General features: G+C 44.5%; 5 protein-coding genes and 1 long non-coding RNA gene across 6 annotated transcripts; 3 read left to right on the forward strand and 3 right to left on the reverse strand.

Annotated features, from left to right (window-relative positions):
* Nucleotides 1-4,635: 4,635 nt before the first annotated feature.
* Nucleotides 4,636-25,978, reverse strand: nudcd3 (NudC domain containing 3). Its single transcript, XM_084324562.1, has 6 exons — nt 25,603-25,978; nt 21,679-21,992; nt 16,850-16,982; nt 13,638-13,778; nt 7,976-8,164; nt 4,636-5,328 (listed from the first exon to the last, which is right to left on the reverse strand). The coding sequence occupies exons 1-6, from the start codon at nt 25,816-25,818 to the stop codon at nt 5,218-5,220; spliced, it is 1,104 nt and encodes a 367-aa protein (XP_084180688.1). The 5' UTR covers nt 25,819-25,978; the 3' UTR covers nt 4,636-5,217.
* Nucleotides 25,979-27,157: 1,179 nt separating this feature from the next.
* Nucleotides 27,158-31,450, forward strand: mrps24 (mitochondrial ribosomal protein S24). Its single transcript, XM_084325205.1, has 4 exons — nt 27,158-27,273; nt 27,907-27,987; nt 29,763-29,874; nt 30,684-31,450. The coding sequence occupies exons 1-4, from the start codon at nt 27,232-27,234 to the stop codon at nt 30,965-30,967; spliced, it is 519 nt and encodes a 172-aa protein (XP_084181331.1). The 5' UTR covers nt 27,158-27,231; the 3' UTR covers nt 30,968-31,450.
* A 139-nt stretch (nt 31,451-31,589) lies between these two features.
* On the reverse strand, nt 31,590-69,240 carry gnsb (glucosamine (N-acetyl)-6-sulfatase (Sanfilippo disease IIID), b). The gene is made up of 13 exons (XM_084325204.1): nt 68,956-69,240; nt 66,091-66,150; nt 60,342-60,545; nt 50,745-50,810; nt 50,029-50,127; nt 44,927-45,094; nt 42,858-42,940; nt 39,892-40,010; nt 39,668-39,771; nt 38,193-38,294; nt 37,482-37,592; nt 35,331-35,438; nt 31,590-33,579 (listed from the first exon to the last, which is right to left on the reverse strand). Exons 1-13 carry the CDS (start codon nt 69,109-69,111, stop codon nt 33,427-33,429), a joined length of 1,533 nt encoding a protein of 510 aa, XP_084181330.1. The 5' UTR covers nt 69,112-69,240; the 3' UTR covers nt 31,590-33,426.
* Nucleotides 69,241-86,542: 17,302 nt separating this feature from the next.
* Nucleotides 86,543-106,679, forward strand: LOC311236474 (uncharacterized protein; the record flags this gene model as incomplete). Its single annotated transcript, XM_084324152.1, has 9 exons — nt 86,543-86,735; nt 89,519-89,605; nt 90,801-90,865; nt 91,889-92,534; nt 97,930-98,157; nt 102,601-102,663; nt 103,144-103,284; nt 104,776-104,874; nt 106,669-106,679. The coding sequence occupies exons 1-9, from the start codon at nt 86,594-86,596 to the stop codon at nt 106,677-106,679; spliced, it is 1,482 nt and encodes a 493-aa protein (XP_084180278.1). The 5' UTR covers nt 86,543-86,593.
* A 5,872-nt stretch (nt 106,680-112,551) lies between these two features.
* LOC311236475 (uncharacterized protein) lies at nt 112,552-113,208 on the reverse strand (the record flags this gene model as incomplete). Its single annotated transcript, XM_084324153.1, has 1 exon — nt 112,552-113,208. The coding sequence occupies one exon, from the start codon at nt 113,206-113,208 to the stop codon at nt 112,552-112,554; it is 657 nt and encodes a 218-aa protein (XP_084180279.1).
* Nucleotides 113,209-123,122: 9,914 nt separating this feature from the next.
* LOC311237469 lies at nt 123,123-130,370 on the forward strand. The gene is made up of 3 exons (XR_014620283.1): nt 123,123-123,246; nt 123,353-123,425; nt 129,745-130,370. It is a non-coding gene; the product is annotated as an uncharacterized lncRNA (long non-coding RNA).
* Nucleotides 130,371-144,179: the final 13,809 nt, after the last annotated feature.

Consider the following 144,179-nt stretch of genomic DNA (forward strand, 5'->3'; position numbering starts at 1 on the left):
CACACTACAGAAGGTTAACCCTTTACTATCACACTACAGAAGGTTAACCCTTTACTATCACACTACAGAAGGTTAACCCTTTACTATCACACTACAGAAGGTTAACCCTTTACTATCACACTACCGACGGTTAGTGTGATAGTAAAGGGGTTAACCTTCTGTAGTGTGGCAGTGAAAGGGCTAACCTGCTGTCGCGTGGCAGTGAAAGGGTTAACCTTCTGTAGTGTGGCAGTGAAAGGGCTAACCTTCTGTGTGTTGTTGCAGTGAAAGGGTTAACTGTAATGTGACTGTTCCGCTTCATGTATATGCCTCCTTTGTCATTGTATTTGGTTGTTTGATGTGTGTTTTAATTAGTCCCCTTACCTCTGTGATGTATGCACCATCCGTCTCTTTTCTATTTATTTTATTTATTTAACTCTCTCTTGTCTCAGTCTTATCGCTGACCGGGTCAGTAGTCCCACACTAATGAATGAACTCCCCTCACGGTATCAGTTAATCCGTTCTTTATTAATTTCAGGCACACACACACACACACACACGTTGACATAATTGAAAGCGAGGAGAGGTCAGGGGTCAGAGGGAGGTCAGTGGAAGGTCAAACAAGTCTTTTAATAAGTGATGGAGAACCGGTGTGTCTGGTTGACCCAAAAAATAGTTATTTTAAAGGTAGAATCTGTAATGGTGTCAAACAGCAACCTCGAGGCACCTCTTGGTACAGTATTGATACTGGGGTTTGGAGAACTTCAGTATAAGAAGTTACTATAGTTAGAATGTATATATATATATATACAGTGGGCGGCTACGTGGCGTAGTGGGCAAGGCGCTCGCCACGAATGCGGAGACGCTGGGCTCCACATTGCTTTCAGTTTAGCTGGTCGTTCATACTAATACACATTGGCCGTATTAGGGGGTGGGAAACTGATGGGTGGGGATCGGGCGTTGTGGACAGCGACTCCTACAGGTCGGTTGGTGCGCCTGCGCAGTAGAATCAGGAAGTGTCGGGGGCAGCGTGAGCCTCCCACGCGTTACTCCTCGCCACTGAGAGATCGAGCTGCGCAGGTGAAAAGATGCGACTGCTGTTACCTCGAGTATCGGAGGGGACTTGTGCTATGTATGACTTAGTCCACATTGCAGCCGGCTTGTGGGAGGCAAGAAACAGCGTTCGTGACAGGGGAGGGTTGAATTGGATGATACGAAATTGGGATGGGAGAAAATATAGAAAATGGGAGAAAAAGTGGATACAAAAAAAAAATATATATATATATACAGTGGTGCAGTGGTGATTTCATAAGGAGTTGCACTGTTTTAATGACGTCACCTGGTCCCGCGCATGCGCATAAATGTTCCCTCGCGAATAAAGATGATGCCTAATTGCCTCTAGGAATGGAATGTAACACGGTCTCATTCACAGGATTTGTGTGAACGGTACAACTGTAGTATTTGAACCAGGGGTGTAAAAAGTACCCAGAAATGATACTTAAGTGAAAGTATGGGTACTGTCTCAAAATCTCACTCAAGTAAAAGTCAAAGGGCGGCTAAGTGGCGCAGTGGGCAAGGCGCTCGCCACTAACGCAGGAGACGCTGGGTTCGAGCCCAGCTCTCGGCGTTGCTTCCGGCTTGGCTGGTCGTTCGTACAATTGGCAGTATTAGGGGGTGGGAAGCTGGTGGGTGGGGATCGGACGTTGTGGACAGCGACTCCTACAGGTCGGTTGGTGCGCCTGCGCAGTAGAATCAGGAAGTATCGGGGGCAGCGTGAGCCTCCCACGCGTTACTCCTCGCCGCTGAGAGATCGAGCTGTCTGGTGAAAAGATGCGACGGCTGCCTCCTCGTGTACCGGAGGGGACACGTGATGCAAGGCTTCGTCCACATTGCAGCCGACCAGTGGGAGGCATGGTCTAGCAACGTTCGAGACAGGGGAGGGTAGAATTGGATAATACGAAATTGGGATGGGAGAAAAATAGAAAAAGAATAATAAAAAAAAAGTAGATACAAAAAAAAGTTAAAGTCAAAGTATCTGGCTAAAAACACACTTGAGTAAAAGTAAAAAAACTCCTACTTTTAAATGTACTTAAGTACAAAAAAGTAAAAAAAATATTGTTTGAAAGGGATAGACCAGGGGTCTCAAACTCATTCCATCGTGGGCCAAGTTTTCATTTGAACTATACATTGCACCAGGTGAGTTAGTTGAAGAGGTGAGCCAATTAGTGAAATCATCAGCTGGTGTTTAGGCAAGGCTGGAATGAAACCAAGCATACACTCTGCCCACAATGGAATGTGTTCTGCGATAGACAATGCTGAATGCTGAAATGAAAGAACAGAGGACACTTTTTTTGCATTAAAATTATTTAATGCGTATTGCACGTATAAAAAACTGTACTTTTATTTTATTTTTCATTATTTGTTATATTATTTTTATTAAATTATAATGTCAAATATTGTAAGGAAGGGGCAGGGCTTGATAAGTTGTTTTACTTCCCCCTGTTCCTTCTCAAACACTTATAGTATGGAAATAGTCTTGGACTCTTGACTCTACTTTTTCTCCCCATTTTCAATTTTTTCTCCCTTCCCCAATTTCGTGTTGTCCAATTCTACCCTCCCCTGTCTCGAACGTTGTTAGACCATGCCTCCCACTGGTCGGCTGCAATGTGGACGAAGCCTTGCATCACGTGTCCCCTCCGGTACTCGAGGAGGCAGCCGTCGCATCTTTTCACCTGCACAGCGCGATCTCTCAGCGGCGAGGGTCTGTGTGGGAGGGACACGCCGCCCCCGTCACTTCCTGATTCTACTGCGCAGGCGCACCAACCGACCTGTAGGAGTCGCTCTCCACAACGTCCAATCCCCACCTACCAGCTTCCCACCCCCTAACACTGCCAATTGTATTAGTATGAACGACCAGCCAAGTTGGTAGCAACGCCGAGAGCTGGGCTCGAACCCAGCATCTCCTGCGTTGGTGGCGAGCGCCACCTAGCCGCCCACCTTTTTGTTTTTTAAACTTGTTTTATGTTTCTATGTTCGAGACAAATAAAAATCAAATCAAATCAAATTATCATTGGCGGCTAGTAGGGGCTAGACAACTTTGCTAGCTAACATTAGCAAGGACAAATCATGAAAATGTGTGTCATCCTGCTAAGTAAGCTAACGTTAGCTAGAATTAGTTTAGCTGGTTAGCCAAGTTAATCTTCTTAATGACTTTAACATTACTGGAATCGATAACGTTGTCTACATTAGCAAAACGAACTTAGTGCTGTGCTAGCTACATTAGTAAAGTAAAATAAACCGTTAAAACGTAAAACGGGAAAAACGTTAGCTAACTAGCAAACTTGCCTCGATATGTTTCTTCAAATTCGATGGAGAATTTTTGAAGGCAGAGATTTCATGGGATCGGGGGAGGCAAAGGAGACACTTCATTTTATAAGAATCAGTGTTGACTGCGGCCAAATAGAACAGTTTATGTAGATAGGGCCATGGATGCTTGTCTTGTCCGTCCACGCCGTCGCCGACCGTTTCGTCCTCTTCATCACTCATTGTGGCCATCTTCTATGGCTTGTCACTCTGACTGTCTATTCTTCTGATAGCAGGTGTTTAATCAAAGATCCCCGCTTTCTAGTCTTGCACAAGGACCAATCAGCACGGGTATGTGCAGGTTCATTTTCCATTGATGGGGATTTGATTGGCTGTTTACCTGCAGTCGCAGGATTAATAACGTTAACGTTAGTTCGGCCAGATAAACTATTAAAATATACTAATTAAAATCGTTGGACCTGTGAGATTTGTACTTTGTAGGTCTGCATTTTAAATGTAAGGAGTAAAAAGTTTTTTTTTTTTCTCTGAAATGTAATGGAGTAAAAGTACAAAGTATACAAACCTAATAATACTTGAGTAAAGTACAAATCCCCCAAAACAGTACTTAAGTATTGTAACGAAGTACAATTACTCAAGTACTTTACACCCCTGATGACCTGAGATATTGTTATGCAAAGTAGCCAAGTGGGTACTTGGCGCAGAGTCGAGTGGACATTCTTGTGTGCGTCCCCTGAGCACTGCATGCCTGTATATATATATATATATATAATAGTAAGTTATACTGTGAAAGTCTCCAGACGTGTATGGGCATGACAAAACAAAACATGTAAACAAGGTGCAATACCAAATGAGGCTCTTTTGCCTAGAGGGGGTCGCCGTTTGGTGGCATTACAGACTCGACCTTTAAAAAGGCCAAACGTGACGGCTTGCTACCTTCTCTTCTTCCACCTAAAAAAAGGTTTACAAAAATATGTTTCATATCCAACGGCCTATTTTGACAGGTAGTTAGCCAAACATGCAGATGGCACCTAAGGGCACCTGTAAAGTGATTTATTCACCCAGCATAGTAACCACCACAGGGCTGGACAACCAACGTTAAACAGGGTCACCAGTAGGGTTGGGTACCGAACTGCATCGGTTCTACCGGGTACCGATTCATGCTAGACCAATCGGTACCAAATTTCGGTACCTCTACATGTTTAGTATAAGAGTGTAATGTAGAGACAAGAGGGAGCCTTAAATATTGAAACATTTAAAAACATAATAATGCGATTTATTTTGTGTGGTGTGTTACAACAATAAATAACAAAATGTTGGAAATAATCAACAATGTTGAAATTGAGACATTTTTATTTATTTCTTTTTTCAACTGAAATAATAACAAAAAATGTATTACAGAAAGAGTTAAGTACCGAACAAAGGTACCGCTGGGTACCGATACCGAAATCCAGGAACTGGTACCGGTATCGGTTCAAATGTGAACGGTACCCTAACCCTAGTCACCAGTGGAAGAGCGAGGATACAGAAGGCAAAGCGAGGAGAGTGACCGTACACGGATACACACACACAGGCACGGTAGACATTCTGACAGCAACGGAACAAAGCTTATTTATTCAACAAAAAGGTATTAAACCGTTTCATGTACTTTGAACAAAACAAAAAAAAAACATAAAACCTCAAATAACACAAGCAACAGAAATAACAATAAACAAAAAGGAGTAACTGCATAAAACATGACAATGCACTTTGACCCCCCTCAGTCTCCGATCAAGGTGAGCGCTGGAACTCAACTGGTGGCATTCCTGGATTGGCAGGTACATTTTGGCTGCACTCGTCGACAGTCCTGCGCTCGTCCCGTCGTCGTCCGCCGCTGCCGCTCGGCTCGTGGGTCATCGGGGCGTCTGAACCGGAGCTTCAGAACTGCACGGCGCTGGGCGGGATGTCGAACATGGACGGGTCGAACTGCTGTCCTTTGAACGGCGAGCCCTCTGCGTCCCAACCCTTCTTCAGCATCTCGTGCACCTTCTGTGGGGAGACATGAGAGAGAGGGACGTGTGGTTACCCTGTGTACTGTCTGGTTATACTGTGTACTGTCTGGTTATACTGTGTACTGTCTGGTTATACTGTGTACCGTCTGGTTATACTGTGTACCGTCTGGTTAGACTGTGTACTGTCTGGTTATACTGTGTACCGTCTGGTTATACTGTGTACCGTCTGGTTATACTGTGTACAGTCTTGTTTTACTGTACAACAACGAAAGTACTTAAAGATCCCCTTCACCCAATGTGTTACTCCTCTTGGAGGCATGACGTTGACTATATACATGTTGTTATGTAAGGGATAATGTATAGCTACGAGGTCATTGTCGCAAAATAATTGACCGACACTGCGTTCTGGAACACAGAGGCGCCGCGCAGAGGGGTTCTAAACGCAGTGAATGTCAATTATTTTGCGACAATGACCTCGTAGCAGCTATACATTATCCCGCTTATTACAGGGCTAACTTACTAACAATATACGTAATTCATTTTACACCATCGACAAGACGAGATCAAATGCAGACACGGTTGTTCTGTTGCAAAACAACTATGACTCTGGCGTCGGCAGGTGTGTGCTTGATTGCACCTGATGCAGTGCAGCTGTGCATGGTATAACGCTGCGAGAGTCCGGCTGCGAGGCGTTGCCCCTAGCAGCGGTCATTATTGCACGTTGCCCCTAGCAGCGGTGAATTATCGAGAAATAATTGACCGCTGCTAGGGGCAACCGTGCGCTATTGACCAATCACCATCAAGCATTTTGGCGAATTTTAAAACGCCATGTATTAATTATGGTTAACTCCTCTTGGAGGCATGATGTTGACTACGGTATATATACAGATTTATTTATGGTTAACTCCTCTTGAACTCATTCTGCTGTATATTACTTTACCGTATAGTATAATATTATAATTCGTTAAAATCGATTGAAGCATTATAAAACCTTACATTCTGACCACGGTTACATTTGATCAATTCATATACCTTTTATAGTAGAGTTGAAAAGGTAGATTATAGTGCTAGAGCAGGGGTCTGCCACCCGCATGCGGCTCTTTAGCCAATCAGCTGCTACTTTTTTTGTTTTGTTTTTTTGTTCTCTTATTTTGGAGATCGATGTCATACTGTGACACTGAAATGATAAAATATTTCATCAACTAAAATATTTAGTCAACAAAAATATTTCATCAACTAAAATATACAGTACGTCACACCCCGCGCCTCTCCCTGCCGTCTGCAAGTGGCTAATCTTGAGTTTCCGACCCCCCAGTAAGCTAACCATGGATAAATCGATAAAAAGGAAAGTCTGAGGAAAATAGAGGGTTTAATTCAGCGTGGACAGATTAATTTGCTTTCACGACTAAGGATGCAGGCTTACCTGTATGCCTGATATGTGGTGCGAAATTTGCGAACAACGAAGAATTTACTTTTTATTTTATAGATTTTCCACAAATAAGGGAAGGACTCAAATAGAGCTGCATAGTTCAGGGTTTTATTTCAAAGTAGGTCTACAGATGCCAGTGTTTTTCTCCTTTTCTGTGTTTTATTTCAAAGTAGGTCTACATGGTAGTCTTTTTTCAAAGTGGACTACTTTTTATTTTATAAATGTTCCACAAATAAGGGACGGACTCAAATATACCTGAATAGTTCAGGGTTTTATTTCAAAGTCGGTCTACAGACACCAGTGTTTTGTCTCCTCTTCTGTGTTTTATTTAAAAATAGGTCTACACACACAGCCAGTATTTTTTCTCCTCTTCATAAGAGTGAGGTTTTCCTTTGTTATAACAGGTAAAAACAGCAATAAAAAGTCAAAAAATTATAATTTTTGTTGCTTTATAATTCCATTAATGCAACAAACTGTGTTCTATAAGTATAAAGTATGATAAATCGCAAATTACTTTGGGTATGCAATTGTCAGGCGTTTTATGTTAAATGTGGGGTATGCTTGGGGATATATAAAACGTTATACACTGTTATCTTCATTTTAAGGGTAAATAGGTTGTGCGGCTCCCTGAGCATTTTATTTTGTGGGACGGGGGAAAAGTGGCTCTTTTGATAGTAAAGGTTGCTGACCCCTGTGCTAGAGTATAGTGCTAGAGAGTATAGTGCTAGAATATGGTGCTACACAGCAATACTTTCAAATTCAGCTGTATTTATAAATTCATAAAGTTGAAATTAAGCATTACTAAATGCGTTTTAAATGGAATAAAAACAAAGTTACAACAAATTATAATAGTTTATATGCCTTATTTATCACATATGTGACTATTATGGGCTATTTGAGTGATGGGGTACTACTGGCGGGACTGCCGATAAACAATGCGGCCCCCCAGATTGAGTGTGGAAATTTAGTGGCCCTCACCATATACAAAGTTGCCCACCCCTGTGCTAGAGTATGGTTATGGTTTATGGTTATGGTTAGGGTGTGCTCTCACCATCTCGTGGCTCTGTGGTTAGGGTTATGGTTAGGGTGTGCTCTCACCATCTCGTGGCTCTGTGGTTATGGTTATGGTTAGGGTGTGCCCTCACCATCTCGTGGCTCTGTGGTTATGGTTAGGGTTAGGGTGTGCTATCAGCCTCTCACCATCTCGTGGCTCTGTGGTTATGGTTATGGTTAGGGTGTGCTCTCAGCCTCTCACCATCTCGTGGCTCTGGGGCTTGCCCTGGAGCTTCTGGTGGTAGTCGAAGGTCAGTCTGTCCAGCACGGCGTGTTCCTCCTCGTCCACCGTTGCCATGGTGCGCTCCCTGTTGATCTGGTTCACATCGATCTCCTTCTCCCCCTTCAACACCGCGTTCCACCAGACCTCACCGCACTTACTGAGAGACAGCTGGAGGAGACAGAGAGACAGAGACACACAGAGACACACGGAGAGACAGAGACACACAGAGAGACACAGAGACACACAGAGAGAGAGACACAGAGACATGGAGACACACAGAGAGAGAGAGACACAGAGACACGGAGACAGAGACACACAGAGACACAGAGAGAGAGACACACACAGAGAGAGAGACACACGGAGACAGAGAGACAGAGACACAGAGAGAGAGACACACAGAGAGAGAGACACACAGAGAGAGAGACACAGACAGAGAGACAGAGACACAGAGAGAGAGACACACAGAGACAGAGACACACAGAGACAGAGAGACAGAGACACAGAGAGACACACAGAGAGAGAGAGACACACAGAGACAGAGAGACACAGAGACAGAGACACACATAGAGAGAGACACACACAGACAGAGACACAGAGACAGAGACACACAGACAGAGACACAGAGAGACACAGACAGAGAGACGTGGAAGTGGGTGAGATACACACTTGTTTCACAGCAGGGCAGGAAATACGACTGGATGAAAGTGTCATCGTGTCCTTCATGTTCTTTCAATGGGATCGTGGTGATTAAATAAATAAACTGATAACAAAGACAGGATCATGGTGATTAAATAAATAAACTGATAAAGACAGGATCGTGGTGATTAAATAAATAAACTGATAACAAAGACAGGATCGTGTTGATTAGATAAATGAACTGATAACAAAGACAGGATCGTGGTGATTAAATAAATAAACTGATAACAAAGACAGGATCGTGGTGATTAAATAAATAAACTGATAACAAAGACAGGATCGTGGTGATTAAATAAATAAACTGATAACAAAGACAGGATCGTGGTGATTAAATAAATAAACTGATAAAGACAGGATCGTGTTGATTAAATAAATAAACTGATAAAGACAGGATCGTGGTGATTAAATAAATAAACTGATAACAAAGACAGGATCGTGTTGATTAAATAAATAAACTGATAAAGACAGGATCGTGTTGATTAAATAAATAAACTGATAAAGACAGGAACGTGGTAGGGCTGACCTTCAAAGTTTTTTTTGGCTATCGAAGCTTCGATTTTAATTCAAAGCTTCAAGAAAAAAAAAATATATATATATATATATTAATTATAATATATATATATTTTTTTTATCTTATGTTGTGGGACTTGTACAGCACTTTGGTGAACTTTGCTGTTTTTAAATGTGCTCTATAAATAAAGTGGATTGGATTAATTAATTAAGTAGCCCCTTTCGTGACTGTGACGCAGCCAACAAGGTCTCACTCGGCTGCGCTGCCTGGGTGCAGTGGGGCTGCTCTCACAACATAATTATGTTGCAACCTTCGTCTATCAAGCAAACAATTATATAAATATTTAATTTATAATTATATCAGACAATGCACCTACAAAAGCAGATGATTACAATTAAATTAGCCAACTTGGGCGCCCAAGTGGCGAACCATGTAACGCGCTGAGTCGCGGCACGGCCGACCCGGGTTCGATTCCCGGACCCGGCATCATTTGCCGAATGTCTTCCCCCCACTCTGTCTCCCGTTCTTCCTCTCTCTCTCTCTCTCTCTCTCTACTGGACTGCCCGGTAGTAAAAACGATAAACGCTAAAAAAGAAATTTGAAAAAAAAAATTGCCAACTTGGTAACACATTCGTCATAGCAGTATAGGCATAGCCTTATTAATGTTTTGTGTGGCGTCGCCGTCGTGTACAACGATACTTATGTTTTTTAGGTGATTTGACAAAGTTGTTGTAGAGGCACTTTGCATATTTTAAAGTGTAACCACACGTCTGATGACTTCTTCGTCGACATGTCTGCTGCACATGTCCTTGTTGTTTTCAACACAGATAATCTCCACGTGCTTGTTGTAGAGAGGTGGAGTCGAGGCGCCGCTTACTTTCGTTTCATTGGAATGGAGGCGTAAGATTTGAGGCAAAAAAAATTTACTTCGATTTTTTTTTATGTTCGAAGCTCGTGCCATCGAACGAAGCTTTGAAGTATTTAAGACAGCCCTAGAACGTGGTGATTAAATAAATAAACTGATGCATTGTGGCGATTAAATAAATAAACTGATAACAAAGACAGGATCGTGGTGATTAAATAAATAAACTGATAACAAAAACAGGATTGTGGCGATTCAATAAATAAACTGATAAAGACAGGATCGTGGTGATTAAATAATAAATAAACTGATAAAGACAGGATCGTGGTGATTAAATAATAAATAAACAGAATTTGGACAATGGGTATCGGATCGGTATCGGTATTGGCCAATACCCAAACCCAGGTATCGGGACTGAAAAAGTTGGATCGGTGCATCCCTACTAATTACTAGGGATGTCCGATATTATCGGCCTACCGATATTATCGGCCGATATTGGCATTCAAATGTGATATCGGAAATATTGGTATCGGTTTTCATTTATTTTTTTACATTTCTATAACCTTTATTTACCCAGGCAAGCAAGTAAGAACAAATTCTGATTTTATTTATTGTCAAAAGTATGCATAATGTTGTGTTAATTCAACAACAAGAGACATGTAATGTTAATTACCTGAAATTATTCCGTTTTTTGGGGGGGAAACCCTGCATACATCGGTATCGGTTGATATCGGTATCGGAAATTAAGAGTTGGACAATATCGGTATATCGGTAAAAAAGCCAATATCGAGCATCCCTACAAATTACCATAAATGAAATGTCAATTTACAGTCAGTCAGCAGCAGATTCACGGAGCAGGTTGTGAGGCTGGCTGGTCGAGGCTGGACGGCTACCTAAGCTTTGCGCTAAACATACCGTTAGATCATATTCACCGTTTGCAAACCTTATGTAACGCTAGTCACCGTGACGCCTGCTAGCATAACACAAGCTTGCAGGATTAGTGAGTCCACACAATGCACAATCATTTAGATTGAGTCATTTAGCTGAACGCTTTTATCCAAAGCGACTTACAAGTTGTGTACGACAAGTCATCAGCAGGAAGGGTACAACTCTGTCAAAACAGTGTTGAACTTGGGTGCTACAGACTTGAGTGTATAGTAGTAAAGATATATTAGCATAGTAGGTAGTAATATAGTGAAGGTAGATTAATTAGTAGCAAAGTAAAAGACTGTATAAATGCTGAATTTTTATATATATATATACACACACACACACACACACATTTAAAAAAAATATATCACTTGCCAAGAAAGTTATCCCCTGTTGGTAATTGGTAATAATGTTTATTGATAATGTTACAACAAACAATAGCTTTGAGTGGTTGGAGTGCCCTCTAGTGGACAGACCATACATAACAATCGATAGTGTAGGCATTGACATAAGCCTATAGTAATAGGCCAAATTTGAGCATTCGAATTATTAGAATATAAAAATATAATAAAGCATAGACATTTGAGTGTGGTTATAGAGGAAGATTGATTTACCCTTGTCTGCAGTCACTTCTAAAAAACTACCTTATTCCACATTGTACTGTATACTTCATCAGAGCATATATTTAGCATTTTGCTTTTTTTATTATTATATATTAGATTAGATTTAGATTATATATTGCATATATTTAGCATTTCGTTTTTTAGATTATATATTGTCACTATTTATTGTAGGGCAAATATAACTCGCACCTTGTTGCCCATATACACATGTCCAGAGTTAATTATATTGTTATATTGTTTACACTGCCTTTTTATTCTATTTTTATTTCTCCACTGTACTATAATTCTGTGACCTGTATCATGACTTCTACTACCTGTACCCCCCCCTCCCCCATGCTGCTATGATGCCTGATTTTCCCCAAGGGGATCAATAAAAGAATATCTTATCTTATCGTGTGTGTTAGAGCCAATTTGCTGGTTTAGTGACATATTTAATATTTTATGTATTTGTTTGGATTTCTGTATTTGTGTACATTGTGTGTGTGCCTATGGAGTTGGGTTCATGGCGGCAGTTCCCTTTGCTGACCAGTAGGTGGCTTACCTGGCTGCCTGTAGCTGTTCCGCAACCGTTCCTACTTCCGGGGTAGGCCTGATTGGCCCCGACAGGCACGTGGCCCCGACAGGCACGTGACCCGCCCCGGCCACGCCCCGCGGCAGCCCCAGGAGCAAGCGCGCTACTGCTGGAGTTTGCTTCGCCTTTCACATCGCTGCCGTTGGCGAAAGCAGGATGAGAGGCGAGAGCGTAGATTTAGCTGTGTATCATTTAATCATTTAACATTTGAAAGGCATACATTGTTGTCATACAGAAGTACAGAATACTTTTATCCAAAATGCTTCTTACTGTTACACTGTTAGAGACTGTGCAGTGCACGGCTTTAGTCTCACTCGAGTGAGGAAGACCGCTGGTTCTCCAACATACAGCGGTGTGCTCTTCAGAATGTACTGGGAGAAACGTTTACTGTACCCCGCAGACATAATAAGCATATAAGCAGTGCTTACTAACGTTATTAGTTACGTTATTTCTGACCGAATTAGTCATTCATTTGTCTGCTTTCGCCAACGGCAGCGATGTGAAAGGCGAAGCGAACTCCAGCAGTAGCGCGCTTGCTCCTGGGGCTGCCGCGGGGGCGTGGCCGCGGCGGGTCACGTGCCTGTCGGGGCCAATCAGGCCTACCCCGGAAGTAGGAACGGTTGCGGAACAGCTACAGGCTACCTGCCTTTAATGTGTAGTGGGAGGGACTGATGACATGCAGGTGTGTGTAACCGGCAAGAGTATACAGTTTGACCGTTGTGTGTAAGAGAAAGAAAAAAGAAAAAAAATCATACACAAGTCATTTGCTTGCAGGAAGCTAGAATTCGCTGGGTACTGTAGTTTTTTTTCCAAAATGTCAACGCGCATGCCCTGTGCTCATAGGACTACAACTGGCGACTTTTCGCTAATTCAAAATGGCGGATATTCACTAAATTATGAAGACATTCCATAAACTAAAATCGCACTAATAACACTTTACCCTATTGGTAAACAAACGTATTGTTGAAAATATACACTATGCCTGCTTTTTTGACAGGATCATGGTCTTTATTCTTGGCTACATTTGAAGAAAAAAAACCTGCAACATTATGTCATACAGTCTAGACTAGAGAGCTTGATTTATGATGTGATGTCATTTGCGGTCCGCCGATGGACCGCTCGGGCTAAAGAGTTCAAAGTAAATTTTTGAAAAGATAAAAAAAAATTGTTAGATTAATACACGATTAATCACAATTAATTATGGACAGTCATGCGCTAATCACAATAAAAATTTTTAATTGATTGACAGCCCTAATATATATATATATATTAACCCTTTCACTGCCACACGACAGAAGGTTAACCCTTTACTATCACACAACCGACGGCGATGCTCCATCATTAGCTAATAACCTTCTGTATTGTCACAGTGAAAGGGCTAACCTTCTGTATTGTCACAGTGAAAGGGTTAACCGGCCGTCGTGCGGCAGTGAAAGGGTTGTACTCACGACCACACAGCGGCCAGGCTCCAGGCTCCACAGAGAGTTCTCCTTGTTGATCTTGTGAGAGAGTTCTCCCTCCATGAGAACCTCTGCAGCGCCCTCTGTCAGCGAGACACACACACTGCTGCTCTGCATGCTGACACACACCTGGAGAGAACACACACACACACACACCTCTGTCAGCGAGACACACACACTGCTGCTCTGCATGCTGACACACACCTGGAGAGAACACACACACACACACCTCTGTCAGCGAGACACACACACTGCTGCTCTGCATGCTGACACACACCTGGAGAGAACACGGCTAACGGTAGCTAGTTAGCCGGCACCATCCAGGTATCAACGTGAGCTAACGGTAGCTAGTTAGCCGGCACCATCCAGGTATCAACGTGAGCTAACGGTAGCTAGTTAACCGGCACCATCCAGGTATCAACGTGAGCTTAACGATAGCTAGTTAGCCGGCACCATCCAGGTATCAACGTGAGCTAACGGTAGCTAGTTAACCGGCACCATCCAGCTATCAACGTGAGCTAACGGTAGCTAGTTAACCGGCACCATCCAGGTATCAACGTGAGCTTAACGATAGCTAGTTAGCCGGCACCATCCAGGTATCAACGTGAGCTAACGGTAGCTAGTTAACCGGCACCATCCAGCTATCAACGTGAGCTAACGGTAGCTAGTTAACCGGCACCATCCAGGTATCAACGTGAGCTAACGATAGCTAGTTAGCCGGCACCATCCAGGTATCAACGTGAGCTAACGGTAGCTAGTTAACCGGCACCATCCAGCTATCAACGTGAGCTAATGATAGCTAGTTAGCCGGCACCATCCAGGTATCAACGTGAGCTAACGGTAGCTAGTTAACCGGCACCATCCAGGTATCAACGTGAGCTAACGATAGCTAGTTAGCCGGCACCATCCAGGTATCAACGTGAGCTAACGGTAGCTAGTTAACCGGCACCATCCAGGTATCAACGTGAGCTAACGGTAGCTAGTTAACCGGCACCATCCAGGTATCAACGTGAGCCAGATCTTGTTCAGCTCTGTGCGGGAAAGACGGACTGCCTCCCCTGCCCTCTGCTGGCGCGTGCTGTGTGTGCACTACAACCAATTCCGTCCCTGTCAAAACTCTGTTTCAGTGTAATAGAAACTGAAACCAAACTGTGATTTTGACGGTATTGATTTTCAATACCGTCGGTATTTCTAAATACCGTGGTATACCGTAATAGTCATACCGCCCAAGCCTAACACACACTGCTGCTCTGCATGCTGACACACCTGGAGAGAACACACACACCTGGTGGACAGACACACACCTGGTGGACAGACACACACCTGGAGAACATCAACAGACAGCAGTCATTGGATGTTGTGACATCATGGCTATGGTTGAGTATCACACAATTACACAACTGACCCATCTCAGGTCCCGCCCACTTCTCGATCCTCCAATCGCAAGAATTTTCCACAACAAAAGAATGTACTGCATCACATGATGATATGCATAATATATTATCATCCTACATTGGACATAGACGGGTATACATAAATGAAAGTAGTTAAAAGGAGAAGCAGCCTCGGGGGCGTGACGGTGGTCACCATGACGACGTGTAGTTAAAAGGATAAGAGAACTACACTGTTACACTGAGAAACACTGTTTCGCCTGTTTTACTGCAACACTACTATCACCGACATCTAAGAAGGGAGATCCCCCCTTGAATGGCCCTTCTAAGGTTTCTCTCCTCCACATTGCCTGTGATGCATTTTTTCCTATTGCTAGGTTTTAGTGAGTTTTTCCTTACCTTCGCGTGGGGTCTGTCTGGGAGCGTTGCATTCATTTATTTAAAAAATGTTTGGACTTCATGGTGTTTTTGTTTTGTTCTTGATTCAGTGTGATGTTTCTTCTCGACTTGTTTAACACTATTGGGACCGGCCACGTATAAATACGTGTTTCGAATCCATGCGTTCGAATCGCAGATCTCACCATGGAATAAGGGGATTTATCATCAACCAATGGACATATCGATCTACCAGATGCCGATCGATAACGGGGAAATGCTGTAGGGTATCCCACGGGCTGACGGTAAGACCTTATTCACCTAAATTACAGCCGTATCAGACATTGTTGTGAGACGCAAGCATTCGATCAGTGAATGTGGCTATTACACGGACACTCTATTGGTAATCAATAATACTAATCGACGTTCCCCGCCGCCCCCCTTTCATCCATAGATTCTATGGGATAGTCCGGATCATAAGCAGTTTGTGTTATTTCATTAGCATATATACAACGGAAATGCCGTTTAATATAACGTTAGTAGCCTTTAGCCCTATAAATAGCTTTCCAGAAAATAGATGAGACGAAAACTGCGATAAAGCTTATATTCACGGCGCTATAAAATGACAACCTACCGATTGATTTTTTTTCTTTAAGCCATTATGAAGGGACGGTTTATGCACTCAAGTGACAATGAGAATGGACAGATAGCAATACTATAAAGTATAGATATAGTTAAAACAAAACCCACATGTTTGTTTACATTCCAGGGCGGCTACGTGGCGTAGTGGGCAAGGCGCTCGCCACGAAATGCTGGAAACGCTGGGCTCGTCAGTTCGAGCCCAGCGCTCCACATTTGCTTTCTGGTCGTCCGTACTAATACACATTGGCCGTATTAGGGGGTGGGAAACTGATGGGTGGGGATCGGGCGTTGTGGACAGCGACTCCTACAGGTCGGTTGGTGCGCCTGCGCAGTAGAATCAGGAAGTGTCGGGGGCAGCGTGAGCCTCCCACGCGTTACTCCTCGCCACAGAGATCAAGCTGCGCAGGTGAAAAGATGCGACTGCTGTTACCTCAAGTACCGGAGGGGACTTGTGCTATGTATGACTTAGTCCACATTGCAGCCGGCTTGTGGGAGGCAAGAAACAGTGTCCGTGACAGGGGAGGGTTGAATTGGATGATACGAAATTGGGATGGGAGAAAAATATAGAAAAATGGGAGAAAAAGTGGATAAAAAAAATTTTTGTTTACATTCCCCGGTCCTCTAGCCACTAATTAGACGCATCCCATCGGTCGCCAAAGTGTTAAAGACGATCTGTACGGCCCATGGGGACATTAAACGTGTGTTGTCGGGCCTTACAAATACATTTGATTTGATTTGATGTGATAAGCAGCCTTGGGGGCGTGACGGTGGTCACCATGACGACAGGTTTACCTGCCGGCCCTTGACGATGTTCTTGGGCACGTGGACCCGGATCTCCACGTCAGTGTAGTCCTGAGACCAGGTGTAGTTCTCCCGGACCGCGCCGTTGTAGCTCTCTGGGTTCTCCTGGAACTGGTCCTGGTTCCTAACACACACACACACACAACAATATATATATATGCCAACTAGTGCTGTCAGGCGATTAAAAATAATCATCGAATTAATTACAGGATTTGTAATTAATTAATCTAATTAATCGCATTTTAAATCGCATAACCATTTTAGGCCTGATATTTTATATTCTATAATCATATTTCAAATTGCATGTGTCCGGATGGCAGAATTCAGTACTGTATCTACAAAACCTTCTGTTTAATCATCTTCCATTTATTCATTTGCTTAGATTTTTCAGGTCTGGTCAATTTTAGCATTTAGTGTTATTCACAGTAAAGAAATTATAATAATAATAATTGAATTGATATTCTCATTTGGTTCATTACAATTTACTCAAGCCTAGTAACAGACAGTATTTCTGACACTGGGAATACATTCCCTGAGATCCATAGATGTCCCTAGAATCAGATACCAAGAACATGCAAATGGGCCATATTAAAAAAAAAGTTTGTAAATTCTACGTTCTTATGGAATGAATAAGATAAAACAAAAAACAAAATATACTAAAGCGCGATTCCTGCAGAATCACCTTTTTCTGGAAGTTTAAAAAAAAACAAGAGTTTTTCTAAATGGTATAAAACGGAAATGTACCGATTAAAAAACAATCCGTTTCGACAATGTTGACTGCAAACAAGTCATTGATAAGCGACGGGCGTATTAGACACATAGCCATAATTTAAGATATAGTTTATGCGTTCGCAAATGTGCTCGCCCTCTCATTGACTACAGCGTTGGCACTCAAGCGCTAAATCGTGCGCCCCCTGCTGGCAATCAAGTTCAAGTTCAAGTTCTTTAATAGTTGTCATACAGAAGTACAGAATACTTTCATACAAAATGCTTCTTACTGTTACGCTCCAGAGACTGTGCTAGACAAGATAGTATCAAATAACATAATAACATAATATAGCATGAATTTAGAAGAAGAAAATGAGGTCACAGTTGTTCGGTATAGACATATGTACAATGTTCTGAGTTACCATATAATATACAATACACAATACTATGCAGTGTACTAATGTACAGTACTATCTAGTGCAAAGCAGAAATGGGATGAGGTACAATTTTAGGTACAATTTACAGTAAGGTGTACGAGTTGTAGTGCAATCCTTCATCCATAAATATAAAGTGTGGGGAGTGGGTGCTACAGTGTGTTTGTTTAAAGTGGGTGTGTGCTATAAAGTGTGTGTAGTGGGTGCTACAGTGTGTTTGTTTAAAGTGAGTGTGTGCGTGTGGATGTGTGTGCTATGTGTGTTTGGTGGTTGTTGTTGTGTAGTGTTCATTCATTGTTCGTTTAGCAGCCTGATGGCCTGGGGATAGAAGCTACTTCTGAGTCTTTCTGTGCTCGCCTTGAGACTCCTGTATCGCTTGCCTGACGGCAGCAGTTCAAAGAGGCAGTTGTTCGGGTGGCTCGAGTCCTTAATAATTCTCTTAGCCTTCCCCTTGCAACGCTTGTAGTAAATGTTCTGGAGGGTGGGGAGCCCCCCTCCAATTGTGCGTTCGGCTGAACGTGTCACTCTTTGTAGTCTGCTTTGGTCTTTTGCAGTGCTATTCCCAAACCAGGAGGTGATGTTGCCGGTCAAGATGCTCTCTATTGTACATGAGTAGAAGTTCTTAAGGATCTTCTGGCTGACTTGGAACTTCCTTAGGCGCCTGAGGAAGTAGAGGCGTTGTCGTGCCTTCTTCACCACACTGTTAATGTGTATGGTCCATGTCAAGTCCTCGGATATGTGGGCTCCGAGGTACTTGAAGCTGTTGACTCTCTCAACCGGTGCCCCGTCGATGCTGAGGGGGCTGTAGTCCTTGACCCCCGACCTCCTGAAGTCCACAATCATCTCCTTTGTTTTGCTGACGTTCAGGGAGAGGCTGTTTTCCTGGCACCATCCCGCCAGGACCTTGACCTCTTCCAGGTAGGCCCTCTCGTCGTTGGCAGAGATCAGGCCCACCACCACTGTGTCGTCAGCAAATTTGACGATTGTATTGCTACTCCGCTGAGCCACACAGTCGTGTGTGTACAGGGAGTAGAGGAGGGGACTCAGAACACAGCCCTGGGGGGCCCCTATGTTGAGGGTGATGGATGAGGAGGTGCAGTTGCCTGCTCTCACCACCTGGGGTCTGCCAGTCAGGAAGTCCAAGACCCACTGGCAGAGGTCATAGCCCAAGCCCAGGTCCCTGAGCTTGGCTATGAGTATGGAGGGGACTATGGTATTGAATGCCGAGCTGTAGTCGATGAATAGCATTCTCACATAGTTCCCCTGCCTCTTGTCCAGGTGTGATGCTGCTGTGTGCAGCACATGGGATATGGCGTCCTCCGTGGACCTGTTGGGGCGGTATGCAAATTGCAGGGGGTCCATGTTGATGGGGAGGGAGGAGCAGATGTAGCCCTTTACTAGCTTCTCAAAGCACTTCATGGCTATGGAGGTGAGAGCTACAGGGCGGTAGTCGTTGAGGCAAGCAGGCTTGGATTTTTTGGGTACAGGGATAATAGTGGACTTCTTCAGGCAGGTGGGGATGACAGCCTGTTCTAAGGACAGGTTAAATATGTCAGTGAATACTGGGGCCAGTTGGTCGGCACAGACTTTTAGGACGCGGCCGGGGATGCCGTCCGGACCTGCTGCCTTCCTGATATTCACTTTTTTAAAGGTCCGCCTCACCTCATGCTCTGTTACCCTGAACACTGCGCCTCCATCAGCAGCCGACCCCCCCCCCCCCCCATTGCCGAGGCTTGTGAGCTGGTGTTGTTATTACCAGCATCAAACCTCGCATAGAAGGTATTGAGGTCGTTTGCTAAGGAGATGTCACTGTTCAGTTTGAGGGAGGCGCCTTTGTAGTCTGTCATCGTTTTGAGCCCCTGCCACATAGCTCTAGAGTCAGCTTGTTCAAACTGGAGTTCAATTTTATCCCTGTAGCGCCGTTTGGCCTCTGACACTGTCCTCCTTACGTTGTGTTGCGCCACCTTGTGGTCATTCATGTTGCCTGCCACTAGGCCGTCATTGTATGCTTTGGTGCGCTCTCTCAGAGCTTCACGGACGGATTTGTCTACCCAGGGTTTTTGATTTGGGTAAACTTTCATTTTGGTAGTGGGGATTGTTTCTTTCACCCTAGTACAGACATAGTCCAGCACTGTCTCCGTGTAGGCATTAATGTTATCTGTGTCGCGGAATACAATCCAGTCTGTGTTGTGAAACACTGACCGGATCGTATCCTCTGACGTCACATCCCATTTCTGCACCTCTCGCGAGACTACGGGAGTACTTTTAATTCTTTGTCTGTACTTTGGTGTAAGGAAAATGGATGCGTGATCTGACTTGCCAAAGCCACTATCAGAATGAGCCTTGTAGCCACCTTTAAATTGCGTGTAACAGTGATCTAGGATGTTACCGCCTCTGGTGTTGCAAGTCACATGCTGGTAGAAATCAGGCAATACCTTTCTCAGATTGGCGCTATTGAAATCTCCCAGTACTAAAATGGCGGCGTTAACGTTCGTCGCTTGTATACTATTTACCTCGTCGTGGAGTCTGGAGAGCGCGGCGTTGTTGTTGGCTTGCGGTGGAATATACACTCCGACCAGGACGATCGCCGTTAACTCCCTCGGGAGGAAGAAAGGACGACACTTGATGGTTATATATTCCAGTTCTGGGGAGCAGTGGTTGGATAATTCCTTCACATTCGTTGGATCACTCCAATTTTTGTTAAACATGAAGGCAATACCTCCACCACGTTGTTTACCGGACTCTGATTGTGTCCGATCCTTCCTATGGATAAAGAAGTGATCCGCTGGTTGAATCGCGTGATCTGGAACCTCCGGTGTTAGCCATGTTTCGGTGAAGCAAAGGACATTGCAGTCCCTAACGTCTCTTTGATATTGAATCAAAGTGTTAATGTTCTGTTTATACTATGTTTTTAACTATGTTCTATTTTTATTCTGCATTTTATTTTTATTAATAATTTTATTTTTACTATGTTTTAACCCTGTAGCACTTTGGGATCCTAGTGAACGAAAAGTGCAATACAAACACAATTTATTATTATTACTGACTAGACACTAGAGCCATATGAAATCCACATTCACGGAATCGCGGACAGAATCGCGGAATTGAGCAATAAAAATGGAATCAACTGTAAAAAAAATATATATATATATATATTTTTTTAAATGTTGTGGGACTTGTACAGCACTTTGTTCAACTTTGTCAGTGCTGTAAAGTTTAAACCTTTTTAAATCTTAGACACGAAACACTTTATAAAAGCAGCACAATGAACACAAATCTGTCAGTGCTGAGTCCGACCTCATCTTAAATAACAAACAGCATTGCTTGTTGTAATTAGAGAGGCAGAGTTGATTTTGCAAAAAATATATATATAATTTATTTTTTTTAATAATCAAAATTTATTTTCATATTCGAATCCCATGCCCATCGAACGAAGCTTCAAAGTATTTAAGACAGCCCTATTAAATGGGACTGTTATAGCTTATTGAAAAATTGTGGACATTTATTCATTCCCACTATTAGACACTATTTCTGATGGTAAAATTAGCATACAAAGCAAAATACAGAATTCTGGAATATTCAAACGAAAAAAAATGAATTTGGAAAAAAATAAAATGGAATTTGGAAAAAAATAAAACGGATTTCATATGGCTCTACTAGACACTAGCTGCTACTCACGCTGGTGTTGTACCGGCTGCTGCTGCTGCAGACGCCTGGCCTCCTCGCTGCGCCGCTCGGCCCGGCCTGCTGCTCCGTGGCTCGGAGCCACCGGCCGCCTGGTCGGAGACGGACGCGGCCGCCGCGGCCTCCGAGGGGGGTGAGCTCTGCGTCTGGGCAGCCTCCTCCTGCTGCGGCTCCGCCTGGATCTCCAGCTCCTGCTCCGCGGGGGGCACAGCGCTGGCCTCCTCCCTGGCCTCCTCCTCTCTCTGCTGGAGCTCCTTCAGCCTCCCGTCTCGGTCCTGCTCCGCCACGCGCTCAAACAGGCGGAACGTCTGTAACACAGGAAAACCAGAACGTGTTCTTACTCAACCACACAAACACGGAGAGGGAGAAAGAAAGAGAGATAGGCGATACTAGAGATAGGCCTACAGAAAGAGAGGGAGGATTAAAAAATATATTTAACGTTTATTTAACGCTGCTGCTAAACAATGAGATTAATAATTGATGAAGAACACTACATTTAAATGTTTCGTATCGAATGGGAATTAATGTTAGTAGTAAGAAAACGCGTCGACTGTAGAGGAAGACAACAAGCAAGTAAGAATAAATTCTTATATACAAAAGCAGCCTGACCAAAAAGCAAAGGCCTTTTGAGGGAAGGGGGGGGGGGGGTGAGAGGCTGTAACAAAAACAAGGTTATGTACATTTACATTGAGTCATTTAGCTGAACACTTTTATCCAAAGCGACTTACAAGTTCTGTACGACAAGTCATCAGGAAGGAAGGATACAACTCTATCAGCTGAGTAACAATGTTCATCAGAGTGTTGAGTGCTACAGTGTAGGTTAGTGTATTAGGACAAGTGCATGACTGTAAGGTTAGTTAGGGTTAGATTTATTTTTTTATTTTTTTCAGATAATGGTTGAAGAAGTGCGTCTTTAGTCGACGGCGAAAGATTGGACAGGTTTCGGCTGTCCTAACTGGGGTGGGTAGTTCATTCCACCATTGTGGGGCAAGGACTGAGAATAGGCGGCTTCTCTTTGATGACCCTCCCGGAGCTCGGATAGGAGTAGGTCTGAGGCAGCCAGAAGATGCAGAGCGTAGGGGTCTTGAGGGTGTGTAGTTAGTTAGAGACCATTGACCGGAGGTAGGCGGGAGCGGTTCCCTTTGCCGCACGGTATGCCAGGTCGAGGGCCTTGAAGCGGATTCGTGCAGCAATGGGGAGCCAGTGCAGGTCCCTAAGAAGTGGGGTGACATGGGCCGACTTCGGTAGGTTTGAGATCAGGCATGTACATGCCATACAAGTAAATAAAATACAAAATTACAGTAGCAAGGACAATTACAATAAATAAGGCAGAAGGAAAGAGAGAGAGGGAAAAATAGAAAGGGAGAGTGAGAACCAGAGGGAGAGAGCAGAAAGGGGCTATGCGTGCGATTGGGAGGCAGTCAGCAGGTGCAACAGTCGGTTATGATCTGTTGCAGATTTAGTTTAGAAGCAGTGAGTTTAAGGGTGTTTTGTAAGGTGTTCCAGTCAGACGCAGCAGCAAAAATCGGAAGGCGTTGTGGCCGGAAACCGTGCTGGCATTGGTGATGGTGAGTTTGATGAAGTCGCTGGACCTTAGGTTGTAGTCAGAAGTGGAGATGTGCGGCCGAAGGGAGGAGAGGTAGAGAGGTGTTTTAACAAGTATGGTTTTATAGATGACTTGAAGCCAGTGAAGAAGCCTTCTGGTGTGAAGAGGTGTCCAGGCCACCAGGTTATAAAGGGCACAGTGGTGACTGGTGAGGGCGGCTACGTGGTGCAGTGGGCAAGGCGCTCACCGCGAATACTGGAGACGCTGGGTTCGCCTGTTCGAGACCAGCGCTCCACATTTGGTTTCAGTTTAGCTGGTCGTCCGTACTAATACACATTGGCAGTATTAGGGGGTGGGAAACTGATGGGTGGGGATCGGGCGTTGTGGACAGCGACTCCTACAGGTCGGTTGGTGCGCCTGCGCAGTAGAATCAAGAAGCGACGGGGGCGGGGCCCCTCCAAAGCCCAGACCCCTGACGCTGAAAGATCGCGCCGCGCAGGTGAAAAGATGAGACTGCTGTTACCTCGAGTATCGGAGGGGACTCGTGCTATGTATGACTTAGTCCACATTGCCGCCGGCTTGTGGGAGGCAAGAAACGGCGTTCGAGACAGGGGAGGGTTGAATTGGATGATACGAAATTGGGATGGGAGAAAAATAGAAAATGGGAGAAAAAGTGGATAAAAAAAAAAAGTCAGTGGTGAGTGGTGAAGGGTGCACTGGTGGCAAAATGGATGGCGGAATGATGGAATATGTCAAGTTTTCTGAGGGCACGCTGGGATGCCATTGATTCTATAGATGGTGTCGGCATAGTCAAATATAGGGAGGATGGTCATCTTGACAAGAGTGTGTTTGGCCGAGCGGGTGAAAGAAGCTTTATTACAGTACAGGAAGCTCAGACGAGCTTTGACTTTGGCCCTGCAGGTGTTTTATGTGAGTAGAGAAGGAGAGGGATGGGTCAAGCCGCAGAGGCCAAGGTATTTATAAGAGGTAACAAACTCCAGCTCGGAGCCGTCGGCACAGGTGATTTTAGGGGTGCTAGCAGTGTCATGCTTTCTGTCAAAGAGCATACATTTAGTCTTCTTGGAGTTGAGAAGAAGGTGGAGACTGTGAAAGGACTGTTCAATAGAGGTAAGACTAATTTGAAGAGTGGATGCCGCAGAGTGGAGTGAAGGGCCTGCTGAGTACAAGATGGTGTCGTCAGCGTATAGATGGATCTGTGAATTTCCAGCAGCCTTGGCTACATCGTTGATGTGTAGACAGAGAACAGCAAGGGACCCAAGATGGAGCCCTGAGGCACCCCTTTAGAGATGTTGAGAGGGTCGGACAAGATGTTCTCCGTCTTCACCTGCTGAACACGATTAGCAACTAGCAAGGTAGCTGGCAAACCAACTACGGGATTTTGAAGAAAGGCCAATGCTGGAGAGCCTCTGTCTGTAGGAGGATGGAATGGTTGACTGAATCGAAGGCTTTGGCTAAATCAATAAAGGCGGCGATGCAAACTAGCTTAGAGTCCAAGGAGGTGATGCACCCATGGCCTGGACGGAACCCGGACTGCAGATTAGACAGGATGTTGTTTGAGGACATGCAGTGACTGAGCCGTTTGTGCAAACCAGCTTCTCCAGCAAGATGGAGATAGGCCTACAGAGAGAGAAGCACAGAGAGGGAGAGAGAGAAGCACATACATATATATAGAGATAGAGACTAGAGAAGCACACACACATTATATATATTAGGGATGCTCGATATTGGGTTTTTTACCGATACCGATATCGTCCAACTCTTAATTTCCGATATCAACCAATATCACATTTTAATGCCGATATCGGCCGATAATATCGGACATCCCTAATATAGGAGAGAGAGAGAGAGAGAGAGAGAGAAGCACATATGAGAAAGAGAGAGACGGAGGGAGAGAGACAGAGAGAGAGACACAGAGAGAGAGAGAGACAGAGAGAGAGAGACGGAGAGAGAGACACAGAGACAGAGAGACACACAGAGAGAGAGACACAGAGAGACAGAGAGATAGACAGAGAGACAAAGACAGAGAGAGAGACAGACACAGAGAGAGAGAGACACAGAGAGAGAGAGAGACAGAGAGAGAGAGACGGAGAGAGACACAGAGACAGAGAGACAGAGAGAGACACACAGAGAGAGAGACACAGAGAGACAGAGAGATAGACACAGAGAGACAAAGACAGAGAGAGAGACAGACACAGAGAGAGAGAGACACAGAGACAGAGACACACATAGAGACAGAGACACAGAGAGATAGACACAGAGAGAGACAAAGACAGAGAGAGAGAGACAGAGACAGAGACAGAGAGAGAGAGAGAGAGAGAGAGAGAGACAGAGAACCAGACGAGAAGCTCCACCTTCAGCACCATCTTCTCGGCCGCCCCCGGGGGGAAGCCCATGCGGGGGGGCGGGTGGTTCGGGGCCCCGGGGGCGGCCAGCAGGCGGTAGAAGTCGGTCTTGCGGAACAGGAAGCCGAAGTAGACCCGCAGGAAGCTCTGCACGTCCCCGACGTGCTGCAGGATGCCGAGCAGCGCGGTGTCGTACATCTCGCTCATCTCCACTGGCGACGCCATTATCGTCGCTGCTGCTAAACGATGAGATTAATAATCGATGAAGAACACTACGTTTGAATGCTTCGTATCGAATGGGAATGAATGTTAGTAGTAAGAAAACGCGTCGACTGTAGAGGAAGACAACAAGCCAGACAGCCGAGCTATTTTGATTTTGCACATCCGGTTGGTGCGGCTGAATATGAGTCCGTGTGGAACTAGGGCTCGTAAATAATAACAACTAGACAGTTCCGCGCGGTGTGGGTGCTGCCTGTTGTTTCAGGTCCATTAGAATAATATAAAAAATAATGTTTGGTAAGGTTGTTTCCCCGAAGCCTGTTTTTGGGATTCAAACTTCGTCAGGGTTCTTCGAATTTGAATAAAGTTATTCAAACTTCGGACAAAAATCGGCGGAATAAATAAATAAATAAATAGTATAGATTACAATAGTGTACCCACACTAATAATAAACTTGATTAGTATAGCACCTTTCATACAGAAACTGCAGCTCAAAGTGCTTCACAACAGAAAAAAGACAAAGTGCAGACATATAAAACCACAGTTTTTCACATTAGGATCTAACATCCCAACATGCCACCTAGTTTATGGTTTGATTCAGTTTTAAATAGACAATAATAAAAGGAGCAAGATAAAATAGACGCTACAAAATAAATAAAATAGTACAATAGTGCAGTGCAATAAAATTGTACAATAGAATAGAAAAAAAATATATATATTTTACAGTGCAATAAAATAGTTCTGGATTACTGTTCAACAGTTCAAAGTAAATAAGCTTTTCCACGTAAATCATGAATACAATATTTTTTACATAAAACAAATGTTTTTGTTGCTATGGCGATTTTTATGATGCATATGGAATCTTATTATATGGCTCTGGGTGTAGCTAGTTAACACTGAAAATAATTTGACAATTCTCAAGTAAACTTCCTGTCTTTTTAACTGTTTTTTTTTTTAATTGATTGAAACTGGACTGTCTGTCTAAGTGCATGTTGTCTACGACTTGGGGGGGGGGGAACATGCATGAATTAATGAATGAATGAAAACTTTATTAACAGATTGCAGAATGGGTACAATACAGACCAGAGAAAGACTTTCGTCTTGTTACATCAGGGTCCCCCATTTTCAATTCATAGTGCACTTAGTTAGAATCACTAATCATCACCAGAAAGACTTTCGAAATAGTGAAATGCCACGTTGTGGCCTCAATATTTTCAAAACAATATATGAAAAGGTTATGAAATGAACAAGAATGTGATAAAACATATAATAAAAACGGAGCTCAACGCAGACATTTGAACATCAGTAAAACTCCGTTTGTTTCCCCCCGTACCAAGATGGCGGCGGCCTCGTGACGTCAGAGTGTCTTCGAGAATACCCTTCCCATGATCCTCTGCTCTGCGGGTCAAGAAGAGCAACATGGCGGCGTCCTTGAGCTGCAGTCGGAGTGCGATGCTACTGGTAACAAGACACGGCTTTATTAACGTTGTTCATTTCTACGAGATTTTTTTTTTTTTAATTTATCTTATAATTAATTCCTAATATTTTACCCTGGCATTTATAGCCAATTTATCTCCATTGTACATTTAGTTGGACAACCGTGTTACGTTGTAGCCACATCCTCCTGATGGGGGACCCTGATGTAAACAAGACGAAAGTCTTCCTCTGGTCTGCATCCCCTTAACGGTTGTGTGTATTGAGCTGTACTGTACCCATTCTGCAATCTGTTAACGTTTAAATCAATCAATCACATTTAGTTGTGCATTTGTTTTGTCCAGGAAGACTGACGATGAATTGAAAATTATATTATGATGAATTGAAAATGGGGGACCCTGATGTAAACTAGACGAAAGTCTTTCTCTGGTCTGCATCCCCTTAACAATTGTGTGTATATTGAGCTGTACTGTACTGTACCCATTCTGCAATCTGGTAGTAACGTTTTCAATCAATCAATCAGACTAGAGGCTCTTTCACGTGTCTCTAATGGGGTTCCTTTAATAAACAAACATAAACACACGCGTCCTGGTAACGTAACTTCGTTATCTTCTTTGGGGAAACGTGACTTGTGTGTTCTCTACCTTGTCGTCTCTACAGAACGCCCTCGTGAGACCAGCCTCCTCTGTGTGGAGCAGCTCTGGAGCCCGAGCGCTCCACGTCACCGCAGTCTGCTGCAAGGTAAACAAACACTGCAGCCATTCGTTTAGTCCTCCTCCATCTCCTAACGCTATAGACACCAACACACCCTGTAGGTTAGAGACGGGTGCTATCAGATTAGATTCTAATGTATTGTCATCATGCAGCACAAGTACAGTACAACGAAAATAAGTTTGGCATCCAACCAGAGTGCAAATGTAACGGTAAAGTGCAATAGTGATATACAATGTACAGGTGATTAAACTGGGTGTAAAATATATAAATTAGTACTGTACTGAGTAATGGTGCTAATCAGATGTATGTACAGAGTTGTAGTATTAATATGTACAGTGATACAGGTATAAAGACACTATGGTAGTAAGTAAGTCATACTGGCCAGCAGTGTAACTAGTAAGAGTAGGTAAGGGATATGTATATAGTATCTACAGATATGTAAAAAGGATTACATGCTGGTATGTACAGACAGATGTGGATATATATATACAGTGAGAATAAATATATATATACAGTATATACAGCATTATTGTACATGCTATCATACAGAGTTATGAGTTCTATTCAGGTGTATGAGTAGGTATATTGAAGGATTATATGCAGGTATATTCAGATAGATATATATATATATATATATATATATATATATATGGTAGGTTTTCCCTGAGTCTGAGTTTTGAAGGGTCAAACTCTGAATACCAAACATAAGGTAAAGATGACTTTGAACTGTTAAACAGTAATCCAGAACTATTTTATTGCACTGTAAAAAAAACTGTAATTCTATATGTCTGCACTTTATGTGCTCATTTCATGTCTTTTCTATTCTACAAAAACTGAATCAAACCATAAACAAAGTGGCCTGTTGGGATGTTAGATCCTAATGTGAAACAGATTTTATATGTCTGCACTTTGTGCTCATTTTACCCTTGCTATTATTTTACTTATTTTTACGCCCCACTATCCGCTGGGTGCATACTATGACCGGTATCATGTTTTTTCACGTTCACGATTGGAACGTGAGGTTCCGATACGATTTGATGATTAATATATCTGCATTATTTTATCCCACTTTATGCTTTGCTCTTGCTGCTTGTTTTATAGATTCTTATTTCTTACTGATGTAAAACACTTTGAACTGCAATCCCCTGTATGAAAGGTGCTGTACAAAGTTATTATGTGGTAAATATATAAATGTATATACCGGTATATATATATACACAATTATATATTTACCACATATGTCTGAATATAATCATTCTATATAGTTATACACCTGAATATAACTCATAACTCTGTATGATAGCATGTACAATAATGCTGTATAATATGTATTTATTCTCTATATATACAGTACTGTTGTACATGCCATTATACAGTTATATGGGTAGACTAGTATTAACTTTGAAACTCATTGATTTAGATCATGGGTGTCCAAACCTTTTGACATGGAAGGCCAAGGGTCAAAACACAACAAAGTTTCGACCCGGAAATTTGAAATAGTAGTCTTTATCGTCATTATACAAGTACAACAAGATTAAGAACTCAAAATGGATAATCTTACATGTTTAGTAAGTTAATTATAGTGTCTTAGATCTTATGTCAAAATGTTTCTTTGAGATATGTTTGTTCTTTGTAATAATTAAGTTTTCATATTTACTCGTGAAATATAAATACAACAATAAAATTCTTTACTCACTAACGCTTTGGGCGGCCAAAGGTATCCTCTCACTCAACACATGACAACAGTGATGCCGCTGAAAACAACCTTCTGTTTGACATAATATCTTCTGTGTTTTATCCAGAATCGAGCGGCTCGTATCCGCGTGGGGAAGGGAGACAAACCGGTGACCTACGAACAAGCAAACCACCCTCACCAGATCGCCCACCGCAAGGGATGGCTGTCCCAGCACACCAGTGAGTCTCCTCATATAGCTTTAAGTAGATACCAGTGAGTCTCCTCATATAGCTTTAAGTAGATACCAGTGAGTCTCCTCATATAGCTTTAAGTAGATACCAGTGAGTCTCCTCATATAGCTTTAAGTAGATACCAGTGAGTCTCTTTAACAGCACATGACTATCTCCATTTTATAGTCTTAAAAATCAAATGGATGCGGTCAGGTGGCGTAGCGGAGATTGTGCTCGTCACCAATGCAAGAGGCTGCGGTCTCGACTCCCGGAGAGTCAGCGTTGCCTTGGCTCGGGCTGATCGCTATACTAACTCGTTTGGCTGAGTTAGGGGGAGGGGAGCCGTGGGTGGGTCCTGGGCGTTGTGGACAGCGACCCCTACAGTTCGGTCGGGGCGCCTGCACAGCGAGGGTAGGATCTGGAGGGAGGTAGTGTGACCTTCCACACGTTACACTCTCCCGGTGAGAATCTGCGCGGCCAGGCTGGCTGCCGGCTGGCTGCACATGTGTCGGAGGAAAGCATGTGACAGTCTCCGGCCTCTCGGACCAACAGTAGGGGGGGGGGGGTGCGCAACAACCAGGAAGGGGGTTGGGAATTGGCATAACGACTAACAGTGGGATGGGAGAAAAAGGAGGGGGAAAAAGATAATAAAATAAAAAAATCAAATGGATCACGTGGGAAACACGACCAACCCCCGTCCTCCCTCTGTCGTCTAGGTAACCAACCCTCCTCCCTCTGTGTCGTCTAGGTAACCAACCCTCCTCCCTCTGTGTCGTCTAGGACGTAACCAACTCTCCTCCCTCTGTGTTGTCTTCTAGGTAACCTGCAGGGGGAGGAAGGCGCGGCGGACCGGACGATGGAGGACGTGTTCATCAGACGCTTCATGTACGGGACGTTCCACAACTGTCTGGCCAACGAGATCGTCATCAAGAGGCGGGGCAACCTGGTGGTGGTCTGTGCGCTATTGGTACAGAAGCTCCCGCCCCAGAAGTTCTACTTCCTGATCGGCTACACGGAGACGCTGCTCTCCCACTTCTACAAGTGTCCCGTGAAGTTGGACGTCCAGACGTTGCAGGACAAGCCCGTCTACAAGTACCTCTGAGGAGCCTGCACTCCGCCGGAGACTGGTGGGGTCGCGGGACTGGATGTTGTGTGTGCGGAACGTTATCAGCTGTGGCGATTGGCTGGAACAAATAAAAGTCCACTTCTCTCCGGCACGAACGCCAGGCTATCAGCGCTCCTAGGGGCGGGACCACCAAGATAAGACACGGGAATCGTGCTCTTTTGCCCCTCGGGGAGAGGTGGTATCGTGGACCCTTTATGGAGACTTCGCTCTGCATTCCACCGGGGAAACCAGACATTTCAACACACCGCTGTCCTCAAGTCTGTAGCGCTCAAGTTCAACACAGTTTGATTAACAATCTTACTGACATTAGCGGCCATTAGGGGCCAGAGTTGTTTGTACAGAACTTGTGTGTAAGTTACTTTGGATAAAAGCATTCAGCTAAATGTAAAATGTAATTGTGGCCTCTCCAAGCTTCATGTTTAAGAAATGTACTTGCAATGAATAAAATTTCAACGATTATTTTATTGATTTCCTCACAGTGCAGCTACATTCACATTTAAGGCATACGTGCCTCGTCAGTGCAAAAATACAAGGCACAAAGATTAAAATCACTCTCATATCAAAGATTTCCCTCGGATGAATTCCTCTCAATAAAGGCAAACGTATAACGGTCATAAAATATCACACACGATCACAGAAAGCTTCCCTCTTCGACATAAAAAAAAAGGCTCATAGCAACGACAATTAATACTCGTATAATGTAAAATCATTTTCTGAAACATGGGAGTGATACCGGAATCCAGGTGGTACTGTCGCTCTACTCAGACAACAGAACAGTTCTACCGAGAGAGACAACAGTTCTACTGAGACAGAGACAACAGTTCTACTGAGACTGAGACAGAACAGTTCTACTGAGACAGAGACAGAACAGTTCTACTCAGACAGAGACAACAGTTCTACAGAGACAGAACAGTTCTACTCAGACAGAGACAACAGTTCTACAGAGACAGAACAGTTCTACTGAGACAGAGACAACAGTTCTACTGAGACAGAGACAACAGTTCTACTGAGACAGAACAGTTCTACTGAGAGAGACAACAGTTCTACTGAGGAAGGGTTGGTGGTTCGAATCCCGCTCAAGCCCATGTCCATCCCATTGCCGTTGTGTCCTTGGGCAAGACACTTAACCCACATTGCCTCGTATGCATGTGAATGAATGTTGGTGGTGGTCGGAGGGGCCGTAGGCGATGATTATTCGCCACGCTTCCGTGAGTCTGCCTCAGGGCAGCTCTGGCTGCAATTGTAGCTTACCACCACCGGTATGACTGTGTATGAACGAATAATGGACTCTGTAAGAGCTCTGGGGTCACTGGGGTGTCACAAAGAGCGCTATATAAATCCAATCCATTATTATTATGATGAGACAGAGACAACGGAACAGCATTTCAAAATGAGGACCTGTTCTTAAAAGTCTAAAAACCTTTCACTGCAGCCCTACCAAACGGTTATCCCTTTCACTGCGACAATACACAAGGTTAACCCTTTCACTGCGACAATACACATAAGGTTAACCCTTTACTATCACACCACCGACGGTAACCTTCTGTAGTGTGGCAGTGAAAGGGTTAAAAGTCTCATCTTCCAACTCATTCATTCCCTTAGAAGTGCTGTAAATATATAAAACTGTCGGCTCACATTCCAAGTGACTCGGCTGAATTAGTCTGCTGCTCTAGACATGAGAGTATAGGTTTCCCCAAAAAATCCAGCATGAAATCAATAACTGCTACTTCATATGCTTCCAGAAAGCCTTTGGTTTTGCACTGTAAAAATCCCTGTAAATAAGCTATTTTAACCTCTTCATTATTGTGGCTTCTTCTGACGCAGTTACTGGGTTTCTGATCAAAGAGTTGCATCACATGATGATAGATCTGATGGTAGAATGTTCTGGATGCTGCACCCTGCAATGGGGGGGACCTGGTACATTTACATGACAACCTACTGTGGTCCAACATGACGGGTCACGAAGCAGTCCGACGGTACACAGAGCGGGCAGAACCCAGAGCAGCCGCGCCACGCGTTCAGAACCGGGCCAGGAGGAGGTTTAAACCTAAAAGTAAATGGAATGGACCCATCTCAAGCCTTCCTTGATCCTCCAATCGCAACCGTTTGCTTCCCTCGGACAACAAACTTTGTTTTGATTGGTGGACCGAGGAGAGGGGGGCGGGGCTTGAGATGGCTCAACTGAATAATAGAACGACCTCCTGGGTGCGAGTGTAGTTCAGATAAGAACAAGGATGGCGTCCGCTGACACACACACTTAAAAATAGATGCTTGTGGTAAAAGTCGCCTGTAGATGCTTCATGTCACCGTTCCCGAGGTCGTGGAGGCGCAGGGGGGGGGGGGGTGGCGGCGGCGGCGATGCAGGTGGTCCATGGAGGGGGGGGGGGGGGGCTTTGGCCTGAGGGCTGTGGTCCAGCCTGCCCTGTGATTGGCCACTAGGTTTTGGTGTCGCGACAGCTGTCCCCCAGACACGACTGCAGCTTGATGAGCCGCTGGTTCATGGCCTGCAGCAGCGCAGGGTCGACCTTCTTCACGATGTTCTCCAGCTGGTGGGGGTCTGCGGCCAGGTCGTACACCTCCACGAAGGACTGGGGGGGGGGGGGAGAGGGAGGATAGGGGGTGAGGAGAGAGGGGGGAGAGGAGAGAGGAGAGGGAGGATGGATGAGAGGGAGTATGAGTGAGAGAAGAGAGGGAGGATGAGAGGAGAGAGGGAGGATGGGGGGAGAGGGAGGATGGGAGGAGAGGGAGGATGGGGGGAGAGGGAGGATGGGGGAGAGAGGGAGGATGGGAGGAGAGGGAGGATGGGGGAGAGGGAGGATGGATGAGAGGGAGTATGAGTGAGAGAAGAGAGGGAGGATGGGGGGAGAGAGGGAGGATAGGGGGTGAGGAGAGAGGGAGGATGAGTGAGGAGAGAGGGAGGATGAGTGAGGAGAGAAGAGGGAATATGAGTGAGAAGAGAGGGAGGATGAGAGGAGAGAAGAGGGAGGATGAGTGAGGAGAGAAGAGAGGGAGGATGAGTGAGGAGAGAAGAGGGAGGATGAGAGGAGAGAAGAGGGAGGATGAGTGAGGAGAGAAGAGAGGGAGGATGAGTGAGGAGAAGAGAGAGGATGAGTGAGGGAGGAGAGAGGGAGGATGAGTGAGGGAGGAGAGGGAGGATGAGTGAGGAGAGAAAAGAGGGAGGATGAGTGAGGAGAGAAGAGAGGGAGGATGAGTGAATGCTGTACAATATGACCAAACTAGGTCAACCATGTTTCCTTCCGACGATATAATGGTGTTTTGTTTTCCAAATTACACCGTGACAAGATTCAGTGTCTACTATACCGATAGTGCAGCGATGAACTATTTATTTTCTTTTAATGTTTTTTTTATTAACACTTAACCCTTGTGCAGTGTTCGATTAACACTTAACCCGTGTGCGGTGTTAACTCACCCAATTGTTTGTGGACATTGAGATTTTAAAACCATAACAATTCATGTAAAAATACTTCGGATGTTAACTTTATCTCAATTACAAGCAATCTAGACCGCATATTAATATGGTTAGTATTTGCCATTAACCTCTGTTAGATCACATTCATCAATACAAGTGCTTATTATTACATGTTTTTTGTGATCACATGTGAGGTGCACTCAGTGAATATGTTCCTTTACATGTTCTTCACAGAAGATGAGTCTCAGGTTGAAAGAATGATTCATTGCATCATTTCTCTTTTTAATAAACATTCAATCTGATCTGCACACCACACAAGGGTTAAAATAGTATATATATATGTATATATATACTGGGTATTCTTTTTACAATATGTATACAGCTTCGGCGATGGTATAAAATCCACACCTTTGCATGGATCCGTATCAGTATAGACCTTCACATTCAAATGCCTTAAGTTTCTTGCGCAGCAGAACAGCAGCAATACATCCTCAATAAACCGCCTGTCTGTCTGTCTGTCACCTACCTCCCTGTCTGTCTGTCTGTTTGTCACCTACCTCCCTGTCTGTCTGTCTGTCACCTACCTCCCTGTCTGTCTGTTTGTCACCTACCTCCCTGTCTGTCTGTCTGTCACCCACCTGTCTGTCTGTCACCCACCTGTCTGTCTGTCACCCACCTGTCTGTCTGTCACCCACCTCCCTGTCTGTCTGTCACCCACCTGTCTGTCTGTCACCCACCTGTCTGTCTGTCACCCACCTCCCTGTCTGTCTGTCTCCTACCTCCCTGTCTGTCTGTCTGTCACCTACCTCCCTGTCTGTCTGTCACCTACCTCCCTGTCTCACCCACCTCCCTGTCTCACCCACCTCCCCGTCTCACCTACCTCCCTGTCTCACCTCCTCCCCGTCTCACCTCACTGTCAGCGAACTCGCAGTACTGCAGGTTGCGCTCCGAGAGCGTCCTGACGCAGGCGTAGGTGTTGTTGTAGGCGTCCTCACACACGCAGTCAGGGAAGCATTGCTGGGGGAGAGAAGAGACAGAGACAGGTTCAGTAGGTGTTGTTGTAGGCGTCCTCACACACGCAGTCAGGGAAGCATTGCTGGGGAGAGAAGAGACAGAGACAGGTTCAGCTTATTGTTGCATCTTTGTCATATTTCTCGTACAAAAAAAGAGCCAGAATCTTGGGTCTCGCCCCCCCCCGACCCACAGCAGGTGATGAAACACACAATGGAACAATACAATACACACAAACACAATACAACCAGCATAATAGTGATGTATGAAGAAAAAGTGACAGTGCTGAGAGAGTTAATATAAAAAGTGCAACAGTAGAATAAATCAACGTAAGGTACTTAAAATACTTAAAACTAATACATAAATGTATACAATAAAATCTGAGTGACTAAGTAGTGTCCATGAGTAATTTAAATCAGATTAATCACTTTATTCAAATTGAGGATTTAGTTTGAGGGAAAAAAATAAATAAAATTTGATTTTATTTTTACATTAAATTTTAATTTTTTTTAAAAGAAGGTTCGAACGTCCGTTTGAAAAACCCGGACAAAGTTTGAATCCCAAAAACAGGCTTTGGGGACAGCTCTAGTGGTGAATGAGAACGCAAATTAGAAAAATAACAGGGTTCCATTTACATAATGTGACATAACATAACATGTATCAACGGGAGTCAGTTATGTTGTAGAATCAACATAACAGTCATTGGTAATGTAGGCGAGGGCAGGCAGGGCTGCACAGTTACTGCAGTGGCATTAAAGTCATCCAAACTAATCCATTAGTTACTGTGAAAACATGTTTTTAAAGACTCTTTAAAACATTTCCTTTGGGTTACTCGAAAACATGGTTGTGAGGAAACTGCATTCTGATGTGTGAGATTAGAACAAATATCACTGTTACACATCTCAACATACGGATATGGATAATGTAGGTTAAAAGAAGAATCTAAATCACTCAATAGTTACTGAACCTCTACTGTCTGGAATACAAACACTTCACCGTCTTAACCCTTTCACTGCCACACTACAGAGGGTAGTGTGGCAGTGAAAGGGTTAAAATAATTAGGTTTGAAAACATTGTTAATTTAAGGCTTCTTGGTCTCAAGGATTCAAATAACGGTGGATACGGTTTCTAGATGATCAATAATAACGGTGGATACAGTTTCTAGATGATTAATAATAACGGTGGAAACGGTTTCTAGATGATGATCAATAATAACACGTCGATACGGTTTCTAGATATGATCAATAATAACACATCGATACGGTTTCTAGATGACCAATAATAACACTTCCTATATTGCAGTATATAAATGAGAATGAATTTAGTAGGGCTGTCCCCGACTAAGGATTTGGATAGTCGACTATGATTGGCCAAAATTTGCCTTTAGTCGACTATTAGTCAAAAAAAGATATATATAATTTTATTTTATATATTTTTGTATCATTCCATTTGGGCTGTGGGGGTGCTTAATGTCTGAAGGAGTCGACTGAAGGCTTCTTGTCCTCTTCCTCCTCGTCGTCAATAGCCTGTTGCTGTAACAGATGTATTTGCATCTGCACATTAACGTCCATCCCATTAAAGTAAAACCACTGCATACAATTTGAAGTAAGTGGCGCACTCCTCTCATGCTACGAACGGACACACACACACGTCACGTATAGAAGCGACTGCTGACTCAGAAGCTATTTCTTTTATGAAAATTCAGAAAGTTGGCTCCCAATTTTTGTACACGCCAGGGTGGCGAGTAGCCTCCGTAATTTACCAGCCAAAGAGTAAATCTACACGCCATTGGCGCTTGGCGGGTGCTTATTTTGTTCCCTGTATACTATAATAGTATAATACTATAATATTAGTGTAGTTCATCTGCAACTGAAGAAAAACCCAATTGGTTTAAACAGAATGAATAGACTCATACAAAAAAAAAATATAAAAAAAAAAGAAAAAATATATATTATTTTTGATAAAAATAAAAAATTAGAATGTTGATTTAGAATTCGAATGTCAACATTATGATCGAAGCTTCGAAGCATTGGGTACAGCCCTACTCACCGACAGGCCCGGGCCCAGCTTGGGACAGGCAGGATCTGGGGAGACGTGTCCCTCCCCCGTGTACTCCACCAGGAAGTAGGGCCGGGCGCTGCCGTTACGCAGGGAGGGGGCCTGCGGGCGAGAGGGGAGGGGGTTACTCAGGGAGGGGGCCTGCGGGCGAGAGGGAGGGGAGGGGGTTACTCAGGGAGGGGGCCTGCAGGCGAGAGGGGAGGGGGTTACTCAGGGAGGGGGCCTGCGGGCGAGAGGGAGGGGAGGGGGTTACTCAGGGAGGGGGGCCTGCGGGCGAGAGGGGAGGGGGTTACACAGAGTGGAGACCAGCCGATAACATGAGAACCAGGGGTGTAAAGGTACACGTATCCGAACCGTTTCAGTGTGTAGTGTACCGTAACGGCTGTGTACCGAAGGAATACAACGGTGTGTTAACCACTAACGACCGCCCACCGGGGGCTGTTTTTTTCCCACAATCTTAATATAATTATTATAATTTTTACAAAAAATTTACAAGTCGATTATTAATTTCAATATAGAATATTTGTTGACAGCCCTACAAGTACAATTAGTTACTGCACAGTACATCACCCCTGAGTGGAACAAACTTTCCCCCACTGTACCGAACCTCGACTTCAAAACCGAGGTACGTACCGTACTGTGGTTTTTGTGTACCGTTACACCCCTAAAAAACATGAAATGGGGTTTAACAAGACGGCTAACCATCTGAGAGAGGAAGGACTGTCCGTCCATGTTGACGAAGGACAGGTTGACCCCAGCGATGTCCAGGATGGTGGGAGCCAGGTCAATGTTCAACACTGGAGCCTGAGAGAACGACACAGCCAGATCAGAACAGTTACATATATATATATATATATATATATATATATATATATATATATATATATATATATGACTTAGTTCCTGCACAGTCAAGTTTGATAACTTTGCACCATGGCAGAATAAGTACCAGCAGGGAGGGTGAGGAGGGAGGATGAGTGAGGAGAGAGGATGAGAGAGGATGAGAGAGAGAGGATGAGAGAGAGGATGAGGGAGGAGAGGATGAGGGAAGAGAGGATGAGGGAGGAGAGAGGATGAGGGATGAGAGAGGATGAGGGAAGAGAGATGATGAGGGAGGAGAGAGGATGAGAGGATGAGGGAGGAGAGATGATGAGGGAGGAGAGAGGATGAGGGATGAGAGAATATGAGAGAGGAGAGGATGAGGGAGGAGAGAGGATGAGGGAGAAGAGAGGATGAGGGAGAAGAGAGGATGAGGGATGAGAGAGGAGAGAGGATGAGGGAGAAGGAGTGAGGATTAGTGAGGAGAGAGGATGATGAGTGAGGAGAGAGGGAGGATGGATGATGAGGGAGGAGGAGTGAGGAGAGGAGGAGTGAGGGAGGATGGATGATGAGGGAGGATGAGTGAGGAGAGGAGGAGTGAGGAGAGGAGGAGTGAGGATGGATGATGAGGGAGGAGGAGTGAGGAGAGGAGGAGTGAGGAGAGAGGGAGGATGGATGATGAGGGAGGAGGAGTGAGGAGAGGAGGAGTGAGGAGAGAGGGAGGATGGATGATGAGGGAGGAGGAGTGAGGAGAGGAGGAGTGAGGAGAGAGGGAGGATGGATGATGAGGGAGGAGTGAGGAGAGAGGGAGGATGGATGATGAGGGAGGAGGAGTGAGGAGAGAGGGAGGATGGATGATGAGGGAGGAGGAGTGAGGAGAGGAGGGGTGAGGAGAGAGGGAGGATGGATGATGAGGGAGGAGGAGTGAGGAGAGAGGGAGGATGGATGATGAGGGAGGAGGAGTGAGGAGAGAGAGAGGATGGATGATGAGGGAGGAGGAGTGAGGAGAGAGGGAGGATGGATGATGAGGGAGGAGGAGTGAGGAGAGAGGGAGGATGGATGATGAGGGAGGAGGAGTGAGGAGAGGAGGAGTGAGGAGAGGATGAGTGAGGAGAGAGAGGATGGATGATGAGGGAGGAGGAGTGAGGAGAGAGGGAGGATGGATGATGAGGGAGGAGGAGTGAGGAAAGGAGGAGTGAGGAGAGAGGGATGATGAGGGAGGAGGAGAGAGGAGAGGAGGAGTGAGGAGAGAGAGAGGATGGATGATGAGGGAGGAGGAGTGAGGAGAGGAGGAGTGAGGAGAGAGGGAGGATGGATGATGAGGGAGGAGGAGTGAGGAGAGTGTTGGTGGCTCTCACCTGGAGCGTCTGTTTGGGTTTAATTCCGGGCCCTCGGACCATCAGCGGGACCTTGATGTCAAAGTCATACAGTTGTCTCTTATCGATGGGGAGAGAGAACTGACCTGAAACGGAGGAGGTCAGAGAGGCTTCAGATTAAGCAGTTAAACAGGGGTCAGGGGTCAAGGTGTGTTGGGTTGGGTGTTACTGAGCGGCTGCGATGCGAGCGGGACGCGACCTCTGACCTGTGTGGTAGCCGTTGTCGGAGGTGTAGAAGATGTAGGTGTTGTTGAGCTCCTTCATGTCGTCCAGCTTCTGGACCAGCGAGGCCACCATGTCGTCCACGGAGAGGAGGGTCTGCCACCTGCAGGAGAGGAGGGGGAGGACAGGTTATAACAGAGAGGAGGGTCTGCCACCTGCAGGAGAGGAGGGGGAGGACAGGTTATAACAGAGAGGAGGGTCTGCCACCTGCAGGAGAGGAGGGGGAGGACAGGTTATAACAGAGAGGAGGGTCTGCCACCTGCAGGAGAGGAGGGGGAGGACAGGTTATAACAGAGAGGAGGGTCTGCCACCTGCAGGAGAGGAGGGGGAGGACAGGTTATAACAGAGAGGAGGGTCTGCCACCTGCAGGAGAGGAGGGGGAGGACAGGTTATAACAGAGAGGAGGGTCTGCCACCTGCAGGAGAGGAGAAGGTGGCATTCGAATTCTAAATCAACATTTGAATAAAAAAAAAATATATATATATATATTTTTTGTGGGCGGCTACGTGGCGTAGTGGGCAAGGCGCTCGCCACGAATGACGGAGACGCTGGGCTTGCCTGTTCGAGCCCAGCGCTCCACATTGCTTTCAGTTTAGCTGGTCGTCCGTACTAATACACATTGGCCGTATTAGGGGGTGGGAAACTGATGGGTGGGGATCGGGCGTTGTGGACAGCGACTCCTACAGGTCGGTTGGTGCGCCTGCGCAGTAGAATCAGGAAGTGTCGGGGCAGCGTGAGCCTCCCACGCGTTACTCCTCGCGCTGAGAGATCGAGCTGCGCAGGTGAAAAGATGCGACTGCTGTTACCTCAAGTACCGGAGGGGACTTGTGCTATGTATGACTTAGTCCACATTGCAGCCGGCTTGTGGGAGGCAAGAAACAGCGTTCGTGACAGGGGAGGGTTGAATTGGATGATACGAAATTGGGATGGGAGAAAATATAGAAAATGGGAGAAAGTGGATCAAAAAAAATATATATATATATTTTTTGTATGCGTCTATTCATTCCGTTTAAACCAATGGGGTTTTTCTTCACAGTTGCAGATAAAGATTAGGCTACACTAATATTATAGTATTAAAACTGATGAGTTATATTTAGGGATGTTCGATATTGGCTCTCTTTTTTACGATTTAAATTTTTTTTTTATCACCAACGCAAGAGACACCAGGTTCGACTCCGGCTAGAGCTGCCGCGATAACCGCATTACCGCGGTATCGCTGTTGCATCACGCTCACCGCAGAGTTAGGCTGAATACCGCGTCACCGCTGTTTTTTATCATAATAATAAAGTTGGCTTGCGGCTTGCGGCTCTGCAGATATACCCTACTCGGTTCCAAGCGACCCTATTGGGTAGAAGTGGTACCAGAAAAAACATGTGAAACATTGCAGACCACTGACTGGTCAGAAGAGAGACGCGTCACACTTTGTAGCCTCTGAACGAAAACAGAATGTTAATGTTGTTATTGATTGATTGATTGAAACTGTGTTAAACTCTGGCTTGCTGCAAGCCCTCGGACATCTATGCCCACGGAGCTTTCAGTGTACACAAGCGAGCGGCGGCGGCCCCGCCTGCATCCCCATTCCCCACACGGAGACAAACGGAGTAGTACCTGGCTGCAGTGGAAAAGGAACGAAGTACCAGGTGCCTAAAGCGGGTCGAGTCGAGTAGGTAATATGCAGTGGAAAAGCGCCATTAGACTAGAGGCAGGCTATAAGAGTAGACTACTAAAAAAAAAAAAAAAATGCATTCAAACTTTTTTTTTTTTTGTGCGCACTGTGCGGTAATTACCGTGGCGGTAGGAAATATTTCGCAAATTCGTGCGGTAAGGAAAATATCAATACCGCGGCAGCTCTAACTCCGGCTGTCGGCGTTGCCTCCGGCTTGGGCCAGCCGTCATACTGACTCAATTGGCAGAGTCAGCGGGTGGAAGTCGATGGGTGGTAATCTGGACGTTGTGGACAGCGACTCCTACAGGTCGGTTGGGGGACGCCTGCACAGGAACAGGAAATGGCGGGGGGTAGTGTGAGCCTCCCACACGTTACACCTCGCCAATGAGAGTCCGCGCTGGCAGGTGAAAAGATGTGACAGGCTGCCTCCTCGTGTATCGGAGGGGACACGTGATGCAAGGCTTCCATCCTCCCTACAACCGGCCAGTGGGGGGCATATGCGAGCAACGTTCAAGACAGGGGAGGGACAGAGGAGTGGAATTGGGATGGGAGAAAGAAATAGGAAAAGATGAGAAAAAGTGGATAAAAAAAAAAATATATATATATATATATCTAACCCTAACTAACCTTACCGTCACGCACTTGTCCTAATAAACTAACCTACACTGTAGCACTCAACACTTCGTACAGAACTTGTAAGTCGCTTTGGATAAAAGCGTTCAGTTAAATGACTAAATGTAAATGGATATATAAATGCACCATTTACAGATTCTACCTTTAAGTGGAGGCGTGAGAACTAGGGCTGACCTTCGATTTATTTTTTTGGAATTCAGGGCCGAGATTCGATTTTAATTCGAAGCTTCGAAACAAAAAAAAAGTAAATAAAAAGAATCTTTTTTTATAAAAAAAAATTATGTTGTGAGAACTTGTACAGCACTTTGTTCAACTTTGTCGGTGCTGTAAAGTTGAAACCTTTTTAAACCTTAGACAAACAAAACACTTTGCTTTCATGAAATATTGTAAGCCGTCATTTGAGGCTTTATAAAAGCAGCACAATGAACACAAATCTGTCAGTGCCGAGTCCGACCTCATCTCAAATAATAAACAGCATTGCTTGTTGTAGTTAACAAAGAGAGGCAGAGTTGATTTAGAAAAAAAAAGAAAAAAAAATCATATATATATATATATATTTTTCTTTATAATCAAATTTTATTTTCATATTCGAATCCCATGCCCATCGAACGAAGCTTCGAAGTATTTAAGACAGCCCTAGTGAGAACAAACCTCTTCCTGTAGGCGTTGTCCAGGAAGTCCAGTGAGCTGTTGGGCATCGGGTTCAGGGGCTGGCGGAGCAGCCAGTGTTTGTCCTGGAACACAGAGACATATCAGTGCAGCCACACTCAATTATTCATTCAATCTTTATTTCCACCTGAAAAATCATTCACAATGATTCAGATTCAGATTTCTTTATTCACCATATTGTACAGGTACAAATGGAACGTGATTTGACGTTTCAGTGCATGATTGATTTTTTCACAAATAGGAACAACATAATAATAATAATGATAAATAAATAAGTGCAAAACAGGACAGCACAGTGAGACACCAATAAGACAGTAAAGTGCAGTGGTGGGGGACATGGATACAGTGCAGCACAGTTCAAGTCCAGAGGTCCAGCCCTAGCAGCTCGCCATAGATTGAGATTGATATTGAGCAAACAAACATCATAAATATACGATCAATACAATAAGTGCAGCAATCATAATAAAATAATTTGTACAATCAATTAAAACAATTACTCAAGATTATGGTGGGATGGTTGGTGATTAACACATTGGGCGCCGGGGGTTGTGCCCATCGTTGTACCCAGTCTGCCACCGTTGAAAGCCTAATGGAGATGTTTACCTTCTTTGCAGGGCTATAACTCTTTAAATATTATTGGTATATCTGCATTACTATGGCCCATTCAACATCGATTATCTATCGTTCAGGATGTGGGAACGTTATATTTTTTCATTCATACATTGTTGTGTTAATACCGTCTCGAATATAAGTGTTTTTAAGCTTTTCTGCTGTAATTCCAAAAACGAGTTATAGGCCCCGACGCATATGATAGATTATCGATTGGAGTTTCTTTCCTATACACGCTATATTAAAAAATTCAAATGTATATGATCGGTATACATTATGCGTGAAGGAAAGGGGGGGGGGTCGTTTATAATTCCTTGATCGTCAGTAACGGCTTTATTTAATATGGGTTGATATATTGATCAGATGGTTTGCAGTGAAATTAATAAACAATCGGGCTGAAAATAACATTAGTGTCCTCTTACCGTTCGCTGATGAGACTGGAGAAAAAATATCCCAATTATTTGACGCCGATCTCCTAGATTAATTTCCGGTTTGTATGGCGCAATAAACGCCGAAATCATATCGATTATTGAGTTTATAAAGCGATCCAAATGCACTATAGTGTTTGTCTGGATCCACGTAACAAGATATTACTGCCGGAGGGATTTCCTCGATGCACCAGCGCCACCTCCGGTTTTGGCGAGAGTGTAACTCGCCCGACCATCCACCAGGCGGCGGTATTGAGACGTTGCAATCTCATACAGGGTGCCGCTGCAGTCCGGAGGGAGACTGGATGAATTATGAATGCCATGGCGAAAGAATGAAATATTGATCCCAAAAACGATTTACGCCGTTGTTGGCGTTCAACGCATGGCGGGCAACAACGGCATAAGTCGTTCTTGGCGACCAATGTGTTAAGGATTTAAACTGAAGTATTGAGTTTTAGAGTTTGGTGTCTGATGTTCCATGTTATATTCATTAAAGAAAGTTGATTCAATAAAAAAAAAATACTTTATTCAAATTGAGGATTTAGTTTTGAGGATAAAAAATTATAAAAATAAATTAATTCAAAATCCGTTCAAAAAACCGTGACGAAGTTCGAAGCCCAAAACCAGGCTTCAGGGGAAACAGCCCTGGTGGCTGAGTGGTCATCACTGTGTGTCTGTGAACATCATAACTGCTGATGTTTATGTAGTCGGATGTAAAATTATGTTCTGGATATCCGTCTGCATGAAGGTACAGCATGTCCCCTGCCTGTTTTATGTGGACATAAATCAACCATTCAAGAGAGAGTGTGTGTGTGTGTGTGTGTGTGCAGGGTGTGTGTAGTGTGTGTGCGTGTGTGTACAGTGTGTGTGTGTGTGTGTGCGTGTGCAGGGTGTGTGTGTGTACAGTGTGTGTCTGTGTGTGTGTGTGTGTGTGTGCAGTGTGTGTGTGTGCAGTGTGTGTGTGTGTGTGTGTATGTGCGTGTGCAGTGTGTGTGTACAGTGTCCTCCCGGTACCTTGCCAGGCTTGTTGAAGCTGCCGTCTCTGGGTGCCTTGAGGTCGCTGAACTGCTTCTGGTACTGCGGCGCGGCGGTCCACGGGGAGTGGGGCGCGGGGGGCGACAGCATCAGGAAGAAGGGGTGCTGAGGACTCCGGTCGTCCAGGAAGTGGAGCGACCTGTTCAACTGGAACACAGGACGGACGCAAAGCAAACATGAATTTTCGAATATTCGTTCTTAAGAACAGTAGACTATTCTAAAATGATTTTGGCCAGTCATGCACATCTCTAGTGTCAAGCAGTACGTTGTTATGTTGTGTGTGTGTGTGTGTGTGTGTGTGTGTGTGTGTGTGTAAAATAAAGCGTGGTTGAATTGAGAAGCTCTGTTGACTAAAGAACTTACAGCTTAGCTTCTCCAACCTCCATTTAACTAGGAATTTACACAACACTCCAATTTACCATCTTTAGATGATTTCATTAGAAGATATGTTTATGTTTATTGTTATTTGCACTTACAAACATACATTCTGGAATAAAATAAGTAAAAGAAGAACAGTTAAAATGTGCAGGAAAGGTCAAAAAACCCAAGGACCTCCCCTCTTAAACCTATATAGGATAACTACACAAAAAAATCCCCCCCCCCCCCACATTATGCACAAACACATGCGCATATCCCTCTCTCATACACACAGATACATACAATATAGCATTTAACTATTATAATGTTGGGGGGAAAAATAAAAAAGACTTTACACAAATACACATGGATACTATAGACTACAGGATCTGTAGTTCTTTTTTAAGCTTACTTTTAAATATATTTAAAGTGGAACTCAACATGTTTCTATTAGATTTTGTATATCATTCACCGTGGGGCGACCTCGAGAAGGAACCTTAAGTATGAACCCCGAGCACTTTTTAAAGTTGTTATGGTGAAGTGAGGTGAACTTTGAACTCTTTTTTTAAGAAGAGCCGGTCGGGTCGCTTCGTTCTATTCTAGGAGGCTTTTGCAGCAGAGTCACTGTGGTGTCACATGATGATGACATCATGACACGATGACATGCAGGACGGGCACCATGTGACCAGAGAGGAGGCGCACCATGTGACCAGAGAGGAGGCACCATGTGACCAGAGAGGAAGCACCATGTGACCAGAGAGGAGGCACCATGTGACCAGAGAGGAGGCACCATGTGACCAGAGAGGAGGCACCATGTGACCAGAGAGGAGGCACCATGTGACCAGAGAGGAGGCACCATGTGACCAGAGAGGAGGCACCATGTGACCAGAGAGGAGGCACCATGTGACCAGAGAGGAGGCACCATGTGACCAGAGAGGAGGCACCATGTGACCAGAGAGGAGGCGCAGAACTTCATGAAAGAAAAAAAAAGGAGCGCAGCTCTCGACTAAAACATGATTATTTTAGTAACGGTGAAAGAATGCAATCTGGCAACAACCTCGACCTTTGAGAGAGGAACCTGCTTAAATGAAACATTTAAAAAAAACATTGATCTTTTCTCTCTCTCTCTGTCTCGCTACGGTCTGTTGTTCATTAACCGTTTTTCTGTGGAAAATACAGGGCAATATAAGGAAAGGAGGTAAAATAATTATCTGTGTGTATGTACAGTATATGTGTGTGTAGCTGACGTAAGGAGTTTAGTGAAAGAACATGTTCTGCTTTTCCTCGTGGGGAAAGTGTCCAGGTAAGCAGAACTCCTGCCACTGTGAGATTAACCATTTCCTCTTTCTTCATCATCATCATCTAGTTTCGATATGAATATGAATATGATATGATATAAAGGTATACTGGTCCGTCCACGAGGATAGCGAAGAGTTGGATAGCCATTAAATGCCATTTGAGAATAGAGGCTATTAATGCAAAGCGACGGCCTATAGCCTATACATATTATTTAATGTTTTCATAAGCGTAAAGATACAACAGCTAGATTAATGATCAAGTTGGTTTACTGTATGCAGGGCTTCGCAGGGCTGTGCCATGTGTTATTAAATATGCGCAAGTTACTGTTGCATAATGTAGGCTATGGCTGCCATTATATGTAATTCATATAGGCTACCTTGTTGTGAAGGGCCAGATTAAACCGAATATATATATTTATTTATATATATATATTTAATTGGGCGGCTAGGTGGTGTAGTGGTCTAAGGCACTCGCCACCAGTGTGGAGACGCTAGGATTCGCGTGTTCGAATCCAGCTCTCCACATTGTTTTTCAGTTTGGCTGGTCGTCCGCAGTAATACACATTGGCCGTATTACGGGGAGGGAAAAACTGAAGGGTGGGGATCGAACGTTGTGAACAAGCGACTCCTACAAGTCGGTTGGTGCGCCTGCGCAGTAGAATCAGGAAGTGTCGGGGGCAGCGTGAGCCTCCCACGCGTTACTCCTCGACACTAAGAGATCGAGCTGCGCAGGTGAAAAGATGCGACTGCTGTTACCTCAAGTACCGGAGGGGACTTGTGCTATGTATGACTTAGTCCTCACTGCAGCCGGCTTGTGGGAGGCAAGAAACAGCGTTCGTGACAGGGGAGGGTTGAATTGGATGATACGAAATTGGGATGGGAGAAAATATAGAAAATGGGAGAAAAAGTGGATCAAAAAAAATATATATATTTAATTGTATTTGTATATTCTCTAATATTCCCTGATATCCCTTGTATATTCCTTGTACAATATGCATTGAATATCCATTCTAGCCTACTGAACATCCCATAATAGTCTCCATTCTACTATTGGTCGAGACCTTGGTGCCAGGCTGCCATACCCCTCAGACCCAGTTCAAACGTACCGCTCCACATGTACGAACAAGTCCTAGTTCCGCGTAGGAATCTGGCTACCGCACCACTAATGGGACTATTTGTTCATAGTGCGTATATATACTGCGCTACTAAAGTAGGACTTTCTTTTCAGTCCAGTTTCTTACCCTCCAATAGAGTCACAGACGTAAAGCCTCCCCGCGACGCCACGTGTGGGAGTAAGGCCAAGTTCGCCTACCATCGGTATTGAGACATCGTGTATATTAATATTTGAATAGTCATATTTGGCACTATATCGTCGAGTTGGACGTAGTCTATTAAGCTAATAATAGTCTGTTAATATATAGTGCTTCGTGCGGTGAGAATACTACCGTAGTCAGTACCCCATCGTTTCGGGCAGAGAACTGGCTGCTTATCCAGGGTGGTTGACCCCACGTGAAGCTGCACCCGAGGAGCCCCAGAGCCGACGAGCGAGTGGACCTGTATACCGGATTATTCTACCGACGACAGCCCGCCTTCCCAGGCACGGATTATGCTTTGTATACTTTGATTATTCCATGGATAAAGACCCCCGACACTGCCGTGTGTTGGAACCCCCCCCCCCTGGAGAGGACGCAAGGTGAGGAGACGCTCTGCAAGACGAGGTCGCTTCACGTCTCTCCTCCGTGGACCGGAGAACGCCGGCCCACAAAGAGTCCACCTGCTTTCATCTGTGGTCCAAGGATCGCCGGCGCATTGAACGGCACTACAGTGGGTTCACCTGGGATACCCTTGGCCGGATGAGGCAGCCGGATTCTACCCCCCCCCCCCTTCCTACTCCTGTCGGCTTACAAGCGACCGGATTAACCCCCCCTAGTGTATCCAGTATATAATCATTAAAGTACCATTGCTGTTATTCCTTAAACTATTCCAGGTCGTATATGTACCACCTGCGCCTTCAGAGATTGGACATTCTCTATTGATATACCGACGAATACTCTTGCCATAAAAGTGCATACTAATTCCATTCATAAATGTGATTGATTTGATTAAGTGCTTGCTCTACACACCATCGCTGTGTAGAAATAAAGACCTATTTCTAATTCGTACATTTGTGTTGGATCCGTTTCATCTACGTGACAGTGTTCATCATAATATATTTATGCCGAGTACTGGGTGGCCGAATATTAAGTACAAAGGTAGTGGTAGTAAGTATCATATCTAGTAATACAGTCAGGGAATTGTACCCCTCAGTTACATACCTAATACCGACAACAAAATAGATTGTATGCCTCTAGTACAAATCATATTATACCCGGTAGCCAATCAAACAGAACGAATAAAGGCATTCATATTCCAGCATGGTTATAATGACACACTAACGCCAAACAGTGGTTAACGAACGGTCTTTATTAGTATTTTGAGCTGTCCAGGCAGAATTGCAGCAATGGTCTTAGGGAGTCTTGATATCTGACATCATGTACAAGTCCGCCAGCCTGTTATTTATCCCATAACACGCGTTGTGTCTTCTTGGTTCCGTGAACAATCTCGCTCGTGGAGTTTCTCATAGTTCGCTCGGGTCAGTCCATTATTTCACATCCCATGGGGGGTGTTTCATGACCATATATGGATAATCATGCACGAGCATTGACGGTAGAACAACGAGGTATTTATCAACACGGAGGAGCGTAGGACCCGTGTACGCACGGTTGATAAATCCCAATATTTCTGTGCGTACACACATTCTAAATTCTGTGCTTACGTACGAACATAGAACACTTTCTAAGAATTGTTGATAAATGAGGGCCCAGGACATTTATAACAAGTGTTGCAGGGCCAAGGTTAAGAGAATAACCAAAGACTCCAGTCACCCAAACAACTGCCCCTTTGAACTGCTGCGGTCAGGCAAGCGCTACCGGAGTCTCATGGCCGGTACAGAGCGACTCAGAAGGAGCTTCTATCGCCAGGCCATCAGGATGCTCAACTACAATGTAACAACCCATCATCTACACTCATTGCACACACATCCACACTCACTTTTAACAAACACTCACCTTATTAACACTCACTTTAACACTAAATTATATTTATCCATTTATTAAAGAGATTTGCACCCCATTCATACCTCATTTGCACCTTACCTCAAAGTGTTGTACCTCATTGTACTTAGAATGTATATTGTATATTCCTCTTTTACTTACTTTTTTTTTACTGTATGAAGCACACTCTCAGGGGCTCATACAGAACCAAGCATTTCACCGTAAAGTACATGTATTTTATTGTGACAAATAATAAACAAACTTGAACTTTATACTCACTGTGAGGTCTGTGAGGTTAGGGTTACAGTAGTGTTACAGTAGTGTTTATACTCACTATGAGGTCTGTGAGGTAGTCTTCTGCATAGCTGTCTCCGTGTTTCTCTTCTTTGCCGTTGACCGACAGGCTGTAGTTGTAGTACTGTGAGTTCCCCACCTGCGACAACAGAGAGCTCATGATGCTCATGGTAACCAAAGACTCTAGTCACCATAACAACTGCCTCTCTGAACTGCTGCGGTCAGGCAAGCGCTACCGGAGTCTCATGGCCGGCACAGAGTGACTCAGAAGGAGCTCATATCCCCAGGCCATCAGGATGCTCAACGACTCCGTGCAACACTCACCATCTACACTCACTGCACACACATCCACACTCACTTTAAACACTCACCTTACCACTCACTTTAAATGTATCTATTATTAAAGAGATTTGTACCACATTCATACCTCATTTGCACCTTACCCCAAGTTTTGTACCTCATCTCATTTCTGCATTGTACCTCACTGTTACTCATTTTTACTCTGTATTGTATATATGTATATTGACTTTACCTACTTTTTACTTCTTAATTTTTTACTTACTTTCTCTTTACTGTATGTAGCACACTCTCAGGGGCTCATAACAAACAAGCATTTCATTATAAAGTATCCTGTATTTTGTTCTGACAAAATAAAAACAAAATTGAACTTGAACTTGATAATGACATCATACCAGGATGACGGACACCACTACCGTGTGTGTGTGTGTGTGTGTGTGTGTGTGTGTGTGGACTCACTAGAGCGTGCCACTGGTCCCAGCCAGGTGGAACATGGCCGACGTCACCTGCTTCCTTCTTCCCGTACTGGAGAGGAAATAGAGCCAGTTATCAGACATGCAGCTACTTAAACATCATATTCCATTTAATCTTGATGTATATCATACATTTGCTTTTTGTTTCATAACCTTCTATTTGCAAGTTAATTAATTAATTACTTGCATATTTATATAGCGCTTTTCTAGACACTCAAAGCGCTTTACAATGTAGGGTGGAAATTGCCTCCTTCAACCCCACTGGTAGCACCCAACCTTGGGCTACGCAGGCTCAATGGCTGCCATACACTGGCACCCGGCACACATCACACTACACACTGACTACCATACACTGGCACACATCACACTGACTACCATACACTGGCACCCGGGACACACCACACTACACACAATGGCTGCCATACACTGGCACCCGGCACACATCACACTGACTACCATACACTCACTGGCACACATCACACTACACAATGACTACCATACACTGGCACCCGGCACACATCACACTGACTACCATACACTGGCACACATCACACTACACACTGACTACCATACACTGGCACCAGGCACACATCACACTACACACTGACTACCATACACTGGCACACATCACACTACACACTGACTACCATACACTGGCACACATCACACTACACACTGACTACCATACACTGGCACACATCACACTACACAATGACTACCATACACTGGCACCAGGCACATATCACACTACACACTGACTACCATACACTGGCACCAGGCACATATCACACTACACACTGACTACCATACACTGGCACCAGGCACATATCACACTACACACTGACTACCATACACTGGCACCAGGCACACATCACACTACACACTGACTACCATACACTGGCACACATCACACTACACAATGACTACCATACACTGGCACCAGGCACATATCACACTACACACTGACTACCATACACTGGCACCAGGCACATATCACACCGACTACCATACACTGGCACCAGGCACATATCACACTACACACAATGGCTGCCATACACTGGCACCCGGGACACATCACACTACACACAATGGCTGTGTGACAATAGGAATGGCCCTAATTCACCCACTCACTCACTCACTCACTCAGTAAGACTGATATATTGTCTGGCCTCCTGGTCCAGCAGATATAATACATCACAATAATAACCGCACACCACAATTCCACATTGGCCATATATATATATATATATATATATATACACCGGTGTTAACTTGTTCAAATAAAACATTTATCACAAATGATGTTGTAGCCTATCTGCATCCACTCGGCGCTCCATCAAGACGTCACCATCACTTTCGTACCAACCGTGCCCTTATTGGATTATTTATGTTGACGAAACTGATGAGTTATATTCATTACAGAAAGTTGAAAAAAAATAAGACTAATTTAAATCAGATTAATCACTTTATTGAAATTGAGGATTTTGTAAATTGGCACGTCATAAAATATGACGACAGACATTAGAAAACTTCAATAGAAGCTTTGAATGTAAAAAGAAATGTACATTCAGTACAGCCCTACAGTTAAACTGCAACCATGTTATCATGAGGAGTTGATCATCTGCATACGGGGAGGCCGAGCGAGCGGAGGCACATTATACAGACTGACTGATAAAAACACACCATCAGTTAAGCAGTTACAGCAACATCATGTTGCAACAAGTCGTCACAAGATGTGTCAGAAGCACCGAGTGTGTGTGTGTCTGTGTAATTCATTATTTATAAAAAAAAATATGAATTATTAAAGAGCTCTAGTACCGGTATTGGAACTGAAAAAGGTGGATGAGTGCATCTCTACTAATTCAACCAACAACTTACTAACGTATGACGTATATCATGCCAGTTAGGGTACTTTACTCATATATATATATATATATTAGGGATGCCCCGATCGATCGGCCACCGATCGTTATCGGCCGATACTCAGTATAAATATGCAATCTGTGAATTCCGATAATTAGTCATATTCGCCGATAGCGGAAACCGATCAAGCGAAGCTCTCACTCGCTGTCTGTCTCAGACACACAGGACCTGCAAACTGCCGCTGCTCCTCCTCCCTAGCCCCGCCCGCCCCCGTGTAGAGTTTGTAAACAAAGAGGTGCGGCTCCTCTGCTCGAGTCTGTAGTGCACTGCATTCGACCTGCGCTAACGTTAGCTACCTAGCTATCGTTACTGTTTAAACAAAATTACCCAGTCAACTATTCACGTTTAGTAGGCATTGTCTAACGGTATTTAGCCGGCTAGCTACCGATAGCTCCTGATATCAACAAATTATCCAGAAAGTCTAGTAGTTCATGTTCATACCTCAGTTAGCTTGCGTTAGCTGACGTTCGTTTACTGTTCAAAACGAAATGTCCCATTGAAATAAAGTTCTGTCTTAACGTCATCTAGCCGGATAGCAGTAGCTACAGATAGCTCTTGATATCAATGTCTTATAACATTGATTTAATGCATATTCGAGCTGAGGGCTTGCTGAATGTGAAATGACCAAAGCACTTAACGTTACCAATGGGGTCCCGCTGCAGCACAGGAGAATCCTTTTTGGAGCTGGGCTACTAGAGTACACACAGACAGTGGAGCTGTTTGCAGATAGTGAGCATTTTGACTTGTTGCGTGGTGGCGATGTCTCGCAGTCGCAGATAATACAAGTACAAGTCTAATTATATAATATATATATTTTATAAAAAAAAAAAAAAAAAAAATTTTATATAAAATAATTTTTAATTTCTTTTTAATCAAAAACAATCGGTATCGGATCGGTATCGGCCGATATGGCTCACGACGATCGGTGATCGGTGGCAAAAAACGTGATCGGGGCATCCCTAATATATATATATAAATAATTAAATATATATATATATATTCAGATTCTAATTCTTTATTGCCCATTGCTGATAGGGCATACACAGTTTATTTATTTTTCTCATATTCAGAGTTAACACTTTGAGTGCCGGGACACGTCTTTTCACGTCTTTGCTGGCCATGCTAAAGTTGCCGGGGGACGCTGTACAGCGTCCTTATATCAATATTTCAAAAATCTGCGATCGGATTCATAATGTCCCTCCGCTGGCCTGAGATCCACCAGCAGGACCCACTGAGCTCTCTGGCGGTTCAGGAGCGCCATCTGGTGGCCGATCGGCGCAATCGCCAAAACAGGATGTTGAATAGAGGTTGTCATGACGACCGTAGTACTTCCGGGCACTCGCTATGGTTCATGGGACTCTGGCTCGTCACGCTACACGGTGATCGATTGCCAATAACTCGATAAACAACATGATTTGGACGTATATACCATTACATTTACATTTTACATTTAGTCATTTAGCTGACGCTTTTATCCAAAGCGACTTACAAGTTCTGTACGACAAGCCATCAGGAAGGGCACAACTCTATCAGCTGAGCAACAATGTTCATCAAAGTGTTGAGTGCTACAGTGTAGGTTAGTTTATTAGGACAAGTGCATGACAGTACGGTTAGTTAGGGTTAGATTTTTTTTTTTTTTTTTTTTTTTTTTTTTTTTTTAATTTAGATAATGGTTGAAGAAGTGCGTCTTTAGTCGACGGCGAAAGATTGGACGTGATTCGGCTGTCCTAACTGGGGTGGGTAGTTCATTCCACCATTGTGGGGCAAGGACTGAGAATAGGCGACTTCTCTTTGATGACCCTCCCGGAGCTTGGATAGGAGTAGGTCTGAGGCGGCCAGAAGATGCAGAGCGTAGGGGTCTTGAGGGTGTGTAGTTAGAGACCATTGACCGGAGGTAGGCGGGAGCGGTTCCCTTTGCCGCACGGTATGCTAGGTCGAGGGCCTTGAAGCGGATTCGTGCAGCAATGGGGAGCCAGTGCAGGTCCCTAAGAAGTGGGGTGACATGGGCCGACTTCGGTAGGTTTGAGATCAGGCGGGCCGCTGCGTTCTGAATGAGTTGAAGAGGCTTAGTGGCAGTGGCCGGGAGGCCAGCGAGCAGTGCATTGCAGTAGTCGAGGCGGGAGATGACTGTTGATTGGACGAGGAGTTGGGTGGCTTCTTTTGTCAGGAAGGGGCGTATCCTTCTGACGTTGCTCAGGAGGAATCGGCAGGTTCTGGTCGTCGCTGCGATGTGAGCAGAGAAGTTCAACTGGTCGTCGAGGACAACACCAAGGTTCTTGGCGGTCGGGGACGCAGTCACAGCTGCATTCTCGACTGTGATTGAAAGGTCGGTTAGGGGGGAGGATTTGGCCGGCAGGTGGAGCAATTCTGTTTTGCTTAGGTTCAGTTTGAGGTGGTTGGACGTCATCCAGGCTGAGATGTCGGACAGACAGGCCGAGATCCGCACAGAGACGTGGATATCTGAGGGAGGGAAGGAGAGGAAGAGTTGAGTATCGTCGGCATAACAATGGTAGGAGAAGCCATGAGACGTGATAATGTTACCCAGTGATTTAGTGTAGAGGGAGAAGAGAAGGGGTCCTAAAACCGAGCCCTGGGGGACACCCGTCCGCAGGGGGCGGGTGGCCGACAGGGTCCCTCTCCATGACACTTGGTAGGAGCGGTCATTGAGGTATGATGACAGCCATGTCAGCGCAGAGCCAGCCACTCCCATTCCTGCGAGGGCCGCAAGGAGGATCTGGTGGTTGACTGTGTCGAAGGCTGCAGATAGATCTAGGAGAATCAGGACAGAGGAGAGGCCTTTCGCTTTTGCTAAGTGAAGTGCCTCTGTGACCGCAATGAGGGCTGTCTCTGTGGAGTGACCAGTCCTGAAGCCTGACTGATTAGGGTCTAGGAGGTCATTCTGTAAGAGATAAGTAGTAAGTTGGTTGGATACAGCACGTTCAAGTGTTTTAGAAAGGAAGGAGAGAAGAGAGACAGGACGGTAGTTGCCTATGACAGTAGGGTTCAGGGTTGGTTTTTTTATGAGCGGCGTGACTCTGGCTTGTTTTAGGGAGGTGGGGACCACCCCCGAGTTGAGTGAGGAGTTGATGGTTGCAGTTAGGAATGGGAGGATGTCTGGTGCTATGGTCTGGAGGAGTGGGGAGGGTAGCTGGTCCAGCTGGCAAGTAGTCGGACGGTTTGACGTTACCAGTGTCAGGGTCTCTGCTTCTGTAATGGGAGAGAAAGATGACAGAGTGAAGGATGAGGTTCTCGATTCAGCATTTGGAATGGGTGGGGGTTGGGAGAAGGAGCTGCGGATGTTCTCCACTTTTTCCTCAAAGAAGATCGCAAAGTCTTCGGCAGAGAAAGATGAGGGAGGGGGGGGTGGGGGGGGAGTGAGGAGGGAGGACATGGTAGCATGCAGTTTGCGAAGATTCTTGGCAGAGGCCTCGATCCTATGGTGGAAGAAAGAAGCTTTGGCATTAGTGATGGTTTTGGAGAATGTTAACAAGAGGTTGTGATATGTGTCGATGTCAGCAGTGAGGCGTGACTTTCTATACTTCCTTTCAGCTGCTCTCAGGACCTGTCTTTGTTCTCTCACTGGATCTGTCAGCCATGGACTGGGTGGGGAACGGCGGGCAGGTTTCTCAACGAGGGGACAGAGCTTGTCGAAGGAGGTTGCCAGGGCTGAAAGGAGGGTGGAGGTTGCCATCTCTGTGGAGAGAGCAGAGAAGGTGTCACTCAAAGGTAGAGCGGATAGTATGTCAGAGGAGAGGGTGGAGGGGGATAGGGAGGGCAGGTTGCGTCTGAGTGAGACTGTTTGAGTTGGGGTGAAGACCTTTCGGTTAAGCATGAGAGTTAGTGAGAAGGATATGAAGGAATGGTCAGATACATGTAGGGGAGTTACCGTGGTGTTAATGATGCTGGAGTTACGGGAAAATATGAGATCCAAGGAGTTGCCTGCTTTGTGGGTGGGAGGCATGGCAGTGGGAGTCAGGTCAAACGATTGTAGGAGGGAGACTACTATGACTGACTGAGATGAGTCAGGCAGGTTGAAGTCGCCCAGTAGAAGGAGAGGGGTACCATCTTCCGGTAAGGAGCTAAGAAGCATGTCCAGCTCATCTGTGAAGTGATCGAGCGGACCTGGAGGGCGGTAGAGTGTAACAATGGTGAGATTGAAAGGATTAGAGACAGATACTGCATGATATTCGAGAGAGGAGAGTGACAGTTCTGGGAGTGGTGTTACGTTTGTAGCCCATGAAGGAGATGTCATGAGGGCAGTGCCTCCACCCCGTCTGGAAGGTCGAGGTGTGTGAGTGAAGTTATAGTTTGTAGATAATGCTGCAGGTGTTGATGAGTTATTGGGGGTTATCCAGGTCTCAGTTAGAGCCAGGAGCTGCAGATTTAGACTATGGGCGTAGGCAGTAATGAAGTCAGCTTTCTTGACTGCTGATTGACAATTCCATAAGCCTCCCCGTACTGTGACAGGTGTATTAGTGGCTGTAGGAGGGTAGGAGAGATTAGCCGGGTTACTAGCAAACTGTCGTGGATGGGTAGAGTCAGTTCTGGAGGAGCAGATTGTGGATATAGGTATGAGACACATTGTATTGTCGAGAGTGGCAGGGAGGAAGTAGAGAAATAGCAGTGTGGGAGGGAAATATAGGATTATGGTGTACTTAGCACTGGGTGGATCGGTGGATCCCTCGGCGGTGAACTCCAGGATAACTCCTCCTCTTTGTCCCATTATACAAGCTGGAGATGGACCGGGTAAAAATATATCCCATAATGATAAAATTTCTACTCGACGATGATCGCCCAACGGCGCGCGGAGACTGGGGTGAGTTTCAGCGTGTAACGTTACCGTCTTCGATAATAACTGATATTATCAACATTTGACCCACATTAGATGATTGGTATAACGCTGCCCACGGAATTATAAACGCCCCCTCGCCCATCCGGTCAACATCAGATGACGTGTAGTAACTTCTAGAAGTACGTCTAGTTGGAATTTTTTATATCGCGCTGATTGCCATCAAACTGTATTTCATCATCAATATAATGCATTTGGGGCTATATATCACATTCTGGAGAAAGCTGCAGAAAGAGATGAAAACATACTTATACATTAGACCATACTTTACTATGAATATGTGAATGAAAAAGTTTAACGTTGCTACACAATGAACAATACATATAGGACTTTAAATGGGCCCTAATAATGGCAATGTAGCAATAGAATTTAAAAAGTTATAGCCCTGCAAAGAAGGGGACTTTCTCCATAGACAAATAGCGCTGGCAATCTATGGTATATCATTAATTTAACCTTAGGCAACCAAAGTGTTAATTATATTGTTCACACATTTTTTTTTTTTTTATCTACTTTTTCTGCCCATTTTCTATTTTTCTCCCATCCCAATTTCGTATTATCCAATTCTCCCCTCCCCTGTCTCGAACGTTGTTAGACCATGCCTCCCACTGGTCGGCTGCAGTGTGGACGAAGCCTTGCATCACGTGTCCCCTCCGGTACTCGAGGAGGCAGCCGTCGCATCTTTTCACCTGAACAGCACGATCTCTCAGCGGCGAGGAGTAACGCGTGGGAGGCTCACGCCGGCCCCGTCGCTTCCTGATTCTGCTGTACAGGCGCACCAACCGACCTGTAGGAGTCGCTGTCCACAACGTCCGATCCCCACCCATCAGCTTCCCACCCCTAACACTGCCAATTGTGTTAGTATGAACGACCGGCCAAGCCGGAAGCAACGCCGAGAGCTGGGCTCAAACCCAGCATCTCCTGCGTTAGTGGCGAGCGCCTTGCCAGGTTTGTGTATTATAATTGTAATTATTTTATTGGAAAAAATAAGAATCATGTGAGAGAATAGTGATCTCAATTCTTGGAGAGAAAAATCGTGATTCACATTTGAGCAAGAATCGTGCAGCCTGTATGTATATACAGGGATTAAAGCAAAAAAAAATCTCCTGACTGAAATTTTTTTCAGGCCAAGTCATATTCTTATTTTAACCTCCACTGTATTTCTTTTTAATAGCGTTGGCGTTTTAAGGGAGCCTACTTGTTTCGGTTTCGTCGATAATCCAATGTACAGTTACCCCCCCACCCCGCCTACCCAACCCTTCCCTCCCCAACCACCTCCAATGTACAGTCCCCCCCCCCCCTCCACCCAACCTCCTCCAATGTACAGTTTCTTCGTCAAATGTATATGCTCTCTTTTTTAGACTCTTATTGTATCACAAACAATACTGTGTAAATCTGGTACGTCATAAATGTATAGATGTAGCAGTATTATCTATCTGTATGTCATGTATGTCATATATGTTATGATGAATTGAAAATGGGGGACCCTGATGTAAAGAGGAAAGTCTTTCTCTGGTCTGCAACCCCTTGACAATTGTGTGTATTGAGCTGTACTGTATTGTACCCATTCTGCAATCTGTTATAACAATCAATCAATATTTAACCGATTGCAGAATGGGTACAATACAGTATGGCTCAATACACACAATTGTTAAGGGGATGCAGACCAGAGAAAGACGTTTGTCTTGTTTACATCATCAGGGTCCCCCATTTTCAATTCATAGTGACATTTATGACATGCATGACATTGACATCATGACATTTATGGCATAGGGACATACTACAGGTATATAGTACTGTTACATTTGTGACATATACGATATGCAAATATACAGTAATGTTACCCATAGATCCTAACAGAGATTATATACATATGGGGAGGAGACTGTACATTAGGAGGGGGTGGGTGGGTGGGAGAAAATATACAGTACTGTTACCCATAGATCCTAACAGAGATTATATACATATGGGGAGGAGACTGTACATTAGGAGGGGGTGGGTGGGAGAGAAATATACAGTACTGTTACCCATAGATCCTAAGAGTGATTATATGCATATGATGGGGAGGAGACTGTACATTAGGGTGGTGGTAGAAAAAAGATACATACGGTGGGGAGAGAATATATACGGTGGGGAGGAGACAGATACACCCGTGTGATGTTGCTACGGAGTTAAGCTAATAAACGGAGTCACAACCACAGCAGGGGACTCACATATTGTATTGTGAAGTAACACGACAATGACAAACGTGTTGTTTCTGTTTTTCTTTTTGACATCGTTGCGGCACACTGAACAAGTTAACTCACCACTACAGCCCCCAGTAGCGCTGCCTAGCCAGTCTCTTCAAACGTCCTCTCCTATCGAAACTTTTTGTTAGGTGGTCCCGCTGATCCTTTTCATCTGAGAACCCCGCGGTGGGTTCTCTTTTTAGTGGCCGGCTTACTCCTTCCATTTAACCGACGCTATTAAGCTAACGTTAGCTAATCGGTATATAGCAGCGAGTGCAAGCAGCGTGGTGGCTGTGACGTTGGTAAACAAGCAGTTGACGCGTGAGGCTGCAAAAAAGGCGACCTGTCTCTCGAGTCGCTGAGTGATGATGACTGCTTGGCGCGATAGGAAAAAAAAGCCCTTTTCCATATTTGGCGCCTCCGATTGGCTCAATTTTGTTTCAATCTGTATGCATCTACAAATCATGCAAATACTTCCGTCAGACTGCGAATCAAATGGACGGATCTCCCCAATCAAATTGACGGAAATCCGTCTGGAGACGGAATGCTTTAATGCATGTATATATGTGTGTGACTGTGTTCATACCTGGTTGAGGTACTTGCCAGCGAAGAAGGTCTGGTACTGCTGCTTGCTGAGGTAGACGGGGAACGCCTCGGACTCGGGGCCCTTCTGCCACAGCAGGCTGGAGCAGTTCCCAGACAGGGAGTTGTTCCTGACCGCGTGGTTATGTGGATACTGACCAGTCAGGAGACAACTCCTACTGGGGCAGCACAGTGGTGTCACCGTGAACTGCAGAGAGGGGGGGAGGGATGGGGGGGAGGGAGGGGGGGGGGGGGGGAGAGAGAGAGGAGGACAGGGAGTGAGAGAGGAGGAAGAAGAGGACAGGGAGTGAGAGAAAAGAGGGAGAGGAGGACAGGGAGAGAGAGAAGAGGGAGAGGAGGACAGGGAGAGAGAGAAGAGGGAGAGGAGGACAGGGAGAGAGAGAAGAGGGAGAGGACAGGGAGAGAGAAGATGAGGACAGAGAGTGAGAGAAAAGAGGGAGAGGAGGACAGGGAGAGAGAGAGAAGAGGGAGAGGAGGACAGGGAGAGAGAGAAGATGAGGACAGAGAGTGAGAGAAAAGAGGGAGAGGAGGACAGGGAGGGAGAGAGAGGAGGACAGGGAGTGAGAGAGGAGGAAGAAGAGGACAGGGAGTGAGAGAAAAGAGGGAGAGGAGGACAGGGAGAGAGAGAGAAGAGGGAGAGGAGGACAGGGAGAGAGAGAAGATGAGGACAGAGAGTGAGAGAAAAGAGGGAGAGGAGGACAGGGAGGGAGAGAGAGAGAAGATACCGGTACATTAGGATGAAAGGATGGTGCATATTTCCAACAGGGATTCACTGTTTTCAATGTCATGCACTTCCATGAAGTGACCAACAGGTCACAGGTCTGTTCTACACCTTTCACACAGACACAGTTGACCAGCCAGTGTCCGAAGACCAACTGTTCTACTGACCCGGCACTCTTACAACCCAGGTTGTGTTCTGCGACACGATGAGTTCTACCTGGTCGGCTCGGTGGAAAAAGGCTTTATGGTGGAAGAAGCACATCCTGTTGGCTTTGGGTTATGGAGCATCAGTATGAGATAACCCTTTCACTACCACACTACAGAAGGTTAACCCTTTCACTACCACACTATAACAGAAGGTTAACACTTTCACTACCACACTACAGACGGTTAACCCTTTCACTACCACACTACAGAAGGTTAACCCTTTCACTACCACACTACAGAAGGTTAACCCTTTCACTACCACACTACAGAAGGTTAACCCTTTCACTACCACACTACAGAAGGTTAACCTTTCACTACCACACTACAGAAGGTTAACACTTTCACTACCACACTACAGACGGTTAACCTTTCACTACCACACTACAGAAGGTTAACTCTTTCACTACCACACTACAGAAGGTTAACCTTTCACTACCACACTACAGAAGGTTAACCTTTCACTACCACACTACAGAAGGTTAACCTTTCACTACCACACTACAGAAGGTTAACCTTTCACTACCACACTACAGACTAGGGATGCCCCGATCGATCGGCCACCGATCATTATCGGCCGATAATCAGTATAAATATGCGATCGGTGATCGGTGATAATGTTTTATTTTCACCGATCGTCAAACCCGATCTCACTCACTGTCGCTGAGTTCTGTCTCAGACACCGGTGGTGCGGCGTCTGCTCTCGAGTCCAGCCCCTCCCGCACGCATGTAAACACGGGTCTAGTCTAGTGAGACACGGGAGGACGGCGTGTCGGCGTCTCCCTGAGCTAACGTTAGCTTAGCTACCGTTACAAAATGACCCAGTCAACTATTCACTTTTAAGGCAGTTTATCACCAAGGACACCTCACTTTTAACTGACATCTCCACCTCGCAGGTGGAGAAAGCCCTCTCCTTACAGATCCCCAAAAAACAAATATCTATCTTCTATAGTACTCTGAACCTTAATTCATCTTTATCTTCCTATGTTACTAAACAGTCCTGGGAAGAGGATTTGGACATAGAAATCACAGATGCAGACTGGCAGGATACGTGGACCTACGCAAAAAAAATCTCGGTTTGTAACCGCACCAAGGCCATCCAAATTAGAATATTGCATCGCATTCATATTACCCCCGCCCGTAAAAGTAAAATGGATCCCAATACGTCCCCACTTTGCTTTAAATGCAAGATAGAGATTGGAAATCACGTCCACTGTTTTTGGACCTGTGTAAAACTACAGAGCTACTGGTACGACGTTGTAGAAGAACTGTCTGACATATTTCACACCCCCATCGAGCTGGATCCCCTCTGCCTTTTGCTGGGCCTCCCAGATATTCATGTTACCAATTCCAAACATAAGAGACTGTTCAATTTGTTGACATTTGCTGCTAGAAAGAACATCCTATTGTTTTGGATCAAGGACGAGGTCCCGTCAAAGAGGTCATGGCACAATATCATAATGGAATGTATCCCCTGTGAGTATATTACGTGTATGCTGCATTCCAAGTTGGACACTTTTTATGAGATCTGGGACCCCTATCTGTCGCATATTGGGCCTGCACTATCCACCACTGTGCTCGCCGGATTTCCCCATTACCAGTAACCTCCCACTGCTGCCTTGTTTTGTCTACGGTACTGGCACTGTAAATACTGTACATGTCCTATTGACTACAGTGGCACTGTACATGTTCTCTTGACTGCGGTAATACTGTACATGTTCTCTTGACTACAGTAGTGCTGTACAGGTACCCTTGACTACAGTAACACTGTACATGTCCACTTGACTACAGTAGTACTGTACATGCCCACTTGACCACATTGATACTGTACGTGTCCTCTTGGCTACAGCAGTACGGTACATGTTCTCTTGACTACAGTAATGCTGTACATATACCTTTGACTACAGTGATACTGTACATGCCCTCTTGACTATAATAATACTGTACAAACCCACTTGACTACATTGATACTGTACGTGTCCTCTTGGCTGCAGTAGTACTGTACATGCACTCTGGGCTACTAGGGAATACACGGTCATATGCACACGTTCACAACACACATATATGCATGTACACATAAAACATATACATAGGTAAAGCACACGCACATATGGGTAGGTAGGACACACGTATATATAGCACACGAGATAAGGCACACACGTGAAAGCCACACTTATTTTATTTTGTTTTATTTATTTTATTTTCTATTGTCATTTCCTTATTTAATTTTTATTGTCTTTTTTATTTTCTGTTTGCTTGTCTTGTAATGTTATTACTGTTGTTAGTGTCATTATTTTTATTATTATTGACGGTATTGTATTGTGATGTCTTGTTCTATGTTGAAAATTGAAAATAAAAACATTTATAAAAAAAAAAAACTATTCACTTTTAGTTTAATACATGATGAGGCATTGTCTAACCGAACGGTATCTAGCCGGCGAGCTACCGATAGCTCCTGACATCAACAAACGCTCCAGCAAGTATAGTAGGTAGGTATGATACCTGTTAGCTGTTAGCTGTTAGCTCACGTTAGCGCAAGTTAGTTCACTGTTAAAAACGAAATGTCCCATTGAACTAAATAATTCACTGAGGCGTTGTATTAACGTTATATATCCGGCTAGCAGTAGCTACAGATAGCTCCTGATATCAATGTCTTATAACACTGATTCGATGCATATTCGAGCTGAGGGCTTGCTGAGCACAGTTAAGTAACGTTATACCAATAGGGTCCAGGTGCAGCGCCGGAGAATCCTGGCCGTAGCTCGAGGCTACTCCAGTATAGGTCCAGCTGCAGCTCCGGAGAATCCTGGCTGTAGCTGGAGGCTACTAGAGTACACACAGACAGTGGAGCTTGTTGCGTGGTGGCGATGTCTCGCAGATAATACAAGTACAAGTCTAATAATATAATATATATATTTTATAAAAAAAATTATAATAATAATTATATAAAATAAAATTTAATTTATTTTAATCAAAAACAATCGGTATCGGATCGGTATCGGTCGATATGGCTCACGACGATCGGTGATCGGTATCGGTGGCAAAAAACGTGATCGGGGCATCCCTACTACAGACGGTTAACCCTTTCACTACCACACTACAGAAGGTTAACCCTTTCACTACCACACTACAGAAGGTTAACCTTTCACTACAGAAGGTTAACACTTTCACTACCACACTACAGACGGTTAACCTTTCACTACCACATTACAGAAGGTAACCTTTCACTACCACATTACAGAAGGTTAACCTTTCACTACCACACTACAGAAGGTTAACCCTTTCACTACCACACTACAGAAGGTTAACCTTTCACTACCACACTACAGAAGGTTAACCCTTTCACTACCACACTACAGAAGGTTAACCCTTTCACTACCACACTACAGAAGGTTAACCTTTCACTACCACACTACAGAAGGTTAACACTTTCACTACCACACTACAGACGGTTAACCTTTCACTACCACACTACAGAAGGTTAACCTTTCACTACCACACTACAGAAGGTTAACCTTTCACTACCACACTACAGAAGGTTAACCTTTCACTACCACACTACAGAAGGTTAACCTTTCACTACCACACTACAGACGGTTAACCTTTCACTACCACACTACAGAAGGTTAACCTTTCACTACCACACTACAGAAGGTTAACCTTTCACTACCACACTACAGACGGTTAACCTTTCACTACCACACTACAGAAGGTTAACCTTTCACTACCACACTACAGAAGGTTAACACTTTCACTACCACACTACAGACGGTTAACCTTTCACTAAAGGGTTAACCCTTTGGTAGTGTGGTAGTGAAAGGGTTAATGTGCTGTAGAGGGGTGGGCAGTCATATCGGTTTGAATGAAGTTGTAAATAATTAGTCATGGCTTTCATTCTGTGAGGAAAAAAATTACTCTGCAAAGTCAAAGAACAAACGTACCGGATATTATTATTATAGCCAAATGTAAATGGTAAAATAAAAAATGGTAAATGTATATAGCGCATTTATCCAAAGCGTTTTACAATTTGCTCCTCACATTTTACCCGCTCACTCACACAACGACGGCAGAGGCGACCATGCAAGGTGCCAACCTGCTCATTGGGAGCAGTTAGGGGTTAAGTGTCTTGCTCAAGGACACTTCCGACACCCTGCCCCGGGAGGGGCGGGAATCGAACCGGGAGCCTCCGGATTACCAGACGACTGCTCTACCTCCTGAGCCACTGTTCACCATGTTAAATTACAACAACCCACTTGGCATGTGACATCAACCTGCAGACAGACACAGACCCAGGGCTAGATCCACAAAGAATGGATTGCACGGTGCACGGTGAAATTTCTTTGTATACTGTGCAATGACAATTAAAAGTCTATTCTATTCTAGTTGCACCCTTACTTACAATTCATTATGAGAGAAATGGGGGACCCTGATGTAAACAAGACGAAAGTCTCTCAGGTCTGCATCCCCTTAACAATTGTGTGTATTGAGCCGTACTGTATTGTACCCATTCTCTGCAATTTGGTAATAACATTTTATTAACATATTGTTTACATCAGGGTCCCCCATCATAATGAATTGTAAGTAAGGGTGCAATTAGCAGCACCGTGCAAGCCATTCTTTGTGGATCTAGCCCCCAGTATAGAAGATGACGTCCTGGGATCTCATTGGCTTGATGTAACCCCCCCCCCCCCCCACACACACACGACCGACATGTGTCAATAACCCATGTTTAAAAAGTCACAGGAATATTAGCGTGTGCTGACCTCAGTCCATGACTGTCACATGTAAATGACTCATTTTCTACTCACCGCATTGGAGAACGTTACCCCGGCATCTCCAATCAGGGCCTTGGTTTTCTTCATAGGAGTCTATGAAATGAAGACATGGATGAGTAGATTTTATTAAAACATGTACATAATGTTAGCGTGACAAACTCAGCACATAAAGATCACAAACATTTGGAAGAAAAGCAACAGAAATACGATTTCTCACACTATAGGGGGTTCTTTCTCAATTCTTTCTGACTATTTTAACCCTTTCACTGCGACAAAACACAGACGGTTAACCCTTTCACTGCCACATGACAGCAGGTTAACCCTTTCACTACCAAGGTTGTAGAAGGTTAACCCTTTACTATCACACTACCGACTGTTACCCATATATACATATACCATATATATATTAGGTGAATAGGCACTAGTCTGGAGTAAAATAATGACCATAAACCTGACCATATCGCACACACCCTTGTGGTTGTGTGTCTTTATGTTGTTGTTGTTGTGGTTGCGTTATGTTATGTTGTCTAAAATGCACAGGAAGGCACTGACTTTACCACATGCAGCATGATCAAGTCAAACACGTTTCCTCTTTTTAAAAACACCACAAGGCCTTCCACACATCATCTACAAGTTAACCCTTTCACTGCCCCGCTACCAAGTTCAAGTTTCTTTATTAGTTGTCATACAGAAGTACAGAATACTTTTATACAAAATGCTTCTTTCTGTTACGCTCCAAAGACTGTGCTAGACAAAAGGATAAGTATAAAATAAAATAAGTATAGCAAGTATAAAATAGAAGTCACGTACGTAGACACAAGTGTTCAGTTGTATGTACATAATAAACTGTTAACCCTTTCACTGCGACACAACAACAGCCGGTTAACCCTTTCACTGCCACACGACAGAAGGTTAACCCTTTGAATGAATGAATGAATGAAAACTTTATTAACAGATTGCAGAATGGGTACAGTGCAGTACAGCTCAATACATACAATTGTTAAGGGGATGCAGACCAGAGAAAGACTTTCGTCTTGTTTACACCAGGGTCCCCCATTTCCAATTCATCGTAACATATATGACATACATGACATACAGATAGACAGTACTGCTACATCTATACATTTATGACATACCAGATTTGCAATTACAGTACTGTATTTGTGATACAAAAAGAGTCCAGAAAGAAAAGAGTATATACATTAGGCGTAGAAACTGTACATTGGATTGGGTAGGTGGGGGTGGGACTGTACATTGGAGGTGGTTGGGGGGGGGGGGGGGGGGGGGGGGTAGGAGTGGGGGGGGGGGGGGTTGGGTAGGAGGGGTGGGTGGGGACTGTACATTGGAGGTGGTTGGGTGGGTGGGGGGGGGGGGTGGGTGGGGGACACTGTACAACTGTACAAACAACACTGTACATTGGATTATTGACAAGACCATACTTGGTAATTTACTGTACATTGGCGGGGGTTGTGTTCGGACATTTACAGGGGCCAGTTTCGAGTTGCAGTCTCCCTTAGGTGTTTTTTGAGAGTGTTTTTGAAAGTGGGTAGTGATTCACATTCCTTTACAGCTTTGGGTAGGGCGTTCCACATTGATGTGGCATAATTGCGAAACGTGTTTAGTCCCTTGTTTGAGCCGAATCTGGGTTTAACATGATTTGTGGAGCTCCCTCTGGTGTTGTGATCGTGGTATTCACTGACCTTTGGGAAGTATTTAGTCATGTACATGGGTACCTTGGTCGTGTAGTGTATCTTGTAGACCAGGCCCATTGCAAGTTGCTGTACTCTGTCGTCTACTCTAAGCCATCCTAGGTTGTCAAAGTGGGCAGGGGTGAGGTGGGTTCTAGGAGTAAGGTCAAGCAGTAGTCTGACCAGTTTGTTTTGAGATGTTTGTAATTTTGTTTTTAGCGCCTTTGAGGTGCTTTGGTACCATGAGGTGCAAGCATAGTCGTAGTACCCTTGAATGAGTGCTCCTGCTAGAGTCTTCAGGGTATTCTTGTTTACCAGTGAGGAGATCCGGTACAAGAAACGAGTTCGTTGGTTGACTTTTTTTATTACATTGGATGCCATTTTGTCACAGGAAAGATTTGCCTCTAGGATGGAACCCAGGTAGGTAATATCTTCTTTCCTTGTGACAATATTGTCACCCACTGTAACTGAGAAGCCGTCGGTCTTGCTGAGTTTGTTATTTGAACCGAAGAGAATGGACTCTGTTTTGCCCATGTGTAATGATAGTTTGTTATCAGCGAGCCATATGCAGATTTTGCTTAGTTCTGAGCTGAGGGTTTTTTCAACCTGTAATTTGTTCTTGTCAGAGACCAGCAGGGCTGAGTCGTCCGCAAACAGGAACAAGTTGCAGTCACAAGCTGACGACATGTCATATTAGCTGAATAGGCACTAGTCTGGAGTAAATAACGACCATAAACCTGATCATATCGCACACACACAGCCTTGTGGTTGTCTCCACCTCTAAGATGCACAGGAAGGCACTGACTTTACCACATGCAGCATGATCAAGTCAAACACGTTTCCTCTTTTTAAAAACACCACAAGGCCTTCCACACATCATCTACAAGTGAACCCTTTGGTTTGCACGCAGACTGGACATGAAGATGTTGATTGATTGATTGAAAACTTTATTAACATACTGCAGAATGGGTACAATACAGTACGGCTCAATACATACAATTGTTAAGGGGATGCAGACCAGAGAAAGACTTTCGTCTTGTTTACATCAGGGTCCCCCTTGTTCAATTCAACAGGAGTCGGACATATATGACATACATGACATACAGATAAGACAGTACTGCAACATCTAGACATTTATGACATACCAGATCTACAAATACAGTAGTTTGTGATACAAAAAGAGTCCAGAAAAGAGAGTATATTATGTCACCATGCCGCCCAGCTGCACGTCCTGGTCGTCGGCCAGGATGAGGATGATGTTGCTCGGCTTGTCGTCGCAGACTGAGCCCCTGAGGCTCCAGCTGAGCAGCGCGAGCAGCGCCAAGAGTCCAGAGCTGCTCCCAGAACCTGAACCAGAACCTGCCATGAGCGAGCTGGCGTGGCGGTACCACCCGGTGCGGACACTCGTTATTATTAGGGTTCGTTTCCTGCGTCGAGGAGACGGGTTCTGAGGAGACTTGCTGCGGGGAGACGACGGTCACCTGCTTGTTGTGTCAGAAAGTTTCAGGAAGTAAGACAGTCAACTGATCACGTGACGTGGTGTCGAGGGGGCGGCGCTTCAGTCAACTGATCACGTGACGTGGTGTTTGATTGAAAACTTTATGTACAGCCTGGCTCAATACATAAGGGGATGCAGACCAGAGAAAGACTTTCGTCTTGTTTACATCAGGGACCCCCGTTTGTCGAGGGGGCGGCGCTTCAGTCAACTGATCACATGGCGTGGTGTCGAGGGGGCAGTGCTTTTTACATCATCTTACTACCCAATCACTTTATTATAATAAACACAACGTAACGTTAATGTTCTGCTTATCATATTCATAAATAAGTGTTGAACTCTGTTTTCTTTTCTCTTTGTCTGTATAAATTGTTATTCTGTATTATTATTGTTTTTGTTATTTTCTTGTGAAGTTCTATGTATTGTGATTGTAACTGAGGGGTACAATTCCCTGACTGTATTAAAGAGTATGATATATTAAACCACTACTAGTTATGTACTTTAATTACTGGCCATACAGTACATGAATATATATGGTGAACACCCACACAAGAATACGGCATTGACACATAAAGTTCTATTTGGAGGGTATTTATTATTATTAAGCAACGTTAGGTTACAGATTGAGAATTAGGCTCGCGCTTGTATGGCGAAGAACACACGTAAAGTCAGTCAAGAGCGTAAGTCAATGAGAATAGTATGAATACTAGAATGGGTCTAAACTGACGCCACCTGTGGTATAGCAATTACATAGGGCACACTAGTACCAGCTGGAGACACTGGGGGGTTCCCTCCGGGTGTAAGGCCGGCAGGGGTAGAGGAATGTTCGGGTACAAAGTCTGGGTCAACGAGGAATAACGAGGCTCCAGATACAGGAGCCAGTGCATGTACTCCCTTGATCATCAGACAAAGCAACAGCTATAATCCAGTATGCTCGACAGCATGGAAGACAGCTAGCCAGCCTCTTCCTAGAGGCGGGCTCGAGTGATGATCCTCACGGGGGGTAGATCCCAAACGACAGTGGGATCGACGGTTCTCTGCTCCAGCGGTCACGGTCCCAAAGCAATATAATCCAACCAGAAATGGTTCTGCAGTCGCCGGTGTAGGTTCTCCGGTGTACGTATCCAACGGTTCTCGTCTAGGACTCCTCGGGTGGGGGCACGAGTTTAGGCCGCCCAGCCTGGATAAGTGCACTAGCTATATACACGACGAACCGGTGATAATGCTGGTCACTGAAGAACTGTAGCCGCACGATACACTATAAATGATAGACGATTACTTCACATTAGAATAAGTCGAACTCGACGTTACTGCGTTAAACTCTGACACTTTAGCAATCTATTCGCACGCGGTTCTCAAGACTCTATTTAGAGGCAAAGTGGCTCACTTCACTGCACGTTGTCTCGTGGTGAAGGCATCAAGGTTTGAACTGAACTGAACGAAGTGCTGCTGTTTACACCTGCGCCGTATTTATACGTAAGGTGAATTATCTAGTGCCAACCTCAGTTCTGTCTCGTATTACTGCGCAGACTCTGGACATGTTGAGACATGCCCGGAGTTGCCTTTGAACTTGCCGTTGGGGGCTTGGTCGTTGGCGCCTAGGGGTCGCTGTCCAATAGGAGAGCGAATATTACTCTGGTTTGTACCCAGGTAAAGGGATATTCCGTGTATATATACAAATAATATACAAGGGATATATCAAGCAATAAATATATATATTCGGTTTAATCTGACCCTTTGTAACAGCCGCCTCCTAATTAGTCCGCACCTAATTAGATAAAGCAAAGACAGATTAATAGTCCTGTCAACTACTCAATGTCTGTTGTGGGGAGTAGGGCAATCTACAAAGTCAGTGGGTCATGATCGTCATCAAGGGAGTCAGGGAGCCTTGGCAACTCTATCAGCCTCGCCACGGGTCGGGTGTAGCGGTGAGGCAGGTCGGCCCTCCTGGGTATACTGGGCTGTGCTCGCCACTGGCGACAGTCTGGTCGAGTCCGCTGGAAGCGACGTACTGCTTCTCTTCCATTCAGTATCCAATAGCGACGTCGGATCTCAGCGAAGACTCTCTCGGCCCCAGCGTGGTGCACATCCTCGTCGTATTTCTTTATGATGAGCTCGGTGACCTTGTGTCGGCTGTTGAAGACTATAGGAAACTTGACGTCATCCGTTAAGTCCGGGGCTCGTCTCAGACGACCACCCACCCTGATGAGGCCATGGGTGTCGCGCTCAGGGGCCAAGTGGAGCAGTCTGCTGTCTGCCGGGACTGGCTTTGATCCCTGCAGACAGTCTAGCTCGTCGGGGAACGAGTCTCTTTGGGCTCGCTGTAGCAGAAGGAGTTCTGCTTCTTCGTAGTTAGCTGCATTAATGTCGGTAGTGAGGGGAACCTCGGGGTGGTGCCACAGGAATGTCTTTAACTGCGCACTCTCAAAGGTGGGGCAGTCGTCTATGTTAGGGTCAGTGGGGACTGGTGTGTGCGTCAACCCACAGAACATAGATTTCTTGATCTCTGCTTGGCTGTCTCCACATCCTCCGTCTGTTCCTCTTGTTCGGTCTGTACCCCATCTGAGGAGGGGCCGGTTCCGGCCGCCCCATCAAGAAGTCGCTTGGGGTGCTGGGTTCGAGGTCAGCTACGTCGCTTGGAGCGCAGCTGAGGGGGGTGGAGTTCGGAACTCCCTCTTCTTGGGCCCACGGTTCTCTCACAGGCCTCTCGTCTAATGTCAATAGCCTCTCAACGGGCTGTACGAGGGAGTGGCCTGTGTCGCTCACCTTTGTGTGCAGGCAGCGTGTAAACGTGGGTTGACTGTCAAGTCCGTAGAGGGGGCCCTGGAGCGTCCACCCCAGTCGGGTCTGAACCGCGACTGGGCATCCTTTGGGTCCGATGTGGGCCGCCTCAATTGGGAGAATGAGGTCCGCGTGGTCGGAGCCTATGAGCAGGGTCGGTGTGGCGCCGTCGATAAGCGGTATAGGTAGTTGACGTAGGTGCACGTACTTCGCCATCAGCTGTGGGATGGGGTAGGTGTACTGTGACAGGCCTATGTCGTGGCTGGTGAAGACGTTGGTGATGCTATACTGCTTCTCGGGCTGCTCGATCGCTGCTATCTTGAAGGAGACATTTTCACCCTTTATGGTCTTCTGGTCTCTTCTAATGGTACGGATTGTCATTGTTCCTTTGGCACCCCGCAGGCCCAACTGGGCTGCGGCGGAAGCAAGGAGGAGAGTCTTTTCAGACCCATCGTCTAGGACGGCGTAAGTGTCCAGGACCTTGTCCTCGTAACTCAGGAGCACTCTGACCACTTTGATGAGCACTCGGGGGGTCCCGCTATGCTGGTCTATGTGGAGCACTCCTGTTGGTGGGTTGCCTTGGATCTTCTGTAGTGGTGCTGACTCGCGGTAGTCCGAGTAGCACCGTGACTCCCAGTGTCTGCTGTAGCAGTCAGGACACCAGGGGGCGGTCCTATGGATCTTCGGTAGTGGTGCCACCGCCTCGGCCTGATACATCACCGTGACGGGCCCACTTTGGTTTCCTGGCGGACGCTTGTTGATGTCGTGCAGGACCTCCAGGTGGGCGCCGTCGCACTTGCTGCATCTCTTCTTTAAACGGCACTCAGCTGCCATATGGCTGCGCGCGCAGTGGAAGCAGCGGCGGTTGGCTTTGATCCACTGACTCACCTCGTCAGCGGTCAGCTTCTTGAAAGTGTCACATTGATACAGCCGATGTTCCTCTTCACAGTACTGGCATACAATCTTCCACTCCCCCTTGGTCGGGGGGTTGCTGTGGTTCTCGTGCTGCGGCACTGACTCGGCCTGGTGCATAACAGTCACTGACCGGCGGTTATCATTAGATCTCCGAGGTCCATCTCTTGGGCTTGGTCCACTCCACACGAACGTGTCCAGTCGTAGGCTGCTGACCTCCCTGGCGAGGAAATCAGCTAGGTCTAGGAGGGATGCTTCTGGGCCGTTGGGGTCGCGGTGGTCTCTCTGCCGCCGAAAACGCTCTTGGCGGGCTGGAGGGAGCTTCTCCAGTATTCGCTCCACATTAGAGTTTGCATATAGTTCATGTCTCCCTTTCTCCTTTTGGGACCCCAGCATCCCTACTAGGGATTGTACCTTGATAGAGAGGTCATCCAATGCTCTATTGTCTTTGGCTGGGGGGAGGCGGTCGATATCTCTTATTTCTTGTATCACGTAGTCCCATATGCGTCCATAACGCTGGTCGAGGGCCACTAGAGCCGCGGAGTATGGGGTGCTTGAGTTGGAATATGCCAGCGCTATATTATGCGCTCTGGGCACCTTGAGATGCTTGAGGAGGATGGCATATTTGTACGACTCATCAGGGACGTCGGACATCATAGTCTCCAAGCACATCCGTAATTCCGTGTACTGTGCTCTGTCCTCGCGCGTAAAGTCTGGGAACGTCGGTGTGCCAAGGTACGATGCCATGGATGGCTGGCACATTGGTGAGCGTAGGGGAAGAGGCCTCCTGGGCGGGTCTCCCCGTACGTGTTGTCGTGGGTTGGTACTCGGTGGGTACCAGAGGCCGGGTACCCAGGTGCTGTTCCTCGGTGCTGACTGTACGTCAAACTCACCCGTGAGTTGGGTCGGGGGTTTGTAGTGCAGTGACTCGGGGCTGACGTCGGGGCTGTACTGGGCCTCCTGGTCCAGAGTACGTTGCCGCTGGTGGGCTTGACCTTCCTCCTCCTCCTCTTCCTCTTCTAGGTCCTGGAGTTTTCTAGTCAGTCTCTCGGCTACGTAGGCCGGTTCTTCCCGGTGGCTGGGTCTCGTATGGACCGGTCAGGGAGGGGGGTCGGAGACGTAGACAGGATCCTCCTGTTGGCCGGGTCCCGGGTCGCTTCGTCGGGTAGGGGAGTCGGAGACGTAGACAGGATCCTCCTGTTGGCCGGGTCCCGGGTCGCTTCGTCGGGTAGGGGAAGGTGCCCTAGACCCTTGTCGTGATGATCTCCGGGAGCTCCGTGCGGAGAAAGGGGGTGTCGCCCTGGCAATCAATTGTTCTATCATCTGCGCCTGCAGCCGGTCGCGCTCTGCTTCGCGCTGGGCATGGGCGGCGTCGCGCTCTGCTTTGCGCTGGGCATTGGCGGCGTCGCGCTGTGCATTGGCGGCGTCGCGCTGTGCATTGGCGCGGTCTCTTTCAATGTTCTCTTCCGTCTGAAGGCGTCTCTCCTCCAGTCTTATGCGGTCGTCTTCACTCCTTTGTTGCGCCTGGAAGCGCTCTCGTTCGGTTGCAGAGTGTTCGCGTTCACTTGCTTGTTGCGCCTGGAGGCGCTCTCGCTCGCTTGCTTGTTGCGCCTGGAGGCGCTCTCGTTGTTCGCGCTCGCTCGTCTGTTGAGCCTGAAGGCGCTCTCGTTCCATGGCAGAGTGTTCGCGCTCACTAAGGGCTTGCGCTTGGAGTTGCGCGTGGAGGCGCTCTCTTTCCGTGGCGGAGTGTTCGCGCTCACTAAGCGTCTTTGCTTGAAGCCGGTTGCGTTCACCCTGAAGTCGGTCTCTTTCGGTGGAGGCTGTCAGTGTGGCGATCAAGGCTTGCGCCAGTATCTTGTCCGCCTCGCTGGGGGATGACACTGACGGAGGTGATCGGGTTCTGACAGGGCTTGTTGGAGATCTGTTCTCCTGGCGCGCTCCGAGGTCTATCTCCTGGGCGCGGTTCTCTTCACTTGGTTGTGTGTCGGGTTCTATCCCTGGAGCGCTTTCTTTATCCTGGAGCGCTCCGGGGTCGATCCCGGTGACGCTGTCTGGAGGTATAGTCATGTCATGTCCCACCTGGTCCCCCCCGTGAGCTGAGTCAGTTTGGTCTGAACCCACTGGGGTCTCTACTGGCAGGGTCGCCAACTCGATAGGATTGGACATGCTTTGACTATCCGCTTTATCCTTATTTAACGTCTGTTTAGATAAGCTAGGTAGTAGAACGACAGCGTATTCCTCCAGATAGGGAGGTGGCTGACGTTTGCGCTGCGGGCGTTCTAGCTTGGGAGAGCCGCTTGGGGAGTGTTCACCGCTGGCCATGGTTAATATTAATATTATATTAAATATTACACTGATACCATCCGGCTCGAAGGACCAATTGTAACTGAGGGGTACAATTCCCTGACTGTATTAAAGAGTATGATATATTAAACCACTACTAGTTATGTACTTTAATTACTGGCCATACAGTACATGAATATATATGGTGAACACCCACACAAGAATACGGCATTGACACATAAAGTTCTATTTGGAGGGTATTTATTATTATTAAGCAACGTTAGGTTACAGATTGAGAATTAGGCTCGCGCTTGTATGGCGAAGAACACACGTAAAGTCAGTCAAGAGCGTAAGTCAATGAGAATAGTATGAATACTAGAATGGGTCTAAACTGACGCCACCTGTGGTATAGCAATTACATAGGGCACACTAGTACCAGCTGGAGACACTGGGGGGTTCCCTCCGGGTGTAAGGCCGGCAGGGGTAGAGGAATGTTCGGGTACAAAGTCTGGGTCAACGAGGAATAACGAGGCTCCAGATACAGGAGCCAGTGCATGTACTCCCTTGATCATCAGACAAAGCAACAGCTATAATCCAGTATGCTCGACAGCATGGAAGACAGCTAGCCAGCCTCTTCCTAGAGGCGGGCTCGAGTGATGATCCTCACAGGGGGTAGATCCCAAACGACAGTGGGATCGACGGTTCTCTGCTCCAGCGGTCACGGTCCCAAAGCAATATAATCCAACCAGAAATGGTTCTGCAGTCGCCGGTGTAGGTTCTCCGGTGTACGTATCCAACGGTTCTCGTCTAGGACTCCTCGGGTGGGGGCACGAGTTTAGGCCGCCCAGCCTGGATAAGTGCACTAGCTATATACACGACGAACCGGTGGTAATGCTGGTCACTGAAGAACTGTAGCCGCACGATACACTATAAATGATAGACTATTACTTCACATTAGAATAAGTCGAACTCGACGTTACTGCGTTAAACTCTGACACTTTAGCAATCTATTCGCACACGGTTCTCAAGACTCTATTTAGAGGCAAAGTGGATCACTTCACTGCACGTTGTCTCGTGGTGAAGGCATCAAGGTTTGAACTGAACTGAACGAAGTGCTGCTGTTTACACCTGCGCCGTATTTATACGTAAGGTGAATTATCTAGTGCCAACCTCAGTTCTGTCTCGTATTACTGCGCAGACTCTGGACATGTTGAGACATGCCCGGAGTTGCCTTTGAACTTGCCGTTGGGGGCTTGGTCGTTGGCGCCTAGGGGTCGCTGTCCAATAGGAGAGCAAATATTACTCTGGTTTGTACCCAGGTAAAGGGATATTCCGTGTATATATACAAATAATATACAAGGGATATCAAACGATATACAAATATTATACAAGGGATATCAAGCAATAAATATATATATTCGGTTTAATCTGACCCTTTGTAACAGTGATTGTGTTTAATGTGTTGTCTTGTTTCATGTGAATAATAATTAAAAAAAAATTGATAAAAAAAAATATATATAAGTGTCCGGGAGATTTTCCATTTTCCACAAACAATGAATACAAATTTAAATTAAAACCGGTTGTTGTAAATCCATGGAAGTACTATGTTGTATTAAAGTGTACTTAATAAATTCAAACTATTTTCAGGAAGTAGGGTCGCACAATGATGACCACCGCGAGTCCGCGACATTTTCGGTATTTTGAGCATAGATATCTATGATTTTGAGCTCGTGGGGGGAAAGGGAGTAGCGCGTGATGCACACGCACGCGCTCTCTTCCCCCCCCCCTTCCCCTCACGTGCTCCATGTGACGCGGAAGTGCAGTGGTCTGTGGTGGTGACGCGAGGGGGCGGGACACGTGCTCCATGTAACGCGGAAGTGCCGTGTTGTTGCACGTTTCCCTGTCGGAGTTATTTCGTTGCTGCACCGTATATGTACATAAGTTATTGTACATTGTAACGTTATGTTATTTCGCGGCCTGCCCATTTGATGTTCCCAAATCATATTCAGAAAGTATCACAGAGACTTCTATTGACCAAGGAATTAGTTATTATTAGTAAGACACAACATTTCCGTAGCAATTGACCACCAGACTCTTTCTCTTAAGGCATTAACTGGGTTAATTAATATAAATGTTATATTGTAACTGTCTAGTTACACATTGGTTCCGAAACATGTATGTTCCAGCCAGGCTGCAATTAAAACTTTGAATCTGAGAGAGCTCTGGTCAGCGAAGCCAGCGAGCAATTATTATTGGTTTTTAATGACAAACCAAGTACATAATCCTATCCAACATATGTGTAAAGGCACACACAACATATTCCAGTTAACGGTATATTTTTTTAATGATTCGTTATGGCGTAATCAATACTTCCATGCGTATAAATTGCGTTCGCGACCTCCATGTTTTGGGGCTATTCATCAGAAAACTCGGATCCGAGATTCGGCTCCCATCCGGCGGGCAACAACTGTGGGTTTTCAGCCTCTCTCTCTGGAGCTTAACGGAGTTTCGACTCCTGACTAGAGCTTGTCGCGGCTCATGCGCATGCGCGCGCTCGGCCAATCAGAGAGAGGTCTGCAGAAATGGAGCTCAACCAATCAGAGAGGGGTCTGCAGAACTGGCGCTACTATTTGTAGAGACGCTTCCCTTAGTTCCCTGTGTCGCAGTTATTTAGTTGCTTCACCCTGTTGTACACATTGGGACTGTTTCACAATAAGTTAGCTAGTCAGTCAGTCAGTCAGTCAGCGAATGATGCTAACGCTGTCCTGTAAACAGTCACACACCCGTTATCGTTGTTATTATAGTGACTAATATATATTAACGCGTGTTTTAGAATAGTAGCTATAAGTTAGCCACTTGGGTTCAAAGCTAACGATAGCAGCTAATGTAAATATGCTAACCGTCGTTAAAAAGGCTACTAGCTAACTTAACTCGTCTTCCTAGTGAAAGGAATTCCCTCATAGTTCTTTTATTGAATGTCGGCGAGGCGAACAGAGAGACGAGACAGAGTCAGATGGCATTCTGCAGAGTTTTACTGAACCGTCACAGCACAAGTAGACCACAATCCGGACCACGCACCTCCGCACACCGAGCGAGCCAGTGCCAAGTGGTGGTCTCGTCAATACATCGTCACATCATTTATACATTTCTCGTCAGAATGGTGTGTGTATCCCTCTCCGCGTGTATCCATGAATGTTTGTGTGGTGTGTCCGTGTGTGTGTGTGTGTGTGCTGGTGTTTGCTTAGATGGGGAAGAGGAGGGGCTGTATTCCTCCGCTCTCCTTATCAGATGGTGTGTGTATTTCTCTCGGTGTGTATGCATTGGTGTCTGTGTGGTGTGTGTGTGTGTGTGTGTGTGCTGGTGTTTGCTTAGATGGGGGAAAGGAGGGGCTGATTCCTCCGCTCTCCTTATCAGATGCTTTTCTGTGTGTTCATGTGTGTTAGTGTGCTAGAGTGTGTGTGTGTGTGTGTGTGTGTTGGTGTGTTAGAGTGTGTGTGTGTCGGTGTGTGTGTGTGCTAAAGTGAGACACTCTCGATGTCTCTCTATGTGTGTGCATTGATGTCTGAGATGACGGCATATAATTTGTGTGTGTGCATGTGTGTTGGTGTGTGTGTGTGTGAGTGTGTGTGTGTCGGTGTGTGTGTGGGCTTTTGCATGCTTCTGATATCATCATGCACCTGTCCAGACTGTTTCAAATGGGGCCCTACAGTATGTTTACACAGAGACCGTTTCATCGGGCCTGTGTTTACACAGAGACATCTGACGTAAGATATATAAGATATTGACAACAGATCAATGAATTAAAACTATCAATCCCCCTTTTGACATATAAATCCATATGTCAACACAACAATTCATTGTGCACCCAACAATATGACACAACCATCACTCATCAAGACATACACTAAGCATGGACCTGTCAAAACACTTTGACCCTTTTAACCTCCTTCCAGTTAAGAGTACCCTCCTCCCGTTCGGACGCACTGCTTGCCCTACTTAGATGCACCTCTCCCCGCCAGGATCAGGAGATGCCACGTGTGGGGAGACCGGCCCTACAGGGCCGCATCGCCGCCTACACTGGACCCCTTCTCACCCAACCAAGGATACAGGCCTCCACTTCCAGGCCAAGGTCTCCTCACATGAACAGAAGAAGTCCCCTTATTTTACCTTCAGGTGCAGTTTAAGGCTGGGTCCCTTTCCAATCTTAGGAGAGACAATTCAGATTCCTCTGAATTGACACCCCCATCCCTCTGCTTCCCAGCATTTTCTTTTCAAAAACACTGATCACAGAAGCACAGCTCGCCTACTAACCCTGTATCGGCTAGTAAGGTTACTGTGGCCTGACTGTACATTGAGCCAGGTGCATTTATGGTCTCTGCCATAACGCTCTCCCAACCGGCTGGCGACCCAGTCGATAGCGACCTCATAGTCCGTCATCAAGTCAGGACCCCAAGCGGCTGACTGTCCGTAGTACCTATCAGCCACTCAGTTTAGAAACCGACGGTCTTGTCCCCACCCCGCTTGCTCTGGGCATGGAAATATTGACCGTTTTCGCCAGCCTTGCCTGTTCACGGCAGGCGCTGTGCCCCCTCCGGTGCACCGCCCTGCTCCTAGGTGTGGACTGTCGCCCACGTACCACCCAGTGCCCACACCAACTTACGTGCGACGTTTCCTGGGCCGACTAGACGGTACCACAGTGGTATGTTAATTCATACCTCGTTACACACGGGGGCCTTCAGTCACTCCCCAGCACTATAGTTCCTGTTTAACGTGCGCCCAGACTCTTGCGAGCCCACTGCCGCCTGTTTTGGCCTAGAGGTTCGGGGTGCCTAATCCCCTCCCTAGGCCAAGGTCAGGAACAAAATAGAGTACATTTTCGGACATATACCTACATATCGGATGACCACCAACACTGTCATCAATACACCAGACCTGCACTTAATCCAAGGCAGGCGTGTATATCATAGAAGCGTGAAGCTTAACTATACGGGGGCCCAGAGGCAAACATAGCACGAAGCGTATGGTATAGCAGAGACATGTGACAATTAGATGGTCCAGTGGTCATCCAGTAGCGTCCAGTGTTCGTCAGGGCCGTAGATGGGCAGGCCATAGATCAAAACACGTGAAATACTAATTACAATTACCCAATATAACCCAGGAATGTATATTCATAGAGGAATGAAAACACAAAAAAAATAACAATAAACTGACGTTGATTTAACCTTAACCAGGACCGGTAAAATATGGAAATGATGCTTGACCGCTTTCGCACAATGCACATGCCTGAAATACTATGTAAGACAGTTCAGACAGGTCAGTTTTCTTTTGCACAATATCACTCATATTTCAAGACAGCTCAGTTGTAGTTCAGTCACATTTTGCATAATTTCAATCAATTTATAAGACAGTCCAGTTTTAGTTCAGTCACATTTTGCATAATTTCAATCAATTTACACTTTCTCATCTATTATTCTAATATTCTTATTTCAATTAATTATTTAAATTCAGTAATTTATTCAGTTGTTGAGTCCACCATTCAGTTGCTGTGTGGAGTCCACACAGTTCACACAATCCCCCTTTGAGACTGTGAATCTCACAGTCTCAACACCAATCCCCCGCAGGCCATCAGGCAGAGAGCGCTCCTCGTCAGTCAGCCATCACCTCCCCCAGAGGACACTGCATCATACTGAATTCAGGCCGAAGTCCTGTTGCCGGCCCCTCCCCCTCAATCCGGCACCAGCCCTACACTTTCAGGCTACCATCGAGCGACAGCTCGTGACATCTCGTGATATCGGCCGGGTTTCATTTCCACCCCACCACCGGCGGAGAAGGGCCTCGGTACGGTTCTCAGCATGACCACAGCGTCCCCAAGGAAGTGGATGACAGCCGACCGTTCCCCATCGCGTCCATGGTCGCTCCCCAACCCGACAGCCTTTCAGATTCACAGAACACAGAACACCACATAGCTTACTCAACAACCAGTACAATGCATCCAGACTTATTTATGAGAAAACCCATTGATTGAAATACATAAAAATGCGCAAGAACCACTCAACTTTCAGATTCCAAGTTCCGGCACATCCGCGTCATACTTCGTCACCACCACCCAAACTCACAAATGAAAAAGAAGAAAAAAAATAATGCAATGATTTTCAATGGTTGCAATCTCTATGCCGAAGGATCATTAGAAAATCAGACTAAAATTCACATAAAACAAATCAAAACAAAACACACATTGTCCCACATAAGAGTATACAATATCCCATGAGTAGACAATATTCTAATGAGTATATAGAGGATATTCGTCATAATTCCCCCTTTTGACGTTAAATAAAACGTCAACACACAGTTCATTGATCTATGTCCGTCGATCGTCACCTCATTACACGCATCACATCCAATACCAGACAGGATAATCAACATCAGGAGAGCAGAGAGAGAGAGATAGAGGGAGGGGAGAAAGCGGGAGAGAGAGAGAGAAGAAAGAGAGAAACACAATTCTGGCAACTTAACAGAAGATAGCACGTAACCCCACCGGACCCCCCTTACTCATCACCTAACCCAGAGGAACCCCCCCTCTATTACAGTGCACCCCTGGTCCCGTCTTCTAGGGGACGTGGGTCTCCTCCTGAGCTGGTTCCCGTAGGCACACACAACGTCCATCAGGGCGCTTCCTTCCCTCTGTCACAGTGCACCGCCCACCTGGGTCGGCCCCGTCTTCTGGAGGGCAAGGGCTGACCTCCTGAGGTTGGTCCCCGTTCCAGGGTGCGGTCCCCTAGACAAACGTGCCTCCTCCGGTCCGCTACCTTCCCAGTGTCTCAGACTGTCCTCTCCACCCCTCGCCGGCCGGCCCACCACCACTCAAACTCAGCTCAGTGTCTCCCCCGCGGCCGCTTCCCCCGTTCTAGTCGTGGATGAACTGCGTGTCGTAGACGACGATCAGCGGTGATTGATCTGCGGTGCCAGCGGTGCCTGGCTGCGGTGTTCACACCCATACTCCAGGAACCATGACAAACAAAACCTATCACTCAAATACAACAACCTTTCACACCGGTACCAACACACACACGTTTTAGTTGGAATTTAGTATCGTATTAGGCAAACAAACAGTGCCTAATACGCAGGGCTTCCTCCCTCTCTACCCCTAATCTCAGCTAATTCCAGTCTACATCCAGTCTACTCCCACTCCCCCTTAGGCCTAAGAGAGAGGGAACACAAGATAGATTAATGGGGATTGAGGGGGGGAAACGTAATCACCCTTCCTTCTCCTGCCCCATTTCGCAACATACCTTCTTTAAAAAATGCTACGTCACGGATTGACATCGACACAAATCTCTCTGCGCCCATTGATTGTAGCTGAGCTATAATGCCTGACCTAGACGTAAAACCCATAGCCCCCACAGGGCTGTACGCTAAGCTTTTTCACTTAGGGGCACACTTGCCCCTAAATGAGAAATTTAGGGGCAAAAAATATTTTTTTTTTAGGGGCAAATTTTTAAATAACTATTTTACCATTATTTATATCGATTGTTTTTGATTAAAAAAAATTATATAATTATTATTTTGAATAAAATATATATATATTATATAATCATACTTGTAGTTGTATTATCTGCGAGACATCGCCACCTCGCTGTCTGCAAACAGCTCCACTGTCTGTGTGTATACTCGAGCAAGGATTCTCCGGGGGTGCAGCTGGACCCTAAACGCTACATTCAGAATCAGCATGCAAAAGAATTCTCCGGCGCTGCACCTGGACCCTAGTCAGCAGCCCTCACTCATGCGATGTAAACCAGGGACTCGAATACGCATGTTGTTGTTGTAGGTAGCTTGCAGGACGCTTGTAGGACATTGATGCCAGGAGCTTTCTGTAGCTACTGCTGGATGGCGTTGGGACAACGCCTCAGTGAACTATTTAGTTTACTGCGACATTTCGTAGTGACTAGTTACCTAGCCAACCGAGGTATTATGCACTGGACTATTGCTGATGGATTTGTTGATGTCGGGAGCTATCCGTAGCTAGCCGGCTGGATAACGTTACACAATGCCTCAAAGTCATGTATTAAACTAAGTGAATAGTTGACTGGGTCATTTTGTAACGGTAGCTAACGTTATCTCACGAAGGTCCCACACTGACTAGACTAACGTCACGGTGAGGCAATAGCCTCTGTTTACATGCAACAGGTGGGGAGGGGGTAGCAGCAGCAGCAGCAGCAGTGCGCGGTGCGCGCTTCATGTGTGCTGAGACAGCGAGTGAGAACTCCGCTAAAGAATTGGATCATGATTAAACTGCAATGTGGAGAGAGACCTGTTCCCTCGCTCCGCGGCCGCATCCCTCTACCACAGAGCAGCACACTAATGCAATATGGACGATATTCATTCTAATAATAATAGGTTATTTATTCTAATAATAATAGGTTGGCCTCCCTACCACTATTCATTATAATATAATGATAATGGCCTCCTTATCAACAACATAACGCACCGGTTTTGTATCCCGTGACGAATATTCATATATCCACTTGACTTGACTGGACACATGGCTTTACCCATCACTATGGAACTTCATACTTTTGTCACCCCTATAAAAATGCAGCCGTGACTACGTGGGCTACGTGGAACGGTGCTATATAGGCCTTTAACCACGGAGGACTTTTAACCAGGGTTCTTTAACCCGGGGACTCTAACCCCACTTTTAAAACCTTTACCGTATACTATGTATATCAAACGGAAGAAAATAAAAGAAAAATGTATGAAACCGGTTCACCATATTATTTGGACTTTGTGTCCTCAGAAACACCTAGGCTATGGGGTTGTGCTGACACAGGTATCCTTCTTCATTAAATGACAAATATTCATAAATTTAGAGTTGCCAATTGCAGGGCGTGGCACAGGCTGGCACGGTGACTGTTTTCAGTCTATCAGCTGGTGACAGCGATCAGCGATCAATCAATCCCAGCGTGGGGCCTGAATTGATTTGAGAGAGAGTAGCCCTACCAATCTATTCCGTCTCTAATATGGGAGATAGGCAGCAACCTCCAACGAGTCACGCCGTGCGTGTGTGCTGGGTAACAATTGCACGAGTGTGTGTGTGGGCCCCTTAAAGAGCAAAGGTCACGCTCAAGAGCGAGAGGAGCTAAGACTGAGAGAACAGACTACACACAGCCTTATAATACATAAAACTTCGCCCAGAGTAATTAAATAAAAATTTACAATCATGACCTATATATACTATTAGACTGTGACAATTTCATGTGTGTGGTTAAAACCAAATAGGATGAGCTAAGTAACAATGGTAACATGCCTTTATCCAAACCATGTAATAATGGAATTCAGTATAGCATATTAAATGAACTACATACTGTTAAATTGCAACAATTTCGTGTGTATAACAACCGAATAGGATGCTAAAAGTGCTCCTCTCTATTGCATCAGTCCAAATTAGAAATAAAAGAAAGCATCAGTTCTGTATCCCCTAATGATCCCAACCCCGTCACGATAGTAATCTTAAAGATTTGCAGAAATTATTTGTCTTCAATCCTTTCCGTTAAGATCCAATTAGCCATTAGACACAAAATCCCTGTTAAAACACTGCTTTTCCACATCCACACATTTTCTTACCACAACCACCCCCACCCCAGGCCTCTAACCTTCTCTGAATTTCAACCCCCGTCTTACCCTCTCAGGACTTTAACCTTTGATGGGAACTTTAACCTCTGGTGGGACTTTAACCCGGGGACTCTAACCCTATTTGGCAGACCTTAGGCCTCAAACCCTATTTATCAGACCTTAGGCCTCAAACCCTATTTATCAGACCTTAGGCCTCAAACCCTATTTATCAGACCTTAGGCCTCAAACCCTATTTATCAGACCTTAGGCCTCAAACCCTATTTATCAGACCTTAGGCCTCAAACCCTATTTATCAGACCTTAGGCCTCAAACCCTATTTATCAGACCTTAGGCCTCAAACCCTATTTATCAGACCTTAGGCCTCAAACCCTATTTATCAGACCTTAGGCCTCAAACCCTATTTATCAGACCTTAGGCCTCAAACCCTATTTATCAGACCTTAGGCCTCAAACCCTATTTATCAGACCTTCACTCGATAAAGAAAACCTTCACTCGATAAAGAAAACAACAACTGCACGAAATCCTATGCAGGCATATTTCATTCAAATGACACACCTATTCTAAATTTGGAATTTGCCAATTTGCTGAACATTTAGTAATGGGTTTTCAGCTCACCTCGTCATTTGAAGAAAAAGCACCGGCTCTCGTTTCGACCTGGACCAATAAATGCACGACACGGACAAGAAGACAAAAAAAAAAAAAAAAAAAAAAAAAATACAGATTATGATCTACTCATCCTGTGCCAACTCTGCAGATAATCTACTCGGTCTCTGCTCACCTCTTTCCGATCACCAATCCCGGTCGAGCCCCCATTTGAAAGGAATTCCCTCATAGTTCTTTTATTGAATGTCGGCGAGGCGAACAGAGAGACGAGACAGAGTCAGATGGCATTCTGCAGAGTTTTACTGAACCGTCACAGCACAAGTAGACCACAATCCGGACCACGCACCTCCGCACACCGAGCGAGCCAGTGCCAAGTGGTGGTCTCGTCAATACATCGTCACATCATTTATACATTTCTCGTCAGAATGGTGTGTGTATCCCTCTCCGCGTGTATCCATGAATGTTTGTGTGGTGTGTCCGTGTGTGTGTGTGTGTGTGCTGGTGTTTGCTTAGATGGGGAAGAGGAGGGGCTGTATTCCTCCGCTCTCCTTATCAGATGGTGTGTGTATTTCTCTCGGTGTGTATGCATTGGTGTCTGTGTGGTGTGTGTGTGTGTGTGTGTGTGCTGGTGTTTGCTTAGATGGGGGAAAGGAGGGGCTGATTCCTCCGCTCTCCTTATCAGATGCTTTTCTGTGTGTTCATGTGTGTTAGTGTGCTAGAGTGTGTGTGTGTGTGTGTGTGTGTTGGTGTGTTAGAGTGTGTGTGTGTCGGTGTGTGTGTGTGCTAAAGTGAGACACTCTCGATGTCTCTCTATGTGTGTGCATTGATGTCTGAGATGACGGCATATAATTTGTGTGTGTGCATGTGTGTTGGTGTGTGTGTGTGTGAGTGTGTGTGTGTCGGTGTGTGTGTGGGCTTTTGCATGCTTCTGATATCATCATGCACCTGTCCAGACTGTTTCAAATGGGGCCCTACAGTATGTTTACACAGAGACCGTTTCATCGGGCCTGTGTTTACACAGAGACATCTGACGTAAGATATATAAGATATTGACAACAGATCAATGAATTAAAACTATCACTAGCGTGTTCCTGATATCTGCGTTGTATATAACAAGTCTAGCTACTTCCCTAGCAGTTATAAAATGCATGAAGACTACTATGATAACAAAATGCTGATGTTAGCAGGCCATGCTGAGTGTAACAGTCTTATCTCCACCAGTCTGAGAGAGCTGTGTCTCCGAGCAGTCAGTCTAAACACAGGAGCTGTGCATCTGAAGGCTCTGGGTAAGAAGAGCAGCTGCTGTTAACTATTATAACTATTAACTAACCCTTCCAGTATCACCACCAGTTGTTAAAGAACCTGCTGTTTGTCTTCCAGTATCACCACCAGTTGTTAAAGAACCTGCTGTTTGTCTTCCAGTATCACCACCAGTTGTTAAAGAACCTGCTGTTTGTCTTCCAGTATCACCACCAGTATGTCATAAATGTATAGATGTAGCAGTACTGTCTATCTGTATGTCATATATGTCCTGATTAATTGAAAATGGTGGACCCTGATGTAAACAAGACGAAAGTCTTTCTCTGGTCTGCGTCCCCTTAACAATTGTGTGTATTGAGCTGTACTGTACTGTACCCATTCTGCAATCTGTTAATAAAGTTTTCAATCAAGCAATCAATCAATGTTTACAGGCGCCTCCAAAATTGGCCATTTTAGTTTTCGTTTTTGAGGACTGCATACTTTTTTTGCTAACCAAAACAACATACTTTATACTTATAGCACATGCATGAGCCTGGGCTCTTTTGAAAGATGACATTCTGAAGTTTCTGATTCCAGAAAGAAAATTCACTTTTAGTGCTAACGTAATAAGAGTAACATAGGTCTGAACTTGAGTTGTAGAAAAACGTATTACTCACGTTTTTCTGTAGTAGTTACTTAGTAGTGTTTTCCAGAAGGTGTTATGGCTTAAAAAGCCATAGCCTGAAGCCTTATGTAGTACATGTCCAAATTTCATAAAGATCCATTCAGAAATGGGCGGCTAGGTGGTGTAGTGGGCAAGGCACTCGCCACCAGTGTGGAGACGCTAGGATTCGCGTGTTCGAATCCAGCTCTCCACATTGTTTTTCAGTTTGGCTGGTCGTCCGCAGTAATACACATTGGCCGTATTACGGGGAGGGAAAACTGAAGGGTGGGGATCGAACGTTGTGAACAAGCGACTCCTACAAGTCGGTTGGTGCGCCTGCGCAGTAGAATCAGGAAGTGTCGGGGGCAGCGTGAGCCTCCCACGCGTTACTCCTCGACACTGAGAGATCGAGCTGCGCAGGTGAAAAGATGCGACTGCTGTTACCTCAAGTACCGGAGGGGACTTGTGCTATGTATGACTTAGTCCACATTGCAGCCGGCTTGTGGGAGGCAAGAAACAGCGTTCGTGACAGGGGAGGGTTGAATTGGATGATACGAAATTGGGATGGGAGAAAATATGGAAAAATGGGAGAAAAAGTGGATAAAAAAAAAAAAAAAGATCCATTCAGAAATGAGTGATTAGGAGTGATTTTGGTAAACTGTGTACTCAGTTTTCTCATAGACTTCAATTCATTCGGCTGTTTTTCTCTTCCTGTTTTCGTGTTTTAGTTTTAGTTTTTTTTTTAGATCCCCATGTGGGGTATCATTGGAAAGCCACACTCATTGGCTACAACCCTCCACAATCATTTTCTAGATCAAATCTAGATTGACGGAACTACTGGAGCCTGAGTCGAAGTGGTATTTTGCGCAATACCGTGTACTTTGCACAAGCCTCAAATACCGGCATGAACGGATTGTGTCGGATTTTGTAAGTCTGTGGCTAAACGTGGACCACATTGTGGTCAGCGCTCATCATGTGTGCGACCGTGGCTCGGGAGGTAAAGCAGTCGTCTGGTAATCCCAGGAGGTTCCCGGTTCGATTCCCGCTCTTCCTGGGAAGCGTGTCGAAGTGTCCTCCTTGAGCAAGACACTTAACCCCTAATTGCTCCCGATGAGCAGGTCGGCACCTCGCATGGTCGCCTCCGCCGTCGGTGTGTGAGTGTGTGAGTGAATGGGCAAAATGTGAGGAACAAATTTTAAAGCGCTTTTGGATAAAAGCTGTTCTATAAATGCACCATTTACCATTAATATACCATTATATGTGACTGTTCCTTGTATGTCCCTTATTCACGATATGCTTATTATAATTATACTTATATTTTGCATAAAATATTCCACAATAGGACGGTCAATATAATGTGAACACAAACAACTCTTTCCCAAAGCCAGCAACAAGTGAACTTGGATCTGTGATGTCATCGAGATGTCAAATCTGGTACTGTTTGTATCCATTGACTGGACCCCACGGCCTTTGTGGTTTTTACACCCAAATGAGTGTAATTCTACCCGTTCTGAACGAGAGAATGTCCCCTTATCCCCCAAAAACAGATCCAACGGCAGCTGAGTCAGCGTTACCATCTCCCCCGATTCATTCTCTACAACGCAGCTCTAGATTTTACATGTAGCCTATATGACACCAAGGATTCAAGTAATTGTTTTGGCTAATTGAATCGGGACATTCTCATTTAACATCAAACACAACGCAGACCCAGTATGATCTGTCACAGTGGTGCCCAGTGACCCGGATGTCCTGAGGGGCGTGAGTTTAGGGAGGTGAGTGTAACGGGGAAGCCCGTGGGTATGTCCACAGTCACGGAAACAGGTGTGTTGACGAGTGACTGTGGCAGTGCGGGCTGGTAAATTAAACTCACTTCCCCATAACAGGGTTAACAGACGCATAGGTACGGTAGTTAGGAGTGAATTCACTTCTTAGTGCAGCGGCCTGTGTCGTGGCCCGCGGACGCGGGAGCCCCCTGTTCGACTCCCCCTCGGGACATTCTCATTTAACATCAAACACAACGCAGACCCAGTATGATCCGTCACACAAAGGAATAACAGGAATTCTTAGCCTGAATTTTGTCGATTGCATATAAAGCATAACATAGTTTTAAAAATAGCATTGTCTCTTAATTAATAGGACTGTGTTTTATTTGTCTCCGTTACACAGAGCTCCCAACATCCATCTTAAGGGACCTCCTGCCTTATCTCAACGTAACGGGCCTGGACAGACTCCAGCCAGGCCTGAATCTCAAAGGTTGGAACATTCAATCATTTGGAACGAGGGTTTACAAATAACAACCACATACAAATAATGTGGAACATGAAAAAGAGGAGGAGGAGGAAGAGTGCCATTTAGAGTCACAGATTAAATTACTTGGGTGCTTTAGAGCCAACAAACGAGCATAACATGTGAAATGGAGCTACATTCCTTATGGTGTCTTCTTTCCAATTGACCATATTCACACGGGCGGACATTTTGCTCTTACGTCATGCTCAGGTTGGGATTGTGTTATATCAGATTATCCAGATTATTACTTTCAATCCAGATTATTTTAAATGCAGATTATTACTTTAAATGCAGATTATTACTTTAAATCCATATTATTACTTTAGATCCATATTATTACTTTAAATGCAGATTATTACTTTAAATCCATATTATTACTTTAAATGCAGATTATTACTTTAAATCCATATTATTAATTTAAATCCAGATTATTACTTTAAATCCAGATTATTGCTTTAAATCCAGATTATTTTAAATGCAGATTATCGCTGCTATCTATTTCCGTCTCTTGATATCTGTTTCCTTCTGCTGATTGCTTAGCAAACGCCAAGTGTGCCAAGAGACGTTTCTTATTGTGCAGAAGATTAACTTGCACATACATCATCAAATGGTCTCGTTCAGATGCAAGACAATGTGCAGAATCACCATTTGCAGACGGCAACATATAACCCCTCCACAGATTCTCTGACCAATCACATCTAAGACGTTAATAATTAGCATATTATCCATGTGTCATTGACACACCAGCTACACGTGTGCTCGTCACGTGTGCAGACGTCCAGAAACGCAGCACAGGAGTCTGAGAGGCATATCAGTGGATCATCCCAATGTCTTCGCTGTGATTGGTCATATTCTTTGCATGATAGGGGTACGTTTGTCGCCTGTACACGTTATTTGCATGATAGGGGTACGTTTGTCGCCTGTACACGTTATTTGCATGATAGGGGTACGGTTGTCGCCTGTACACGTTATTTGCATGATAGGGGTACGTTTGTCGCCTGTACACGTTATTTCCATCTGTACAAAAGCAATTCTCGTTTTCTGCACGATAAGAGGAAACCTATTGTCACACCTGGCGTTCCAGAGACGTAACAAGACACTTCATTCAGATCCCATTCTGACTTTGTTATTGATGTTGTTGTTGTTGTTGTTGTTGTTGTAGGGATATCTACGCACTCTGCGTGGGTAAGAATATTGCAAGATATCAGGGTATCAAGATATCACAACGTAGGTATTTTGATTTATTCGTGGGCAAGATTAAGAAGTAGTTTGATTGATTGATTGATTGATTGAACATTTTATTAACCGATTGCAGAATGGGTACAATACAGTACGGCTCAATACACACAATTGTTAAGGGGATGCAGACCAGAGAAAGACTTTCATCTTGTTTACATCAGGGTCCCCCATTTTCAATTCATAATGACATTTATGACATAAACAACATACAGATATACAGATATATATCATGACATTTATGACATACACGCAGCGGTGTAAAGTACTTGAGTAATTGTACTTTGTTACATTACTTAAGTACTGTTTTTGGGGTTTTGTACTTTACTCGAGTATTATTAGGTTTGTATACTTGTACTTTTACTCAATTACATTTCAGAGGAAAAAAAACATACTTTTTACTCCTTACATTTAAAATGGAGACCTACAAAGTACAAATCTCGCAGGTCCAACTATTTTAATTAGTATATTTGTTTCTCTGGCCGAACTAACGTTAGCGTTATTAATCCTGCGGCCGCACTTTATTTAAAAACAGCCAATCAAATCCCCATCAATGGAAAATGAACTCGCCCGTACCCATGCTGATTGGTCCTTGTGCCAGACTAGAAAGCGGGGATCTTTGATTAAACACCTGCTATCAGAAGAATAGACAGTCAGAAAAAAAGTTTTTACTTTTTAGTACTTAAGTACATTTAAAAGTAGAAACTTTTTGACTTTTACTCAAGTGTGATTTTAGCCAGATTACTTTTACTTTTACTTGAGTACGATTTTGAGACGGTATCCATACTTTCACTTAAGTATAATTTCTGGGTACTTTTTACACCCCTGCGATACACGACATTCAGATATACAGTACTGTTACATTTATGACATATACAGTACTGTTTAACAGAGATCCTAACAGAAACTATATATATACTATATATACAAGGAGTAAAATCTGTATGTTTGTTTAACTCCAGGTCGGGGACTTGACCACAGAAGAAGAAGTAATGTATGTTTGTTTAACTCCAGGTCGGGCTCTTGACCACAGAAGAAGAAAGCAAACAGGAAGTGATGGAGACGCTTCTACAAGACATCTTCTACGGCACCACGGACGGCAGCACCGTCAAGTACATCTCCAACAACAACGACTCCCGCGACGTCAACCCCTTCCTCCTGGTTCTGGCCAAATACACCAAACACTTCTTCCTGAGACCCTCCCAGTTCCTGCAGAGCCTGGCCAGCGAGCAGAGGCCCCTCCTGGGGGCGCTGGAGAGGAGCGTGAGCCGCGTGGACCTGAAGATGCCGCTGTTTGGTGCGGAGCCGCGCTACACGCTGTACGCCCTGCACCGGATCCTGGACCACGGCCGAGCCCGGGAGCTGATCGTGTACGACCCGGACTCCGGCCTCCTGCCCTGGCTCCTTCACGCCAGAGGCTCTGGGTTCACTTGCGCACAGTTCCAGGATCGTGGGCTGTCCCTGTGCGGGTTCCAGGATCCAGAGGACCTCTGTGGAGCCTTCGCTCCGGCCCCCGGGCCCAGCAGGGGGCGCTGTCCTCGGGGACGGATCGAGTCGCTGAGCTTGTCTAAATGTTCGAGCCTCAGTGAGCTGATCAGTGAGCTGATCCCCTTCCTGCCCACCTGGCTCTGCCTTCGCTCTCTGACCCTGGAGAGTCACTGTAAGTAGAGATGGGCGATATATACATTTATATATATAGTCAGGGGTTAAGTGTCTTGTCATCGAGAGCAGTCAGGGGTTAAGTGTCTCGTCATCGAGAGCAGTCAGGGGTTAAGTGTCTTGTCATCGAGAGCAGTCAGGGGTTAAGTGTCTTGTCATCGGGAGCAGTTAAGGGGTTAAGTGTCTTGTCATCGGGAGCAGTTAAGGGGTTAAGTGTCTTGTCAGAGTGTTTGACTCTGTTCTCCAGCACATTGGATTTGAGATGGAAAAGTGATTTTAAGGTTAAAGTGCAGCCTTTCAGATTTAATCTGAGGGTCTTTATGTCCATATTGGGTATAGTATATATTTGATTTGATGTTTTTAATTTTCGTGTCTTACATACAGGTGTATGCCCACATTGCCCAGCCCATATGGGCTTACAAGACACATAAACAATAAGTATATAATAATATACTTGACAAATTACTTGACAAATGACATATAGACCAAGATGGCCACAAGAAAAAGAAAATACAATAAAACGTAATATAACACAAGCTGTATATATAATGTGAGGGTCTTTATGTCCATATTGGGTATAGTAGTATATATAATCTGAGGGTCTTCATGTCCATATAGGGTATAGTAGTACCGTAATTTTCGGACTATAAGCCGCGCCTTTCCCCCCCATTTTTCGACCCTGCGGCTTATATAACGGTGCGGCTTATATGTGACTCGATGTGACCAAACCCGAAAATGTAAAAATCGAAATATTGCTTTTTTGACTGCATTGAAATGTTATTTATCTGTTCCCTTATTTGCTAAACTTAAAGTGGAGATGAAGCAGTGAACAATGTGATCCTAGTTTGTTTGTTGTGTACCTTGTGTAAGACAGGGTTCTATAATCAAATGTGAAATCTATCTTATTTGTCTGAAAAATCAAATATAATATCCCTGTTTTCAACATGGGCGCCGCCATTTTGTTGCTGACGTCATGGGGCTTGTTTGGTGTATACACTGCTGGTTAGCTGCCTATAGTGAATGGGTCAGTCAGTAAATAAAATGTTGCCTACAAAACAACGGGACCGCGGTGGTTCTGTTTGTATTGCTCCTGGCTGTTCAAACTAATTTTACCATGTGAGAGAGAGGAAAGTTGGTTAATTTCCACAAACTACCAGTGAAAAAAACAGTGTTGTTGGCATGTTGGCTCAGGCTGGCTGCACTCAGGCGGCGTGATCAGCCTGTTGGACAGGGAATGAAGATCCCCAGAGAACACTTCATTGCCTCGGATTATGTTGTTGGGGGTGGAAGGTTTGTCCAGAAGACCACTAATCAGCTGAAGCCTGATGCGGTTCCCTCGGTCTTCGACAGACAGACCGGCGTTAGCTCTCGGGAGCGATGGCTAGCTAGTTAGCACCAGCCGGGGACCGGCGTTAGCTCTCGGGAGCGATGGCTAGCTAGTTAGCACCAGCCGGGGACCGGCGTTAGCTCTCTGGAGCGATGGCTAGCTAGTTAGCACCAGCCGGGGACCGGCGTTAGCAACCGGGAGCGTCGCGGAGCATTCAGCCTGCTGGCTACCTAGATCCACTTCAACCAGCCGAGCGTCGGGAGCTCCAGCAGCTTGTCGATGTGCTAATAGCCTGGAGCCAGCTACCGTTAGCTTGCCGAGGCTCCAGCACACCGACAAGCTGTGTAGCCAGCTACCGTTAGCTTGCCGAGGCTCCAGCACACCGACAAGCTGTGTAGCCAGCTACCGTTAGCTTGCCGAGGCTATTAGCACACCGACAAGCTGTGTAGCCAGCTACCGTTAGCTTGCCGAGGCTATTAGCACACCGACGAGCTGTGTAGCCAGCAGGCTGAATGCTCCGCGACGCTGGTTGAAGTGGATCTAGGTAGCCAGCAGGCTGAATGCTCCGCGACGCTGGTTGAAGTGGATCTAGGTAGCCAGCAGGCTGAATGCTCCGCGACGCTGGTTGAAGTGGATCTAGGTAGCCAGCAGGCTGAATGCTCCGCGACGCTCCCGGTTGCTAACGCCGGTCCCCGGCTGGTGCTAACTAGCTAGCCATCGCTCCCGAGAGCTAACGCCGGTCCCCGGCTGGTGCTAACTAGCTAGCCATCGCTCCCGAGAGCTAACGATTAGTTTGAACAGCCAGGAGCAATACAAACAGAACCACCGCGGTCCCGTTGTTTTGTAGGCAACATTTTATTTACTGACTGACCCATTCACTATAGGCAGCTAACCAGCAGTGTATACACCAAACAAGCCCCATGACGTCAGCAACAAAATGGCCGCGCCCATAATGATAAATGCTTCAAAAATGCACATAACAAATTGTTTTTTCTTAGAAACTGCTTATTTTTATAACGTGATTTTTTTCTGTGGCTTATCTAAATACTAATGTGATGCTATGAATATGTATTTATCGCACTGCTTCATCTCCACTTTAATACAACTTGTAAATGAGTTAATTCTTGTTATTTGTCCGACAGTATTGTGTCCCAATGCTGGTGGGAAGACTGTAATTAAACATTAAAACACCTGCGGCTTAAGGGCAGTCGGGTGGCGTAGCGGAGATTGCGTTCGTCACCAACACCGGAGACGCTGGATTCACCTGTTCGAATCCAGCTCACAGCTCCGGCGTTGTCACCAGCTTGGCTGGCCGTTCACACTATTTTGGCAGTATTAGAGGGTGGGAAAGCTGGCGGGGTGGGTCCGCGTCGTTGTAAACAGCGACTCCTACAGTTCGGTCGGGGCGCCTACTCAGCGCGGATAGGATCTAAGGGGGGTAGTGTGATCCTTCCACACGTTACACCCTCTCAGTAAGAGTCCGCGCTGCCAGGTGAAAAGAAGCGGTTGATTGGCTGGACGTGTGTCGGAGGAAGCACGTGATAGCCTCCACTCTCCCAGACCGACTGTGGGGGGTAAGTGCGCAGCGACCAGGAAGGGGATTGGGAATTGGCATAACGACTAACATTGGGATGGGAGAAAATCGGAGGAAAAAGGAGGGGGGAAAAGATTAAAAAAAAAAAACCTGCGGCTTATAGTGCGAAAATTGCGGTATATATAATTTGAGGGTCTTCATGTCCATATTGGGTAATAGTAGTATATATAATCTGAGGGTCTTTATGTCCATATTGGTATATAGTATATAAACCATATAGGAACTGTTCCTCTTCATACACAGCCCCCCGTGTTAGAGGTCCAAAAGTACTTGGATTAATGAACATGTGTAGTGGCTGCTGGGTCATAATTCACAGCATTCTAGCCTACTGTGGTGTTTACTACATCTCCCGTGACCCTTAGCGGGGGATGACGTAGTTAAAGAGAGACGAGTGAAAGATGAATGAAAGTGTTGTTTGTGCGACAGTAGAGTGCGTAATAAAATAGTTTGTTTTTGCATCGGATCACGACTCCGTCTGCGCTGTCATTACAGCACTCCTACACATGTAACATATTCAACACATATGAATATATATATATATTCATATATATATTCATATTCAACTGTAAAATATCTTTGTCACAACAATTCTTTGACAACTCATGGATGGTTTTAGTCAATTTAGTGCCACTTCAGAGAACAATGTGTTGCGGCTGGGTGGCGCAGCGGACATTGCGCTCGTCACCAACGCTAGAGACACCGGGTTCGACTCCGGCTGTCGGCGTTGCCTCCGGCTTGGGCCGGCGTCATACTAACTCAATTGGCAGCGTCAGCGGGTGGAAGTCGATGGGTGGTAATCTGGACGTTGTGGACAGCGACTCCTACAGGTCGGTTGGGGGACGCCTGCACAGGAATAGGAAATAGCGGGGGTAGTGTGAGCCTCCCACACGTTACACCTCGCCGAATGAGAGTCCGCGCTGGCAGGTGAAAAGATACGACAGGCTGCCTCCACATGTATCGGAGGAGACATGCGATGCAAGGCTTCTATCCTCCCTACAACCGGCCAGTGGTGGGCATATGCGAGCAACGTTCAAGACAGGGGAGGGTAGAATTGGCACGGCTAAAATTGGGATGGGAGAAAAATAGAAATATAGAAAGTGAAAGTGAAAAAAAAAAAGAGAACAATGTATTTTTGAAATAAGGAGCGTATATGTTAGGGGTCATCACCAGAGGCCTCACGATACGATATTATCACGATACTTAAGTCACGATATGATAGTATTGCGATTCAAAATATATTGCGATATGCTGAGCATTGCAATTATTAATATTGCGATATATTGCGACTAGGGGTGGGACGATACATCGATCCAGATCGATATATCGATCTATTATCAATAATCCAATAGGATCGATGCAACGTAAAAAGATCTATTCATATTGCGATACTCTGACCAATCACATCACAGCAAGGCTATAGTGTGCCTATTTTGCGACCCAAAACAAATCCCTGCTGTTTTATTCCACAACGGGTCAAATGCATCTAACATGCTTTGCAATCCTCGCCATTCCTTTATGACCACGTCGTGTTAAAGACCGAAATGAACGTTACGTTAGCGTAAGCTAACAACAAGCTAACCCTGTTCAGAGCCATAGACAGAGAGAACAGCAGCGTGGGGACTAGGAAGGAGGAGGGGGGGGGGGGTGGCATTCTCCGTTTCTGTGTGTGTGTGTGTGTGTGTGTGCGTTTGGAAAGATCAGATGAAGCATAGTATATTTATAGTAAGTGTACTGAGGATGGACAGATAATGTTGATATTTAAACAAAAAATACAATACATAATAAATGTATTCATGATCATCATGCAACATAAAACAATTGCAGGAACAATTTGGGAGAGGAAGGGGTTTAGGTTGCATGTTGTGAGTTCCAAAAAAAATTACTTAAAAGGAAAACACCAACATTTTGGGAAATTTGCTTATTTGCCATCTTCCCTGGAGTTAGACAAGACGATACATACCCTTTTCTTCTCTGTGCGTGCATTAGGCTTAGGGAACGCCCGCACCGTTAGCGTAGCTTAGCTTCATCACTGGAAGTGGGGCAGTCCTTTACCCTGAAGTTCCCTACAGTCACGAAATACACTCCAAATACAACTCCAAAACGTTCATGTAAACATGTTGTGACCTGTGTATTTACCACGTGGAGAAATAAAAAATAATTGAATTCGACAATTACGTTTTCTAAGCAAATATACTCGGAACAATTTTTTGCCGAACCACTCCTCTCTGGGCTCAGTCAGTGATTTCACGCAACGCAGTGATACTTTCTAACGTGTTTGTTTACATTCTCATTTCATTCAAAGGATCCGAACCGATTGAAGTTTATGGATACCATGCCTTCAAATCCTCTTACCTTGACGATTAAAAGCCTTTATCTAACGTTAACACGAACCTAAACTAACCTTTTTTTTTTAAAAATTGATAATTGCATCATTCCAAATCGCGATTTTCGATTTAAAATCGATTAATCGTTCAGCCCTAGACCTGGACCCGAAGGAAGTGATGTCGTTGGCGAGCGCCCTCCAGCAGCTGTGCGCCACGCCCGGCAGTGTCCTCGCGGACCTGAGCGTCGGCGTCCTGCACCACGCCGGCTTCCTCGCCCTCCTGCTGAACGCCTGTCCCAACCTGAGGTCCCTCGCCGTGGAGATCGACCCGGATGGATGCGTGGATCCAGCCAACGTCGTTCAGTCCGTCTGCTCCACAGGTGAGTTCCAGTACTTTATCTTTTTTTTTATTTTAAATGTTCTTTTATCACATTTTCTTTTTTTTTCTATTTTCAATTCAACAACACAACATAACACAATGATAACAATAATAAACAGGACAGAACCTCAACAATAATAATCATAATATTGACAAGACAATAAGAAATACTTACAGAATATCAAAACGTAACTAATAAATACAAAATACAGAGTAAAAAAAATAAAACACAAAAGCCATTAGACATTAGACTGTCCCCTGGCCAGACTGTATCTAATGTAAATTTCTTATATGTGGATTTGATTAAAAGTGTATAAAAATCGGAGACAAACCCTCTTGTGGTTGTCCTGTCTCCGATAAGCCCGACAAAAGGGTGTGGGTGCAACGCCTGAGCCCACGGCACACCGTGAGCCCTGAGCGCTGATGTTAGTTGCAGGTAGAGGAAGAATGATTCGCCAGGTCATATCATAAAACTCCTTTAGGTCAGTACTTTATCTTCTATAGCCTGTGATATTTCTTTTTTTTTAAACTTTATTTTTTAGCGTTTATCGCTTTTCCTGGTCAAACATGACCGACAGATACAGTGAGGTTGAAACGGGAGAGAGAGCAGGGGAAGACATTTGGCAAATGACGGCGGGTCCGGGAATCGAACTCGGGTCAGCCGATCCGCGACGCAGCGCGGTACATGGTGTGCTACTGGAGCGCCCTAGCCTGTGATATTTCTACATCATTTTATTACTTGTTTTTTCAGTGTACACATAGAGAGAGAGTAATATCAGCAGGGTTCAACGTTAACTCATTGGACGCCAGAGGTCGCTGTGTACCGTGTGGTAAGAAGGCCACCTTTTTTTCCCCATCCCAATTTCTCACATTACATTCACCCTGAATGTTGACGTTATCCAGGTGTAAAGTTCACTTCATTCAAGCGAGGCATTGCAACCGGAGTAATCTAAAAACTCCGCCTCCAACCTGCTGCTTCATGAGAGCAATGGCGCCATCGTCTGTAAAAATCAGGTGACTGCAAGTTCTGCAACTAGTGAATGTCCCTCATCCTTGACATAAATAATTTGGTGTATAATTAAATCAAAGGAAATGCGTTTGTTTTGGCAAAATTCTTCTGCTCTGTGTGACAATAAATAAATTAATGATGATATGCAATTTAAAACCAAAACTAAGGCCTCAGTATGAGTTTAAGACGTGAACATGGTCATGTTTGTTGAATACATTATTATTTTTTTATCCCAATCTTCTGAAAATCACGTGATCGGCCCCCGATCCCGATCACGTGATCGGATCGGGACATCCCTAGATATAATACTATTGCCCATTTGACATCGAGTATCTATCATTCAATTTGTGAAAAAGAAATAATCTTTTCATCCATACATTCCTGTTTTGTACCGTGGTGAATATGAGTATAGTTTTACAGTAATCATGTCTAATCCCAGAAAACGACGCTATGCAGCAATACGTGCATTTCACTAGAAACCGTGGCGTTTCTCGCCTGTATCAACAATCAATCTGAAATCAACGCTATATTATCGGTATTAGGTTTCATCATGAATGCATGAAAGGGTGGGGGGGGGGGGGTCGTTTTCCTATGCTTTGATCGTCACCAACGGAATACGTAGAGGGAATACCGGGAACTGGTAGTAGACTTCGTCACATGGTGCGATAAAAACCACCTGCAGCTAAATGTGGCGAAGACCAGGGAGCTGGTTGTGGAGCTGGGGAGGAGGAGGAGTGCACCCGTGACCCCCCGTTTCCATCAGGGGAGTCGATGTGGACATGGTTGAGGAGTACAAATACCTCGGTGTGCACATCGACAACAAACTGAACGGGTCAAAACACGCAGAGGCACTGTACAAAAAGGGCCAGAGCCGACTCTACTTCCTCAGAAGGCTGAGATCCTTCAATGTCTGTACAAGGATGTTGAGGATGTTCTATGAGTCGGTGGTGGCGGGCGCCTTCTTATACGCTGTGACCTGCTGGGGCAGTGGACTGAGAGCAGGGGACACAACCAGGCTGGATAAGCTGGTCAGGAAGGCCAGTAGCGTGGTTGGGGTGGAGCTGGACTCCCTAGCGAGGGTGGCGGAGAGGAGGAGCCTTGCTAAGCTCCAGGCCATCAGGGACAACCCCTCCCACCCACTATACACAGACTTGGCTGACAGGAGGAGCAGGTTCAGTGCTAGGCTCACACTACCTAAATGCAGCACTGAACGGCACAGGAAATCCTTCATTCTGACAGCCATCAGACTATACAATGCATCACTGTGCCTCACTGAGCACAGAGTGGCAGTTACCATCTTCCTGGACTTAGTTTGAAACAGCACTGTGCAGCGGTTAGGTGGCATAGCGGAGATTGCGTTCGTCACCAACCCCGGAGACGCTAGGATTCGCCTGTTCGAATCCAGCTCACAGCTCCGGGGTTGTCACCAGCTTGGCTGGCCGTTCACACTAATACAATTGGCAGTATTAGAGGGTGGGAGAAGCTGGCGGGGTGGGTCCGGGTCGTTGTAAACAGCGACTCCTACAGTTCGGTCGGGGCGCCTGCTAATTGCGGATAGGACCTGAGTGGGATAGTGTGATCCTTCCACACGCTACGCCCTCTCAGAGAATATCCACGCTGCCAGGTGAAAAGAAGCGGTTGATTGGCTGGACGTGTGTCGGAGGAAGCACGTGATAGCCTCCACTCTCCCAGACCGACTGTGGGGGGTAAGTGCGCAGCGACCAGGAAGGGGACTGGGAATTGGCATAACGACTAACATTCGGATGGGAGAAAAATCAAAGGAAAATGGAGGGGTAAAAAGAAAAAAGAAAAAAAAAAAAAGGAAACAGCACTGTGCAATATTACACCTACTGTAGACCTCAGTATATTTTTTACTGTATTTATTTACTGTATATTTTATTCTATTTTTATTCTATTTTACTCTACTCTTATCTTAGGCAACTTGATTTGATTTGTTTTATTATTCTTATTCGTGACCTGTTCTGTCTAAATGTTTAAATGTTGAGCGATTTGCAATGTCAAATTTCCCACGGGATAATAAAAGTATTTCTATTCTATTCTATTCTATTCTAATACGTTACACACACACACATTACACACAAACGCTCGGATCGCAGTGAAAGGATTCTTGGATCAACGCAAGATTGATACCATATAGCTCTTACCTTGACTAGGATGTACTCCAAAAAGAATATTCCAATTATCTGATCGCCATTCCAAGTATTGATGTCGATCATGTTGCCAACATAATCCACCAAAGAACATGAACCGGGAGTGCTTGATTCTCCTCAATCCATGCGTTATAAACGCTTGTCCTGCCCGACAAGGAAAACCCGGGCCGGACTGTTTAGATTGACGCACAGGCTCAGCCCAAGCCAGAGAGTTTCAAAGGATGTGCAATATCGGCGGCAGGTGGCGGTATTGGACGTTTGCGATCTCAGACTCATTCCCAATGATAATACAGGCTCCCTCGATGGATTATGAATTGGAATATCGAATAAAATAAATAACGATAGAAAACCTGACTTTTCTCGGGTTTGGCGCCCAACGCGTTAACCCGGGATATCTTGGGTCTGGCCCCGAATGTGTTAACCCTTTGGTTGCCGTTCACGTAGATTTACGTCGGGCTGCCTCCTCGTGTACCGGCTCACTACAGCCGACCAGCGGGAGGCATAGTCTAGCAACGTTCAAGACAGGGGAGGGGAGAATTGGCGATACGAAATTGGGATGGGAGAAAAATAGAAAATAAGGAGAAAAAGTGGATACAAAAAAATATATATATATATATATTTAATATAGGTTTAGCACTGCAAACACCGGCATTTATCCCCATTGAACCGAGCGCTGGCACTCACGGCCCACAGCGCCCTCTGCTGAACGGCACTGGATATGTTAAGGGGATGCAGACCAGAGAAAGACTTTCATCTTGTTTACATCAGGGTCCCCCATTTTCAATTCATCATAACATTTATGACATACATGAATGAATGAATGAATGAAAACTTTATTTAACAGATTGCAGAATGGGTACAATACAGTACGGCTCAATACATACAATTGTTAAGGGGATGCAGACCTGAGAAAGACGTTTGTCTTGTTTCCATCAGGGTCCCCCATTTTCAATTCATATAGACATTTATGACATACACAACATACATGACATCATACAGATATACAGTACTGTTTATTTACAGATAGAGTTTCTAAAAGAGAATATATACATTTGAGGGGGAGGAAACTGTACATTGGGGGGGGTTGGACATTTACCGGGGCCAGTTTCGAATTGCGGCCTCCCGTAGGTGATCTTTGAGAGCGGTTTTGAAGGTGGGTAGGGATTCACATTCTTGAAGATGTTCTCCCAAGAGTTCTATGAAGATGTTCCCCTGAAGTCGTCCTCCTCCTCCTCCTCCTCCTCCTCCTCCTCCTCCTCCACAGAGCTGCCTCTGGAGAGTCTGTCGGTGAAGGTGTCTGTGCAGCTTTTCTCCCGCTCTCTTGAAGGTATGGACAGGATGCCACTCAGTTGTAAAACGGTTTTAATTCTTTTCTCCAACAGGTTACAAACCTTGAAACAAAACACACATCCAATCAATAACTACCACAATACTACTATCATTCTTAAAACAAATCGCTTACACACATTCACTCACCAGTCCTCACTCGTTTCCCTTCGCTGCTGTCAAATTCCCCGCAACTTCTTGTTTACTGTTTCACTGACACCACGTGACGTATCTCAACCAATTACAGCCCACTCCTCGCTACGTCCCTGGATCACATGTGAATGAATACACCTCCATTCACAACTTTAACCAAGCATACAGTGCCTCCATACATCCGAAATGACAACATAATTATAACCATAGCTCAACTACCACTAATCAACATTCACATAAACGCACAGCATAAAAAACAACACAAAAAAAAACATTACTTATTTACAAACACAGACTAAAGTGCACCTAACCTCCACCACCACAATAGAAAGCTGCACAGTGTCCCAGGAGGTGACGAACGTCGACAGCATCACCTCCACGCTCCAACGCTCTCCGCAGCTCACCTCACTGCACCTGTCGGGGATCAAACAGCACTTCTCAATCCGCAAGCTGCTCTACATCGTCTCAGGTGATGATGGTCATAATTAGGGACGTTCAATATTGGCTTTTTTTTTACCGATATCCGATATACCGATATTGTCCAACTCTTAATTTCCGATACTGATATCAACCGATACCGATATATATGCAGGTTTCCCCCCCCCCCCCAAAAAACTGAATAATTTCAGGTAATTAACATTACATATCTCTTGTCGTGTAATTAACACAACATTATGCATACTTTTGACAATAAATAAAATAAGAATTTGTGCTTACTTGCTTGTAAATAAAGGTTAAATAAATGTAAAAAAATAAATAATATTTTTTTAAACCGATACCGATCATTTTCTATATTACATTTTAATGCCAATATCGGACATCCCTAGTCATAATGTATCCCACGGTCCCTGTAGGTCAGAGGTCAGGTGATGATGCTCCCTGTAGGTCAGGTGATGCTCCCTGTAGGTCAGAGGTCAGGTGATGGTCCCTGTAGGTGTGTGTTCAAGTTTCAAGTTCAAGTTTGTTTATTATTAGTCACAATAAAATACAGAATACTTTATGATGAAATGCTTGTTTCTGTATGAGAGTGTGCTACATACAGTAAAAAGAAAGTAAGAAAAAGTAATTAAGAAGTAAGTAAAAAGTAACTAAAGGAATGTTCAGTCAATATACATATATACAATACAGTGTAAAATGAGTAACGGTGAGGTACAATGCAGAAATGAGATGAGGTACAAACCTTAGAGTAGGGTGCAAATGAGGTATGAATGTAGTGCAAATCTCTTTAATAATAGATAAATATAGGCGGATGGGTGGCGCAGTGGACTAAGCGTTAGTCACCAACGCGAGAGACACTGGTATCGAATCCGGCTGTCAGCGTTGCCTCCGGCTTGGGCCGGCCGTCATACTGACTCAATTGGCAGAGTCAGCGGGAGGGAAGCCGGTGGGTGGGTCCTGGACCTTGTGGACAGCGACTTCTACAGGTCGGTCAGGGCGCCTGCACAGCGAGGAAGGGAGATGGTGAGGGTAGTGTGAGCCTCCCACACGTTACACCTCACCAATGAGAGTCCGCGCTGGCAGGTGAAAAGAAGTGGCTGGCTGACTCCGCATGTATCGGAGGGGACATGCGATCAACCCTCCCTAGACCGACCAGTGGGGGGCACATGCGAGCAACGACCAGGAAGGGGAGGGGGGAATTGGCACGACTAAATTGGGATGGGAGAAAAACACAGAAAAACAGGAGGAAAAAGGTGGGTAGAGAAAAAGTGGATAAAAAAAAAGTTATAGATAAATATAAAGTGTGTTAAAGTGTCTAAAGTGAGTGGTAAGGTGAGTGTTTGTTTAAAGTGAGTGTGTACATGTGGATGTGTGTGTGCAGTGAGTGTAGATGATGGGTTGTTACATAGTGTCATTGTCATTGAGCGTGTGTGGGTGTGTGTCTGGTTATTATCTCATTACACTGACTTCTCGTAAACAAAATAAGTTGCATTGAATTTATTTTTTGCTTTTGTTTTAAAAGAGTCCAATCAGCGTCTGAGAAAGCTGTGCCTGGAGGACCTGAACCTGGCTCTCTGTCCGTCTGAGATCCTGCGTCTGCTGACCAGCTGTGTCCTGGAAGGTAACGCCCGCTCCAACCCCTCCCACCAGCTCTTTCTACTCCCTCCCTCTCCACATGGAATTGGTTCATATTTGCACATTTATATGAACCAAATCAAATATCCGTTAGCTTTTGAATCGCTTCGTCCATAATACTCCTGAGCAAACTGTGTTTAACCCTTTGTCGTATGGCAGTAAAAGGGTTAACCTTCTGTATTGTCGCTGTGTCATGTACAAAGGTCTAAGGACCACACAGAATAATAACTGGAGCTGGCTACACATGAGCAAAAGCAGCCTCTCTCAGTAAATGCTTTCAAAACAGTCCCGGGCAGGTAGGTAATAATAAACACAAGACGTTGTTCCAAAAATAGTAAATTATATTTATTATGCAGGGTAGGGATTTAAACCTCCACTGATATTTAAATAGGCAACAAAGGGAAAAAACAACCCACAAACAATTAACAACAGGGAGAGGGATAAAGGGAGAACACACAAGGTAAGTATAATACAAAGTAAACTAGATAAGCGCCCACAGACACTCACCAACCAGCCAGAGGTTGGTACTGGGAAAACCCCCAGCAAAGGTACCAAAGGTACAATTCCACACTCAGTGGAATTAGGCCTAAAGCCAACAAGAGAATACTTACTCCAATGGAGGAGTGGCGCAGAGGCCAACAATATCTATATACATAACTAGTACTTTAGTCCACCCGAAGCAGTAGATAAGCACAGTATCAATTCCACCACAGTGGCAAACAATGGCAACCTCACTCCACTCTGGTCACTGGCAATTGACAGAATGAGGCGCCCAGACGTGTGCGTGCTGTCAGGTATTTGTCTACCCGCCCCTCTCGAGGTGATTGCCATCAGCTGTCATTCATTAGGCAATCAGCACTCTTCAGTGTAGGGACGGGCAGCACCTGACAGGGAGAGAAAAGAGACAGCATTAGCTCTCATGTTCACACACACACACATCACATACAAAACACAACACATTAAATATACTAACCTGATGTTCAGAAGGTGTCATAAATACAGTAATAATGGTAATGACCAACCCACGTACCCAGGTACGTCACACGCTGTGAAAGGGTTAACCATTTGGTAGTGCGGTAGTGAAAGGGTTAATTGTACCGATGATGTAATAGGAGCTGCTAAACATGTGATTTGTGGGCCCCCCCCCCCTATTGGTCGATTCAGTTTTATAATCATTGGATGAACCGGAGACACAGCATGATGATGAATTGAATATGGGGGACCCTGATGTAAACAAGACGAAAGTCTTTCTCTGGTCTGCATCCCCTTAACAATTGTGTGTATTGAGCCGTACTGTATTGTACCCATTCTGCAATCTGTTAATAAAATGTTCAATCAATCAAGCATTTCTTTCTGGTAAGGCGTTCTCTCGTGTTACCAGGCAATAGCAGCTATATTCTTATCCAATCAGGTTGGTTTATTATATACAGACTGTGTGTTTGTCATCCTACCAGATTTGGTGTCAGTTTAAAATGGTCCTCGACAGGTTCGTGCCCATTTACAGAAACGGATGATTACGTTAGAGAACATTTAAATGATCGTTCTGCTTCAACCTCGACCCTGTTTTTCTACCATCCGACATCATACCAGTCAGTTCACCAACAAGCCAGTTCCGTCTTCTGGTTGCTTCCGGCTACAATTTGGTCCAACGGGGCAATTTGCGCAATATGCCTTTTTCAAATCTCAAATGACTTTGAAAGAAAACATTTAGTGTTATTTGTGATGTTCTTTGTTGCTCCGTTGGATTAACTTGATTAACTTGATTAACTTCATGTCCGAGAGTCGCAGTGAACCTGCTCATTCTTTGGCCAGTTGACAAAAGCTTTAAAAAAATATATATAAAAATAGGAACTAGGTTGACCCTTTTACCAATGTGCATTCATCTGCATTAACCCTTTCACTGCCACACTACAGAAGGTTAACCCTTTACTATCACACTACAGACTGTTAATAGATGCTGATGTTGATAGATGCTGATAGATAGATGCTGTCTGTTCTACTAGTCAACTTCACCAGCTGATAGATAGATGCTGTCTGCTCTACTAGTCTACTTCAGTGGTTCCCAAAGTTGGGGTCGCGACCCAAAGGTGGGCCGCGAGCAGCCACAGGAGGGCCGCGAGATGATTAAAAAAAGAAAGAACAAATTTTTTTTTGTCAGGCCACTGAACTTAGAAGCAGGCCAGGACAGTGTTTCTAGTTGTATTCTAAAATTCTATTCTATTGTATTCTAAAATGTGACTATATGGTTTTATATTAACTTAATAAATAAACAAAAACGAAAAATCGACTTATTTCAACGAACATTTCAAACTAAATAACAGATTATGCACATAAAACGCTGAAAACAACCGAAGCAACAATAGTATTTTAATGAGGCTATTATTATTATCATTATTATTTTGCAACAAGTTAGCCCTCTCATAAATAGCACATATAAATGAATAACTAACTTGAACTAACTTAATAGGATTGAAGTGATATTTGGCTTAAAAAATCGGTCCTCTGACGCCTTATTTTCTGGGTCCCGGCCTGAAAAGTTTGGGAACCCCTGGTCTACTTCACCAGCTGATAGATAGATGCTGTCTGCTCTACTAGTCAACTTCACCAGCTGATAGATAGATGCTGTCTGCTCTACTAGTCAACTTCACCAGCTGATAGATAGATGCTGTCTGCTCTACTAGTCAACTTCACCAGCTGATAGATAGATGCTGTCTGCTCTACTAGTCTACTTCACCAGCTGATAGATAGATGCTGTCTGCTCTACTAGTCAACTTCACCAGCTGATAGATAGATGCTGTCTGCTCTACTAGTCAACTTCACCAGCTGATAGATAGATGCTGTCTGCTCTACTAGTCAACTTCACCAGCTGATAGATAGATGCTGTCTGCTCTACTAGTCAACTTCACCAGCTGATAGATAGATGCTGTCTGCTCTACTAGTCAACTTCACCAGCTGATAGATAGATGCTGTCTGCTCTACTAGTCAACTTCACCAGCTGATAGATAGATGCTGTCCGCTCTACTAGTCAACTTCACCAGCTGATAGATAGATGTTTTGCTCTACTACTGCACCAAGTTATGGCTCTGGGTGACTTTTCAAAATAAATGGTCTTCATGATAAAAAAAATAAAAATTATTAGAGGACATATTCCATGTTGAAGGTATCTTCTTCATTTAATTTTTACTTTATTTTTTCTTCTAAATATAAAAGCTGTGTCTTTCCTATGGGCCGTCTATGGGAAATTATTTTCTAGTAGGCCAGAGGGGTTTAAGCTGCATTCTAGGGCTCGGCCAGCAGGGAGCATCAGTGAGATGAAACCGCTGCTTCACCTACAAACACAATAGGGAGGTGTAGTCTGACGTGCTCTCTCCAGGGCCCTCATTTATCAATGGTGCGTACGCACATAGGTGTTCTATATATATCTATGCGTACGCACAGATATGTGCGTAACCCGTGCGTACGATCATTTCTAAGCAAAGTTTGGGACTTATCAATTTGAACGTGTGCTTGACTTTGTGCGTATATTTACGCACAGCTCAGGGCATGCGTACCTGGCGCCCAGCGGTAGAATATGAATATTGCAACGAGGAAATAAGCTTCCGTGCATTAGTTTCAACACTGGCGTGTTCTGTATGACCCGTAATTCTTTATAGTTCATTGTAAAATAGCGACAGTAGTGTAATTATTGTCAAACCCTATAAATATAGCATTTGGAATAAGTCTTTCTTTCCGAATGAAGGCAGCATGGTTTATATATAGGGTTATCGGAATACTATGGGGTGCACTGACTGCGCTCCGTGGGGAACTGTTTTCAGAGATAGCAGATAGGAATGAATGAATGAGGGGCAGTCTAATTGCCGAGAGAACATAATATTAACTAGAGTCCGCTCTACCCGAGACACCTCCTTCATTTGTACCGCAATTTGAGACCGCAATTGGAGCGTGGAACAAAACGCACAAATGCCATCCCCGTGCACATTCAAGTCCTCTCCACCCTCGGGTCTTTGGCCACCGGCACGGTCCATCGTGATATTGGAGATGGATCGAGCAATAGACTGTTACTGTACCACCCATGTAGCTGTCAAAGCTCCATCACAAATGCAGTTATGTGATTGAATAGAAAGGGATTCCACTCAGTCAATGTTGCGATGCGCATTTGCCTGATTCATGTCGTTGCTGCATGCCGGGAGGAAGGCAATGCTCCATGTTTTCAATTCATTCAATAAAACGGATACTTTTTGCAAGGGTTTACTGACTGTCATACAAATAATCAACCAACTACATACTGTAACTTTTCAGTGCAGGTTTTTATTTACATTGTGACAACAGCCTTGTGAGCTCCCGCACACAGACATGATGGAATTCAAGTTCAAGTTTGTATTGATCACATATAGGCAGGCTACACATGGCATAGGCTACATGGCAGTGGGATTCATTGTTCTTGTATATGCTCTCGTATTATTGTTTATATAGGCTACCTAATACCGACATCAAAATAGATTGTATGCCTCTACAAATCATATGCAGGTAGAAAAATTACGGAAAATCCACAGTGGTTAACGGTCTTTATTAGTGTTTGCGCTGCCCAGGCAGCAATGGTCTTTAGGAAGTTAATAGATATCATATCCGACATCACCGTACGTGTACATGTCTGTCAACCTGTCGCGTATTTCTCCCATAACACGCTTCGCTCGGCTTAGTCCACTTTTCCACATTTCATGGGGGTGTTTCATTACCGTATATGGTTAATTACGGGCGGTTCTATATGCAAATACTTAAAATCGTGCACGAGCACGGAGCGTAGAACAAATGGTATTTATCAACACGGAGTGTGCGTAGAACCTGTGTACGCACATGTGATAAATCCAGATTTTTCTGTACGTACACACATTCTAAATTCTGTGCTTAACACTTTGATTACCACTGGTGAACATGGTAAAACCCTGTTAAATGCCAGCACTAGGGCTGCAACTAACGATAATTTTGGTAATCGACTAATCTGTCGATAATTTTGTTCGATTAGTCGACTAATCTAACGATTATTTTTGTCATTCGATTAGTCGACTAATCAAACGGTTATTTTTGTCACACCCTCAATCTCTGCTTCCTGTGGGCATGGCTCCTTCTCCAATGCATGTTTTACCTCACATGCTCAAGTCTGCACACCTGTGAATGTCACCCTGTTGTCCAGTCCCTCTGCCTTAACAGTTAACTTAACATAACATGATGATCCCATAGCAAATTAAAATAATGACTCATGAAACATTTGAATTTGGATCTTAAGCAACTTTAAATCAAAATGTATGAACAATACAACAATCACTCATAACAAGATAAATAAATTAAATAATACAAATTAAAGTGGAAGTGTTTAAATAACTAAAAAATATATATAGCAGACTTCTTAGCTTAACATCCCAGGGAACTAATGGGATAAATGGGGATGTTGTTTGATCCTGACAAGAGTCTCAAAGTCTGGGGTGATGGTAGACAAGCAACTCTGAGGTCATGCTCAATGTCCAATCTGTTCCTCTGCTTTGTCTTCAGCTGGACCAGAGCTGAGAAGCCACTTTCACAAAGATTGGTAGTGCAAAAAAAAAAAAAAACGTTTATTTTTTTAAAAAAAATTACGGCTAATCGACGCAAAAGTTCTTCGTCGACAAGTTTTTATGATCGACGTCGTCGATTATGTCGACTAATCGTTGCAGCCCTAGCCAGCACCCACTTCAATGATAGCGTTGTGAACGCATAATCTCTGTCTTAAATTATGGCTATGTGTCTAATCTGCCCGTCGCTTATCAATGACTTGTTTGCAGTCAACATTGTCGAAACGGATTGTTTTTTAATCGGTTAATTTCCGTTTTATAGCTTTTTGAAAAGCCCTCGTTTTTCAGGAAAATATATAGATTCCGTGATAAACAGCATTTACTGGAATATTCTGGCATACACAAAAACGTTGTCATTTTTCGGCCTATTTATGAATAGTTTTCAAATAAACGCTAGATTGTCGATAGTATATGTGTACTTATAATAATAATAATAATAATAACTTTATTTGTATAGCACTTTTCATACAGAGGTTGCAGTTCAAAGTGCTTCACAACAGTAAAAAATACAGGCATGAGCGAGCATAGCAAGGTATGGTAAATCACAGGATCTAGCATCCTAATAGGCTCTCTGTTTACAGTTTCATTCAGTAATACAAATAATAAAATAGTTTAAAATGATTAAGTTTAAAAATAGTCTAGAAATTATAAAATAGAACGGACATACAACAACAGTAAAAAATACAGGCATAAGCGAGCATAAAAATTTTAAATGTAAATACAAAGAGATAGAGAGGTAGCAAGGTTAGGCAAATCAGTTCTTCAGCAATACAAATAATAAAATAGAATAGATTAGATAGAGTAAAAAAGTGCGGTTTGATTCAGTTTAAAATAGGCTAAAAATAATAGATAGAACGGACAGTAAAAAGTGTGATAAGATTGTTCAATAAAGAAAAATATATAACAACAGAGCAGTGTATCGCTCTTAGTACTTTGAGTTTCCATCGCTCTTAACATAATACATCAGATATGATGATGAGAATGGCCCAGTTAGGAGAATCAACCTTGGCTAGGCGGTGATGTTCACGATGTACCTAACTGGAATGTTAAACAACTTTGCTAGTAGAGGAAAAGATTTAGGTCAGAAGTCATCCTCTCCTCACAACAGAGCATCACTCTAACATATAGCAAGGTATGGTAAATCACAGTGTTTCACATTAGGATCTAGCATCCCAATAGGCTCTCTGTTTACAGTTTGATTCAGTAATACAAAAAATTATAAAATAGAACGGACATACAACAGGGTATTTAACATACAACAGCACAGTGTTTCACATTAGGATCTAGCATCCCAATAGGCTCTCTGTTTACAGTTTGATTCAGTAATACAAATAATAAAAATAGTTTAAAATGATTCAGTTTAAAAATAGTCATCAGTAAGAAGTAACTTAACTACTTATGCACGCTATACAAAGATGTAAAGATTAACTGAGTAGATTTAAGTGAGCCTGTGGGTGTGTGAGGGGCCGGCAAGGTTACCGTCAGAAACTCCTTAACTGGGAAATGTGTGTGTGTCTATAGCAGTGAACAGCGGGAAGGTGTATGTAGGTGTGTATTATCACAGGAGTGTGTGTGCGTGATGTGTGTGTGGTACTGCAGGCCGAGGGCGAGTGAAGGGGATGTGTGTGTGGAACTGGGATGTGTTGGTGTGTGTGTGTGTGTGTGTGTGTGTGAAGGTGAAGTGCAGGCCGAGAGCGAGGGCAATGTGGGATTGTATGTGTCATGTGTCAGGGAATAGTTATAGTTAGGTGTTTCCAAAGACAGAAGACACTATATCATTGGGGGATGTCATGTATGAGAGATATCACTGAGAGAAGAGAGAAAGATGAGAGAGACAAGGTGCAAAGATGTAAAGATTAAGCGAGTAGCTTATGTGTTATTACAGGAGTGTGTGTGTGTGTGTGTGTGTGTGTGTGTATTATCAATGGGAGAATGCTTGTGTGTGTGTGTGTGTGTGTGTGTGTGTGTGTGTGTGCTATAGGTCAAAGAAAGAAACTCTTAAACTTAATTGGGCTTAAATGTGAGTGGGGAAAATGGGGAAAATGATTTACCGGTGGTTACCTGTGAAATTGGGTTCCATACCAATCATTCAGGCCACCATTACTCAATATTATCCATCCAAGTGATGCATCCAACTTTTCAAACCTTGAATCGACATTTTGATTCAGTCGATTAATAGCGGCCATTATGTCCGTCGTGGTCGGCGGTGGTGCTTCATGGCACCAGTCCATTTGATCCATTCCGTAGCTTCTATCGCCGCCATATCCTCCGCCGCCATATCCTCCGCCGCCATAGCCCCATGCGGGACCAATAAAGTTGTCTGAATCTGAATCTGAATATCCTCCGCCACCATATCCTCCGCCACCATATCCTCCGCCACCATATCCTCCGCCACCATATCCTCCGCCACCATATCCTCCGCCGCCATATCCTCCGCCACCACGACCTCTGCCTCCACCGCCGCCCTGCCCTGCTTCATCCACATGAATGGCTCTGCCGTCGACCGTGTTGCCGTTCATTCCATCCAGCGCATCTTTGGCGTCCTCGGCGTAATCGTATGTAACGAAGCCGAAGCGGCGGGACCTTCCCGTCTCTCGGTCTCTGATGACGTAGCATTTGGCGATGTTACCGTACCTTGAGAACGCTATCGCCAACGAGGCGTCCGTGGTGTCGAAGCTCAGTCCGGCGACGAAAAGTTTTACTTCGTCTGACATCTTTTGTCTTTAAGCTACAGTAGAAAACTTGTGGCAAATGGCGGAGCCTCGCGGTGCTGCTGCAAGTGAAGAGCGGGAGGGTTACATTAACATTCAGTATTCAATATGGTCTGATATTAACATTCATTCAGTATTCAATGAATGAATGAATGAATGAATGAATGAATGAATGAAAACTTTATTAACAGATTGCAGAATGGGTACAGTACAGTACAGCTCAATACATACAATTGTTAAGGGGATGCAGACCAGAGAAAGACTTTCGTCTTCTTTACATCAAGGTCCCCCATTTTCAATTCATCGTAACATATATGACATACATGACATACAGATAGACAGTACTGCTACATCTATACATTTATGACATACCAGATTTGCAATTACAGTACTGTTTGTGATACAAAAAGAGTCCAGAAAGAAAAGAGTATATACATTAGGCGTAGAAACTGTACATTGGATTGGGTAGGTGGGGGTGGGGGGGGACTGTACATTGGAGGTGGTTGGGTGGGTGGGGGGGGGGGGGGGGTTGGGTAGGAGTGGGGGGGGGGGGGGTTGGGTAGGAGGGGTGGGTGGGTGGGGGACACTGTACAACTGTACCAACAACACTGTACATTGGATTATTGACAAGACCATACTTGGTAATTTACTGTACATTGGAGGGGGTTGTGTTCGGACATTTACAGGGGCCAGTTTCGAGTTGCAGTCTCCCTTAGGTGTTTTTTGAGAGTGTTTTTGAAAGTGGGTAGTGATTCACATTCCTTTACAGCTTTGGGTAGGGCGTTCCACATTGATGTGGCATAATTGCGAAACGTGTTTAGTCCCTTGTTTGAGCCGAATCTGGGTTTAACATGATTTGTGGAGCTCCCTCTGGTGTTGTGATCGTGGTATTCACTGACCTTTGGGAAGTATTTTGTCATGTACATGGGTACCTTGGTCGTGTAGTGTATCTTGTAGACCAGGCCCATTGCAAGTTGCTGTACTCTGTCGTCTACTCTAAGCCATCCTAGGTTGTCAAAGTGGGTAGGGGTGAGGTGGGTTCTAGGAGTAAGGTCAAGCAGTAGTCTGACCAGTTTGTTTTGAGATGTTTGTAATTTTGTTTTTAGCGCCTTTGAGGTGCTTTGGTACCATGAGGTGCAAGCATAGTCGTAGTACCCTTGAATGAGTGCTCCTGCTAGAGTCTTCAGGGTATTCTTGTTTACCAGAGAGGAGATCCGGTACAAGAATCGTGTTCGTTGGTTGACTTTTTTTATTACATTGGATGCCATTTTGTCACAGGAAAGATTTGCCTCTAGGATGGAACCCAGGTAGGTAATATCTTCTTTCCTTGTGACAATATTGTCACCCACTGTAACTGAGAAGCCGTCGGTCTTGCTGAGTTTGTTATTTGAACCGAAGAGAATGGACTCTGTTTTGCCCATGTGTAATGATAGTTTGTTATCAGTGAGCCATATGCAGATTTTGCCTAGTTCTGAGCTGAGGGTTTTTTCAACCTGTAACTTGTTCTTGTCAGAGACCAGCAGGGCTGAGTCGTCCGCAAACAGGAACAAGTTGCAGTCACAAGCTGACGACATGTCATTTGCATAAATTAGGAACAGTAGCGGACCTAGTATGCTTCCTTGTGGAACACCACAGTTTACTGTGAGGGGGGGGGATAGGGTACCGTTTTACCTCCACCATCTGCTCTCTCCCCTCCAGGTAGGATTGCATCCAGCTCACTGATAGACTATCAAAACCAATTGCTTTTAGCTTGTCAATCAGAATGGTGTGATTGACGGTGTCGAAGGCCTTTTGTTGGTCCAATATGGTCTGATTCAATATTAACATTCAGTATTCAATATGGTCTGATATTAACATTCAGTATTCAATATGGTCTGATTCAATATTAACATTCAGTATTCAATATGGTCTGATATTAACATTCAGTATTCAATATGGTCTGATATTAACATTCAGTATTCAATATGGTCTGATATTAACATTCAGTATTCAATATGGTCTGATATTAACATTCAGTATTCAATATGGTCTGATTCAACATTAACATTCAGTATTCAATATGGTCTGATATTAACATTCAGTATTCAATATGGTCTGATTCAATATTAACATTCAGTATTCAATATGGTCTGAAATTAACATTCAGTATTCAATATGGTCTGATATTAACATTCAGTATTCAATATGGTCTGATATTAACATTCAGTATTCAATATGGTCTGATTCAATATTAACATTCAGTATTCAATATGGTCTGATTCAATATTAACATTCAGTATTCAATATGGTCTGATATTAACATTCAGTATTCAATATGGTCTGATATTAACATTCAGTATTCAATATGGTCTGATTCAATATTAACATTCAGTATTCAATATGGTCTGATATTAACATTCAGTATTCAATATGGTCTGATTCAATATTAACATTCAGTATTCAATATGGTCTGATATTAACATGCAGTATTCAATATGGTCTGATTCAATATTAACATTCAGTATTCAATATGGTCTGATATTAACATTCAGCATTCAATATGGTCTGATTCAATATTAACATTCAGTATTCAATATGGTCTGATATTAACATTCAGTATTCAATATGGTCTGATATTAACATTCAGTATTCAATATGGTCTGATATTAACATTCAGTATTCAATATGGTCTGATTCAATATTAACATTCAGTATTCAATATGGTCTGATTCAATATTAACATTCAGTATTCAATATGGTCTGGTATTAACATTCAGTATTCAATATGGTCTGATTCAACATTAACATTCAGTATTCAATATGGTCTGATTCAATATTAACATTCAGTATTCAATATGGTCTGATTCAATATTAACATTCAGTATTCAATATGGTCTGATTCAATATTAACATTCAGTATTCAATATGGTCTGATTCAATATTAACATTCAGTATTCAATATGGTCTGATTCAATATTAACATTCAGTATTCAATATGGTCTGATTCAATATTAACATTCGGTATTCAATATGGTCTGATATTAACATTCGGTATTCAATATGGTCTGATATTAACATTCAGTATTCAATATGATCTGATTCAATATTAACATTCAGTATTCAATATGGTCTGATATTAACATACAGTATTCAATATGGTCTGATATTAACATTCAGTATTCAATATGGTCTGATATTAACATTCAGTATTCAATATGGTCTGATATTAACATTCAGTATTCAATATGGTCTGATATTAACATTCAGTATTCAATATGGTCTGATATTAACATTCAGTATTCAATATGGTCTGATATTAACATTCAGTATTCAATATGGTCTGATTCAATATTAACATTCAGTATTCAATATGGTCTGATATTAACATTCAGTATTCATTATGGTCTGATTCAATATTAACATTCAGTATTCAATATGGTCTGATACAACTGCCTCTTTGAACTGCTGCCGTCAGGCAAGCGATACCGGAGTCTTATGGCGAGCACAGAAAGACTCAGAAGGAGCTTCTATCCCCAGGCCATCAGGCTGCTAAACGAACAATAATCGCTAAACGAACAATAATCACTATGCAACAACCATCAAATGCACACAGCACACACACCCACACGCACACACACACTCACTCAAACAAACAACACACTGCAGCACCCACTCTCCACACTTTAGATCACACAAACACACTTACACTTTATATTTATTGATAAAGGATTTGCACTACAACTCGTACACCTACTGTGAATTGTACCTAAACTGCACCTTGTCCATTTATGCCTTGCACTATATAGTATTGTATATTAGTACACTGCACAGTATTGTATATTGTATGGTAACTACGTCTACGAACATTGTACATATGTCTAAACTGAACACTGTGACCTCTTTTTTTTCTTCTAATTTTTACTATGTTTTTATTTCATACTTATCTTGTCATGCACAGTCTCTGGAGCGCAACAGTAAGAAGCATTTTGTACAAAAGTATTCTGTACTTCTGTATGACAACTATTAAAGAAACTTGAACTTGATATTAACATTCAGTATTCAATATTGTCTGATTCAATATTAACATTCAGTATTCAATATTGTCTGATTCAATATTAACATTCAGTATTCAAGTAGAACAGCTAGCTAGCCGTTGTGGACACTCACCTTTCCACAGCTAAACAGTCGGCAAGGTTGAGAAATGCAGGCTTCAATCTATGTTGTTTAGTCTATCTGTTCAGTACTGTTTCAAACTGGTCTGATATTAACATTCAGTATTCAATATGGTCTGATATTAACATTCATTATTCAATATGGTCTGATTAAATATTAACATTCAGTATTCAATATGGTCTGATATTAACATTCAGTATTCAATATGGTCTGATATTAACATTCAGTATTCAATATGGTCTGATATTAACATTCAGTATTCAATATGGTCTGATATTAACATTCAGTATTCAATATGGTCTGATATTAACATTCAGTATTCAATATGGTCTGATTCAATATTAACATTCAGTATTCAATATGGTCTGATATTAACATTCAGTATTCAATATGGTCTGATATTAACATTCAGTATTCATTATGGTCTGATATTAACATTCAGTATTCATTATGGTCTGATTCAATATTAACATTCAGTATTCAATATGGTCTGATATTAACATTCAGTATTCATTATGGTCTGATATTAACATTCAGTATTCATTATGGTCTGATTCAATATTAACATTCAGTATTCAAGTAGAACAGCTAGCTAGCCGTTGTGGACACTCACCTTTCCACAGCTAAACAGTCGGCAAGGTTGAGAAATGCAGGCTTCAATCTATGTTGTTTAGTCTATCTGTTCAGTACTGTTTCAAACTGTACAATCTTCTTCTTCTTCTTCTTATTTGAATTAGTTAGTTGAATATATATACTCTACACAAATGTTATAGAATGTTGTATTATGACATCATTCTGTGTCATCACAAATGTTCTAGAATGTTTGATTATGACATCATACTGTGACATCACAAATGTTCTAGAATGTTTGATTATGACATCATACTGTGACATCACAACGGAATATGTTTGAGTTCCATTTGAATAATATAAATAACAATGTTTGGTAAGGCCGTCCCCAAAGCCTGTTTTTGGGATTCAAACTTTGTCAGGGTTCTTCGAACGGACTTTCGAACCTTCGTTTTTAATGAAAACATTTAAATATCCTCAAACTAAATCCTCAATTTGAATAAAGTGATTAATCAGATTAAATTAGTATTTTTTCTTTTATTAAATCACCTTTCCAGCCCCCTGTCAACTGTCAAATGATGTCAACTGTCAACCTGAATTAACATTCAGTATTCAATATGGTCTGATTCAATATTAACATTCAGTATTCAATATGGTCTGAATTAACATTCAGTATTCAATATGGTCTGATTCAATATTAACATTCAGTATTCAATATGGTCTGATTCAATATTAACATTCAGTATTCAATATGGTCTGATATTAACATTCAGTATTCAATATGGTCTGATATTAACATTCAGTATTCAATATGGTCTGATATTAACATTCAGTATTCAATATGGTCTGATATTAACATTCAGTATTCAATATGGTCTGATTCAATATTTGTCATGGTCAGGGCTCGGGCCTTCCTCTGCCCCCATCCTGCCATGCCCATTTATGGGCAGCTTCCTGCTGCAGCATTCCCACGCTGCCAGACGAGCATCAATCAGCGCGGCCGTGAGGGATGTAAAACTAGCTACCTAGGATCACCGCTCCAGTCCACCTCCAACCTGGATGTCCCGTATACTGTAACAGACAACAATATCAATTTCACAATTACTGTAATTTCAATATACAGTTACTGTACAGTAAATTACACATATTGACTGTGTCTCCTCTCTGTATCAGAGCTCTCTCTCTCTCTGATGTCTCTCTCTCTCCTCTCTGTATCAGAGCTCTCTCTCTCTCTGATGTCTCTCTCTCTCCTCTCTGTATCAGAGCTCTCTCTCTGATGTCTCTGTGTCTCCTCTCTGTATCAGAGCTCTCTCTCTCTCTCTCTCTGATGTCTCCGTCTCTCCTCTCTGTATCAGAGCTCTCTCTCTCTCTCTCTCTGATGTCTCTCTCTCTCCTCTCTGTATCAGAGCTCTCTCTCTCTCTCTGATGTCTCTGTGTCTCCTCTCTGTATCAGAGCTCTCTCTCTCTCTCTCTGATGTCTCTGTGTCTCCTCTCTGTATCAGAGCTCTCTCTCTCTCTCTCTGATGTCTCTCTCTCCTCTCTGTATCAGAGCTCTCTCTCTCTCTCTGATGTCTCTCTCTCTCCTCTCTGTATCAGAGCTCTCTCTCTGATGTCTCTGTGTCTCCTCTCTGTATCAGAGTTCTCTCTCTCTCTCTGATGTCTGTGTCTCTTCTCTGTATCAGAGCTCTCTCTCTCTCTGATGTCTCTCTCTCTCCTCTCTGTATCAGAGCTCTCTCTCTCTCTCTCCAGGACTCTCTCTGATGTCTCTCTCTCTCCTCTCTGTATCAGAGCTCTCTCTCTCTCTCTCTCCAGGACTCTCTCTGATGTCTCTCTCTCTCCTCTCTGTATCAGAGCTCTCTCTCTCTCTCTGATGTCTCTCTCTCTCCTCTCTGTATCAGAGCTCTCTCTCTCTCTCTGATGTCTCTGTGTCTCCTCTCTGTATCAGAGCTCTCTCTCTCTCTGATGTCTCTCCGTCTCTCCTCTCTGTATCAGAGCTCTCTCTCTCTGATGTCTCTCTCTCCTCTCTGTATCAGAGCTCTCTCTCTCTCTGATGTCTCTCTCTCCTCTCTGTATCAGAGCTCTCTCTCTCTCTCTCTGATGTCTCTCTCTCCTCTCTGTATCAGAGCTCTCTCTCTCTCTCTGATGTCTCTCTCTCTCCTCTCTGTATCAGAGCTCTCTCTCTCTGATGTCTCTGTGTCTCCTCTCTGTATCAGAGCTCTCTCTCTCTCTCTCTGATGTCTCTGTGTCTCCTCTCTGTATCAGAGCTCTCTCTCTCTCTGATGTCTCTCTCTCTCCTCTCTGTATCAGAGCTCTCTCTCTCTCCTCTCTGTATCAGAGCTCTCTCTCTCTCTGATGTCTCTCTCTCTCCTCTCTGTATCAGAGCTCTCTCTCTCTGATGTCTCTCCGTCTCTCCTCTCTGTATCAGAGCTCTCTCTCTCTCTCTCCAGGACTCTCTCTGATGTCTCTCTCTCCTCTCTGTATCAGAGCTCTCTCTCTCTCTGATGTCTCTCTCTCCTCTCTGTATCAGAGCTCTCTCTCTCTCTCTCTCTCTCTCTCTCCAGGACTCTCTCTGATGTCTCTCTCTCTCCTCTCTGTATCAGAGCTCTCTCTCTCTCTCTCTCTCTCTGATGTCTCTCTCTCTCCTCTCTGTATCAGAGCTCTCTCTCTCTGTATCAGAGCTCTCTCTCTCTCTGATGTCTCTCTCTCTCCTCTCTGTATCAGAGCTCTCTCTCTGTATCAGAGCTCTCTCTCTCTCTGATGTCTCTCTCTCTCCTCTCTGTATCAGAGCTCTCTCTCTCTCTGATGTCTCTCTCTCTCCTCTCTGTATCAGAGCTCTCTCTCTCTCTCTGATGTCTCTCTCTCTCCTCTCTGTATCAGAGCTCTCTCTCTCTCTGATGTCTCTCTCTCCTCTCTGTATCAGAGCTCTCTCTCTCTCTCTCCAGGACTCTCTCTGATGTCTCTCTGTCTCCTCTCTGTATCAGAGCTCTCTCTCTCTCCAGGACTCTCTCTGATGTCTCTCTCTCTCCTCTCTGTATCAGAGCTCTCTCTCTGATGTCTCTGTGTCTCCTCTCTGTATCAGAGCTCTCTCTCTCTCCAGGACTCTCTCTGATGTCTCTCTCTCTCCTCTCTGTATCAGAGCTCTCTCTCTCTCTGATGTCTCTCTCTCTCCTCTCTGTATCAGAGCTCTCTCTCTCTCTCTGATGTCTCTCTCTCTCTCTCTCTCTCTCTCTGATGTCTCTCTCTCTCCTCTCTGTATCAGAGCTCTCTCTCTCTCTCTCTCTCCAGGACTCTCTCTGATGTCTCTCTCTCTCCTCTCTGTATCAGAGCTCTCTCTCTCTCTGACGTCTCTCTCTCTCCTCTCTGTATCAGAGCTCTCTCTCTCTCTCTGATGTCTCTCTCCTCTCTGTATCAGAGCTCTCTCTCTCTGATGTCTCTCTCTCTCCTCTCTGTATCAGAGCTCTCTCTCTCTCTGATGTCTCTCTCTCCTCTCTGTATCAGAGCTCTCTCTCTCTCTGATGTCTCTCTCTCCTCTCTGTATCAGAGCTCTCTCTCTCTCTGATCTCTGATGTCTCTCTCTCTCCTCTCTGTATCAGAGCTCTCTCTCTCTGATGTCTCTCTCTCTCCTCTCTGTATCAGAGCTCTCTCTCTCTCTCTCTGATGTCTCTCTCTCTCCTCTCTGTATCAGAGCTCTCTCTCTCTCTCTCTCTGATGTCTCTCTCTCTCCTCTCTGTATCAGAGCTCTCTCTCTCTCTCTCTCTCTGATGTCTCTCTCTCTCCTCTCTGTATCAGAGCTCTCTCTCTCTCTCTCTCTCTCTCTCTGATGTCTCTCTCTCTCCTCTCTGTATCAGAGCTCTCTCTCTCTCTCTCTCTCTGATGTCTCTCTCTCCTCTCTGTATCAGAGCTCTCTCTCTCTCTCTCTCTCTCTGATGTCTCTCTCTCTCCTCTCTGTATCAGAGCTCTCTCTCTCTCTGATGTCTCTCTCTCTCCTCTCTGTATCAGAGCTCTCTCTCTCTCTCTCTCTCTGATGTCTCTCTCTCTCCTCTCTGTATCAGAGCTCTCTCTCTCTCTGATGTCTCTCTCTCTCCTCTCTGTATCAGAGCTCTCTCTCTCTCTCTCTCTCTGATGTCTCTCTCTCTCCTCTCTGTATCAGAGCTCTCTCTCTCTCTCTCTCTGATGTCTCTCTCTCTCCTCTCTGTATCAGAGCTCTCTCTCTCTCTCTCCAGGACTCTCTCTGATGTCTCTCTCTCCTCTCTGTATCAGAGCTCTCTCTCTCTCTGACGTCTCTCTCTCTCCTCTCTGTATCAGAGCTCTCTCTCTCTCTCTGATGTCTCTCTCCTCTCTGTATCAGAGCTCTCTCTCTCTGATGTCTCTCTCTCTCCTCTCTGTATCAGAGCTCTCTCTCTCTCTGATGTCTCTCTCTCCTCTCTGTATCAGAGCTCTCTCTCTCTCTGATGTCTCTCTCTCCTCTCTGTATCAGAGCTCTCTCTCTCTCTGATCTCTGATGTCTCTCTCTCTCCTCTCTGTATCAGAGCTCTCTCTCTCTGATGTCTCTCTCTCTCCTCTCTGTATCAGAGCTCTCTCTCTCTCTCTCTGATGTCTCTCTCTCTCCTCTCTGTATCAGAGCTCTCTCTCTCTCTCTCTCTGATGTCTCTCTCTCTCCTCTCTGTATCAGAGCTCTCTCTCTCTCTCTCTCTCTCTGATGTCTCTCTCTCTCCTCTCTGTATCAGAGCTCTCTCTCTCTCTCTCTCTGATGTCTCTCTCTCTCCTCTCTGTATCAGAGCTCTCTCTCTCTCTCTCTCTCTGATGTCTCTCTCTCTCCTCTGTATCAGAGCTCTCTCTCTCTCTCTCTCTGATGTCTCTCTCTCTCCTCTCTGTATCAGAGCTCTCTCTCTCTCTCTCTCTCTCTCTGATGTCTCTCTCTCTCCTCTCTGTATCAGAGCTCTCTCTCTCTCTCTCTCTCTGATGTCTCTCTCTCTCCTCTCTGTATCAGAGCTCTCTCTCTCTCTGATGTCTCTCTCTCTCCTCTCTGTATCAGAGCTCTCTCTCTCTCTCTCTCTCTGATGTCTCTCTCTCTCCTCTCTGTATCAGAGCTCTCTCTCTCTCTCTCTCTCTCTGATGTCTCTCTCTCTCCTCTCTGTATCAGAGCTCTCTCTCTCTCTCTCTCTCTGATGTCTCTCTCTCTCCTCTCTGTATCAGAGCTCTCTCTCCAGAACTGCAGGCTCTTTGAAAGGTGCAGTGAGAGCTTCCCGCAGCAGCTGGTGGCGTCTCTGAGGAACATCTCATCCCTCCGCTCCCTCAACCTGTTCAGGAACCGCCTGGGTAATAACTCTTCCACCTCAGTCACGGATCATGTTATTATTCACGCAGCGTCCGAACGTTGAAGATGTACATTAATAACAAGAGACGCTTCTTCTTGTATCGACAGCCAAGAACGTGCCGGTGTTGGCTGAGCTGTTTGCTGGAACCTTGGCCAGCAGAGTGACCAGGCTGGACATCAGGTGGGTCTGTGGTGATGAGTTCTGAGGTGATGAGGTCTGAGGTGATGAGTTCTGAGGTGATGAGGTCTGTGGTGATGAGGTCTGAGGTGATGAGGTCTGTGGTGATGAGGTCTGAGGTGATGAGGTCTGTGGTGATGAGGTCTGAGGTGATGAGGTCTGTGGTGATGAGGTCTGAGGTGATGAGGTCTGAGGTGATGAGGTCTGAGGTGATGAGGTCTGAGGTGATGAGGTCTGAGGTGATGAGGTCTGAGGTGATGAGGTCTGTGGTGATGAGGTGATGAGGTCTGTGGTGATGAGGTCTGAGGTGATGAGGTCTGAGGTGATGAGGTCTGAGGTGATGAGGTCTGAGGTGATGAGGTCTGAGGTGATGAGGTCTGTGGTGATGAGGTCTGTGGTGATGAGGTCTGAGGTGATGAGGTCTGAGGTGATGAGGTCTGAGGTGATGAGGTCTGAGGTGATGAGGTCTGAGGTGATGAGGTCTGTGGTGATGAGGTCTGAGGTGATGAGGTCTGAGGTGATGAGGTCTGTGGTGATGAGGTGATGAGGTCTGTGGTGATGAGGTCTGAGGTGATGAGGTCTGAGGTGATGAGGTCTGAGGTGATGAGGTGATGAGGTCTGAGGTGATGAGGTCTGAGGTGATGAGGTCTGTGGTGATGAGGTCTGTGGTGATGAGGTCTGAGGTGATGAGGTCTGTGGTGATGAGGTCTGAGGTGATGAGGTCTGAGGTGATGAGGTCTGTGGTGATGAGGTCTGAGGTGATGAGGTCTGTGGTGATGAGGTCTGAGGTGATGAGGTCTGAGGTGATGAGGTCTGTGGTGATGAGGTCTGAGGTGATGAGGTCTGAGGTGATGAGGTCTGTGGTGATGAGGTCTGTGGTGATGAGGTCTGAGGTGATGAGGTCTGTGGTGATGAGGTCTGTGGTGATGAGGTCTGTGGTGATGAGGTCTGTGGTGATGAGGTCTGAGGTGATGAGGTCTGAGGTGATGAGGTCTGAGGTGATGAGGTCTGAGGTGATGAGGTCTGTGGTGATGAGGTCTGAGGTGATGAGGTCTGTGGTGATGAGGTCTGTGGGGATGAGGCATAACAAAAAATATTGTTTGTTTCCTGTTGGTTGTCAGTTAAGGCCATGGGTAGGTAGGGAATTTATTTAATTTAATTTTTTATTTTATTCTTTCCCACGGCGACTATGGATAGGGAATTTCATTATTTAATTAAAATTTTTACAACAACATGGATGCATGTACTCTGCCAGCATGTTTAATATCCATAATACTAAAGGTTTGACTAAGATTTCTATGAAACTTTATTGTAAAAAAAGAAAAAAATCTTTTATTTTTATTTTTAAACTCATAAAATAAATTGGGTCGCACCTAAATCGGCAGGGTCGGTCGGCAACCGGAACCAAACCATTATTTTTGTTAGGCCCTATGACAAATAAGACGGTTCAATTACTTTATCTAAATCCAATCAATATTCCTAATGCCGTTTCAATGTAAGGTTATAAAAATATAAACATTCATATAATAATTCCTACAAGTTAATGCTAACTCGGTGCAAGATCCCAGAATATTATGGATGTCGGTAAAGAGTATGATCAAGGATTTCTCGGATAGATTTACATCCATATTGCGCAAAAATCAAAACACAAAACTGTCTGAAAAGGAAACACTTTACTCAACGCTTTTTAATTCTTTAAAATACAACAACTCTACTAGACTAGATAACCAAGTTAACATTCTAAAGACCGAGATCAAAGCAATGTACAGACAAAAATCGGAATTGCAAATACGCAGCACTAGACAACAGCAGTACTTCCAAGGTTCTAAACCTAGTCACCTATTAGCCATGCGACTAAGAATTAATGCAAAATTTGCAGATATAACTGCCATTAGGAAACAACAAGCTCTAGTAACAGAACCCAAAATAATAAACGATACATTCAAAGAATTCTACTCCGATTTATATAACTCAGAAACGACCTTTGATCAAGACAAATTAGACACATATCTTAATCAAATTACTCTCCCTAAACTTACAGATGAAGACGCTAAACAGTTAGAAGTACCGATCACATTAGATGAACTCAAGAAGGCCATATCCGGAATGAAAAACGGCAAAGCTCCGGGAATTGACGGTATCCCATCAGAAATGTACATTTCTTGCTGGGACATATTTGGACCCTTATTACTAAATATGATCTTATACTCAGTCAAAGAGGGAAGCTTCATCGAACACCAAAATACCGCACTCATTTCAGTTCTTCACAAAAAAGACAAAGACCCCACTGAATGCGGTAGTTACCGTCCTTTAAGCCTCCTCGGAACCGATGTCAAACTGTACTCTAAGATATTAGCCATCAGATTGCAAAAGCATATGACGTCTTTAGTTCATACGGACCAAACAGGCTTCATAAAAGGTCGCCTGATCAATGATAACATAAGGCGAATACTGCACGTACTAGATACAGACAAAGAGGACATCACACCTAAGGCGATACTATCCCTGGATGCTATGAAAGCATTTGACAGGTTGGAATGGTCGTTTCTATGGGCAGTATTGGAAAGGATGGGGTTAGGAAAAGGTTTCATTGATATGATTAAAGTACTATACAAGGACCCATCGGCCATGATTACAACAGGCACAATCATCTCCAAAATCTTTCCGGTATCACGCTCTGCCAGACAGGGTTGCCCTCTTAGTCCCGGACTATTCAATTTATCATTAGAGCCTTTAGCACAATATATAAGACAATCCCAATCCATAGAACCAATCGTAATCAAGGGCACACAACAAAAAATTAGTTTATATGCGGACGACGTAATATTGTTCATGCAAAACCCCAACACCACATTGCCTCATCTGCTCAAGTTGATTGAGAACTTTGGTGATCTATCGGGATTTAAGATAAATTGGCCGAAGTCGGCTTTCCTTCCACTTAACACCCCTGCAAAAAAAGATATAACCCTCCCAGGTGCGATACCGATGGTAAAACATTTCAGATGCTTGGGAGTGGAAATATTCCCCACCATAAGACAAACGGTGAAGCATAATTACACAAAAATACAGAACAAAATCAAGGACGACCTAGACAGGTGGGCAAAACTTAAAAACTCAGTACAGGCAAGGGTATCAATAGTTAAGATGGATGTATTACCAAGAATCAATTTCTTCAGCTCAATGCTTCCGTTACCTCCTCCAGAGGGCTACTGGAAAAGATTACAAACCTCCACATACAAATTTATTTGGAATAACAAACCACCTCGCATAAAAAGATCCACCGCACAGAGAAGTAAAGCAGACGGTGGCATGGCAGTCCCAGATTTTTTACAATATTTTAATGCCTTCACATTAAGACCATTGAAGAAGATATGGTTTGACCCCGAGGCTTTGGTATCTTGGAGAGAATTAGAAGAAAACATAGTAGCCCCACAGAGATTGAAAGACATAGCATACACTAAACTTTCAATCAAGCATTGTGAGCGAGAATTTGGCCCAATAATAACCCATGCAATCAGGACATGGCGGGAAACTCAAAGGAAATTTCCTAACAATCAAGTATGGCATAATCACACTCCCATATTCAATAACAATGCTCTCTTAATGGGAAAACGACCTATAAGATTCCCTGTATGGGAAGAAAGAGGCATACACTCATTAGGGGATATTTTTAATAACAAGGGCCTCTGTAGTTATGTCGAAATATGCAAAAAGTTTAACCTCACCGAGTCCACATGGCTTTTTTACATACAGTTAAAACTTTGTATGAGATCTCACGGTGTTCCATTACACATACCAATCGAACACCACAGATACCACAAATTTTTCTATGACAGAAATACATTGGGAGGTTTTGTATCAGGTTTTTATTCACAATTACTAACGTCCTCGTACGAAACCCTTCAACTAGACAATGTCTGGAGGAGGGATATACCAGACCTGGAAAATGACTTTGATTGGCAAGGAGCCTGGGCAAATGTCCGACTTACATCAAGGAACCCGGATCATCAACAAATCAATCTGAACTATATTCACAGGACATACTTGACTCCTATAAGGCTGTGCAAAATGGGGCTTATACAAAACTCCAAATGCTCCCAATGTACAAATGGGGACGAAGGAACATTTATGCACATGTATTGGGACTGCCCACCAGTTAAGGCATTCTGGGAAGATGTGTCCCAACAATTATCAATACTCGTATTTTGGAATATACCTGTACACCCCGCGGTATTGCTATTGAATGATGTTTTTGAGTTTGCAGTGAACCCACAACTAAAAAGATTGGTTTTATCGGGTATCACAGTAGCTAAAAAACTGATTGCATCACGTTGGTTTCAACCGGAAAAAATGTGCCGGAAAGTGTGGTTTCTTACATATCTTGATGTGATATATCAAGAAATATCAACAGCAAGAATTCTAGGGCTCAATGAATCCAAAATGTTAATGTGGTTAGAAGTGGTGGAGAGAATAAAAGCTAGCCTATAATGGTGATGTCTGGTTAGGAGTGAGGGATAATAGAGGTACTATCCAAGAGGGGGTCCGGGAGGGGGGGATTTGAGCTGGAGCATATGTGTGTAGGGTTTTAGAAAATAGGTATTCTGGGTATATTATATACTAACATTTATATAATTGTAACTTCGCTGGATATACACGGTATACGGTTAAAATGTTATTGACTATTTTTGTTTTATCCTGTTTCTGTACTTGCATATATTTTAACCACCTTTACTGAAAGTTTCATTATACATTGTGTGTTGAGTACTGACTTTTAATAAGTTTTGTTTTGCAATAATAAAAAAAATTAAAATAAAATAAACATTCATATAATAATACAATAACCTTGGGTTGCCCTCTTAGTCCCGGACTATTCGATCTATCATTAGAGCCTTTAGCACAATATATAAGACAATCCCAATACATAGAACCAATCGTAATCAAGGGCACACAACATAAAATTAGTTTATATGCGGACGACGTAATATTGTTCATGCAAAGCCCCAACACCACATTGCCTCATCTACTCAAGTTGATAGAGAACTTTGGTGATTTATCGGGATTTAAAATAAATTGGCCGAAGTCGGCTTTCCTTCCACTTAACATCCATGCAAAAAAAGACACAACCCTCCCAGGACAGATACCGATGGTAAAACATTTTAGATGCTTGGGTGTGGAAATATTTCCCACCATAAGACAAACGGTGAAGCACAATTACACAAAAATACAGAACAAAATCAAAGACGACCTGGATAATGGAGGTACTATCCAAGGAGGGGTCCGGGAGGGGGGGGTTCGAGCTGGAGCATATGTGTGTAGGGTTTTAGAAAATAGGTATTAGGGGTATGTCCTATATAAGCATTTGTATAATTGTTAATTTCGCTGGATATACACTGTATACGGTAAAATATTATTATAGACTTTTTTTTTTGTCTTGTTTCTGTACTTGCATGTAATTTTAACCACCAAATGTTAGTTTCATTATGCATTATGTGTTCAGTACTGACTTTTAATAATTTCTGTTTTGCAATAATAAAAAAAAAAAATAATAATAATAATACAATAACCTAAATACGGTATACAGCTAAGCCCCATTGTATTCTGAAATGTAGACTTTAACAGTGTAGGCAACTATGCCAATAGAAATAAGGTATAACTCATGAGTGATTTGGCTCCTATAGGAGTCCTTGAGCTTTTAGTTTGTTTTAGTATTACGCTACATTTAATAATGTCATTTATCAGCTATCTGTGATAGGAGTGCAGATGTTTCTCTCTGCAAGAAGAATCACATATTAGTTGTTTTTCATGAGTGGGATTCATCCAAAAACTGAGATAAGAGTGTTCTTCATTACTGGAAGAGATTCACTCGGAGGCGCTTTAACAATGGATCACTAGTTTCTGTCTCTGCGTCTAGAAGCCTAACGTAGCTCTGTGTTTCTGTCTCTGTGTCTAGAAGCCTAACGTAACTCTGTGTTACTGTCTCTGTGTCTAGAAGCCTAACGTAGCTCTGTGTTTCTGTCTCTGTGTCTAGAAGCCTAACGTAGCTCTGTGTTTCTGTCTCTGTGTCTAGAAGCCTAACGTAGCTCTGTGTTTCTGTCTCTGCGTCTAGAAGCCTAACGTAGCTCTGTGTTTCTGTCTCTGTGTCTAGAAGCCTAACGTAGCTCTGTGTTTCTGTCTCTGTGTCTAGAAGCCTAACGTAGCTCTGTGTTTCTGTGTTTCTGTCTCTGTGTCTAGAAGCCTAACGTAGCTCTGTGTTTCTGTCTCTGTGTCTAGAAGCCTAACGTAGCTCTGTGTTTCTGTGTTTCTGTCTCGGCTCCTCGTTCAGCTTCAACTACATCCAGCCGGAGGAGCTGCTGACGTTCGGGAGGCGGCTGTTGGAGCTGCGTCCGCCGCAGCGCCTCACCCTGGACCTGAGGGGGAACCACTGGAAGCACGACCCGACCACCTGGGCCGCAGCCCTGGCCACGCTGCGGCCCACCTGCCACCTCGTCACAGACCAGCTGGAGTAGTCAGCAACATGTAGAGCCACAAGCTCCTCCCCCTGAGCCCAGCGCGGAGGACCTCAACATGTAGAGCCACAAGCTCCTCCCCCTGAGCTCAGCGCGGAGGACCTCAACATGTAGAGCCACAAGCTCCTCCCCCTGGGCCCAGCGCGGAGGACCTCAACATGTAGAGCCACAAGCTCCTCCCCCTGAGCCCAGCGCCTCAACATGTAGAGCCACAAGCTCCTCCCCCTGAGCCCAGCGCCTCAACATGTAGAGCCACAAGCTCCTCCCCCTGAGTCCAGCGCCTCAACATGTAGAGCCACAAGCTCCTCCCCCTGAGTCCCCCAACACGCTGATAACCATAATCACCAGGGATGTTCGATATTGGCTTTTTGACCGATATACCGATATTGTCCAACTCTTCATTTCCGATACCGATATCAACCGATACCGATTATATGCAGGGTCCCCCCCCCCCCCCCCCCAAAAAAGTCTTCTTTTATTTATTGTCAAAAGTATGCATAATGTTGTGTTAATTCCACATCAAGAGATATGTAATGTTAATTACCTGAAATTATTCCGTTTTTTTGGGGGGGGGGGGGGGGGGGAACCCTGCATATATCTGTATCGGAAATTAAGAGTTGGACAATATCGGTATATATATTAGGGATGCTCGATATTGGCTTTTTTACCAATACCGATATACCGATATTGTCCAACTCTTAATTTCCGATACCGATATCAACCGATATCAACAGATACCGATATATGCAGGGTTTCCCCCCCCCCCCAAAAATTTTATAATTCATAAAACATTCCATGTCCTCCTGCCGGGAGCAACATCAGGTTTGCTTGCACAAGAGGGCGGGTGATCCAGAATGCTGTGAAATGCACCTTTTTAATACTCACTCTGTCTCGTACCTGTATGAGAATATGTTACATTAAAAAAAACACACAAAGAAAGTTGTTTGTGTGTGTGATTGACAAACCGCGACAGCTATCGAGATTACAGGCCTTTACCTGCCGGCTTCCCTGATTGGACGTGAGCCCAGGCCACACAGAAACATCCAGAAAGACATTCCTCAGGCGCTGTGACTCTTGCATCATCCTACTGGTCTGTGACGACCTTTCGACCTTTAGGCCTGTTTTGTATCAGTATTGAGAAGAAGCAACACAAGCAGTCATTTTCTGATAAACCACTTAGGGTTAAACCACTGTGCCAGATCTATAGAAGGAGAGATGGATCTAAACCACTGTGCCAGATCTATAGAAGCAGAGATAGATCTAAACCACTGTGCCAGATCTATAGAAGCAGAGATAGATCTAAACCACTGTGCCAGATCTATAGGAGAGATGGATCTAAACCACTGTGCCAGATCTATAGCAACAGAGATAGATCTAAACCACTGTACCAGATCTATAGAAGGAGAGATGGATCTAAACCACTGTACCAGATCTATAGAAGGAGAGATAGATCTAAACCACTGTACCAGATCTATAGAAGGAGAGATAGATCTAAACCACTGTACCAGATCTATAGAAGGAGAGATAGATCTAAACCACTGTACCAGATCTATAGAAGCAGAGATAGATCTAAACCACTGTACCAGATCTGTAGTAATAGTACTACTACTTCAGATTCAGATTCCTTTATTGAGCCATTTGTGTAAAACACATTGGTAATTGTTGCAGCAATACAGTGTATGCATTCTTTCTTTTTTCACAGTAAACAAACACCAACACAGACAAGAAACGAAACAGTGCAGTGGGGGATTAATCAATAAATAAAATACATATATATATATAAAGTGAAGTGTGCAGAGATCCAGTACGGACTAGTGCAGTGCAGTCAATGTCATTGTGCCAGTGTCACTTGGGGGCAGAGGGGGGGGGGGGGGGGGGGGGGGTACCGAGGGGGGTGGGACCTGAGGCATTGATCAGCCTGGCGGCTGAGGGGAAGAAGCTCAGTCTGTGTCGAGCTTTCACAGCCTTTGGGATCCTCAGCCTTCTCCCAGAGGGGAGCAGGGTGAAGAGGCTGTGACCGGGGTGGGAGGGGTCGGCCATGATCTTTCTCGCCCTCTTCAGCGCCCTGGAGTCGTGCAGGGACCTGAGGGAGGGCAGGGGACAGCCGATCACCCTCTCCGCGGAGCGAATCACCCGCTGCAGCTTGGCGAGATCTTTTGCCGCTGCAGCGGGGAACCAGGAGATGATGGAGTGGGTGAGGATGGACTCAATGATGGCCGTGTAGAATTGGGCCATCATGGTCCTCGGCAGTTTATATTTCTTCAACTGCCGGAGGAAGAACATCCTCCCCTGGGCCTTCTTGAGCAGGCCCGTGATGTTGAGCTCCCACTTCAAATCCCGGGAGATGGTCATGCCGACTACTATTATTACTACTACTACTACTACTACTATTAATCATAAATAATAATACTACTACTGCTGCTGCTGCTACTATTACTACTACTACTGCTACTAATACTATTACTACTACTACTGCTACTATTAATACTATTATTACTACTACTACTGCTGCTGCTACCACCACTACTACTACTATTACTACTACTACTACTATTACTACTACTATTATTACTACTACTACATTTTACATTTACATGTAGTCATTTAGCTGACGCTTTTATCCAAAGCGACTTACAAGTTCTGTACGACAAGTCATCAGGAAGGGCACAACTCTATCAGCTGAGTAACAATGTTCATCAAAGTGTTGCGTGCTACAGTGTAGGTTAGTTTATTAGGACAAGTGCATGACAGTAAGGTTAGTTAGGGTTAGATTTTTTTTATTTTTTTATTTCAGATAATGGTTGAAGAAGTGCGTCTTTAGTCGACGGCGAAAGATTGGACGTGTTTCGGCTGTCCTAACTGGGGTGGGTAGTTCATTCCACCATTCTGGGGCAAGGACTGAGAATAGGCGATTTCTCTTTGATGACCCTCCCAGAGCTTGGATAGGAGTAGGTCTGAGGCGGCCAGAAGATGCAGAGCGTAGGGGTCTTGAGGGTGTGTAGTTGGAGACCATTATGCAGGTCGAGGGCCTTGAAGCGGATTCGTGCAGCAATGGGGAGCCAGTGCAGGTCCCTAAGAAGTGGGGTGACATGGGCCGACTTCGGTAGGTTTGAGATCAGGTGGGCCGCTGCGTTCTGAATGAGTTGAAGAGGCTTAGTGGCGGTGGCCAGAAGGCCAGCGAGCAGTGCGTTGCAGTAGTCGAGGCGGGAGATGACTGTTGATTGGACGAGGAGTTGGGTGGCCTCTTTTGTCAGGAAGGGGCGGATCCTTCTGACGTTGCTCAGGAGGAATCTGCAGGTTCTGGTTGTCGCTGCGATGTGAGCAGAGAAGTTCAACTGGTCGTCGAGGACAACACCAAGGTTCTTGGCGGTCGGGGACGCGGTCACAGCTGCATTCTCGACTGTGATGGAAAGGTCGGCCAGGGGGGAGGATTTGGCCGGCAGGTGGAGTAATTCTGTTTTGCTTAGGTTCAGTTTGAGGTGGTTGGTCGTCATCCAGGCGGAGATCCGCTCAGAGACGTGGATATATGAGGGAGGGAAGGAGAGGAAGAGTTGAGTATCATCGGCATAACAATGATATGAGAAGCCATGAGACATGATAATGTTACCCAGTGATTTAGTGTAGAGGGAGAAGAGAAGGGGTCCTAGGACCGAGCCCTGGGGGACACCCGTCCGCAGGGGGCGGGTGGCCGACAGAGTCCCTCTCCATGACAGTACTACTACTACAGCTACTACAGCTACTACTACTGCTACTAAATGGCTGCTTTTTTTATATAACACTTTTATCCTTTTTACAATTTGTTACTCACATTTTACCCACTCACTCACACATTCACACACCGACGGCGGAGGCGACCATGCAAGGTGCCGACCTGCTCATCGGGAGCAATTAGGGGTTAAGTGTCTTGCTCAAGGACACATCGACACACGCTGACCGGGAGGAGCGGGAATTGAACCGGGAACCTCCGGATTGCCAGACGACTGCTCTACCTCCTGAGCCACTGTCGCCGCCTAATACTACTACTAATACTAATACTAATACTACTACTACTACTATTACTATTACTATTACTACTACTACTACTACTACTATTGCTACTACTACTACTACTATTGCTACTACTACTACTACTACTATTGCTACTACTGCTACTATTGCTACTACTACTATTACTACTACTACTACTATTGCTACTACTACTACTACTACTACTAATAATACTAATAATAATACTACTACTACCACTACCACCACCACCACCACCATTACTATTACTACCACCACCACCACTACTATTACTACTACTATTACTACTACTATTACTACTACTATTACTACTACTACTACTACTACTACTATTACTAATAATAATAATAATAATACTACTACTATTACTACTACTACTACTAATAATAATACTACTATTACTACTACTACTACTAATAATAATAATACTACTACTAATAATACTACTACTATTACTACTGTTGTGAAGGATCAGATTAAACCGAATATATATATTTATTTATGGATATATATTTAATAGTATTTGTATATCGTTTGATATCCCTTGTATATTCCGTGTACATATACACTGAATATCCCTTTAGTCTACTAACAGCCCATAATAGTTTCATTCTCCCATTGGACGAGAACCTGGCGCCAGCAGCCAAGCCCCTTGGTTCAAGTTCAATCGTGCCGACGAACATGTCGTTACTGGCCCCGGTTCCGCGTAGGAATACGTCTGCCGAAATACGAATGGTACTATTTGTTCACAGCGCATATATATATGGCGCAAGTAAAGTAGAACTTTCTTAGTCACTTAGCCCTTCGTTCTTTACCCTCCAACCTAGTGGCAAGACGTTAAGCCTCACCCCGATACACGTGTGGTGTAGTATGGTCAACTTGGCCTCAGAATGGCATTGAGACATCGTGTAGATTAATAGTTGAATTGTCATAGTTTGGCACTATACCGTCGAGTGGGACGTATTTCTATTAAGTTAATAATAGTCTATTATGTATGGTGCATCGTTCGGTTAGAGTTATAAAGTGAGCAGTACCCCCATCGTTTCCTCGCGTTATCTGGAATCTTAACCAGGCTGGGCAGACCACGTGTGGTGCTTTCATCCGAGGAGTTCTGGGCCAGGACGAGTGGACCTGCACATTGGATTACCTTACCCGGACGACGGCGAGCCCTATACGGCTTGGATTATCTACTTGCTTTGGGTGCTTTGATTTATGCCATGGATAACAGCCAACACTGGTAAGTGTTGGAACTACCCCCCGAGAGGAGTCCAGGTGAGACGGCGCTCTACCCCGAGTGAGGTCGCCTCACGTCTCTTCGTTGTGGACCGGCAGCTACCGTCTACAAGAGGGCCCAGCTGTATTCATCTGTGGACCGAGGTTCTGTGGGCACCGTGTTCAGCACTCTGAATTCTCCCAAGAAATCGTCGGCCAGATGGGATATTGCCAGCGGCTCTCCTAACCCCCCCCCTACTGACTTACAACCAGCGGGACCCCCCCCCTTTAGTATATCCAGCTATAATCATTTAAGTACCATCGCTATAGTTCCCTAAGGAACCAGGTTGTATACTTGCTTCCTGCGTAACCAGAGATTGGACATTCAATGTTGATTTACCTACGAATACTCATTTGCCTTACAAGTGCATTCAAATCATAAATGTCATTAAGTGAACGTTGTATATACCCTTTGCTATATATTAAATATTCGACTGGTACATTTGTGTGGACTTGGTTTCATCAGGTGGGAAAGTGTTCATCATATCTATATCATGTACTGTGTGGCCAGTAGTTAAAGTACATAATCGGTAGTGGTTTAATGATACCATACTTATCAATACAGTCAGGGAATTGTACCCCTCAGTTACAACTACTACTACTAATAATACTACTAATAATACTACTACTATTACTACTACTACTAATAATAATAAACTTTATTTGTATAGCACATTTCATACAGAAAGTGCAAACAGAAAAAAGACAGGCATAAAATGAGCACATGAAGTGCAGACATATAAAATCACAGTTTTTCACATTAGGATCTAACATCCCAACAGGCCACCTTGTTTATGGTTTGATTCCGTTTTAAATAGACAATAATAAAAAGAGTAAGATAAAATAGACAGGGTAAAATAGTGCAGTGCAATAAAATAGTAGAATAGAATAGATTAAATCTTCTTCTTTTTTTTTTACAGTGCAATAAAATAGTTCTGGATTACTGTTCAACAGTTCAAAGTCGTCTTTACCTTCTCTGTTTGGTATCCACAGTTTAAAACTTGACAGTCTTCCCTCTTGTTTGATACCCACTTTGACCCTTCGAACCTCCCACTCAGGGCAGACCTCCCACCCAGGGCGCAGTTCCCTCTCTCAGGGTGCAGTTCTAGGCCTGGGTCCTACACAGTTTTACAGCCTGACAGTCTCTTGTTTGATACCCACACAGTTTAATACCTGACAGTTTTGAACCTGTAATAAAAAGCAATAGACAGAGTAAAATAATACAGTGCAATAAAATAGTAGAATAGAATAGATAGTAAAATTATGCAATAGTGCATTGCACTACAATAGAATGGACAGAGTAAAATAGTGCTACAGTACAATCAACAGCGGAAGGCTATGGTGAAGAGGTACTTTTTTTTTTACTTATTTCTGAAAACATTAAGAGATCTAGCTTCCCTAATGTCCATAGGTAGTGTGTTCCATAACTTTGGTGCATAGTTTGCGAAGGCTGCATCCCCGATTTTCCTTAGACTGTGGCTTGGAACCTTCAATAGACCAGTAGTAGATGATCGCAATGTTTGTACTAATAATAATAATAATAATAATAATAATCATGCTGCTGCTACTACTACTACTACTACTACTACTACTACTACTACTACTGTTACGAAGGATCAGATTAAACCGAATATATATATTTATTACTTGATATATATTGCATAGTATTTGTATATCGTCTGATATCCCTTGTGTATTCTTTGTACATATACACGGAATATCCCTTTTACCTAGTACAGACCATAATATTTCGTTCTCCTATTGGACAGCGATCCCCTAGGCGCCACAGCCATACCCCCAATGTCTAGTTCAAAGTCACCGCCAAGACATGCCTGGACATGACCGGCTCTGCGCAAGAATACGAGACAGAAATAAGGCTGGTACTAGTTTGTTCACCTAACGTATAAATACGACGCAGGTGAATACAGAAGTACTGTTACCCAATAAGTTGAAGCCTCACACCACGATACAACGTGCTGTGAAGTGGGCCCGTTTTGCCCCAAAATAGAGCCTTGAGACCGCGTGCGAATTGATAGCTGAAGTGTCAGAGTTTAACGCTGTACCGTCGAGTTCGACCTATTCTATTATTCAGTAATAGTCTATTTATGTATAGTGTATCGTGCGGCTACCGTTCTACAGTGACCAGCATTACCAACGCTTCCTCGTACCTAGCTAGTGTGCTTATCCAGGCTGGGCGGCTTAACCTGGTGCCGTCATCCGAGGAGCCCTAGACGAGGACCGTGTGGATATGTACACTGGATAACCTACCCGACGACTACAGAGCCCTTTTCGGCTGGATTATATTTGCTTTGGTCCTGTATCTGATGGAGCGGAGAATCGTCTACACCCACAACTGTGTGGGATTTACCCTGTGAGGAGCATCGTCGAGCCCGCCTCTAGGACGCCTGAGGCTGGCTAGCTTTCCTCCATGCTGCACTGCATACCGGAGAATAGCTGTTGTTCGTCTGCGGATCAAGAGATTATTGCACTGTCTCCTGTACCTGGAGTCTCCCTATTCTTCGTTGACCCAGACTTTCGTTACCGACAAATCCTCCCCCCTGCTGGCCTACAACCGGAGGGACCCTACTAGTATCTCCCGCTGCCCTACTAGTGTACCATAGATATAATTCCTATGATACAGGTGGTATTCATTATCTCCTGCGTAATATTCTAATGGACTTACGCTCTTGACCTATTCATGCACATTCTTCGCCTTACAAGCGCGACTCTAATTCTCAAGTAATGTAAGATAATCTTCGTGCTGCTAATAAATAATAATAAGGAGAGATGGATCTAAACCACTGTGCCAGATCTATAGAAGCAGAGATGGATCTAAACCACTGTGCCAGATCTATAGAAGGAGAGATGGATCTAAACCACTGTGCCAGATCTATAGAAGGAGAGATGGATCTAAACCACTGTACCAGATCTATAGGAGAGATGGATCTAAACCACTGTGCCAGATCTATAGAAGGAGAGATGGATCTAAACCACTGTACCAGATCTATAGGAGAGATGGATCTAAACCACTGTACCGGATCTATAGAAGGAGAGATGGATCTAAACCACTGTGCCAGATCTATAGAAGGAGAGATGGATCTAAACCACTGTGCCAGATCTATAGAAGGAGAGATGGATCTAAACCACTGTACCAGATCTATAGAAGGAGAGATGGACCCACTGTACCAGATCTATAGAAGCAGAGATAGATCTAAACCACTGTACCAGATCTATAGAAGGAGAGATGGATCTAAACCACTGTACCAGATCTATAGAAGGAGAGATGGATCTAAACCACTGTACCAGATCTATAGAAGCAGAGATTGGTTTAGAAGCAGAGATAGATCTAAACCACTGTACCAGATCTATAGCAACAGAGATAGATCTAAACCACTGTACCAGATCTATAGAAGGAGAGATGGATCTAAACCACTGTACCAGATCTATAGGAGAGATAGATCTAAACCACTGTACCAGATCTATAGAAGGAGAGATAGATCTAAACCACTGTACCAGATCTATAGAAGCAGAGATAGATCTAAACCACTGTACCAGATATGTAGTAATAGTACTACTACTACTACTATTATTACTACTACTACTACTACTACTACTATTAATCATAAATAATAATACTACTACTACTGCTGCTGCTGCTACCATAGATATATGTAGAACACTAGATAGCTTGCCCGCGCTGCCGGCCAATGGAGAGCGACGTCACTGAACCGCCGCCATCTTGCTCCAGTCAGCCTTGAGTGAGAGTGAGTGAGCTGCACAGACAAAAATACTCATAACTCGCTGAAATATTGACGGATTTACAAACGGTTTGGTTTATTACAAGCATTATTAACGTGGCTATGATTCAAGCGGTTTGTAAAAAAAAAACATCTTTAAAGAATTTTTTTTTTTATAAGTATGCAGTATCATAACTACATCTTTGATGTTTATAGCAAACCAACCCGTTTGTAAATCCGTCAATATTTCACCGAGTTATGAGTATTTTTGTCTGTGCAGCTCACTCACTCTCACTCAAGGCTAACTGGAGCAAGATGGCGGCGGTTCAGTGACGCTGGTGACTCCGCCTTAAGCTATCTAGTGTTCTATAGATATCCCTGGCTGCTACTATTACTACTACTACTGCTACTAATACTATTACTACTACTACTGCTACTATTAATACTATTATTACTACTACTACTGCTGCTGCTACCACCACTACTACTACTATTACTACTACTACTACTATTACTACTACTACTATTATTACTACTACTACATTTTACATTTACATGTAGTCATTTAGCTAACGCTTTTATCCAAAGCGACTTACAAGTTCTGTACGACAAGTCATCAGGAAGGGCACAACTCTATCAGCTGTGCCGACCAACTGGCCCCGGTATTCACTGACATCTTCAACCTGTCCTTGGAACAGGCCGTCATCCCCACCTGTCTGAAGAAGTCCACCATCATCCCTGTACCCAAAAAATCTACGCCCGCTTGCCTCAACGACTACCGCCCTGTAGCCCTCACCTCCATAGCCATGAAGTGCTTTGAGAAGCTAGTGAAGGGCTACATCTGTTCCTCCCTCCCCATCAACCTGGACCCCCTGCAATTTGCATATCGCCCCAACAGGTCCACGGAGGACGCCATAGCCCATGTGCTGCACACAGCAGCATCACATCTGGACAAGAGGAAGGGGAACTATGTGAGAATGCTGTTCATCGACTACAGCTCAGCATTCAATACCATAGTCCCCTCCAAACTCATAGCCAAGCTCAGGGACCTGGGCTTGAACTATGACCTGTGCCAGTGGGTCCTGGACTTCCTGACGGGCAGACCCCAGGTGGTAAGAGCCGGCAACTGCACCTCCTCATCCATCACGCTCAACATAGGGGCCCCCCAGGGCTGTGTTCTGAGCCCCCTCCTCTACTCCCTGTACACACATGACTGCGTAGCACAGCGGAACAACAACACCATCATCAAATTTGCTGATGACACAGTAGTGGTGGGCCTGATCTCTGCCAACGACGAAAGGGCCTACCTGGAAGAGGTAGAGAACCTGTCACAGTGGTGTCAGGAGAACTGCCTCTCCCTGAACGTCAGCAAAACAAAAGAGATGATTGTGGACTTCAGGAGGTCGGGGGTCAAGGACTACAGCCCCCTCAGCATCGACGGGGCACCAGTTGAGAGAGTGAACAGTTTCAAGTACCTCGGAGCCCACATATCCGAGGACTTGACATGGACCACACACATTGACAGTGTTGTGAAGAAGGCACGACAACGCCTCTACTTCCTCAGGCGCCTAAGGAAGTTCCAAGTCAGTCAGAAGATCCTTAGGAACTTCTACTCATGTACAATAGAGAGCATCCTGACCGGCAACATCACCTCCTGGTTTGGGAATAGCACTGCACAAGACCGTAGCAGACTACAAAGAGTGACACGTTCAGCCGAACGCACAATTAGAGGGGGGCTTCCCACCCTCCAGAACATTTACAACAAGCGGTGCAAGGGGAAGGCTAAGAGAATTATTAAGGACTCGAGCCACCCGAACAACTGCCTCTTTGAACTGCTGCCGTCAGGCAAGCGATACCGGAGTCTTATGGCGAGCACAGAAAGACTCAGAAGGAGCTTCTATCCCCAGGCCATCAGGCTGCTAAACGAACAATAATCGCTAAACGAACAATAATCACTATGCAACAACCATCAAATGCACACAGCACACACACCCACACGCACACACTCACTCAAACAAACAACACACTGCAGCACCCACTCTCCACACTTTAGATCACACAAACACACTTACACTTTATATTTATTGATAAAGGATTTGCACTACAACTCGTACACCTACTGTGAATTGTACCTAAACTGCACCTCGTCCATTTATGCCTTGCACTATATAGTATTGTATATTAGTACACTGCACAGTATTGTATATTGTATGGTAACTACGTCTACGAACATTGTACATATGTCTAAACTGAACACTGTGACCTCTTTTTTTACTTCTAATTTTTACTATGTCTTTATTTCATACTTATCTTGTCATGCACAGTCTCTGGAGCGCAACAGTAAGAAGCATTTTGTACAAAAGTATTCTGTACTTCTGTATGACAACTATTAAAGAAACTTGAACTTGAAACTTGAAACGAGTAACAATGTTCATCAAAGTGTTGAGTGCTACAGTGTAGGTTAGTTTATTAGGACAAGTGCATGACAGTAAGGTTAGTTAGGGTTAGATTTTTTTTATAATTTTTTTTATTTCAGATAATGGTTGAAGAAGTGCGTCTTTAGTCGACGGCGAAAGATTGGACGGGTTTCGGCTGTCCTAACTGGGGTGGGTAGTTCATTCCACCATTGTGGGGCTGAGGACTGAGAATAGGCGACTTCTCTTTGATGACCCTCCCAGAGCTCGGATAGGAGAGTAGGTCTGAGGCGGACAGAAGATGCAGAGCGTAGGGGTCTTGAGGGTGTGTAGTTAGAGACCATTGACCGGAGGTCGGCGGGAGCGGTTCCCTTTGCCGCACGGTATGCAGGTCGAGGGCCTTGAAGCGGATTCGTGCAGCAATGGGGAGCCAGTGCAGGTCCCTAAGAAGTGGGGTGACATGGACCGACTTTGGTAGGTTTGAGATCAGGTGGGCCGCTGCGTTCTGAATGAGTTGAAGAGGCTTGGTGGCAGTGGCCAGAAGGCCAGCGAGCAGTGCGTTGCAGTAGTCGAGGCGGGAGATGACTGTTGATTGGACGAGGAGTTGGGTGGCCTCTTGTCAGGAAGGGGCGTATCCTTCTGACGTTGCTCAGGAGGAATCTGCAGGTTCTGGTTGTCGCTGCGATGTGAGCAGAGAAGTTCAACTGGTCGTCGAGGACAACACCAAGGTTCTTGGCGGTCGGGGACGCGGTCACAGCTGCATTCTCGACTGTGATGGAAAGGTTGGTCAGGGGGGAGGATTTGGCCGGCAGGTGGAGCAATTCTGTTTTGCTTAGGTTCAGTTTGACGTGGTTGGTCGTCATCCAGGCGGAGATGTCAGACAGACAGGCCGCGATCCGCTTAGAGATGTGGATATCTGAGGGAGGGAAGGAGAGGAAGAGTTGAGTATCGTAGACATAACAATAGGCTTGTTCGAGATGGGATAGGCGGACGCAGATCTGCGCAGGTTTTACTACGGCCTCGCCAAGCGCGTTGCATGACGGTTAGAATGTTGTCCGACTTGCTCTGAAAATCTGACGAGGCGAGGCGTGGAACTCTCGTGGGAGCGAGCCACGCACAGCCTTCAGAGCGAGGCGCCACGGTACCTCTCACTCGGCTGCTCCCGGCTGGGAAGCGACTTGCTACGGTCGCGCAAAGCGCCTATTGGCTCAGAAAAGTTGTCTGTCACCAGCCATGTGACAGCCAGGGAGTTATGAGACGTTTGATTGATTGATTGATTGATTGAAAACTTTATTATGTTATGCGTTATCATCATATCATCATGATAAACTTCAAGCTGTCAGACACACACACATACACACATGCGTCGTCTGTTTTGCCTCAATACTGTATATATAATTCTGTTTTGCCTCAATATACACAGTATACATATATATATTGATGCAAAACAGAATTATTCAGCAGTGTGTTGTGTGCGTGCGGCCAGGAGCACGCAACAAGATGGTATACATGATTATGGTATATGAATAGTATATTCCACTATATATATAGTATATGGTGTGCTGTACATTTGAATCTGATCTAATTTTGCACACGGCCATCGCATTATAATGAGCTGGACAGGTGTGTAATGTGTGTGTGGTGACGTGAAAGCGTATCTGCCATGCGAGACTAGGCGAGAGGCTCTCGTGAAATCGGCGAGATGCTTCCAGCTGCAGCTCCGGAGACCAGCGCTTACAAGCCCCCGCACATACAAGCCCGCACATAGCAACCCCTCGCTTCCATTGGCTGATTTTGGTCACGTGATTTTGGCACGTTGCACTGCGGGATTGATTGATTGATTGATTGAAAACTTTATGGTGACGTGATTTTGTGTCACGTTGCACGTTGCACTGCGGGATTGATTGATTGATTGATTGAAAACTTTATTAACAGATTGCCGTATGATTTGGGTCACGTTGCACTGCGGGATTGATTGATTGATTCATTGATTCATTGATTGATTGATTGATTGATTGAAAACTTTATTAACAGATTGATTGATTGATTGAAAACTTTATTAACAGATTGTAGAATGGGTACACGTGACCTGACCGATTGATTGATTGATTGATTGATTGATTGATTGATTGATTGAAAACTTTATTAACAGATTGCAGAATGGGTACAGTGACCGATTGATTGATTGATTGATTGATTTATTGATTGATTGATTTATTGATTGATTGATTGAAAACTTTATTAACAGATTGCAGAATGGGTACAGTGACCGATTGATTGATTGATTGATTGATTTATTGATTGATTGATTTATTGATTGATTGATTGATTGAAAACTTTATTAACAGATTGCAGAATGCAGTACAGCTCAATACACACAATTGTTAAGGGGATGCAGACCATGCAGTACTGTTACATTTGTGACATACAGTAAATATATACAAGGGGGAGGGAACTGTACATTTATGATGAATTGAAAATGGGGGACCCTGATGTAAACAAGACGGAAGTCTTTCTCTGGTCTGCATCCCCTTAACAATTGTGTGTATTGAGCTGTACTGCAGATATATTTCAATTGCCTTACTTATTTACATAAGTATTATAGGCCTACAGCAGTATTGTACAGACAGTCTGTGTGAAGTCTGTGTGGTTATCCAGCTGCACAAAGGCAGAGCAAGAGGCTCTACAGAGGGTGGTGAAGGCGGCAGGCAGGATTGTCGGGACTCCTCTATCAAACATCACCTCCGTCTTCACCTCCCGCTGCCTCCACCGCTCCAAGTGTATCATCAAGGACCAGTCTCA

The sequence above is a fragment of the Notolepis coatsorum genome (assembly GCF_963971535.1).
Source record: "Notolepis coatsorum genome assembly, chromosome: 11".
Classification (NCBI taxonomy): Eukaryota; Metazoa; Chordata; class Actinopteri; order Aulopiformes; family Paralepididae; genus Notolepis; species Notolepis coatsorum.

Excerpts from the sequence above, each read along its gene's own strand:
- mrps24 (XM_084325205.1), top strand. The coding sequence starts at position 27,232 with ATGGCGGCGTCCTTGAGCTGCAGTCGGAGTGCGATGCTACTG. Across the intron at positions 27,274-27,906 it reads GTCGGAGTGCGATGCTACTG|AACGCCCTCGTGAGACCAGC; the intron begins GTAACAAGACAC and ends TCGTCTCTACAG. Across the intron at positions 29,875-30,683 it reads ATGGCTGTCCCAGCACACCA|GTAACCTGCAGGGGGAGGAA; the intron begins GTGAGTCTCCTC and ends GTTGTCTTCTAG.
- nudcd3 (XM_084324562.1), bottom strand. The coding sequence starts at position 25,818 with ATGGCGTCGCCAGTGGAGATGAGCGAGATGTACGACACCGCGCTGCTC. Across the intron at positions 21,993-25,602 it reads CCGAGAAGATGGTGCTGAAG|ACGTTCCGCCTGTTTGAGCG; the intron begins GTGGAGCTTCTC and ends CCTGTGTTACAG. Across the intron at positions 13,779-16,849 it reads ACATCGTCAAGGGCCGGCAG|GTGTGTGTCAGCATGCAGAG; the intron begins GTAAACCTGTCG and ends TGTTCTCTCCAG.
- gnsb (XM_084325204.1), bottom strand. The coding sequence starts at position 69,111 with ATGGCAGGTTCTGGTTCAGGTTCTGGGAGCAGCTCTGGACTCTTGGCG. Across the intron at positions 60,546-66,090 it reads GGGTAACGTTCTCCAATGCG|TTCACGGTGACACCACTGTG; the intron begins GTGAGTAGAAAA and ends CCCTCTCTGCAG. Across the intron at positions 45,095-50,028 it reads ACTACCTCACAGACCTCATA|TTGAACAGGTCGCTCCACTT; the intron begins GTGAGTATAAAC and ends CCTGTGTTCCAG.